This window comes from Cupressus sempervirens, chromosome 2, assembly GCF_028749045.1.
Source record: "Cupressus sempervirens isolate cs-2001-9-10 chromosome 2, ASM2874904v1, whole genome shotgun sequence".
NCBI classification, from domain to species: domain Eukaryota; kingdom Viridiplantae; phylum Streptophyta; class Pinopsida; order Cupressales; family Cupressaceae; genus Cupressus; species Cupressus sempervirens.
In genome coordinates, this window is record NC_143119.1 from 401,435,501 (window position 1) to 401,579,679 (window position 144,179).

The 144,179-nt window shown below is 36.6% G+C and overlaps 1 protein-coding gene across 2 annotated transcripts; it reads right to left on the reverse strand.

Annotated features, from left to right (window-relative positions):
• Positions 1-22,944: 22,944 nt before the first annotated feature.
• On the reverse strand, positions 22,945-104,746 carry LOC149572830 (Ankyrin repeat family protein). 2 transcript variants are annotated; one of them, XM_089813902.1, is made up of 10 exons: positions 104,323-104,746; positions 75,345-75,401; positions 75,181-75,248; positions 45,524-45,752; positions 45,219-45,343; positions 24,389-24,464; positions 24,226-24,285; positions 23,830-23,880; positions 23,672-23,750; positions 22,945-23,581 (listed from the first exon to the last, which is right to left on the reverse strand). In XM_089813902.1, the coding sequence occupies exons 1-10, from the start codon at positions 104,398-104,400 to the stop codon at positions 23,502-23,504; spliced, it is 903 nt and encodes a 300-aa protein (XP_089670028.1). In that variant the 5' UTR covers positions 104,401-104,746; the 3' UTR covers positions 22,945-23,501. The 2 variants fall into 2 exon arrangements, with proteins under 2 accessions (XP_089670028.1, XP_089670027.1); XM_089813901.1 differs by having other exon boundaries at positions 45,201-45,343; positions 104,323-104,642.
• Positions 104,747-144,179: the final 39,433 nt, after the last annotated feature.

Consider the following 144,179-nt stretch of genomic DNA (forward strand, 5'->3'; position numbering starts at 1 on the left):
GCCCCTAATTAGGCCTCCACCCGGATTTCTAGGGCCAATAGATCTTTTGTCTTAGAGTTTCAACACCTATGGCCTTAAGAAAAATTTATACATAGGACCCATTCTCAAGGATATTTAGGGTCTTAGGGTTTGTACAAGTTGTACAACAAAAATAGCAAAATTGAGGGTTTGGTAGGGTTTTCTTGGCTGCCTACTGTCCCCACTTTTAAGACACCTTCCACGCTTCATCAAGACTCCTCCTCCAAAAATTATAACCTCCTCATACCCCTCTTCAATACTTCATAAGGGAAATTTTTCATTCTTCAAGCTTTTCTCTCGAGAGCTCTTTCTTTGCTGACAATCCCTAGTCGAGCATTGCCTAGCTCACCTAGGGCTTGGTCAAAGAATTCTTTGCACTCACTTTCAGGGCTCTTGCTTGCATAACATAATACATTAGGGTCTATATCCTTGAAATCCAAAAGACCATGGAATTTCTACAGTGGAGACAAGACTTACAACCCTTTCATGATAAACAACTCCAAAACTGGCAGCAGATAGGTATCTTTGAAGAAATTTACAAAACCTTTCAAAAATTGGTCACAAACAATAACTAATGCATGGTGAATATAGAGGCTGCAAGTATCTAATTTTTTTTAGCTATTATAGAGAACTTTCATATATCTATTGCTTGACCTCATTCAATGCATGTCTCCTGGCTTGAGGCTCTACTTTCATGGCATTAATATCCTTAAAAGTGTATTATGCCAATGCTTTAAGATAATGGGATGCATGTCCCATGTTCATCTGTGACAAACTACTTTCCTAAACCTTTTTGTTCTTTAACTTATTGAATTTGATGCTTTGTCTACTATACAAATCATCTTTCACATCACCAACAAGACAACCAAGAGCTTCATTGTTCTGACATCTTTTCGAATCCCTTTGCTCATTTAGGCCATGAATTTTGGAGTGCCTATTGTCATCTTCTTTAAGACTACTATTTCCATAATTCTATAACTATCAAATTCTCCAAAAGGAAAACCTCACTATTTCAATGTCTTATCCTTAATGTTATGACAATTGCACATCTTTGGACCTCTAGATTTGTTAGGTTCTTATTCATTAAATCACCATTCATCATAACAATATAATATATATTGATATAGTGTAGCCTCAAAATAACCATATATCACTAGTGCACTGACATGTATGCAAAAATATTTGAAAGCCTTTATTGAATTCCCAGCTTATGTGCTAGGTGAAAATTGTAAATTTATTCTAATAGAGTTCAACATTGAAAAAATAGGAGTAGATAATAAGTTTCCTCAAACTACCAAACTACCACCACCTAAATGGCATTTGGAGCTCCTCTTTATAGCTTTAGAACTGTGATTGTTCCTTCGTAGTTATCCCTTTATGAACTAACTCACAAACTTACAACTCATTGTAGTATTTGATTATGAGTCATCTTGCACGTACAGAACTAGGTGTTTTGTTAATATATCCTTGAAACATTTTAATTTATTACTCCTATATAAATAGTACTAAATGTCTTCTATTCTATTACACATGATTACTAGATTTATTAAGATTGTAGTCTCACTATGTCTTTTTTTTGTTAAATTCACTATCATATGATCCATTAAATTAGTTCTTATAGACCTCTACCATAAAGGTTCTCCATGTTTTTTATCATATGACTATAATCTATGTGATATAGTAGTAAACTAGCTTTTAAGAGGTTTTTCATTATACTTTAATCAATCATTGATCTCGATTGGACACCTCTATTCCATTTGCACATAACTACTACATAGGCTTCTCACATGTACTTCTTCACTTGTTTGGACTTAGCACTATTGTTGTGCTTAGTTGAAAGAAAAGTCAGAATGATTTTAAAGATTGTCATGATCATACTTTGCCACTTGACATTATTTTACTTATTCCATCTACATAGAAAATGATTCCACTTTCTTTAACCCTACCACAAAGCCCTAGAAATGAACATGAATATTAAGTTTAATACCATGTCATTTTTTCATGGAAATTAGCATTTTGATAAAGATTTACGAGTTTTTCTAGAGATGTTGATAGTTACACTACTACAAAGGTTTAAAAAGTTATTCATCACACTCACTATTATTGCTAATATCCTAGTTAGTAATGACATGTTGAGAATGAGTTTTTGTAGGGACCTAAGAGGAAAAGTTAAATTGGATTGGTCCCAAGATACTATACTAGCGGGTAAGGAAATTGTGACACTCCAACCAAATGGAAAGTCTATGTACATTCCTTTCATCAGAAGATCCCCAAGCCCAAATTCTATGCTCAAGGTGTTAAATTTCTAACTACATTATTTTAAGAGGGGAAGAGGTTGTTGAATCTAAAATTAATAATAAGGATTCCCTATAGGATATCATGAGTCTCCATCATTGGATGAGATGACATATCCCATTACCATAGTCAAAGATCGCTGCCCTATGGCATTTAGTGACCCTTAGGGACATTTCGATTTGGCATACCTGAGAACGTTCAAGTGCTCAATGGGATGAGATGAGCTTGACACTAGGGTTTACCAAGGCACTTGGAGCTAATAGAATAAACAGTTCAATCCCATGATGAATGGTGAGGGAGATTTGGTAGTTGGCAACTTTGTACTAGCCAACACTACAAGTTTCAGCATCACCCGAGATGGCATTGCAAAATCAAAATGGAGTAAGATCTCTAGAAAGTGAGAGAGGTAATTGTAGGTCTCCATAACATGGTTCTATAGGACCTAGAATCACATCCATCCTCACATGAGCTCTGAGATATGCCTTGTCAAAGATCTTTGCCCTATGGCATTTAGTGACCCTTAGGAACATTTCAATTCAATGTGCTCATCAATGTTCGAGCGCTCAATGAGATGGGATGAGCTTGGGGCTAGGGTTTACCCGGCCACACAGAGCTAAAAAAATAGATAGTTTGATCCCACAATGAATGATGAGGGAGATTTGGCAGTTGGCAACTTTTTACTGGCCAACACTACAAGTTTCAGCATCACCCAAGATGGCATCTCAAAATCAAAATGGAGTAAGATCTCCAAAAAGTGAGAGAGGTTATTGTAGGTCTCTACAACATAGTCCTATAGGACCTAGAATTGCATCTTTATCTTACACGAGCTCTGAGATATGTCCCATCAAAGATTGCTGCCCTATGGCATTTAGTGACCCTTTGGAATGTTTCGGTTCGACGTACCCGAGAATATTCGAGCACTCAACGGGATGGGACAAACTTTGGGCTAGGGTTTACCCATCCACTCAAAGCTAATAGAATAGATAGTTCAATCCCACGATGAACGGTGAGGGAGATTTAGCAATTGGAAACTATGTACTGACCAACACTACAAGTTTCAGCATCATCCGAGATGGTGTCACAAAATCAAAACAGAGTAAGATCTCCAAAAAGTGAGAGAGTTTATTGTAGGTCTCTGTAACATGGTCCTATAGGACATAGAATTGCATCCATACCTCGCACGAGCTCTGAGATATGCCCTATCAAAGATCTCTGCCCTATGGCATTTAGTGACCCTTAGGGATGTTTCAGTTTGGCGTGCCCGAGAGCATTCAAGTGCTCAATGGAACAGGATGAGCTTGGGGCTAGGGTTTACCCAACCACCTGGACTTAAAAGAATAGATAGTTTGATCCCACGATGAATGGTCAGGGAGATTTGGAAATTGGAAACTTTGTACTGGCCAACACTACAAGTTTCAACATCACCTGAGATGGCGTCACAAAATCAAAATAGAGTAAGATCTCTAAAAAGAGAGAGAGGTTATTGTAGGTCTTCACAACACAGTCCTATAGGACCTAGAATCACATCCATATCTTGCACGAGCTCCAAGATATGCCCTATCAAAGATCATTGCCCTATGGCATTTAGTGACCCTTAGGGAAGTTTCAGTTCGGCGTGCTCGAGAATGTTCGAGCGCTCAACAGGATGGGACGAGCTTGGGGCTAGGGTTTACCCAGCCACCCTGAGCTAACAAAATAGATAGTTTGATCCCACAATGAATGATGAAGGAGATTTGGTAGTTGGAAACTTTGTATTGGCCAACACTACAAGTTTTAGCATCACTCAAGATGGCATCATAAAATCAAAACAGAGTAAGATCTCCAAAAAGTAACATGGTCCTATATGATCTAGAATCACATCCATATCTCGCATGAGCTCTAAGATATGCCCCGTCAAAGATCATTGTCCTATGGCATTTAGTGACCCTTAGGGATGTTTCGATTCGGCGTGCCTAAGAATTTTCAAGCACTCAATGGGATAGGATGAGCTTGGGGCTAGGGTTTACTTGGCCACTCGGAGCTAACAAAATAGATAGTTTGATCCCACGATGAATGATGAGGGAGATTTGGTAGTTGGCAACTTTTTACTGGCCAACACTACAAGTTTCAGCATCACCCAAGATGGCATCTCAAAATCAAAATGGAGTAAGATCTCCAAAAAGAGAGAGAGTTTATTGTAGGTCTCTGCAACATGGTCCTATAGGACCTAGAATCACATCCATATCTTGCATGAGCTCCAAGATATGCCCCATCAAAGATTGTTGCCCTATGGCATTTAGTGACCCTTAGGGACATTTCGGTTTGGCGTGCTCGAGAACATTCAAGTGCTCAATGGGAGGGGATGAGATTGGGGAATAGAAAGTTCGATCCCATGACCCATTTTCCACTAAGTTGCAAATTTGAGCAACTTTTATAACTTTCAACAATGCAACTTTGCACAAAAAGTGCAATTTTTACATTTTTCACTTGATTCCACTTTTGTGACTTGGAAGATGTTTGGAAACACTAAAATAACTTATTTCCAAATGCTCAACCCTTCATCAATTCCCAAACTCCTGTCATTCACAAATCAACACACTACAAGAGGTCAAATCCTTCATGGTACTTGACCTAGGGCTTGATTGGAAAAATCACAAAACACATCCTCCAGTCTTGAAACCCTAGAATCTTAAAAAGGACCCTACTAATTACCATTTCCCAAGTGGGCATAAATTTTCAACGAAGGAAATTGAAATTAGAGGCCCATTTTTGTTGTGTGCACCAAAATGTTGTCCTAAAAACCTAGTTTCACTAAAAATGCAATAACATGAGTTAGAAAACATGTAGAATGATGAGACCAGAAGAAAAAGAAAGATGATTCAAAGATCTATCTCAAAAATCTATCACATCTAGTCTAGAATTTTTTACATCTCATGCAGTGTGAAAACAACAGTCAAAATGACTCAAAAATTGAATTTCTTTCTTTGCAACTTCTTCCAATCTGTATATCAATGCCTTCTAGAATCAGCACAACCACTTGGGACTCTTCTTCACCATGCCAAAAATCCATTCCACCCTTCACCTAGGTCATTACAAAAAGTTTGAGAGTTTTACACCAATTTCTCTTCAAAACTAGGCTGAACATATGATGATGTTCAGCCTAGGGCCTGCAAGAAAAAATAGCAAACCAACTTGTTTGCCCCTGAAACTCTTCCATATGTAAATATACACTCCTAAATTTCTTCCCACCAAATGGCATCAAGATCCCATCGTTGGATTGCAAGTTAGAGGGCCATAAGTGCAGTCAATTTATAGGCTTACCCAAGCAACCTTCAACATGACATGATGGAGTGTGTACATCGTCGGATCTACAAATTAGTGTCTCTTAAACATGAGAGGATGATATGACTCCAACAGTGGAAGATGGTGTAGCTTCACAACTCAATTGTCTTCTTGAGTGTAATAGTCTCATTCATTCTCTGTCTTTCCAATTCTTCCTCTTTGTTTCTTTGTATCGGTGGTTCTTGATCCTCTTCAAAAGTCAATTCTTCATTATTGCTTTGCAATTTTCTTTGTTCATGTAGTAGTTTCATTTTGTCTCTTTTAATTGCCAAATCGCTCTCCCTATATTCATTTGTTTGATTTTTTGTTTTCTTCCTTGGCATGATGATGATTTCTACATGTCAAATTATTCAAACATCTAAATTACTTACAATTTGTCAATTACAAATCATCAAGTACATATAAAAATTACAATTATTTCAATGAATACACAATATATATCAAACAACTTGCCAAATTTCTAACCATTTCCAAATAACAATTCATTCAAACATAAAAATTTCAATGAATTCACTATATATTAAACATGTCAAATTATAATCAAATTTGTCTCTATATATCAACAAACAATATTTAAAAAGGATTGCACTAACCTTTTCTATAGAAATAATATTCAAAAAGCCGATCCAATGATTGAATTTGGTGTTTTCTAGCTTCAAAAAATCTTCAAATAGTCTTTGCTAACTTCCAATAGCTTGAAACCTGTGTTTTCTATCTGAACAACAAAATGCACAACAAAAAAAAAGCATAATATGGATCAAAAGGGACCCAAACTTGCTTACACACTATGTCAAAACACATCTCTTCCTATCCCACCATCCCCCATCCCCTACTCTCTCTCTCCTCTCCCATCCCCTACTCTCTCTCACTCGCCCTCTCCCATCGCCTACTCTCTCTAACTCTCTCCCCCATCCCCTACTCTCTCTCTCTATCCTATCCCCTTCCCTACTCTCTCTCACTCTCTCTCTCTCCTCTCCCATCCCCTACTCTCTCTCTCTCTCTCTCCTCTTCCATCTACTACTCTCTCTCGCTCTCCCTCTCCCACCGCCTACTCTCTCTCACCCTCTCTCCTCTCCCATCCCCTACTCTCTCTCACACACTCCCATCCCCCTCTCTCTCGCGCTACTCTCTCTCCCCTCTCCCATCCCCTACTCTCTCTCTCTCTCTCCCTACTCTCTCCCCTCTCCCATCCCCTACTCTCTCTCTCACTCTCCCTCTCCCACCACCTATTCTCTCTCTCCCATCCCCTACTCTCTCTCTCTCACTCCCATCCTCCCCCTCTCTCTCCCTCTCCCACCTCCTACTCTCTCTCTCTCTCTCTCTCTCTCTCTCTCTCTCTCTCTCTCTCTCTCTCTCTCTCGCATCCCCTACTCTCTCTCACTCTCGCATACACTCCCATCCCCCCTCTCTCTCTCCCTCTCCCACTCTCTCTCCCACCGCCTACTATCTCTCTCTCACTCTCTCTCTCTCCCTCTCTACTCTCTCTCTCTCCTATCCCCTACTCTCACTCTCTCTCTCCCATCCCCCTACTCTCTCTCACACTCTCTCCCATCCCCTACTCTCACTCTCTCTCTCTCCCATCCCATTCTCTCTCTCTCTACCACCCCCTACTCTCTCTTGTTGTCTCACACTCTCTCCCAACCCCTACTCTCTCTCTTACAAACACTACCATCCCCCCTCTCTCTCTCTCGGGTTACTCTCTCCCCTCTCCCATCCCCTACTCTCTCTCTTTCATAGACGCACACTCCCATCCCCCTCTCTCTCTCCTCTCCCATCCTCTACTCTCTAGATCTCTCACACACACTCCCATCCCCCCTCTCTCTCCCTCTCCCACTCTCTCTCCCACTACCTATTATCTCTCTCTCTCTCTCTCTCTCTCTCTCTCTCTCTCCCTCTCTACTCTCTCTCCCATCCCCTATTCTCACTCTCTCTCCCATCCACTACTCTCTCTCACACTCTCTCCTATCCCCTAATCTCACTCTCTCTCTCCCATCTTGTACTCTCTCTCTGCCACCCCCTACTCTCTCTCACACTCTCACACTCTCTCCCATCCCCTATGCTCTCTCTCTCTTACACACATTCCCATTCCCCCTCTCTCTCCCTCTCCCACTGCCTACTCTCTCTCCCCCATCCCCTACTCTCTCTCCCTCCCCTCTCCCATCCCCTACTCTCTCTCTCTTTTATAGACACACACTCCCATACCCCCTCTCTCTCCTCTCTCATCCCTTATTTTCTAGATCTCTCACACACACTCACATCCCCCTCTCTCTCCCTCTCCCACTCCCTCTCCCACCACCTACTATCTCTCTCACTCTCTCTCTCCCATCCCCTACTCTCACTCTCTCTCTCTACCACCCCTACTATAATCTCTCACTCCCTCTCCCACCGCCTACTCTCTCTCCTATCCCCTACTCTCTCTCTCCCCCCTCTCCCATTTCCTACTCTCTCTTTCACACACATTCACTCCCATCCTCCTCTTTCTTTTTCTCTCCCTCTCCCACTCTGTCTCCAACTGCCTACTCTCTCTCTCCCCCCCATCCCCTACTCTCAATCTCTTTCCCCCATCCTGTACTCTCTCTCTCTCCCCCATCCCCTACTCTCAATCTCTCTCCCATCCTGTACTCTCTCTCTACCACCCCTACTCTCTCTCAGACTTCCTCTATCACCCATCCTCTACTCTCTCTCTCTCTTACACACATTCCCATTTCCCCCCCTCTCTCTCCCTCTCCCACTCCCTTTCCCACCGCCTACTCTCTCTCTCTCCCCTCTCCCATCCCCCACTCTCTCTCTCTTTAACACACCCACACACTCCCATCCTCCCTCTCTCTCATCTCCCATCCCCTACTCTCTAGATCTCTCACACACGCTCCCATCCCCTCCTCTCTCCCTCTCCCACTCCCTCTCCCATCGCCTACTATCTCTCTCTCACTCTCTCCCTCTCTACTCTCTCTCCTCAATTCCCTACTCTCTCTCTCCCCTCTCCCATCCCCTACTTTCTCTCTTTGCCACCCCTAATCTCTCACACTCTCTTCCATGCCCTACTCTCTCACACACACACTCCCATCATCCTTTCTCTCTCTCCCTCTCTCGCTCCCTCTCTCATTTCCTACTCTCTCTCTGCCATTCCCTACTCTCAATCTCTCTCTCCCATCTCGTACTCTCTCTATCACCCCTACTCACTCTCTCCCCGTACTCTCTCTTTGTCAACCCTACTCTCTCTCACACTTCCTCTCTCTCCCATCTCATACTCTCTCTGCCACCCCTACTCTCTCTCACTTCCTCTCCCATCTCCTACTCTCTCTCCCCTTTCCCATCCCCTACTCTCTCTCTCTCTCTCTCTCTCTCTCTCTCTCTCTCTCACACACACACACACACACACACACACACACACTCTTTCTCTCTCTCACACACACCCATCGCCCCTCTCTCTCTCACTCTTGCTTTGCCTCTCTTCTTCCCTCTCTATGAACTATTGAGGTCTCAATATTGTGTGTGCACTATAGCATGCACGCGCTATTGAGACCCAAATTTAAAAACCTTTAAATAGTGCACACGTGCTCTAGGGCATACACGCTATTCAAACCTTTGTATTCTACCAAGCCTAAGGCTTGGTTTTGCCTTGGGGATCCAACCCAAAGGTTTGGAGTCTATAAACTGGTCTGAGACATGTTCTACTACAAACATACAAAAAATGATTGATTTTTCTTATGTACTCTCCTTCAAGATTCCTCATGGTTGGGCATCGATAAAATCAGGTTACATGACATTGTAGGTCTCTGTGTTAGCTATATAATCATATAATTTATTTTTTATTTGAACTATTTCAAGCCTTTCATCTATAATTTCTTTTGAATGTATGTCAGTTTTTTGTCAAAAACCAACATGTACTAATTGGGCTGTATATTTTAGCTCATTCATCGAATTTTGCAACAAATTAGTTTTTTAGAAACTAGACTCCATTCTACACACTTTGAAAAAAAGAAGTTTTGATTTTAGATTAGTTTTCAATAATTTGTAGGGGCAACACTTAGATATTTCACATTTTTGGGATGTGTCTAGTTTAAAAATTCATTAAAAAAAAATACACATTATAAAATTACCTAAAAAATCTGGGATAAACTATATAGTGTTAAGTAACTTTTGACTAGAGTGATTAAAGAATTTCAAAGAAGTTAAAATTTGAGGGGGACCACACTTTGTACTGTGTTATTTTTTTTGGAATAAACAATACCTCTTTTTGTGGCCCCCTTTTTTGAGGACCTAAAACTAAACCATTTTGAAAAAAAATTAGTAGTTTAGAAACTAGATTCAAAGGACTAATACTTTTGTTTTTTTCATATCGTTGAAGTTCAAAAATTGTTAATTTCAAAAAAAAGGTGTCTACTTATACCTCCCTTTTGGCACCACAACTTGGTGCACTTACCCTAAGAGTAATTATGAAAGGTAATGTTGTCAGTTTCACATTTATATAAATGAAAGGTAAGCACGGGATAAACACGAGTAATCTTAATTGGGAGGTTTGCTGGCATGCTTTCTAGGTGATTGGTAATATTAGTTACTATTGCATTCCAAAGGACAAAGGAAAGTTTTGTTTTGGTGAGATTCATCACAATTCTATTCTTCACTCTTGGAGTTTACAGAGAATTTGTTCTACTCTTAGCAACAATATGGTGGGCAAAAGGCATTGCAGAGAGTCGAAGGATGAAGAAAAGGAGGTTGAAGGCTTGGGAGAAGTTGAGGGAAGGTGGCATTTTGAATTTCATTGAGAAATTGCATGGCTAGAACCCTAAGGTTATTGAACTTATGGTCACATCTTGGAAAGATGGGAAAGTTAAGATTGACAATATTGATTTCTATGTTAATGAAGGTTTTATTGTTGAGGTCACTGAATCCCCTTCCGAGGGCATCAAATTCTTTACGAATAAGAAAGTTTCCCTCAATGTTGTTAAAGACTTTTCTAAGAATGCCAAAGAGATGAAAGGTTTGGTGAAGATAGGAGCGTACTATGAACCAATTTCAATTTAAAAAATATGGAGGTTTGTTCTCAGGGTAATTATCTCTTGCATTACGTTGGACACTAGGTATGATAGAGTTCATACCGATCACTTTGTCATCCTTAACTACTTCAAGTATGGCAAGAAAATATCCATCCCCTACTACCTTTTCTTCTCTATTAATAAGAATATCATGGGATATAAGAAGAAATCCTATGCTAATCCAGCTTTCCATGAGGGCATGTTGTTACTAATTTATGAGCACTTTAAGGCTCAAACTAGTGGCAAATCCATAGCCCATAAAGTGGAGTCCTCAGAGGACATGGAAAGATCCTATCTCCCATTTGATATGGAGGATAGTGTTGGGCTTCATTCAGATGATGATGAGGTGGCCACGATTATAAAGGATTTGGGAAAAAACAAGAAGAAAAAGGTTGGGAAAGGCTCGGTAGGTAAAGGAATAAAGTTTGAGGTTAATTCTACTGACAACTATAAGAAGAGGATTGTTAGAGTAATTACTTGTTACGCTTATTAATTAGATTGTGTTGATTTAATTAATTAAGTTGTTTATTACTATAGTCTACTTAAGCTATCTCTTAGGTGCATATAATTAATATTTTATATTAATTATATTCTGCAACCTAGTTTTATTTCCCTTTTAGGGTTTTGTTTACCTTTAAGGTCGAACTCTTTTATTTTTTTTTTCATTATCTTGAAATACATTTTTCTCACTCTATTGAGATTTTCCAAGCTCTATTTTTTCCTTCTCTGGTTTCTCTTCAGCACAGGTTATTTGCATGCGGGTGTTCTTGGTGATCTCTAAAGTTGGTTATCACAACTTCTACATGGTATTAGAGCTTCCCTGCTACTGCCTGGTTTGCAGATTTTGAAGTCATGATTCAAAGACAAAAACCCTAGCTTTTTTTATGTTTTTTCTTCAATCAAGAGGAGGCACATTTTGTCGTACACTTTGAGAAAAATGGACACTGTCATTGCACTCAGAAGGCCTGGTGTAGTCAAAATTCATATAAAATTTGTGAATTTTGACTATCGTAGCCTTTGGAGAAAAATTTGGCCACTCGGGGGCCGTATGGACACAAAAACTAAGAATTTTTTTTTAAAAGTAAAAAAAAAAAAACCTTTCAAGCCGCTCCGCCCGGTGGCCACCCAGGTGCCACCTTGCAACCACTAGAGCATCACTCACACCCGGCCTGCACTTCACTATAGTCAGCACACCACCAATGACCCAGCTCACGCTCAACTACTGTTGGTGGGCAGCCCTCTAGCCACCTCTATCGGAATACCATCGCTCGGCAACCATCACCATTGGCACAGCTGCGCACAACGACCACCACTAACACCCGATTGCCACCTTGCCTACTAATGCAACAATCTGACTTACTGACATTCCTTCCTGCCAACCTGACATCACCTTTCTGATGGTGACATCATCTTACCGACTTCTAATGTCATATTCTGACCACTGTAATCTTGCACTTTTTGATGTCATGTTTCTGACAACCAAATTTTTTTTGGCAGATGGGCAATTGACGTCCATACGACCATTAAATTTTTTCCAATGCTTGTAATTTTCCAGAGCGCTTAATTTTGGAGGAGCACTTCATTTGTTGGCCATAACTTGAGCATACAGAGGTCTTTCTTGATCCAAAAGAAGCACAAGAAAGCTAGTTCCAAGCCAAAGACGATGATGGAGGTTTTATTTTGTTATGACACTATTTGAGCTCCTTTTTTGGCATTGAAGTAGAGGCTTTAGTTTCTTCCCTCTATTCATCTAGCATCCAAGTTTTTTTCTCAGTTTTTGTGCCTTCAGTAGTTGTTTCTTTGGTTTACAAGGGATATATTTATACATTGTGGGGGGTGCATTTTCTTTTCTGCAATTTACTTCAGAATCAACCCTTCTACTTCTGTCTTCTCTCAATGTCAGACCCCTCTGTGGCCTGGCTAACACCACACAACTATCATAATTGGAAACCATACATGACTCAACTTCTTATGTCACATGGCTTATGGTCATGTCTGGGTGAGAATCAACCTGTCCTGCAGTGCTCTTTTGAGGTTCTTCAGCACAGGAACAAAATGGATGAAGCCACGGGCTTGATTGCACTGAACATTTCAGATAGTCTCATGTTTCACCTGGATGGTTTGACCACTCCTTGAGCTATTTGGACCAAGTTCTACAACTTTTTTGGCATAGTGAATGAGTTTTGGGCACTTCAGCTTGATGCAGAGTTGACTTCTTTGACTCCTACCAACTTCCCCACCATTGAGGACTTCTTGATGAAGTTCAAATCTTTGCATTTTTTTCTATAGGGATGTGGGAAAAAAAAAATAGATGATGAGTGTATTTTCTTGATACTCTCAAAGTTGTGAGGACAATATTTGATCTTTTCTTCCACTTTCTACTCCACTATGGATGCCTTGGGTAATGACATCAGATGCCTTCTTTTGAGACATTTTGTGATTGGTTGACACGGGAACAAGCAAAGATCCAATAGGTGGATGCCTCTGGGTCTTCTAGCCAAGTATTGGTTGCTCAGTCTTCTCAGGGAAAACCAAAACAAAAATCCAAACTAAAGAAAGATACACCAAAAATTAATTCCAAACCTCCAACTAACCCTTCCAAGGGTAAATCTTCTTCGAAGTCTACTGAGTCTACCTCCAAGACTAAGAAGAAATCAGTTGAGACCTGCAATTTTTGTGGAAAGGATGGACATCCTATTTCTAGGTGTTGGAAATGTTTGGAGGCTTTAGAGGAAGCCATGCAAAAGCATCACATTTCAACTTCTAAGTCTTCAACCCCCCTTGCAGGGAAAGGTCATGCTCTTACTGCACGAGCTATGACTTCTGAGCCTACTTGGATTCTTGATTCCAGTGCCTCTCACCATATGAAAAACACTCAGAAGTTGGTCACCTCACTTGCTCCTTGTGCTACTTCAAAAATTTCTATTGGGAACTCATCACATCTTTCTGTCTTAGGTTCTGGTTCTGTTGCATTAGCTAGGGGTTCTCTTTGAGATGTTCTTTTTGTCCTTGACATCTCGATGAACCTATTGTCTATTTATCAAATTTTCCACTCTAGCTCTAGTAAGACAGTTGAGTTCTCACCACATGATGTAGTTATTTGAGACTTACATGATTCTGAGTTGATTGTGGCTAATGGGACTGTTGACTTTGCATCTCGCCTCTACAAATTTGATGAATTTGAGTCTTTTGATGACATAGGTCCCTATCTTGTAGCACATACAAATTTGGTAATAAGACTTTGACATGAGCATTTGGGCCATGTCAATTATAGATATCTTCAACAGATGAGCACACAAGCACTTGTTCTTGGGCTTCCCTAGATTTCCTGCACAGATGGTGTTTGTCAGGGTTGTGCACTTGGCAAACAACATAGTGATCCTTTTCCACATGGACAAGCTACTCATGTTTTGGCACCACTAGAGTTGATTCATAGTGACCTCATGTCATTTCCCACTCCTTTTTCCGGTGCCAGATATGTGCTTACTTTCATTGATGACTTTTCTAGATGTAAATGGGTGTACTTTTTAAGTACAAGTCTAATGTCTTTGATTCATTTCGAGTCTTCAAGACATTTGTGGAGAAGCAATAGTCTTTCTATTTGGCGGATACACACAGATAATGGGGGGGAGTATGTGAACCAAGATTTTAGGGATTTTTGCTCTGAACATGGTCTTCAACATTAGTTTTCAGTGCCCTACACCATTTAGCAGAATGATGTGGCAGAGAGAAAGAACAGAACACTTCAAGAGGTGGCCAATTGTATGATTTAGTCCAAGCACATGGATTCATCTTTTTGGGCAGAGGCAGTCAATTGTGCCAACTATATTCAGAATTGGATGTCTCACAAGGCAGTTCGACATATGACTCCTAAGGAGGCTTGGTCCAATGTCAAGCTTGATGTATCTTCATTCTGAGTTATTTGTAGTGAAGCATGGGCATTTGTACCAGATGCTTAGAGGAGAGAAATTGAATAGAAGAGCCGACACCTCATTTTTGTTGGCTACTGCAAGGACATTAAGGCCTACAAGTTGTTTGATCTTGATTCCAGAGAGGTCCTATTTCAACAGGATGTCCAGTTTGATGAATGTCTTCCTATAGTAGGTACCCTGCCTCCAAAGTCTACTTCACTTACCACTACTCCTTCATCCTTTCCAAACTCTTTTCCGGATGATAAGGATGATGATCTTGGTAATCCCCATTTACCTCTGCCACAGGATCCTCCACAGATGCCTAAATGGGCTCATTTTCCAGTTGAGGCTACAAGATCTTTGGCTAGATCCTTCCACTTCCCGTTGCACCTAGTCTCATATTGTGGGTTCTAGTCTTCTGAGTCATGCTATTTGTGGTGATCCTCAGAAATTTGCAGTAGCGATAGGACATTCTAAGTGGGACAGTGCCATGGAGGAGTATTCTTCTTTGATGAAGAATCATACTTGGGATCTTTGTCCTCTTCCTAAGGGAAGAAAGTTAGTGTGATGCAAATGGTTGTATCATACTAAGTTTGCTTCTGATGGTTCAATTGATAAGTACATGGCATGTCTTATTGCAAAGGGTTTTTTGTAGGTTGAGGGTATTGACTACACTGAGACATTTTCCCCTACTACCAAGATGAACTCTATTTGCCTTGTATTATCCCTCACAGCTTCACAGGGATGGCCCATTTTTCAAATGGATGTGAAGAGTGCATTCTTGCACGGTGATCTTACTGAGGAGATTTACATAAAGCAGCCTCAGGGATTTGTGAGGATTCCTCCTTGGTTTGTATACTTCAATGCTCATTGTATGGTCTCAAACAAGCCCCTCGGGCTTGGTATGAGAAGATGGACTCCTTTCCACTTTCTACAGGCTTCACCCACTACCATTCTAATCCCACTGTGTACATTCAACATCTTAAGGCTGAGGTTTTGATCCTTGTTCTATATGTTGATGATCTTATCCTCGCTAGTAGTTCATCCTCTATGCTTTAAGATGTTCAGCATGCACTGATGGAATAGTTTGAGATGACTGATCTTGGTCTTTTACACTACTTTCTTGGTCTATAGATTATTCAGTCCTCTACTAGGATCTTTGTTTATCAATAGAAGTGTGCTCTTGACATGCTTTGATGCTTTGACATGCTTGATTACAAGCCTGCTCCTACATCTTTTCATTCAAGTGTAACCTTGTCTACCTCTTGCACTTCACCTTCAGTGGATCCCACTTTGTACTGGCATTTGGTTGGTAGCTTGTTGTACCTAACTCACACTCGTTCTGATCTCTCCTTTGCAGTTGGTCTTGTCTCTCGGTACTCACATGAGCCTCATGAGAGTCATTGGCAAGCTACCAAGCATATTTTGAGATCCATTTAGGGCATACTTATGTATGGCATTCATTACACCTCAAGGGCTTCTCACATTGTTGGCTACACTGACTCAGATTGGGCTAGTGATGTTGATGTTCGGGAGCCTACTTCTGGCTTTATTTTTTGTCTTGGCTCTGGTCCTATCACCTGGTCGTGCAAGAAGCAACAAGATCACACACTTTCATCTATAGAGGTTGAGTACAGAGCAACAGTGCTTGCTAGTCAGGAGATCTTGTGGCTTCAGCAGTTGATGATTGAGTTTGGTTTTCCTCCTGATCATCCCACTATTCTGTGGTGCAATAATCAGAGTGCTATTCATATTTCTCGCAACCTGGTGGAGCATTAGCGTACTAAACACATTGAGCTTCATATGAATTTCATTCGTCAACAGATTCAGGCTAGTGTTCTCTCTTTGGAGTACATCCCCACTGACACGTAGGTTGCTGACATCTTCACCAAACATTTTGCATCGCTACGATATCTTCAATTGCGGTCTATGCTTGGGGTTATGAAAGTTGTCCTTGGGGGGTCTTGTTGAGGTCTTCCTTCATTTTTTTTTTAGCATGTTTGTTCCATCTCTTTTTGGAGAGGGGGTTTTCCCACTGGGTTTTCTCCTTTCTCTCCAGTTTACAAAGATTTCCTTGTTTTGGGTACCTGATCAGGCCTTGTTGTCGAGACCCATTTTCCTCCTTCCATAGCTTTGCTAGGTTAGTTTAACTCCTGAGATTCACTTAAGGGGGGGTGTTAGAGTAATTACTTGTTACGCTTATTAATTAGATCATGTTGATTTAATTAATTGTGTTGTTTATTACTCTAGTCTACTTAAGCTATCTCTTAGATGCATATAATTAATATTTTATATTAATATTAATTATATTGTGTAACCTAGTTTTATTTCCCTTTTAGGATTTCGTTCACCTTTAAGGTCGAACTCTTGTATTTTTGTTTTCATTATCTTGGAATACATTTTGCTCTCACTCCATTGAGATTTTTCAAGCTCTGTTTTTTCCTTCTCTGTTTTCTCTTCAGCACAGGTTATTTGCATGTAGGTGTTCTTGGTGATCTGTGAAGTTGGTTTTCATAACTACAAGGAGGAGGGGATGGATATGGAGGAGGAGAATAATATGAAAAAGGAGGGAACTAGAAGGGTTTTGATTCGCAGGGAAGTGGATAGTCTTGCCAAGAGGAGAAGAGGAATTGATATGGACATTGATAAGGATACTGGCAAGGGACAGGAGACCCCTCTCAACGCCTAGGAGGAGAGAAATGAGGATTATGGCACAGAGAAAACTACTTGTACTTTTGGCTCCAAGGGTAGGAAAATAGTCTAGAGGAACTTTGAAACTCAAACTGCGAAAATGGGCATTGTGAGAGAAACTATCTAGCTCAAGTTCTTAGAGGGAAATGATGGTAGAATTCATTTGGAGGAACTTATTGATCTGGTAATGGTGATTCTTAGCGACAATGCCAAGGAGGTGGGGATGAATCTCCTCAACAATGCTTGCAACAACATGGTGGATAACTTCCAATCTAACAAGTGGATTTTCCATGAAATAGAAGAGATAAAGAACAGGTTGCAGGGTCTGGAAAGGAAGGAAGGGGAAGATGGGACCGACAAAATTAGCAATCCAGATACTAGGGTAACTGAGATGAAAAAAGAATGGATAGAATGGAGAGCTCTCTCCACAACTCTACTAACCGAATCCTCAATATTATCAAAGGCTTAAATGATAATATCAAATAGCTACATACTATGATGGAGGTTAGCATAGGAGTGAAAGATGACATAGACAATGAGGAAAACAGGGTAACTAAAGAGGATGTCAACCCCCTGGTTGAGAGCCTAAGCAATAAAATGAGATCAAACAAGAGGAAGAGGGACAAGGAGGACTCTCTAGATGACATTCAACTGACGACTGAAGCACCAGAGACCATGGAAAAGTTGGAGCTCAAGGCTGCAAAGTTGGACAAAGATATGGTGCCCTGATTAGTTCTCCTGGCTTCTCTATTTTTCCTTTGGTTTTTTGGTTTGCTAGGCTTGCTTGCTCCTTTAGAGGTTGTGTTTTCTTATGACCGGTTCTAGTGGCCTTCTATGGCCTGTTATTTTTTATTGTTTTGCTTCATGCTCTAGACTTTAAGTCAATTTTATTTTGTTTTCTATTGGGTTTCAAGCACTCAATAAAAGCTATTTTACGTAATAAAAAACATGCAAACCAAAAAGAATCAATATTACAATGTCGCAAGCATGCAAGTAGACTACACAAGGGCACATGTACAAATACATATACAATATGTAATCACATATGGAAGAAGAAAGATACAAATAGAAAAATGTATACAATGTGTTTGATTACTTTATCATTGTGCACCAACAAAAAAACAATGATTATCTAAAGAAATATAGACAAAACATTTAACAAAGAGCACAACAAGGGGAAATACAACACAAAACAAACAAAAAGACTAAAATGAAAGAAATTTTCAAAAAGGCGATTGTACAAATGATAATGGATAATACAAGACTAAATACACTTTAACCAAGATTAAAAAGAGGATTACGGTATAGACAAACATTAGTGAATATGATTTTTTTTAATTAAGTTAAATTTAATCCAAATGAATTTTAGAAGAATATTAGCCAAGTGGGGGGAATTCAAACAAATTTTTTTTAAATTAATTAAAGGATGTTGAGGAGTAATATATTAAAATAAATTTAATATAATGAAAGTACGGTATTTAAATAAATTTTAAATACAAAAGGGTTAATGAATTTATTTAATTAAAATAAATTTAAATAAATAAATAGAAGAATATAAATAATTATTAAAATTAACTACAAATTTATGTTAATGAAAGGTGATTCATATGCAAGGGAGTTAAAATTTCCGATTTCAAATGAGACTTGCATAAAGACAAAATTTAAGATGACAAAATCAAACAAAATGAAGATAAAAGCAATTATGGCTATTGACACGACTCAATAAAAAGACACTCAAGAATGATGATTTTGCACCTTGAAATGCAAGTTTGGAGCCTTAGAACAATTTTTTTATTTAAAAAAAAAAAACCAAGATAAACCACCCAACTCTTGTTAAGCAAAAATCAAGGATAATATAATGGATAGACCTTGGCAGCTAAACACTATTGGAGGTGGTGGTCTAATCGGGGCCAAGTTAAAAGTGTTTAAGTGGAAATATTTGCATGAATAGACCCTTGGGAGCTTTGAGGAGGACCACCAAGAGCTTGCCAAGATTCGGGCAAGTAGATATTGTAATTTCTTGGAGAAGACTGGTACTTTGGCATAGGGTCAACATCCAAAAGGTAAATTGTGTGTTGCTTCCAAATACTAGGAGTTGAATGGATGATTTTTTGAGCAAATAAAGGTCCCTTGGTGGAAACAAGTGTGAAGCAAATTCACCTGGCCAAAGTACAACTTCTTCGTGTGGTTGGTTGTCTAGAATAGATGTCTAACCTGGGATGATTTTTCAGAGTCAGGATTACATAGTCCTTCTTTATGTACTTTGTGTAATAACAATAAGGAATGATCTTCACATATATTCTTCTGATGCCCTTATGCTAGTTGAATATGGCATTGTTGGAAGAAGATTTGGAGTAAGTCTTGTTTGCATACTACTTTTTTGATTGCTTGGAAGATAGGCCCTACTTTTAATACCCACCAATTATGGCTAGGAATAAAAGAGATTTTCAAGACAAAAAGTCATCAATTCTAGATATGAATTATTAATGTTTTATAAGAAAAAATGTTGGTAAAATGTGATTTGTCTTCCCATGTTGACCCAATATGTATTAGCATCCTTTAAAGGTTAAGTCTTGAGGATTATAATTTAATGCCATCTAAGGCCAAATTAGCTCGAATGTCCAAGAGTAAGGTTCGATGAGACAAACATCTATATAATCTAATTGTGATATCTAGAACATGTCAAAAAATTAATTGAGCTCCGAACTAATTTGGAAGAACATGTTACAAGGCCCAATCTACAAAATCTCTTCTATTGTGTGATAGAAAAAAGGAGAAACCTAGCTTCATCAATAGTAGTCAAATCTCTAGTTCAATGCACAATTTATAAAGGCAATACACAATTGAATTCAATGCCTACGTTGTAATATTGGAAGTGTTTTGAGTAGTGTTGGCATAAGCATTGTGTAGTGTATGTTTTTTGAATAGATGAAGTTATAATTAATTAGTATGAGCTTTTGGTATGAATTTATGACCTCGAACTATCCATAAATGCATGATCCTAGTTATCCACATTCTAGGAACGTCAAGTTCAAGAATTTTGAATTTTGAATCTTGCAAACTACTCCACACAAAATAGACAAAGAAGGTAGGGGTGCCACGAAATAAAATCAATCTTGATTTCAACAACTTGTAATACAATACTAAAGCAATATGCCCAAGGTTAAGGTTGGATTGAGAAATAAAAACAAAAGCTATGGAGTATGATAATGAATTTGCAATGGTATGCATAAAATGAAGGTAAAACACTAGGTATACACTTCTTTCCTGTACTTGTATAATACTCAAAATATGGTACTTAGGAGAAAGTAATTCCCAAACTCAATCAAATATAAAATTTGATATGAAAACCTTGAGCTTATAGAAAGAGCAAAAGAAGAAAATAGTGACTCAAATTCTGCATTTTTCACACAAGCTTTAATATTTAAATTGATACAAAGCAACTTGCATGCAATAGTCCACCACACTCATTAATTACAAGTCAAATCTAAACCCCTAGGAAAAGTGGTCCTTATCAAAGGCAGTGTCAATCAAATAATGAAACTATAAATTGAACATGAGAAGTATGCCCAATCTTTTGATTTTTTTGTTATCAGCCAAATTATGAAATGTAGATAGTTAACAATATAACCATCACTCCACTAACAAAAAAATTAACAAATTTGTTGTTATTGACCATATTATGGCTAACAATATAACCATGACTCCACAAACAAAACAATTAGCAAATTTTAAAAAAGTACTTCAAATGTTATTTTTTTAATTTAGAATTATTTTGTAGTTTTCTATTTCATAATAGTTGCTAGGATTTTTTTTGTCGATATTTTGATAGTTTAATTTATGTTATGGTTTCCTAGTACCAGCACGTATGAAGTGTTGCATACTAAAAATCATGTATCCAATTAATTATTTATACAAATGGTAATGCATCCCCTAAACTTTATAAGCGCACTTGTAAAGGGATGTCCTTAAGTATGGGGACGTTTCCTAGCCATCACCAATTTGAAAAAGGCAGAAATGTATTGTGGACGTGGAGAGGAGGGGATAAGTAGGAGATAACCAATCATCTTGAAGATGGTTGTCGCAAGAGATGTCCCAAAACATTACCTGCCATCTTAAGGATGGCTGCCAGCCATCCTCTATAGCTTAAGCATGTTCTCTGAAAAGGCCACATATTAAAAGAAAAACATTTTTATTTGTTATGTATGAGTCTCACACCCCTCTTACCCTGGGGTCCCATGGGGGGTGCTTGGGCTCTATATTTAAGGAGCTGGAGGTCCCATGATAATATTCTGGGGGGACTAAAACTTAATTTAGAATCTTTTCCTATTAACTAGGAACTCCTATTTTTTAGTTGAGCAGATGCAAAAAAAGGGAGGCTGGAAATAGCCCCTACTATTTAGGGAAGAATTCTGCCACTTGGCAAGAACCTATCCTTCATTTTCCCTCCAAATTGAAATCATCCTACCAAAAATTCTAAAAACAACAATTTATATTTTTAATATTTCTTTCAATTTAAGAGCTAATTTTTTTAAGCAGATTTATATGTAATGTTATGAGATCGCTCCCCTTTAAATATTCCTAAAAAAGCTCAGCGGCACCCACTTTAGTTTTAAGCAAGCGGGTGCCCATGGGACCCCAGCCTTAGACTCCATATCTAACATTTAATCATTTGCCAACAGGTACGTAAAAATGATGTCCGAATTGCCTTATCAAAAAAAATTGTACATGATAATAATTATTAAAAAGGAAAGTACGGAGTGGTATTGTTTGTTTAATCTTCCAATACTATACCTAATACTCTCCCTGTAAAAAATCAATTGAGTCTAGGGTACCATGCTATATTTCAGATCTTTTTCCTGTTACACCACGAATCTATGTAATACATCATGCCTAGCTTCTTATTGGTTCTGTTATGAGCAGATTTGTTAAACATGATTTTGTTTTTCATAAAATACTTTTCACCTTTTTTAAAGAATCACATAGTTTGAACTTTAGCAATGAACGTGAGAACTGTATATGGAAATGCAGGCTTCGCTTTCCATTACATGTGTATCTACAGAAATTATTATGGATGAAAAATTGTGTTATCATTATTATCGATGTTAGCATTCAAATGTTCGAAATTTTCCCATTTTTCAAATTTTTGGTGGTTTTTTATATTTATAATTATGTAGTGGTCCACTTTGCTGTGTGCCCTGCCATCCCGAAAAATGACTTCGAAAATCTGTCCCCAAAATGCGTCCCCATCCCCCATGTTCCCTCTTCCGGAAACTAGGTGGAACATAGAATTTTGTTATTGAACAAGGAAGCATATGTGGACTTGTACCATGCTGCTATCATAGGTAGAAGTGCTCAAATATAACTGCTAATAAATGTTAGCCAAATAAAAAAGTCAAATCAATATTGCAAACTTGCATTTGTAAAAACAGAATCACTTTAGTTTCCCTGAAAGCCCAAGACCTCAAAAAACCTTCAGCATACTTGTGAAAATGCCGCTAACTTGGATCTATTTATTTCAAAAGATGCAGGTTTTACTCCATATATATGTTTTAGTCCTTTCTCGTGTGATGTAAGTTGGAACTGCCAATCTCAGGAAATGCATTATTGACTTCAAATTTCACCATATTTGAAATAATCAGGCAGAGAGCCCAAACCAAAAAGTCTGAGAATATTACTAAGGGAAATAATTTATATTCAAAACATCTCTAAATAAGTGAAAATGTATTTCTTCTCACATATAACCCACCTAATTGAGACAAAACATAGTCAAATGGAAAGACTCTGAAATATAGACCTGAAAAGTGTTGCACCCTAAAAATCTGCATATCAACCACAAGACAAACTTATACAGTAATCTATGATTCTATAATATCCAACTCTCACACTTCAACTTCCAATTGTTGTGGAATCTCTGCAGTTATATGAATCTTACATGAACAACCTGGCTCAGAGCCTGACCATATCAGAGCCTTTTGAGGTTTGGGTATTGCAACTTTAAGATAAGGGTGCACATTTCTCACCTAGATGTATATTTTGCAAGTAATTTTGTTACAGTAGTCATCTATAAGTGGCAATCATCTCAATTTTCTAAGCTCTTTCGAATTACAAACCAATGTAACTACATATTACACACGTGTAGCAATAAAAGCATTTCCAGAAGAGCAAAACTGCTTTATGCTTAGAAAGCATATAAGCTGATTATAAAGAAAGAGCAATGAACTAGTTACTATCCATGACCAGCTTCTTGCATTTTCTGATGCATTTTATATTGTAGCATAGTCGGTGCACAATCAAGTGGAGTCTCCCCTGTAAAATGTGAAACAGGTAATAAACATGTAAAAACAAGCATCATAGAACATTAAGGAAACATAAATGTGTTGCAAAATTTAGCTTTACCTTGAGCATTCTTTGCATCTACACTAGCTCCGGCATTCATAAGAATAAATGTGATTTCTGTATGATTAAAAACCGTAGCCTGCAAAATAAAGTCATGGGAATCAGATAACAATTACAAAATGTTTCATAAGGTAGAGGGAAAAGAACTGAGAATTTACCAAATGTAATAGAGACATTCCCTGTTTGTCACAATAGTTAGCATCCACCCCCTGTCACAGACCAGACTTCCCTAAGATATTCTTGATTTGTATAAGACATTATGGAAAAAAACATATGATTGCATTATAGAGTTCAGCCTTGATAATGAAAGAGGTCAGTGTAAGAGGACAACATACTGCCCGTTACATTACTAAATTAGAGTATTATAAATGATGAAACTTTCAACTGTCAATATAATATTACAAAACTTAAGAGAAACTGTTCTTGACTCTGTTTTCAGAATATGTTGTAAATGATTTTAAAATAGTACTCTATACGCAACCACTAAATAAAGTTACGTATCAATGATAATGCTTCTATTATTGCAATACAAAGTAACTCACTCATTGATTTACCTGGATTAGAAGCTTTTTTACAGCAGATACGTCACCATTCTTGATAGCCTCCCGTAAACCCTGGTAAACAAAAAAAAGGTTTCTAGAAATCAGTTATTTGGAAGGAACACTACAAATATGCCATGATAGGCATCAGATATTGTGCCTATTTATTAGAATTCACCTCTCCACTGGTTTCATAATCTTTGGAATTTGTTAACATGGTTCCATTGGTCGTTTGTCCACTGTTGAAAAATACACTGTAAGAAACAATAGTCCCATCAGTATCCAGCCAATTGCAAGAAGAGATTGAGTAAAGAGCACAAAATTGATACCTCAAAGTTTCAAACAAATCAAGAAATTGGAATCTTTATCCTAACCCTGAGACAGGGAAAAAGAAATGGTAGTAACAACTGCAGTTGTACCTGATTAACATTGCTCAAAACAAATAAGTACAGATATGGGAGATTTTTAGTTTTCCTTCTCACAGTCGAGTCTCCTCCCACACTCTAAATCCCCCTCTACATGCCTTCATATGGGCACTGGAAGACCCCAATCATGCATTGAAATGTCTTCTTATCCAGAAATGAGGACATTAAGTCAGACTAGTTAGTTCAACTTCTTATACTTGGATTTAGATGAAACCATCCCATTGGATTATTAACTGTTCCATGCTTAAGGGAAATGGCAGTTTGGCAACTGCCCTGTCCCTTATGTAAACCAACAGTTTTAAAACCATCTCCAGTTGGAACAGGTGGTTCTGTACTGCTAGCCCCTCAGGTGTTTTGAAAACAAACTGAAGTTGTGCTAATTTGTCATCCTTTCTTGAATCCTTATGTATCATGCATTTCTTACAAAGGACGGTTTTGGTGCCACAAAATCTTAATGAGGTACAAAATGTGGAAAGATTCTCCCACTTTCTCCTTTGAGTACTATTTGTACTGTTTTTGCACTTTTCCTTTGAGTCATATCTGTCAAGACTCCCGGGTACCTCGTATGGTCTCCGAGTCTTATTTTGCAACACTAGATCTTCTGAGCATATGGCTTAGTCATCAACACAAAAATCTCCAATGACAGCACAAAACACAAAACCAAAATAAGAAAGAAAACAAAACAAAACACAGAGAGAACCTTTTATCCTGGGAAAAACCCTCCTCTCCGAGGGAAACAACCCAGCCCCACAAAATGATATCTTTATTATAAATAAAGAAGAATGTTCATAGTCTTTCACAATTTCAAAATCAGCTTAAATGACTTTTATGTCAAGTACAAACTCCCACTGAAATATTCAAGATAAAATCTCTACTAAGATTAAGTGAAAATATGCTGATAAAGACTTAAACAATAAAGAGTAATAGTCTGATCTGCACCAGTGAAAATTCCACAAACTGAAATAGCAACCTGCATGATTACCTAATTGATGCAAGAGACTTAGAAGCAGCACAAACTCCGTTAGATAAAACACGAGTTCTCTCAGAAGAATGAGAGTATGAATATGATGCATTAGAAAGATGGCAATACTCAAAAGGTTCACATGATGCAAGACTGAGAGAAGCAAACTCCTTAAATGCACGGAATGAATCCAACTTTAAAAATGAGCACAATCTCAGATACTAATCTGCAAAAGTAATAATGAAACTGTAACACATCCACCCCGAAAAGCAGGAACATGCTGATAAAAATAAAACACCTCTGAAAGTATGAATGCCTTCCAGGCACTCACACGCTGAATGCAAGAACACACACACCATTAACAATGCCACCACCAAAGATATCTAATGCTCTTTGTAATGCGAACGGTCCCTAGGAAGAATGAAAGACATAACTGAAATTTTGGACACACGAATTCAAGAGGAGGAAATGATAGTTACTTAGAAGCCGCTGCATGATCATAACTGAAGTTGTGCGATCCAATAATGATTGCTCCCAGCAAACACATCCACATGGAATGCCAAATAGGAGTTGGCATTTGGATGCAAACAGTGAGAATCAATATAAAAAACATAGATGGCGAACATCATAGCTGCCCATATCCAACAGTAGTCTTCTAGAGAGCATAAAAAAATGCTTGCAACTCATAAATACTGGTGACCGTACTTGTTGATGCAGCACATACAAACAAAGAGAACATCTCTCTAGAAACTACACCATCCACAAGAAGCATACGGACTTTCTATTCATTGCATATCTTACATGAGGGAGTTGTAACTTGTAATAAACCCAACTGGTTATAACTTCAACAAATACCAAATTCTTCTCTAATTGAATTGTTTGACATTTTGTCAAACACTTTGCAAGCAAGCTCTGATACCAATGTAATATCCCTTGCCCAAACCAACTGAATTTAGCTCAAGGAATATTGTCAAACACTTGTATGCTGCTTTTCCAAGCTAAGAAATTTAGAATGATGCTACAATGCCTCTTACAATGAACTAATATGCAAGTGCAGTTCTTTTGGTATTTTCAATGCATATACATGGAAACTAGATATGAAATGCATACCTACAGCCAACTAACATTTTGACATAAAACTATTATGCTGATCATATATGCTGTTAGATGAACATTTTGTTAAACAAATGGTATGCAACATGTATCTCCTTTATTGAATTCATTCTCATGGGCTTACAATAATGACTACAATAATGCCAAAATCTAATTCTGAATTATCACAGCAAAATCATACGCTTAGAAATTACATTGATAACTACTAATAGTTGCAAGAGGAACTTGATAATAGTGATGCCCAAGAATGGAAATGAATCAAACATAAATACTATAGCATGGCATCGTGTATGCATACTGTAGCAGCCAAAATCTATTCTCCAATTTAGGCACAAATAGAACTCTAGAATGAAGCTCTCCCGAATACCAAATTCAGTAGATATTTCACCACCTCAAATGGTTGCACACTGAAGAGTTGACGTTCTCCAATGGCTAACTGAAATTAGAAACCTTAGTTTCTTCTCCCAAGTTCTTATCAAATGCAATTCACAATAATCGGATCATAAACAATGAAGCTCTCACCTCTATTTATTCTTTTCCTTCACCCTTCTAGAAGGAAATAAAATATTATTTAATTGCATTCTCTAGAAGCTTCCCCCTTTCCAATAATTAATGCACTCACTAGAAAATTCTCCCTTGCAATACAACAATTAATTCTACTTCTAGAAAATTAAATTACTAGAAGATTCCCCCTTCCTATAATTAATGCACTCTCTAGAAGCTTCTCCCTTGCAATACAATAATTAATTGTGCTTCTAGAAAATTAAAATACTAGAGGCTTCCTCCTTTCCAATAATTAATGCACTCTTTAGAAGCTTCTCCCTTGCAATACAATAATTAATTGTGCTTCTAGAAAATTAAATTACTAGAAGCTTCCCCCTTCCAATAATTAATGCACTCTCTAGGAGTTTCTCCTTGCTTCTCCACTTAGCTTTCGGAGAATGTCAAGGCTAAGAACTAAACTGAGATGCTAAAAAGATGGGGACGTTACAGTTCGCCCTCCTTGTAATTGCTTGTCCTCAAGTAATCTGGCAACACAATGAACTCTAACCTCCACCTGGATCCCAAATGAAGTAGTATGTGACATCCTTGTGGACATTAAACCAACTGCAAACTAGCATCATCAGGACCAAACACATGTCTTGCAACATAGCACCCAAAACTTGTGCCGATGATGTAGAAGTCCATGTGTCACCAGAAGGCAACTCTGTAGAAGATCTATGAAACCTCTTCTTCCCTATATCCACCCACATAATATATATTGGACTAAAATCTTGATCATCACCAACATGCATTGAAAAATATGTAGCAACAGGTGAACCATATGCACTCATGCCAACTGTATCAATAATAGGTGTTGCCACATCAAAATATATGGACATAGGAACATTACCAACTGCCGCAACACAAAATTGAATCTTTGCAAATGGTAAAAACTGAGCCCAACTCCACTCAGATGAGTGATCAACATCAACCTCAAACATTAGATTGTCATAAGACAATGTTGCATCCATGTTGAACATAGTACTATCCAAGAAGTGAACATCAACACTTTGTTGATCGATAGTATAACATGACTTTGTCACTATATCACTCACCTCATCAGCAATAACAAGTGTACTATCATCAGAGCACACATCTACAACTGCATGTATACTGCTAAGCTACTCATTGGATGGTTGAACTGACACAGAAGTGGCTAGTAATATGACAGCATCCTCGCATGCTCCTACTCCCAATATTATTGCATCGCCATCAAATACATGATCTAGGGACTCATGCCAACAACTGTAACATCTGACTTAACCTGACATGAATTCTCATCACCTTCCACCTCAATTGTACCCAACTCATGCAGTACCTTATAAGAAATGTCTCACAAATATGAAGTCACAACTATGTCATCACATTTCGCTCTTCGAAAAAGCGATATTATGCTTTGCTCAAAGCTTAGATTCAAAATTAGTTGGGTCATCTGTTTGTGATTTTGATTCATCTCATTCACTACCATATCCAACTGTTTCACAATACCCTGTATCTCAAAAGCTTCAACCCTTGGCAGAGAAGTACACCCTCTGCGGATATAATGAATACAAAACCTTCTGTCACCATCCATAACGTTCAAAACCAAGTCCTCTAGCTGTAGGTCAAAAGAAAAGTGATGAGCATTCCTCAGAGTGTAATGCCGATAAAAACTTCCAATCTCATCATCATTAAACTGGGAAATAGAAGATGGCTCCACTCTCTGACTCTGAACTGTTGGTCAGGCAAGATAATGGGCAACCCTCTCAGCAAACCCAACCACAAAATCCCTATTAGGAAGCATTGTAACCAAGGTCTCTACAATCTTCCTCACCAATCATCATATAGCACAAGAGCCTCGCATGAGAGTACCCTCAGATATACTATGTGAAACCTCCAGCAAATCCAAGCTCTCAAGCAAATACTCCATGAATGATTCAGTACAGTAGGAATTATATGTGGAAGCATCAATCTGCTCCCCCACAATCCACAGCTAATCCCTCTGAAAATGTGACAATGCCAACTGTCCAATGCTACCAGCTATATGAAAAGAGGAAATAGATTCACTTCCAGTAGAAGAAAGCAAATCACCATGAGAGCCCATCTCCACTAATGCTCTCACCTCCTCTGTACATGCTGCACTCATATCCTGGACGAATGTGTTTGTCACATCATCACGTGCCTCATCCTCAACCGTAGAAGCAAACTCACCACCAACCACAATATGTAATTGAATAGGACTTGGGGCTGGTGTCGACTATACCCGTTCTAACTCTACGGTAACCTTATCCAACTGTGACTATGACTCTTGGAGAGCCAACTGAGTATACTGGAGAGAGTCCACAATCACCTCAAGCTCTCGAGTGAGCTCAACCACCTCCTCATCTTTCCCTAACAACATCTCATAGCAGGTGCTACCCCACTCTAGAAGGTAATCCCTGTCAGTAACTAACTGAGAGTAACTATCCTTCAAGATCCTAACAGCCTCTCGAAGAGCATGAACCTCTGCTAGAGAAAAAGTACTATCACTATGCTCATCAAACATAGGAGCACCCCAACCAGATGTAGCTAACATCTAATGGATAGCATCATAATGCTTAAGAGCTAAGGAAATATTACTATCACTCACCTTCAACTGACAAGTCACATGATGCCTTTGTAATCCCTAACTCCTACGCAAGCTCTTTGTCTCACTAACTGCACTGAAATAGGAAAACTAAATCAAGCCTCTCCACCACAAGATTGCTCATACATGTGTTATCTTCGTTGCACAATTCTGCATCCGACATACAACTTCCATGTACCTCAACCAACTCCTCATCCAAAGAAATGGAAGCCCTTGCCATATCAATCTCATCACATGTCTCAACTTCCACCTCAATAGTAAGATCCTGTAAGCATCGATCCTGGGACTCATCCAAGACCTCCTCGGAGTTGTCATCCAATATCTGACAAGGAGTATCATACCCAGTACATCTCATAGCATCATCAAATGGTTCATCAGATGTGTCCATACTATCTGCATTGACATCTCTTGACAAAGTCTCAATTGCGGACTCTTGACTCTACACACATGACTCAACGCCAGGTTGCGAATCAGTAATACTATAGCATAAACCCACATCTACTGACTCAGCCAACATCACAGCTGAGTGACTCTATATGTGCCTTTGTCCCACCTGAGGAAGCAACTGCCTCTTGCACTATAGCAACACCATGAGATCTCACATACAAATCTCCAATAATGATGTCCTCGAGAGAGCCAAAAATATCGGTGGTAACAACTGCATCAACTGTGTCTGCACTAACTGTAGCAACAACTCTGGGAGCTTCAAACTACTGAAGCTTGGTGCCGATATCCTCTGCTGCCACTAACACAACCACATCTCCCTGTGAAATAAGTCCATCGTCAACATTGTAGATAGGACTAGTAGGTGTCATGCTAAATATAGGTACATCTACATCAATGACACCTATCAGGAAAAATTCAAGCTTCCTTCCTTGCAACCTCGATGTCGGCCTTCTAAAGACGAAAACCATATACCTTGCTGCCCTATCGATTATCTTTGGATCTGACAAGTTCTTTGCCAACCTTTGTTGATGAAGCTTTAGTTTCTCCATACTTTCTTGCAAAGCATTCATTTTCATGCTAACTTCATCGTTACTCCATCAACTTCTACAACTGTGTGTCCCCCTATGTATGTCCATGGCTAGAAAATGCTATAGTGTTGGTCACTCCAAATGCAACAACAAATCTGAAAATAAAATAAATTTCCTACCCCACAGGATGGCAAGAACTAGGCTCTGATACCAATGTAATAATTCCAACTAGTTATAACTTCAACAAATACCAGATTCTTCTCTAATTCAATTGTTTGACATTTCATCAAACACTTTGCAAGCAAGCTCTGATACCAATGCAGTATCCCTTGCCCAAACTGACTGAATGTAGCTCAAGGAATATTGTCAAACACTTGTATGCTGCTTCTCCAAGCTAAAAAATTTAGAATGATACTACAATACCTTTTACAATGAACTAATATGCAATTGCAGTTCTTTTGGTATTTCCAATGCATATACATGGAAACTAGATATGAAATGCATACTTACAGCCAACTGACATTTTGACAAACAATTGACATACAACTACTATAATGATCATATATGCTATTAGATGGACATTTCGTCAAACAAATGGTATGCAACATGTATCTCCTTTATTGAATTGATTCTCATGGGCTTACAATAATGACTACAGTAATGCCAAAATCTAATTCTGAATTATCACAGCAAAATCATATGCTTAGAAATTACATTGATAACTACTAATAGTTGCAAGAGGAACCTCATAATAGTGATGCCCAAAAATGGAAATGAATAAAACATAAATACTGTAGCGCGGGATCGTGCATGCATACTGTAGCAGTCAAAATCTATTCTCCAATTTAGGCACAAATAGAACTCCAGAATAAAGCTCTCCCGAATACCAAATTCAGTAGATATTTCACCACCTCAAATGGTTGCACACTGAAGAGTTGCCGTTCTCCAATGGCTGACTGAAATTAGAAACCTTAGTTTCTTCTCCCAAGTTCTTATCAAATGCAATTCACAATAATCGGATCATAAACAATGAAACTCTCACCTCTATTTATTCTTTTCCTTCACCTTTTTAGAAGAAAATAAAATATTATTTAATTGCATTCTCTAGAAGCTTCCCCCTTTTCAATAATTAATGCACTCTCTAGAGGCTTCTCCCTTGCAATACAATAATTAATTGTGCTTCTAGAAAATTAAATTACTAGAAGCTTCCCCCATCCAATAATTAATGCGCTCTCTAGGAGTTTCTCCTTGCTTCTTTACTTAGCCTCCTTCAGAGAATGTCAAGGCTAAGAACTCCAATAAGACGCTAAAAAGATGGGGACATTACATAACTATAAAATTCAGAGATGGGTTTGGTGTAATTGGGCCTCCCATCTGTTTGTTGTAAGCATTATGTTACATTTCCTTAAGTTGGTGGAGTCATTTACATATTTGAAAATGAGGTAACAAAACGTTCTCCAACAAGGGCAACAAACTCATATGCTTCAGATTTGAAAAGAAAAAATCATAAAATTTTAGAGTTTACCCTCCTTCAAATTTAACCTAGCGCAACTAAACACATCCATTCCTCTTGCCCAAGATCAGAAATTCCAAAGTGTAAGAAGCCAGGTAAGGAAATTTGAAGCTGTTGTCAGACTTTGCTAATGGAACCAATCAGATTTTTAAATGCATTTTTCAATTTCAGGTCCTAGGAATAATGCCTAAATTAAGTTTTGCAAAGTATTTAAGTCTGATTTTCTAATTTTGAGGGGCTGGCTTTGGATTTGTCCTCCAAATTTGATTTTCAGACTTAAACTTCATTTGCAACCTTTAATGCTCTTATTTTCTTAGTCATAAAGCCTCTAATCAAAAACAAAATCAGGGTTAGTAAAGTGAGATCCGTTTTCTCAATCAGATTTCTTTGCAAAATACTATATATTTGAGCTTCATATAATATAATAGTTGATCAAAGGGTGAAGAATGCTAGCTCAAGGAGATCACATTCAAAGGAAGATAACACTTAAACATGTCAAGGAAGCTTGGACAAAGGAAAGAAAATTCGAAGACCATGAAGAGGACAATTTCCATCAAAGAATTGATTGATGTGAGGTAAAGAAAGATCAGTGATAAGGACCAAACAATTTGTGGGTCAAGAAGATCAAGGTTAAGCAGGTTCAAGTCAAGGATGTGGACGGATCGCCATGAGGATGAAGATGAAAAGGGATCCAAAACAATGAAAGTGAAAATACAAAAGACTCAACTGCTACAAAGACAAGGCACCCAAGGAGAAGATTTTCAAAGAGAAGAGGATTGAAAGGTTGAATTGAAACAAGGATTGCAAAATAATATTGTGAAATCAACCCATACTCATCCAAACAAATTATTCCAAGTGTACGTGTGGAAAGCACCTTCTAGAAGATGATCATACTAAATGAGTTGGCATCTTTGAATTTTTCTCACTTGTTCTCCTACCATCAACTTTTCTCATTGGCTAAATAGAGAATATTCCATTTTGTTGTTTTGTATTTAACGATTTATATTTAATATTTTTAGCAACCCTAATCAAGGTTTTCTTGAGAAGATCTTGGCCATTAATTTCAAATCAATCCTAGCCATTCATTGTATTTGGGGATTCTATATAAACTCCACTCCTCTCATTTGAAAAGAGAGTTTTTGAAGAACTGTCTCTGTGATACTACTAAGAATGTACTAAATCATTGGAGTTTGGTGATTTGGTGAAGATTTTAGAAACGTTATGTGGCTCTTTGATCTCTCAAATTGGTTTAAAATTCGTTTAAGTATTTAATTTAGAATTTGCTTTAAGAGATTTAGTTGAATGAAAGGAATTGTGAATGAATCTTATTGTAACTCATCTAACCCATGCTTGTGATTTGTTGATTGTAACATTTTGCATGGTTATTTGGATTGAAATACAAAGTCAGTTTCAATTGTTACTTGCACATTGATATGCATTTATTGAACCAATTAGTGTTATATTAGTGATTTGAACATCCGACACTTACCTTAAAGATTGCATTACCTTGGTGGAAGTTGCTTACAAACTAAAGACTAGAAGAGTTCATGAATACATTCATGGTCTCTTGCATTCTACGATTAGAATAGAACCTCTAACCCTTACTCTTTACAATGTATTCCAAAAGTTTTGTTACTTTAGGATAAAGTTTCTCGTCACCATATCATTTGTAAAGAAAGTTGACATCTAGAGTGAATAGCGTAAGTCTCCTTGGATTACCACCATGAATCAAGCCAAACAAGCTCATATCCATTGGTTAAGTCGCAAGTTCGCAATTAGAACCTTGGATTTGTCTCTATGATGTTCTTCTTTGCAATCTTAGCATGTGGGATCATATAGGGGTTCTTTGGCCTTTATGTTGGTGTGGTCACAAAACACCCATCAATAGAATTGGTGTGGTGTCTTTGTTCAAGAGAGGATGGAGTGTCTTTGGCACTTTACTCTGTTTTGGTCTTGTTATAGAACACCCATCGACGGAATTAGCGCTAGGAAGGCATGAACAAATTTATTCATGAATGCTGGACTGTAAAATCATCAAGAGTAGAATTATCAAGAAGAAAAGCTATTTCACGAACCACCCTTCATCGTCGCACCACATCAATAGAATTGGCACTAGAAGGAAGGCTTGTTTAAAATTCGCTCAAGAAGTATCAACCGGTATGAGCTTTCAAATGTAACATCTAAGATATGATAGATATCTTCTACTCCAAAAAATCTAAAAAATAAGAAAAAGGAAAATGGCTTTCTCAATGAATGCACAACAATTTCACTATCAAGGCATTTATCAAATTGATATTTCTCAATGTTACATCCCAAATTTTGACCTATTTTAAATTATTATAGCCGTTGAGTTGAATGGATTTTTCTTTTCTATTCATGTGAAAAGGGTAGTTAAATATAACCGTTGTATCCTATGGAATTGGTTGTCATAAATTATTTTGTATAACTGTTTAATGATGATGGTCGTTATCTGTTATTTGTCATATGATTGTGATAGTAGTTAGTAGTTGCTTGGTTTCAGATTAATGGTTATTAACTAGTTTCCTTACTAATATCTATGTTAATTGTTATTATGGATTTACCATGGAACTTGTTATTATTGTAGAAACTATTGCATGAGTGATTGCAGGATTAGACGATGGGGAGAAGCATTGCTTAACGAGATCTACGGAATGGGGTACTGCCTTAGTCCATTTATCTGATAGACAGGTATGACCTCTAACTACCTTGGTAAGGACATAGCAACTTATATAATAGGATACAATCATTGGATAGGCATGAGCTATTTGATAAACATTAAAACATTAAACATTTTAACTTAATTAAAGTACATATCTTTAATGGCTTATGGTTGACATTCTCATCACTTCGATATAATACAGATTTATGCATGTTCACATAGATATAAAAATAAGGTGACACCATGGTATTAATTTATACAAGATTATATCTATTAAAATACGTATATTTAAATATGCATACACCATGAGAAGATAAGGAGATAAAATAATCTTCTAGGTGAAGCATGTATTTAGATGTACATACCTTAGTAGGTACAACCTTGGAGGATAAATATTATATATGATGCCATCCTAATAAAATATGTGTGTGTGTGTGCAAGTATATATATATAACTTTATAAATTATCCTTTTGATTTCGTAACCTTCAAATTATCTTTCATATTTATTTTCTTCTTTATAAGAGGCGAGAATGTACACTTGCCATTTTTTATCGGTGATTCAAGAAGATGATTCTTCTTCTTTTCTAAAAACTGATCATAGAGTCACGGCTTCTTGGAAGCCTTTATTATTTTGAATGCCTCCTTTATTTATACAAGTCGAGAGAACCAAAAACACATATTTTGCACGTTATACCTCTACTCTCCTATGTTTTTCTTATTTCTATTTTGCTGCGAATGATAATGACAAGTCGTATTCATTGTTACCCTGAGCTCTGCGCCTTCGATTGCCCACGTCAAGAACAGTCAGCTACATAGAGTCAAGCCAAGCCCACGTCTTCCAGACCAGGTTATGTCGTCAGCTTTTCCAATCATAGTTTGTTATATATATATATATATATATTTGCATTCGAATTTACAGCAGTAAGAAATGTGTCCATGAATTCCATATATTAATATTGAATTGCAATATCGAATAGATATTTGATGAGTCCATTCTTCCCATGTTGAGTCAAGATCAAATGTATATGATATGTTCAGACATCTCTGTTACTGATGGATTTCAAAATTAAAAAATATATTCCTTGTAAGTCCATTAAGAGAAGTTCTCGGGTCATAAAGACTCTATTATACTAAAAATATATAATATTCTTTACACCAGCTGAGGTTCAGCAAAAAGAGTTGGATTAATCTAGCCTAGGACTCACCCGGCTGTATGGCCAGGGAAAAGGGTGAAGAGGTGATAAAAATCTGCAAGAACATGAAATAGAATCAGATGTGATACAATAAATGTATTATTTTTAAAGAATCATTTAATAGTTCGTGCATGTCCATTTATATTGTTTTCCTATTGTCAAATCAAGTGGTGGTGATCGGGTATTAGAAACCCATCCAAAAACTTTGGCCAAGGTCATTAAATGCGTGATTGTCTTCTAAAGATCACATGATGTCGTTAGTGCCAGTTATTCAAACATGTTCATCCATAATTGTGTGGACATTCTAAACACCGGTATTGCTCGAATGGCTAGACTAGTAGTACCCCAAGCCTAGCCCCAAGGTAGGGAGGGCCTTTCTTTTCAAAAGATTGTGTGGGGATGGATATGGTCCGTGGTTGGGAGGTTAAGCCTAAGTCAATGATTCTCCTCTTACCCAAAAGCCGAGGCTTGCACAACCAGTTAAAGACTCACCAGTTATTTTTTGCATGTTCTTTCTATATCCCTAGTATGCATATGTTTCCTCTTGTATCATAGTAAAAATTGCAGTAATTTACTTTACTTGTATACAAAGAATGTTAGGAAATGGTTATTTCAGTTAATAGTTATTCTAGTTGGATGATATTTCAATTAATCATTATTTCGGTTAATATCTCATGAAATGTATTATAAGATGTTATGTTTCAGAAGTTAGTTGAAATATTACTTTGCTTTCTACTTGAAATCAGATATTAGTTCCATTCTTTATAGTCGAGAAAATTTGTTTGTTACACTCAACTTTGGTGAGCTTGAATGCACAACTATATCATGAAATTTGACCAAGTTGGCATCACCATGAAAGTGCAAGATTCATGGGCCAACCTAAAATGATAAGCTGAATTGTTTGACATTTTTGTCAAGGGTAAACCTGTTATTACAAAGAAAAACATTGTTTTGGGATATCTTCAAACTGATCCCATTTATGGAATCAACTCATAGAGTCAACATGTTTTTCGATAATTTGGAATAGATGATCAAGAAAAATTAAGTCTTCAGAAAAACTCATGTGCGAAAGATATGTACCTCTCTTCTTGGTGTAGAATATGTGATGTCTCACATTTGGGATTCACTTGTGCATCATACCAAGATATCATCACGCAAACCAAATGTGAAATGGGATGGTTCGCTTTGAGAGCATACTTTGAAGAAATAAGTTTAGTATCAAAACCACCCAAAGGTGAAGAAAACAAGCTACAAGACAAACAAAATGAGTCTAACGATCAAAGTATTCAAGTGAATGGTAAACTTTCAAGCATCATACCAAAGGAAGAGTTTGTCCAAATGGAGATCAAGAAAGCAACAAAGGACCTTCAATCAAATGAAGTAGTGGTACGTGAAGATCAATGTTTAGATATAGTAGAGAATCAAGAACCACAAGTTGTTTCATTAAGGAAGACAGTCGAGGGTTTAAAGGATCAGCACAAGGAGGAAGTGATGCATGAATTGTCAATATTCTTCAAACAAGGAAGAAAGGTGTAACCCAAGTAAAGATAGGAAGGTTTCAATAAAGGATTGCAAGATGTTTCCTAAAGAAAAAACAAATAGTGATCCCATTTAGAGGAATGAAATGATGAGTGTTGAAGAGATCATTCACAGAGTACTTATCTCCCCTTCTATGGGCAAAAACATGGACGATAGCAATGCCACTGGGCTTGAGAGTCCGCTCAATCTTAGAGATTTACAGAGAACGAGACAGTAGGGAACAAGTACACCTTCATTACCGATTACCGTGGGCTCAACTATTGAACTGACAATGTTAGTCTAGTTCACAAACATCAAAAATTAATAAAATGTGATTTTTTACACTCCTCAAAAAAGTGTAACCAGGTTTTCATTTTCAATTCCAGGTATTTTGAGGAAGTGTAAAACCTAATTTTGAGGCGAAATTAGGATTCCAAAATGGCGAAATTAGGATTCCGAAATTCTAATGCCATTTTGCTATTTTGACACAAACACCAATTTTCCAAATTCATTTTTTGAAAAAGCCAATTCTGGTCTAATTCCACGAAACAAACGGACCCTTACTCTGCAATTTATTCCAAAAGATCTGTTACTTTAAGATGGAGTTCCTCATTGCCATATCATTTGTAAAGAAAGTTGTGTGATCATATAGGGTCTCATTGGCCTTTATTCTATGTTGGAGTTGTCATAAAACGCACATCAATAGAATTGGCGCGGTATCTTTGTTCAAGAGAGGATGAAGTGTCTTTGGCACTTTACTCTATGTTGGTCTGGCTATAAAACACCCATCAACAGGATTAGCGCTAGGAAGGCACGAACAAATTTATTCATGAATGTTGGATTGTAAAATCATCAAGAGTAGAATTATCAAGTAGAAAAGCTATTTCACGAACCACCCTCCATCGTCGCACCACATCAACAAAATTGGATTTAGAATTATCAAGCATAAAAGCTATTTAATTTAGAATTTGCTATCAGAAATTTAGATGGATGAAAGGAATTGTGAATGAATCTTCATGAGACTCAACTAATCCATACTACACGTGATTTACTAATTGTAAATCATTTTGTCTGATCATCTAGAAGTGAAATACAAGCTTAAATTCAATTGTTACTTGCACATTGATATGTACTAATTCACGATGTTGGTGTTATAGTAGTGATTTGAACATTTGTCATTTATCTTGGAAGATTGTACTAACTTGGTGGACATTGATGATAGAGTGAAGTTTTGTACAGTTCACAAACACATTCATGGTCTCTTGCATTTTAGGATTAGAATAGAACCTCTTACCCTTACTCTTTGCAATTTATTGCAAAAGGCTTTGTTAGTTTAGGATCAAGTACTTCATCAACAGTAATTCATAAAGAATGTCGACAAATCTAGAGTGAATAGCATAAATCCCCTTGAGTTACTAGTATACATCAAGTTAAACAAGCTCATATCCACACTCAAATCACAAGTTCACAGTCAAAACCATGGAGTCACCTCTATGATCTTCTTTGCAATCTTAGCATACACGATATCTTTATTCCAGAGAGAATGGAGTGCCTTTGGCACTTTATTTTGTGTTGGTGTGAGCGTAAAACACCCACCAATAGGTGGTTCATACTAATGCAGGTATTCACATTCATCATGAATGCATCTTCATGTATGGGGGTTGATCAACTCTATACATATTATTTTTCAAAATCTTTGAAGATGGTGAAGAACCCATATCTTAATGGTTTTGCCTTCTTAACAAGTCCTTGTAGCCTTTCTTTTCCTCAAGAAACTTGCGCCTTATCTCCCATCTTGAGTTCATGCCCTTTGTGGTGTTGGTCGTGCCTACTCTCATACATTTCTTGAATGTGAGGTTTTCACAGCATTGCCCGTTGCAAATGGGGACCCCCTCTTTTTGCTTTAGCTGTTAGGGTAGGTGGTCGTAGGAGCTTTAGTAAGTAACAATTTCCAAGCCTTCAAGCCTTAGGGGAAGTAAATCTAAGTTTTGAAGCTAGGTTGCCAGTTCAGATTTTGGTACGGATGTAGGTTTGAGCTTCGAGTTCGAAACTTGCTCAAAATTTTTGGGGCTTGGGTTCAAGTTCGTTTTAGGTTTGCACATACAAGATTTTTTTTTAATTTTAACATATATATATATATATATGAATGTATGTATGCATATGTAAAACTAAAAATATAAACATGTGGCTTTGTTGTTGGACGACCGCAAAAAAACGAACAATGATCTTTGACTCTTAGTGTTAGAAAACCCATAGAAAAACAAACAAATGTAAAGATATGACTCTGCCACTAGACAACCATAGAAAAATGCCAAAATGGACAACCGCTTGCCTTGTTGGATGACCCAGATGCCACTGGAAGAATGTCATGTGAGGAAAAACAGCTTCCTGTGATGTATCGTCTCAGAACATGTTGTGTGAGAACAAACCATATAAATGTTGTGTGAAACAAAAACAAAAGCATATTAGAAATGTTGGGTTTCGATTGGCAAAAATAATAATAAGAAAGTTAAATGAAAAGTCAACAAAAGTCCAAAATACCTGATATTCAACCAGATACTTTTGAAAAGCCCAAATTGATCCAAAATCGTCAAAGGCTCATGTGACTAATTCCAAATTTGCTGCAAACACATTAAAAGTCACCCAAGGCCCTTTTCACTAAATTAAGAGCAAATTCCTCAAAATAAAATCGAAGTTGAACCGAATACAAATTGACTCTCAACTTTGGTAGGGACAGGGTGAATACGGTAACTTAGTTTTGAAGTCAAGGAAAGAGAAGAGTAGCTTGAAATCAATAATGTCCTCATTCTTGAGAATCCTTGGAAGGGTACAAAAGGATTGAATCTGGGAAATTTGCCTTGAGGAATCCATTATCCTATCTCTACCTAAAATTCTTCACTCTCTAGATGGAGATTTGAGCACAGCTTGGCTTATAAATAAGGTAAAACAATGATCTAAGTATGATAATGGTGATCAAGACCAAAATGTTAGCCAGTTTCAATGGGAGTCTTCAAATTGAAGAGCTGAAAAGATAAATAAAATTCAAGAATCCTCTCCGTTCCCATCCCCCACCACTCCCAATTTCTACAATGTCATTATGGGGATAGATGCACATCTTGAATTTGCAAGCTTGGGGAAGGTGGCTTGAGAGTGGAAAATGATGATGAGCCTAATAGAATGATGGACCATAGAGAACGGAGTGAGTGAATTGAAATGGTGTAAAGAGAAAATTCTTTGGAGGAGGCAGATTCCGCCACACTCCAAGGGTTCATAATCCTCGCCTCCCCTTCATTTCTGCATTGAGCCTATGGCAATTTAAACTCAAGACAAAGCCTACCACTTGAATTTTGAAGCCTGCATCATGGGAAAAAGATGATTAATTATGGAAACGGGGATGAGATTAACAAAATGTAGATAGAGAAAATGAAAATCCTCAAAACCTTCAAGATTTCCATAGTGTCTTCCTGAGGATTGAGAACAGTTATGATGTCCAATTGACACAAGTTTGAATCAGAATGGGACCAAAGCATGGGAATGAAGATTCTGTATTGACAAAAGCCAGGATAAAGATTGGTATTGGACCCAAATCAATGAGAAAATAATGAGCTGAAAGGAGGATTCCGCCATTCTCCAAGGTTTCAAAATCCTTTAACATTAATGAATCTCTCCTTGCACTTTTATTTCTAAAATCACCGTTTGGCTCCAAGAAGGAAGGAAATGAAAGAAATGAGGGAAAAAATAAGAATTTGACATGATGCAAATTGAAGTTTGATGAAAATCAAGGAAATTCCTTGAGGAATGGCAGATTCTGCCATCCCCCAAGGATGAATAATCCTCTAGGGTATCTAAATTCTGCCACGGGGTGAAGGAGTCAATGGGGATGAGAAGAATACGAACTACCTAAGGATGGAAAATGAAAATCAAGTAGGAAAGCCTTGGCAAACATGCCTCTCCACTCCTCAGGTGCCTATATAAGAGAAGGAATTTCATATCATTTAACACACAAAACTAATCAATTTTTTCTCTGCCCCTAAACAGCAGTTTAGTCTCTGCATGTAGCAGCAAACTGCCCTTCATTTGGCAGCATTTTTAGAGAGAGAATTAGAGTGCCAGTGAATTGCATCCTCAATTGACAATGACTTTGTTCTCAGTTGGAAGGTGAGATTCTTTAGAAGGCAGTGATTTGTTTCTGTCAAAGAGCTGAATTAAAATAGAGGGCAGCAGACAATCCATTGGAGTGGGATAATATCTTTCGGACGTGGCAAATCTGGGCAAAACATTAACTGAAAATTATTCATTTTCCAGAGTTTGAGAAACAATTCATTCCAAGTCTTATCAATATCAGAGAAGATATTCTATCAACTTGAATTTCCTCTAGAAATCCAGGGTCTTCTTGAAGGGATCAGCTAAATGGAGGAGTTTGTCACTTTAGGAAGAATCGAAAGAGTCACTATGTTTACAAGTTCACGAAAATGCAAGTGTAAGTTCAAGTCATAGAAATGAACAAATTTCCAGGAAGAAGATGAAAAAGATTTGAGAAGATGAAGCAATTTGGGAATATGTCATCGCTATTGAAGGTTTGGCAATGTTGAGCATCAAGAGATATTTTTCATCACCAAAGATTTGGCACCTCGTTGTCTTCTACCAATCAGAAAACTCCAGTTACACATGTTTCAATCATATCATGCCAAGTGAACAATTTTCTCATTGGTTGTCAATAGCATTGTAATTTTCTTATTGGCCCGCACAGTGCTGCAATCATGTAATTGGTTGATAATGTGGCAACCTTAATTAGGGTTTGTAGGGATAAATCTTGGCCCTTCATTGTCACTGATGATTCATTGTGAATTGCATAACATTGCTTTGAAGTGTTGCATGGTTTCTTCAGTTCCTCACTTGGAGTAGATTTATTTTCATATTGTTTAGACTAGGTTAGTCAGATGAAAACAATTGTGTATGTTTACTTGCTTGACTCAAATTTAAACTGGGCTACTAGCCTCTTGTCGATTGTAAGTGTGCCTTGTGTGGTGAGCTAGTGATTGTATTAAACTTCAATTGATATCGAATCTTTAGTTTGCATCCATTGATGGGATTGAAGAGGAAATATTGATGTAAAAACCATTTGAATATATCTTAGAAGCTTGCGCTAGGTGGGTGGAGTCCATGACGAGATTGCATCAAGCAAGGTCCAAGTTCATCCATACTTCCTTCCATTCATAGTTAGAAGAAGTAGAAAGTTTGAAAGTTTGAGAATTGAGCTATATTTTCATTGCACATTGTAAAGCCAAATCCATAGAAGTAATTTGATGTCCATTGAATGAACAAGCATAAGTCCCCTTAAGTTATTACCAACAAATCACACTATTTCATTGAGAAAGTATCCACAATTGAAGGGAACCTTGAAGTCATTTCATGATCTTACTTTTTTAAGCTTGGCATGAAAAGTGACCTTATTCAACAGAGAGTTGAAGATTTGGTGTTTAATCTTGAAATATAGAGTACTCAATGTTGCTTATTGTAGTTGAACAAAACTTTGGTGCCATCTTCACCCTGCACTGTGACACCATAGTACTGTCAATCCACAGCAACATTTACTGGGGACTTTTCCTTGTGTCCCGGTCCCATCAACTTAAGGATGGAGACTGTCTCTCCACCACTTATATCCCTCACCCCATCGCCTAGCAAGCATTCAGAGGCATTTCGCTGCAGCCCAAAACAGGCTTTTTCAATCTTCACAAGCTCTCCACATCCAAACCTATAGCTGGTTGGGAGCCCAAATAAACCCTAGCCACTGCCTCCATCGCCTAGCAAGCACTCAGATGTGTTTCAGAGCAGCCCAAAACAGGTTCTTCCAATCTTCATGAGCTCTCCAGATCCAAACCTTTAGCTGGTTGGGAGCCCAAACAAACCCTAGCCACTGCCCCCATCGCCTAGCAAGCATTCAGAGGTGTTTCGCAGCAGCCCAAAACAGGCTTTTTCAGTCTTCACGAGCTCTCCAGATCCAAACCTAAAGCTGGTTGGGAGCCCAAACAAACCTAGCCACTGCATCACCCTACAAACACTCCATCGCTCTCAAAATAGAATCTATTAATTTGTCATTGACATTATTATAAAGTCACTTTATAAAATAAAACATGTCCAGCTACTAATTAATTAAATTTAAATAATCCCATAGGACTTGGGACTACTTTAACATTTAATTACTTAATTTATTCCCTTAAATAAATCCAATTATCCTACAGCTACTAACCTCCTCTAGGTGATCATTTGTAAAAGGGGGCCAATACACAATTTTTGTCCATGTGCACTTAAATTCAGATTTTAGAATTTCAGGACTTTTTAAAAAAATTGTAGGTTTAGCCACCATGTCATGCAACACATCAAAACAAAAGCCTGTGACTGCTCATGTTTTTTTGTTGAGTATTTCTAATTTCTACTATAATTTTGATAGCCCTATGCTTAAGTTGCAAATTGAAAGTACATAATTCACAAATCCAAGCTACTCCATAATATGTAAGGTCCAGGCAAAATTTCCTGAGTAGATAAGGCCACCTACCATGCATGGCTTGACTATTATAAATTAGGAAAAGTTCCTGTTGGTGAGCACCTGCATATTGGATGGCTGAAAATACTTTTTAAGAGTCTACAAGTGGGAAATACATTGGACTGATGCACTGCATATTTATAGTTTTTGTCATGTGTAAAACCCTATGGTCACAATTTTACTTTTTAGTTACTTTTCAGAGCCTTGGTTCTTTTCAATCTGGCATATCCCCAGTGTAACTGAATTAACCTTCATGTTCCATTGACCAACTACACTCAGTTCTAGAGACAACATAATAGTTTTACTCTGCTTAGAAGGCAAATTTCTAGTATCAAATAGCTGACATTCCAAAATTATGGAGAATCAGAAGAGTATAGTAGAAATACAATATAGAGGAGAGTATAGTAAAAGAACAGTGAGCATGGCTCAACCTGTAAGGGGAATGTACGAGTTTGGAGAGTGAAGAGACAAGGTGGAGCCTAACTTTACCACAGAGGTACTATACACAAGTATAAAACTAAAATACAGATGTTGGCCAGTATTTGCATATGACAAAGGTCTGCAACTTCCTTAATGTATGAAAGTGATTGTAAAACATATTCTTACTAAATTTAATATTTTTAAAACATTTCAAAATATCCTGCAGAGTTTCTTTCGTCTAAAGGTCATCGGTTATTTATTAATAAATCATCAGTATGCAACTATAGAGAAGCTATGATTCAGAGGAAATCTTCAGGGTGGATAAGAATATATAGAGTTTTCTAAGCCAGCTCAATGCTTTTCTTCAAACTTAATATGCAAAATTGGAATTTACGCTTTTGTTGCAGATGGATCCACACAGAAACCCTCTAACTTAAACTGCCTTTCTATCATGTCATTACAATTGACTAAAAAATTGTGTTCTGGTAGAAAATACTGACTCCACATTGTCAAACAACCTTGGTTTACTGCTTCCAGAAGAGCTTGCAGATAACTTGGAGCTAGAATTAGATGAACCCTGTTGGACATTAGAAACCTTTTTGGGACGCTGATAATTAGATGTTGGGGGCACTACTGCCTGCACCTGCAAAGCATTCATTAAGGAAAATCTTCAGATTGGTGTCAAAAAAGTCAAGTCAGTTTACACAAGAAAGCATTTACATTTCCTTAAAGTCTATAATAAATTAAGAAAAACTAGATATGTAAGTAAACTGATGAAAAATTAACTAACTAGTTCCAAAACAAATCTCAAGTCATAATGCACCTGGGGAAGAGGTGTAGCTTGACATATGCATAATGGCATACCACATTTGCATTCAACGGGCTGAGAAATATTCTGGACTTTGGAGTCTTTAATATTATCCTCATTCAAGTCTAATTTGGATAAGTTACTTGCATCTGTATCAATGTTATTGAATGATCCTGTAACAATGTCACTTGAGGCCACTACATGAATGTCACTGGAAACAGTCTCTGTATTTACATTTGATGACCTGCATGCCATAAGGAATCAAACAATAAGATAAGGAATCACAGTTCAAAAAAAACAGGCATTAAAGAAAATCTGTTTTCATTATAGTTTGCTCTTACTGCATAATAATATTACCCAAGAAAATTATTCCAAAACAACATTGGGATATTAAAAGAGAAGTGATTGATGAGAACAAGAAGCCATCGAGGAAGAATACAGAAATCTCAAGAGTCGAGACAGAAATGAATTAGTTAAAATCCAAGAAAGACAACTACAGTTTCCAAGTGATAGTTTCCCTCATTGTCAGCTCTAGCAAGTTTTCTCTTTTAATATTCTTCACTTTGATAGTCTGCCAGTGATAATCTATAGTTTCAATTTTGACTCAACATCTTCATTTTAACAAATTAGAAATTTACCATAGGGAAGCATCCCCCAACCTAAAAATTCTAATTTTCCAGGATAGTGACATGCCCCCTCCCCAAACATTCCCCACATTTCTAGGATGAGGGCATCTCCAAGATGTGGGGACTTGGAGGGGACATTGCCCCAAACTCCCACAACTGCCACTGCCTTTTTCAAGATATCCTCATGTTGTCCAAGGAAACCTCAAGAGTCTTTCAAAGTTCAAACATTCTGTGATGCCCAGGCATGCCCCACAACATTAAGATGGAAATTTTGCTTTGTAGAAAAGTTAAAAAGAAAAAAAATAATTATACCCAAGCCTTAACCCTTATAGCATATGGGGCCCCTCCAACCCCAAAACACTCCAAAAAACTCTCAAATACGCCTTTAAGACTCATTTCAACTCACTCAATTTTCAAAAGCAAGTTACATAACTGAGAAAGCAAGTTGTAAGAGCTAGAAGGAGACCGTTAAGACTGAGGAATAGCAAGAGTAAGAAATGCAAAAGGAGGGTGATGCCAATCCAACATTGATTCAAAGGATTCAAGAATTATTCAAGCCTTGAGGTAGACTTTGAGTTCTTCCATGACTTGTCTTTTTTTTAAATGGTTTCATTAATTCTTTTATTACTAATACAAGTTTACATTTTTGTGAATTCTGATCTTAAATTTAAATTCATTATTTGATGTTTTAATTTTGCAAATGGATAATATTAATGAATCATGATTGATCTTCATATTTTATATTATATAACAGCAAGCTGCAATAATTTATTTTTTGACTTTTAAATGTCCAATTTTCTTTATTTTGTCAAATTAGGATTATAATTTTTGGTATTCTTTGTTTCTAAACTACTACTATGTAGTGTAGAAGTAAGGAATACACAAGTGAAATCCTTGTTTTACAAAGGTTAAGAAGCAACGCGTAATGCCCCGCTAGGGAACCCAAAAGGACAAGGCTAGAAGCTACCATGTGCTGTGGATATTTTTTTCTTTGAACACCTTTTACTTGCTAATTTTACTTAACCATAGATGTAAGAATCCTAAAGGTTCCCTAATATTGTCCTCAAACACATTTCTTAGTTTCCAAATTCAGGAGTTATGTTTACTCATCGAACTCAACAAGTATTTCTTAATTGTTCCTCATTTAACTTTCTCTAACATTTCCCTACTTAATTTAAGCCACCTATTAGTTTTGTCTACTTCTCATTTCCTACTTGATTTGGTATTGATCCCTATATTTGTTTCTTTGTATCACTTTTGAGTCTTAGATCTCATATAGGACTTAGCCACTTTTGATCAAGTTATTCCACATCTATTCTTGTAGAAGTTAGGGTGTGATAACAAACACTTACATAGTCATTTCTAAATATTCGTTTATTAATTCCAAGCAATATTTGTGAAACTTTCACTTCCATATTAGGAGCTAATATCTTAAGCTTTATAAATCAAATGCATCTAATTAACATGCAATAAAATACGTTAGATAGAATTAAACCATTAACTATACATATTTACCAAATCATATTCTATTCACTAATTACTTTATTCATTAATTTAACAACATTAGAAAGAGTATGTGATTATTTGATTCATCGTACATATTATCATAATCATCATCTAGATACAAGGAAATATGCAATTCCATGACCTCATTATTACTTAATTGATCTTTTTGAAATAATACAATATGCTCACATATCACTTCATTTCTCCTAGAGATACCCCTTATCCCCTTTACATAGCTGTTCAATTCATGATACATATACATATCATCTTAGATCCTTTTTCAAGAGTTCATATTACAATACATTGCATAAATTTGTCCCAAAAGAAATATATCATTAGGACTTCAAGGTTCTAAAAGCTACTCTTCCACAACTACTCAACAAGGACCTACGAAGGGTCATCCATAAAACAAAAACAATACCTCAAAATATTTTACCACCCAACCACATGGAACCATAAATGGCCCACTCCCCCAAGCTAGGAGATAATACCATGATCCACATAGGTTCTAAGGAAATCTAAGACGTTCACCCTTCCCAAACATCATAATAAATATAAGAGAAGGATAATAAACATGAGAAAACAACCTAGAAAATATAAATACACATCTTAACAAAAATGAGAAGACAATATAAAAAAATGAAAAACACAACACAAAGGCATCCAAAGGCAAAGAAAGAGTAAGGGCTTAGACTACAACTAAGTGAGTGTCACCGCATACCCCTCAAATGCTAGGATCAACCTTCTAAACCATTGTCACCCAGCCGCATCCAGGCCTTATACAGAATGACATACGGTCCCAATACTCCAACAGGGCATATACATCCTTATCACAGTTTCCTTAACATTGGGATTAACCTCCTGAACCATTATCACCCTACTACATCTAGGCCTTATACAGAATGACATATGGTCCCAGTACTCCAACAAGACAAGTGTGACTCAAATATCTCTTACCTTGATTAATGTGTTAACCCAAACCCCCATAGGCCATTCATTTTATTAATTTTCATTTGATTACCAAACTCACACGTAGAGCCAACCTACACAAAGCTCTAGTCTCTAGCAGATGAGATCCTCCAGTGACCACTTCTAGGTCCTGGCACCTATGGCGAACCACTCACCTAGGGGTATCTAACCCTACTCATAAAATAACAAGAAAATATATATAGGTTTAGGGAGCATACCTAGGGTCCCATACCACTAGGTTAACCCTCAAACCCTAACTTCACATATAAGCATCACAATGCACAAAATATATAAGCCTTCTCAAAGCACAAGAATCATAAGCATATATCTTCACAAGAACTTAGATGTTGAATACACATATTATGCATCACATAACAATTTAACATGCCTCTAGTGTCTTCAAATAATAATTGGGAAAATAGAAACCTAAGTAGGAGGTCAAACTGGTTAAAACCCCTGAATCAAGCATATATAATTCCAAAACATGCAGTCAAAACATGTAGCATGTACTAGAAATAATGGAGAAAAACACATATGAGATATCATAATACAATATTTCATGCCTCTTAATACCTACAACCCTCTAATAGAAAATAACTCATCTCCAAATTGTGGTGGCTAATTACCCTAGGAAAATACATAGCAATTTTCACAAAAAGGAACTCAAACTTATAAATAACTCTAGGAATTAAATGTACAAGTAAAATACATCAATCTATAGATAGATAGATAGATAGATAGATAGATAGATAGATCTATATTTTATCAAATAAATAATGGAATCAATAAGTTCAATCCATACCTCAAGTTGCAAAGATTCAACAAAAGCAAGAGCAAGGATACAAAGAGAGGAAAATAAATCCAACTTGAGATGCATCATTCAAACCCTCTCCACTTTCACAAATTTCCACGGAAGAAGAAGCAATTCCATACTAATAATTTCCTTATCTAAACCTTTGAAAGTTTCATATATGACTCTCCCCCCAAAAGGGAAGAAACTTACAAATCCTTAAAGAATTATACTCACAAACTCTCCCTCACATATCATTAGTTTTTCTCCATAAAAAGTACAACCAATCTCTCTTCTACCTTTCAGCAATCCCCCCCCCCCCTTCATATTTATATTTTACCCCACATATATATGTTCTTGAATAGCTTTCATACCCCTTTAGGTGAAAAGACACCACCCTTTTAAATAAAAATAATTCCAAAATCCGAAATTGCCTTAGTTTACGTAATTAACTACCATTTACAAGTTGTTTAAGCATATTAGGAGTAAATTAAGGCTATTTTAAGGGTATATAATGAATAAATGATCCAAAAATAATGTAAATACCATCTCTAGTGTTTTATAACCCATCTTTTTATGCCCATCATTGTATTTATGAAATAGCCTCATATTCTTCCATATGGATAACCCATATTACCTTTTTCTCTTGAATGCATGTTATAACCATCCTTTGTGTGATAGGGAATTTACCCCTTTTAATTTCCTTTATTTTTAGTCTATTTAATTCCTCTTTATTTCTAAACGTATTAATAAATCACTCACATATAATTTATAACATACACAAATAATTAAATACATTAACTATGTAGTCATGTATATTTATATAGGTAAACATGTGTGCACCCATATAAGCATATATAAATATACCAAATAAATATCATAGATGTATTACATGAAAATATAAATATCCAAATAATGAACAAATAATTCTGAACACTAGCATCCGCTGATCAAACTATCAAAAGAAATAATAAAAGCATAATCCCCATACTAGGTTGTAAATTTTAGATCTTAGTTGGTGGAGACAAACTAACTTGGATTTCCTCTTATAATATTCTTCTTTTATGTCAGCAGATCTTCCTTGTAAAGGGATACGGTTCTAACTTATTTTTAATGTATTGATGTTGTTCTGATTTCTGAGTGAGATCTATATGTCACGGTTATTGATATGATCTACAGTTCTAAATAAATTATATTATATATGTGTATGAAACATGACTTCATAGGGGCATGACCCTATGTAGTCATGCCTCCACATATTTGATATGTTACATAAACACACCGATTCATAACCATTCGGTGATAACTAAAATGTTTAATGATCGGCATAATCATAATGCCCGATCTTGAAAAGTGATCAACATAGGAGATGCCCGATCAAGGGAAGGGTGCACGATTTACACATTGTATTATAAATACAACAAAATCATCTCATATGAAAGGTGGTTGATATTATATGATGCTCAAGAATTTGTATAAAAATGACACAGATATTTCAATAATGTAAGATTATGATTTTATGTGTGTGTGTGTGTGTGTGTGTGTGTGTGTGTGTGTGTGTGTGTTTGTAAGTATTACAATCAGTTCTACAAAGTATGAACAATGCATATATATTTTCTTTTCTTTTAATGTCCTATGAGGCTAATATCCTCAACACTCCCTCTTTAGCAAGAAAGGAATTTAAGTAGATATAATGCAAAAAACAAATATCACTTTAAGCGTGATCTGAAAATTTAAGGTGTCCGCTAAAATCCACGTTGAGAACCAAGATAACACTTTGCTCCAACATTTTAATGTTAGGAGATTGATCAACTATTGATAAGGTCGTCACTTTACAATAGTGATCTTACACACATGAAAGATCGTCACCTTTCATAACACAAGTTTGCAAACAACAATTTTAAATTATTCATGAATTTACATATAACTTTACAAATTTGTCATACCAAGTTTACCTCTGAAGTATTCCATTTTCAACCTTGCAAGAGGCTTGGTGAAAATGTCAGCATTTTGCTCATTAGTGCTGATGTAAATCAGCTTAATAATATTTTTGTCAACCATGTCTCTTATATAATTGTAAGGAATCGCAATGCTCTTTGATCGATTGTGGAAGACAAGATTTGCATAAAGTTTAATGCAGCTCTGGTTACCACAATGAATGACTATAGGACTTAGTTGCTTTCCAAAGAGTCCAAATAACAGCTTTCTCGGCCATACTGCTTCACGAGCTCCCATGGAGGCTGCCATATATTTAGCTTCGGTGGAACTCAAAACAACTATGGGTTGTTTTCTAAATTTCTACTGAACCAGTATATCATAGCTGATCCAAAACTAAAGCAACATCCTATAGTACTCTTGGAACAACCAACCCAATCAGAATCAGTATATCCTTCAAGTTTAATCTCAAATTTTTTGTATTTCAAACCAAGACCATAGTACCACGTAGATATCTTAAGATATGTTTAGCAGCCATCAAATAAATCTTCTTTGGTTCACACATGAAATGACTTAAAACATTGGTGGCATAGCAAATATCAGGCCTAGTATTTTCTAGATACATAAGTGATCCAACGATTTGTTTGTAGAGAGTGGGGTCAATAGATTCTGAATTTATAGCTTCTTCTTTTAGCTTGTGTAGATTTGTTTCCATCGGAGTTGCTAGAGGTTTGTTGTCCATCATTCCAAATCTAGCCAAGATGTCATGAATATACTTCCCTTGATTTAGAAAAATGTAATCTTTCTTTTGACATACTTCTAGACCAAAAAAATAGTGTAGTAGGCCTAGATCCTTCATCTCAAATTCAGCTCTAACAAGTGATCTTCACTTGTTATCAAAAGATCACCAACATATAAAACAAGTATTAACATGTCATCATTTGATATTTTGAAGTATATGTTCGGATCAGCTTCATTCTTAGAGCATCCTAGTTTGGAGAGGTAGCTATCTATTCTTTCATACCAAGCTCGAGGTGCTTATTTGAGGCCATAGAGGGCTTTCTTGAGTTTACATACATATAAATTCTTATATTTCATAACAAAGCCTTCACGTTGTTCAATATATAATTCTTCATTAATGACACCATTTAGGAATGCATTCTTGATATCCATTTGATGCATCTTCCATCCTTTGAATGCTACGATTGCAATAATTGTTCTTACGAAAGTGTATCAAGCAACTGGAGCAAAAGTTTCCTCATAGTCAATACCTGTCTCCTGTGAAAAACCTTGAGCAACAAATCTTGCTTAATGTTTTTCAATACTATCATTTGAAGCATATTTGATTGTGGATAACCACTTTGAAGAAACAACTGATTTATCTTTTGGCCTAGGTACAATATCCCAAACATCATTTTGTAATATGGATTGATATTCTTCAACCATGGCATCTTTCCAAGCTTGATAAGTTAGGGCTTCTTTGAAAGTTGATGGTTTAGATTTAGTAAGCTCAGTTACTAGTGCAGTATAACAAGATTCGTTTATGGTTTTCTTGCTCTCCTTGGAAATTTCATCTAGCTCAACATTGTTTTCTTTAATCATTTTTCTTGCCCATAATGGCTTTTCCTTGATATTAGAGATGTCTCTATTTTCTGAATCTAGAAATGGGACATTTTCTTCTTATATATTCTCCCTCTGATTTTCAGTTTGTTGATTTTCATCTAAGTCTATGATGGGCTCATCTTCTGTACTTCTTGATAGTTTTAAGGCATTGTTTTCCTCAAATATGACATCTCTGCTAACTTCAACTGATCTCTGTCTAGGTATATATACTCTATACCCATTGGAGTTCTCACTGTATCCAACAAATATTCCTTTCTTCCCAGATGGTTCAAACTTGGTTCTCTTTTCTTTAGGTAGGTGAATGTAAACAGGGCAACCAAACATTCTAAGATGACTTAAGTCAGGTTTAATTCTTGTAAAAACTTCTTTAGGAGTTATGTTTGTTAAGTTTGTAGTTACTGTCAAATTGATATGATCATAAGGTTCATTTTTTATAGTAAATCATCATTAGATATATGTATATATATATAATTTTTATAAATTATACATATAGTTATACTAACTAAATGATGATTAATTATAGAGACATGTCTCTTCCTCTCATATTTATGAGTCCTCAAATCTGCATTTGGAAAATATTTATAACAATGGCAATCTAATTACATTTGCAGAGATCCTAGAAACAACAATGTTTTCTAAAATTGAGTGTGGGCATTTGTTTTAAATATATAAAGTAGTATTAGTGGCCTCCGCCCAAAATGAGAAGTGCAAATTTTGATCATGAAGCATGGCTTTTGCTTCTTCAACAATAGTTCTATTTTTCCTTTCTGCTACCCCATTCTATTGAGGATTATAAGGTACAGTATACTCCCTCTTAATCCCAACAGAAGTGCAAAAATCTTTAAAATTTTCAGAGGTATATTCTCCTCCATTGTCTAGCCTAAGAGTTTATTCTTTTTGACATTTGATTTTCTACAATCTCTTTGAACTCTTTAAATTTGGATAAAACCTCATTTGATTCTTTGACTTTTAGAAAATAGATCCAAATTTTCCTAGAGAAATCATCAATAAATATTATGTAGTAGGAGAATCCTCCTAGAGAAAGTGTTGGCACAGGTCCACATAAATCAAAGTGAACTAGTTCCAAAACTGATTTAGACTTGTGTTCACAAGGAGGAAAAGATTTTTTCATATTCTTTCCTAAGGCACATCCTTTACAAGTGCCTATATGTTTTGAATTTAAGCTAGGTGTTCTAGTGGTGATTTTTTCAACATTTGGAAGTGAATTGAACCCAATATGTCTAAGCCTTCTATGCCATATTTCATTAGGATTTGTCACTTCGAAGCTTAGGGCTTCCTTTTGAATGTTACATAGTTTATATAGGGTTCCATCTCTAGTCCCTATGGTGATTTCATTCTTGAGATTAGTATTTTTAGGCCAGTAAAATACTGTCTTCTTTGAAGGTGACTTGAAACCCTTCACCAACAAGTCCAGCGATCAATACTAGATTCCTTTTTATGCCCAGTACGAAAAGAACATCTTTCAATTTTAGTGTAACCCCAGTTCTTAGTTGTATAGAACAGGTCCTAGTTCCTTTTACTGGATAGGTGGAGTTATCTCCAATGGAGACTCCTTCAGTGAGATAATTTCTAAAAGTTTCAAACTTATCTCTAAAACCTGTTATGTGGTGGGAAGCACCCCTGTCTATCATCCACACATTCTCGTTTGATTTTGTCTCACTTGATAGGGCTGAGTAGAATAACAAATTTTCATCCTTTTTTGTTTTGGCCAAAGAAGCTAGGATTTTTTCCCTTTCAGGACAATTTCTGAAGGTGTGTCCGAATTTCTCACTTAAAATATTGAACTTTGGAGAAATCATTTCTTTTGTAATTATTATTACCTTTCCTTTTATCATATTTCTTTCCTTTGTTCCTCTTCTTCCTTTTGTTATTAGAGACTGAGAAAAGAGCTTGATTTTCTCCCTCTTGATTCTTTTGATGTGCAATCATTTTTCAGTTGGTCAAAAGCTGGTATTGAGGGTCTGTTGACAACCTAGATGAATGCTTCCCAAGATATAGGTAATCCTCTAAGTGCTATTATGGATAGTTCTTGGTCTTCTACTTTGTTGTCAATAGAAGATAGATGATTCTTTATTTCGGAAATTCTTCCAAAGTAAGATGAAATTGACTCTCCTTTATTCATTTTTGTATTCATTAGTTGATTTTTTAATCTAATCAATCTACTTGAGTTGTGATTTAAAATGGATGGAAGAATATGATCTTTTACTGAATCAACAAAGATTTTCCTGGCTTTATTATTTAGCCTTTTCCAAGTGACCTTTTATGCCTCATCTTCAGGCATTGAATATCTGATTCAATGAACAATTCTAGTTCTAATTCTTCGAGAATTGTTATAATTCAAATTTTCCATGAGAAGAAATTTGCTGCTCCTTCAAGCCTATCCTTTACTCTGACATTGTTTGTCATAATGTCACTTTTGTTTTAAGAGTTTAGTTTGGAAGTCTCTCTACCGATTAGGCTCTAATACCATGTAAATTTTAGATCTTAGTTGGTGGAGACAAACTAACTCGTATTTCCTCTTATGGTATTCTTCTTTTATGTCAGCAGATCTTCCTTGTAAAGGATACAGTTCTAACTTATTTATTTAATGTATTGATGCTGCTCTGATTTCTAAGTGAGATCTATATGCCACGGTTATCGATATGATCTACAGTTCTAAATGAATTATATTATATATGTGTATGAGACATGACTTCATAGGGGCATGACCCTACATAGTGATGCCTCTACACATATTTAATATTTTACATAAACACACCAATTCATAACCATTCGGTGATAACTAAAATGTTTAATGATCGGCATAATCATAATGCTTGATCATAAAGAGTGATCAACATAGGAGATGCCTGATCAAGGGAAAGGTGCACAATTTACGCAATGTATTATGAATACAACTGAATCGTCTCATATGAAAGGTAGTCAATATTATATGATGCTCAAAATCTGTATATAACTGACATAGATATTTCAATAATGTAAGATTATGATTGTGTGTGTGTGTGTGTGTGCGCGCGTGTGTGTGTGTATATGTGTAAGTATTACAATCAGTTCTACAAAGTATGAACAATGCATATATATTATATTTTCTTTTAATGTCCTATGAGGCTAGTATCCTCAACATAGGTGACTAACTTATTATTGGATTTCTAAGGATATAAGAATTCCTATATGGATCATGGTTCCATCTCCCTTTTAACAATAACTAGTTTGAGAATTTTGAGTCATGCTCACACCTATGTAGCCAAATGGAGTCAATGTCTTGTACCTACACACACCTACATCACTGATTGACAAGATAGAATACATATGCATATATACAAATAGTGATCGGCAAAGGAGGAGTGAGACCTTGTGTAGACCTCCCATAGGAGTGACTACAACTACCTCCCCTCATCCAGAAGACATGCCAAGCAAAGTAAACATATACACATACATATACATAAAGCACAATGGGTTACTAGGATTAGATTAAAACAAAATCATAAATATAAATAAAAGAAGCCATAAACAATATGTCCAACCAAGGTATTGAAAACATGATACTGAATTATAATTCTAAGCAACCTATAAAGGATGATCAAAAGTACAGATTATAATAATAACCATATAATTAATTTCCTAAGAACATTATATAGAGCACAATCAAATATCTAATGCAAATCAAGTTGTAGACATTTTAAGCAAGCTCTAAGTAGAGTTGCAAGGAAGTTTATGATAAGGATCAAAATGTTTCTAAACATTTTTATATCAAAAGAGTCTAGTTGATTTTAATGACCTCGGTAGGTTGTTTGGTGGATAAGCATCATTGTGTTTGAATATTCTAGTAACACTACTTGAATGTAATTTTATAGTTTTTACTTAAGCAAGTTGTGAAATCAAATAGTACTCGAAGTAACCTTATCTTTCAACATATCCCAAGTGTACTTATAGTATCTCTAAACTCTACTTATAATTGTCAGTATTAGAGGGGTATTACATAAAGGAAACACAAAAAGAAATTTTTTTGTTTCTCAATAAAAATAATTGTGAAATCCTTGTTAGTAAAGATTAAAAGAAAGGATTTATTTTTGTGTATCCTCTAGTTTGTGCTTTGTGTGACCTAAAGCAAGAAAAACAAAAAGAATATCCTTGGATCTTAATCCGTTGCATTATGCACGATTTGAACCCTAATTTCTAAAATTATAAACTTCTAAGATTTTATATCCTTTATCACAATGTCAATATGAGTATGAGTTCTCACTCATGAATGTGTTGGAGGTTGAACCTTAATAAGCAAAGAGGAGTGAACCTATTATGGTAAATAAATATTGTTGTAGTTGTATTAAACAAAGGAGATGAAAGCTCCTTATATAGATTTACAAAGACAATGTTTCTAAAAGAAAAAGTCGTGAAGTAAAGGCGGAAATAGAAACTACCTTATAAACTAGAGACTAGCTAAGAAAACCATTAAAGAAACATTATAATATTCTAGTACCCTCCCTTAATTGTCATTGTCTAACTATTGTCTTTTGGTCACAAATTCTGCAAGACATTTTGCTGCTGCTAAGACCCTCCCTCGCTCTACAAAATGTTAATGACCAAGAAGCCAAAAATCCATCCAAAAAAGAACAGAAAGGATGCCCCTTCTTCAAAAAGCTTTGCAAAAAGAGACAAAAGCCTGCCACTGACATGAGTCTACTACTCACCCTCCCACGATTAGCAAAACATCATCACAAAACATCCAACCAAAAATCATCACAAAACATCCAACCTGATGTTGGATAATGAATTTTCTCTTCCTTGGAGACAAAGACAAATACTGAGAACAACTAGCACAATTTTGCAAAAAAAATGCCAATCCTTCCAAACTTTGCAGATGAGCATGATGCCCCAAAATGGACTGCAAAAAGCCACAATTTCTTAAGGAGAAAGATTGAAAAACCCAAACACAGTTTTTTAGATGAAAAATCAATCAAAACTAGACAACAAAATCCAAGATACATATCAAAGAATACCAAAGTTCCCAGACTCAGACTCGGCCTTGACCCGATAAGGGTGTCGGCTCATCGTACCGGACCCAGCAAGGCGGGCATATTCACCTAAAATACTCACCTAACTCGTGAAGAATCTTGGAACTATGGAGAATACAAAGCTTCATATTTTAGAGAAAATGATAAAACCCAACAAATAATGTTTTAGAAAAAAATTATAAACCTATCGGGTTACTTTTTAGGAAAAAATTATAAACCCACAAAGGAATCCCATGTAGCTTTTTGAATTACAGAATCAAGAATGTTTTTTTTTAGGGAAAAAATTATGAAAACCCATCAAAGAAACCTTCATTCGGCAAAACACGAGACTTCGCATGGTAAACTAGCACATGCAAGCAACATCAAGCGCATGCCAAAACATGCAATATTCAAAAATTAGAGACTTTTGCCCAAATCATAAAATAGTAAATTCAAAACCCTCAACCAGGCTTTGCCATTTTCAGCAAAATTCTTCAAAGACAATCCATAAAAGTTTCATAAAATAACTCCAACAATTTTTATTTCAAAAAATCAAAAAAAAGAACAAATTTCTAGAAAAATTCCAGATCAAACAAGGATCGAATTTTTCTTACAAAGTTCTCCAAATTTTATGAAATCTCATTGACCTGCTTTGATACCATATATGTTATTGGAAATTGATATTGTTGTACGAGTATTAATCAAAGGAGATGAAAGGTCCTTGTATAGATTTACGAATACAATGTTTCTAAAAGAAAAAATCGTGAAGTAAAGACAGAAATAAAAACTACCTAATAAACTAAAGACTAACTAAGATCACTGTTAAAGAAACATTATAATATTCTAATAGAAGCCACTAGTTCCATTATAAACGCAAATATTAGTTTCCCTCCAAAACTATCACAAAATATTGCTAAGGGTCTCTTTGATCCTTAGTTCCCTCTAAAAAAGTTGGAAACAATGTTACAAATAAATCCTAGGGCATTTGGGGACACTATGTGGTGGCAAGAACACTTTTGTAAGCTTGAGTTCGAGGTCAGCATTATCAAAGTTAATGCTTTTGTAAGCTTGAGTTCCAGGTCAGCATTATTAGAGTTAATGCCCACCTCCTTCATATATGAGGCAAAGGTGTGAAAACATGTGAAAAGTTGGCAGAAAAACTCAACTACAAGGCTGAGATAAGTAAGTTATGGTCAAGTGGTTACCACACACAAGATTCTACTTCTACTACTTTGCATATGCCGGTTGCACATATTCTAGTTTCTTTACTTCATGGGGAGCAGAAGCCAGGGGGAAATGTAGGTTGATAAATGATGCACCAAACACACTACAAACTTATTCAATATGCAATAAAAAAATGTGACGCAAATGATGCCGTTGGCAAATTCTTCTTTGCCAATGGCATTCCATTCCATGTGGCTCACTCTTTTTATTATAAGGGGGTAGTGACAAAGATGAGAATGACAAGACCATCATACTTGACCCCAAGGAGGGCTGAATTGAGGACGACAATCTTGGTTAAGAACTATTCCAAGATTAATATTTTAATGGTGAAAATGAAGGAATCCTGCATCACATATAGATGCAGCATAGGCATGGATGGGTTGATAGACATTAGGCATTGTCTACTCACCAATATCATGCTTACATATACAAAGGACTCTTATTATCTTGTGGTGGTTGATTGTTCAAGGCATCATAAGGATCCCAATTTTCAATTTTAGATCCACAAAGATGCTACAAGAGAGGTTGGGGATCACAAAATGTGGTCTAGTCCAAGCAGAGCTAGATTTGGCCCATGTGTGCAAAGTTGCAGGGATCTTAACTGAGGTATCTTATAGACACATCTGGACTCCTTGTGTGCATATCATGAATAATACTCTCAAGGACAGAAAAAAATTAGTTGAATCAAAACAATTCTTAATGATGCTAGAGATGTGTCAATGTTTATCTGCAATTACAACATTTCACATGCATCTTTAGAACCTTCTCTAGAAAGGAATTCTTGAAACCTTTGTAGACTAGATATGCATCATATTTTATTCTCTTGGAGAAGATGCCTAAGTCACAAGAGGCGTTGCAACTAATGGTTATAATAAAAGAATGGAATCAATGGCCTAAGTACAAGACAACTCACAGAAAGAGTATAAAGATTTTGGTAAGAGTGATATTTTTTAGGTGGTGCAAAATATAGTCTCTGTCATTACTCCAATCTTCGAAGTGATTAGACATGGGGATGCCAGCAAACTTAGCCTTGGAGAGGTATATGACTGCATTGATTTTATGCTTGACGATATAAAGGTTATTTTAAGGCAAAATCCACCTAATTGCAATTCTACAATGAACACATTCAACCAATCATTCACCAGAGATGGGTGAAGCTGAACACTCCCTTGCACATGGTTGTGTATGTGTTGAACCCTAAGTGGTAGGTCCAAAGCCCTTGTAAATGGGTGAGGGTACGGTTCAAGACTATCCAAAAGATATATGATTCTTCAAATGCTAGCATCATTTATACTAAGTGGACAAAATTTTCCACTCTAGTATATAGGGAAACTGGCATGAGAGAGTCCAATTGTGTGGTGGACTATGCAAGAGCCTATTTCTTTGACTCTCTTTCTAACCATTTCTTTCCTATCACAAGTTTCTAATTCTTTTGTTGTTAAGAGGAACTACTTTATTTATAACTTCATCCACTCCATCAAGAGAAACAAGCTTACCTCTAAGATGGCAAAGAAACTTGTCGCAATACATAAAGCCTTGCATCCCATTGACTTACATACAAGGAAAGCCCTAACATCAAGATGGGATGTAAAGCTAGAGTAACTAGCATAGGTTGTCAATGATGTTACATAATCAGCGCTAATTGGTATTGGTATTGAGAAGCTTGAGCATGTGGAGTCCTATGAAAAGGGATGCATGGATGGATGGAGTAATCAAGACCCCCCCATTACAACATACATCCAATATATACAATAGTGAAGAACGAGCAGAACAAGACCTCATAAGAGGAAAAAGTCCCCCCCATAAGAAAGAAGAGGAAGGGAGACAAGGTAGTCCCCCCCCAAATGAAGAATGTCAACCAGTGATTACTGCTCCAAGGAAGAAGCTAGTCCATGAATGCAGAATGATGTTCCTCCCCTTTGGAAGAAACAATGGCAAAGGTACAATCCTGAAGATGTATGGTGGCCCTAAAACCTGCTCAAGCATCCCTGTGCTGATACTGATGGTTGCCCCTTCCAACACTGCTGAAAAGAATGAATGCAGATCTAACAAGGATGTCTATTGAACTTGTTCCAATGAACCATCTATCTCCTCTACTGATAAAAGGACCTCTGACAACTGCTGTTCGTAAGGATCCACAATCACGCCTACCTGTAAAGATTGATCATGTAGAGAATGGACATGAGGGTCAGAGTGAGCCCTTGCAACAACTGTAGAAGGATCATCTTCATCAAAGAGAAGATGTAAATCATCAAGGTTGTCTCCCAAATCTGCGGTGTGACTCCACGAACAAACTTGCAATGTCTGCCATTTAGTCATCAACTATTGTTGGAGCTAGAAGACGATGTGTACCCTACTATGTTGAACCTATCACTGTGGCAATGTATGCATGTGGACTATATTGATGCTGTGATCTCTCGTTGCACCTGTCGATAGAATCCCACGTGTCTGAATCTATTGAAGCACTAGTTTCCACAGTATATGAAGTGCGGAGAGGATTAGAGGATAAGCTGGGTGAACTTTCCTCAAAGTGAACATCCTTCTCCACAAAGATCTCATGAGTTTCTGGATCCATAAGTCTATATGCCTTTACATTGTCTTTCATAACCGATGAAAGTATAAGGCCTAGGTGGTGGTGCCTTACATCCCCTAGAAGATAGGTTTGCCTATGTTGGACAACTGAAGACTCTGAAGTGACTCACAACTGGTTTTTTGTCGCACCATGCCTCAAAAGGAGTCTTCCCATCTAGGGCATTATGAGGAGACCTGTTACGTATGTGAGTAGCACTACAAATGGCTTCGACTTCAAGTGTAGGATCAAGAGACTTGGCCTTTATCATGCAACTTGTCATGGTCTTAAGAGTTCTAATCCTCAGTGCTGCAACATCTGTCTTGTGCGGACTGAATGCTAGTGGATTCTGAAGATCAATTCCCTCATGTTTGCAAAATTCTTTTAGTCTTTTGTTCACATATCTTCTTTCATTATCCATCCGTAGAACCTTGATGGCTTTCCTGGATTTCTGTTCAACATGACTCTTAAAGGCTTGAAGCTTATCAACCACTTCATTCTTATGATGAAGGAAGTAGACCCATGTGAATCGTGAAAAGTCATCAACGAAAGTAAGGATGTAGCGACCCTGGCTAACTGAAGTCACAGCAAAAGGACCTGCTAAAACCATGTGAACCAACTAAAGAACAACTCTCTTGAAAACTTCCCTTTATCATACTTCTCCTTGAGATGTATATCCACTGAACATGATGAACACTCGCCCTTAGAAAAGTTGATGTTAGGTAGACCTTTGACCATGTGTTTGGAGCAAAGCTACTGAAGGTAACGAAAGTCAAGATGATCAAACCGCTCATGCCATAGTTTGACTTGTGAAGTAGAGTGAGTTAACAAGGCTTAAGAAGGAGACTTAGGCACAAAGTGGGAGAAGGAATAAAGCCTCTTGTCATGATTGACTTTCCCCACTGCAACCAATGAATCATCTTTTAGACTTCGCACCATCACTGAATTTGGAAGGAACTCAACTTTGTTGCCATCTCCAAAGTGAGTGATTTGGTAAGCTGAGAGGAGATTGGAACTAAGGTTTGGAACGTAAAGAACATCTTTGAATTCCCCATTTTCCATTTCTACATGTCCTTTCCCTTCAACTTCCATTTTAGTATCATCTCCCACAAGGATGTGCGATACCTGTGACTACTTCAATGAAGAAAAGTCTCCCTTTGAAGAACCCATGTGATAGTAGGCACCTGAGTCAAGTATCCATTCAGAAGAACTTGTGTTTGCCATAAGTGCTTGCCCTTTTCCCTTTGAAGAGGTTGGAGTTGAATCCTTGGAAGTACCTGGCACTTGAATTTTGTTCTTCTTGAGTAGGATTTCCAACTCATCGATTCTTTTAGTCTTGCAATGATGCTCATCATGATTTGGCTTTTTGCAATATGCACAAAAAAGTTTTTCCTTCTTTTCATTACTTCCCTTCTTGTTGGAAGAAGAATTGCCTTATTGTGAGAAGGATTGTTGTGTCTCAGATTGTGATTTCTGCTTCCACTGCTTCTTCTTCTTGTTAGAACTTCTTCCTCCTTGACTTGATTGGTGCTCATCACTAGCCACCAATGCTTTGGTCTTTGATGTCGTGAGAAGTCCCAAATCTATCAAGTGAGATTGTTCAAAAATCAACATTTCTGCAAATGCATCAAATGTAGGTTTCTGGCAAGCACTTCCCATGGTCAACCTGTGAGTATTGAAACTTGAAACAAATGAGACATTCTTTGATGGTAGCCTCTTTAGGATATGATGAATCAACTTTTCATCCTTCATGGGATTTCCACAATCTTCAAGTAGTGCCCTATACTCATTGGCTTTGTTGATGTAATCTTGAATTGTGTCAAAGTTCTTTGGATCCAAGAGAAGTAAATCGTCCTCAATCTAAAATCCCTTTGCCTCATCCACCTTACCATATAATGATTCAAGTTTGTCCCATGCAGGTTTGGATTCCTTGAAATTGGAAATGTGGAAGAAGAGATCTCTATGTACACAATTCCTGATAATTCCTAAAGCCTGTTGGTCATCTTGTTGCCAATTAATGAGTTCTTTAGCATCAGTGGGTTTGGGAATTGTTCCATCAACATAAAGACTTAAAACTTTTTCCATTAATCTACTCCATGCAATATCTTTCCATGTAGAATAATTACGTAAAGTTAGAAGTGGACATTTAGGTGAACCCATGATGCAGAAATGAAAAGAGCACAAAAGAGACACAAAAACACAGTGCACACCCCCCCTTTTCACTCAATCAAAAGACCCCCCAAAAAAGATGCTTTTTGGCACTTTATATGTAGTGTGTGTACAATAAGCCACTTGTCAAAAAGTACAAAGTGGACTTCTGATTTTTCTTTTTAAAACTGCCTTTTGAGGCCCAAATCTGTCACTAAGCACTGTAGCTCAGATGTACAACAATTCTGAAAAGTAATCAAAGCAGTACAATGCAGAAAAAGCCTAAATTTTGAATGTGAGATTTTTGTCCACACAACCCTGGAATTTGACTACAAATCTGGAAAGTAGATGAAAAATAATGCACTTTCAAAAAAAATGGAACCTGTTTTTGTGTCCAGATGAGCTCGTACGGAGCGTTTGAAGTTGCAAAATGCAGAATTGAACAGGTACAGTCACCAAAAAATGCAATTTCTAAAACATCCTTGCACCAAAACCAGAAAAGAACACCACCACTAAAAAGTTCAGGAAATTCTACCCAATTTCAAAAAAATCGCACCTGAATTGGAGTCTAGATGACCACGTTATGGGCTCGCAAAGTTAGGCTACCAAATCAAAACTACATCTGGAGAGGGGTCTGGAAGAAAAACTGCATGCTTAAATTTGACGATCAAACAGCCATCGCAGCAATTATAAAATGCCTGCAAATGGCGGTCAAACGACTGCCAAATTTGACCTCGTGTCCGGCTGACATTAACGAAAAAATTGCTGCCTAGTTGACGTGTCACGGTCGTACGGTACAAACTGTACAGAATTTACACATGTTATACAGATCTAGTACACATGGTAGGTGACGTGTCAGGTCTGCATGCGCAGGTACGAAAATGATTGTACCACCTAGCTATCTGCTGTGTTGGTGGACGATGTGGAGGTACAGTCTGAGTTGGACGCTAAGCGAAATCCATGTGGCGGGACAGGTGTCGAAGTTTATGTAGCAAGGGTCAAAAAAATCGTGTGTGCATGAGAACACGTGGCCGGGCTCTCTGTTGAGTTGGCAATGAGTTGTAACGAACATGTGGCCGCCGCGTGTTGGGTGCTTGCAAAACACGACGCACAGTCGAGGGTACAGTTTGGCTGCCGTAGATCTGCAATACAAGAGTCTGTTTAACATCGGCTGGAAACTGAAATGAAGTCGCCGCAAAAAGAACCGTCGTGTCGAGAAATTGAAGAAGCAGCATAGGAAAGTAATATTTTGCGCTGAGTTTTTAAAAATAATCCCACATGGGATGTGCAGGGAGTCCTGCGCTTGTTTAAAAAAAAACAACGCCAAATGCAAAATAAAATCAGCCGCCGAGTTGAGTTGGGTTATCCGGCCGCCAGTGGGTAGGAGTAACTGTCGGAATACTACGTCCAGTCCGGAGTAAATGCCAGAAGGTATTTGGATAGACCATTGGAATTTGCTGAATAGCCTGCCAATGAAGAATATTCTCCGCGAAATATTCAGGATGCAAGGACGGGGTGTGACTGCCTAGTACCTGTACCAAAAAAAATTTCTCTACTACCCGAAGGGCAAAAAAAAATTCGGAAAAATGCCGACTTCAAAAATACTTGCAGAGAATTTAACAGATCCAAATTGAATGAAATTGCAAATCTAAAATATCATTCCCGTGTTGCAAATTGGGGCCTCCGGATGCCGATTTTCAAAAAATTTTGCCTCATAATCGACTTTGACCTAAGGTAGCCAAATTTATAGCCGATTTGCACCAAATTGACAATCTAGACGCAATGGTGAGGTCCGTTTTGGCTCTAAACGCTCCCAATTTCTGCGATACTCCAGATTTGGACCAAGGTGTTGAAGCAACAATGGTCTCGAACAGCTATGTGAAGAGAAATTCTCCAAGCTCTGGTACCATGTAAGAATTTGCCTTAGGGCAAAATTCACCCAAGAACTAAGAACTCAAACACAAACACAACTATAGACCAGAAGGAGTATGATCAAAATAACAATGTATTCAATTCAATATGCATGAAAGTACACTAGAAGTGCCTATATATAAAGGCCTCTGAGATGCATCTAGAATACCTAGGAATCAGCATCATGATAAGTCATACAACCAGGCACATGTCCACCAAATATGGGTTATCCTTCATTAAGCACGGAAGTAAGTGCGATGATGAGAGGATAAACCTACAATGATGTAGCATGCAAATCAGTGTTGTAGACAACATGTGCTAAAAAGGGAGTACAAATAACTGTGTTGTCAACATGACAACTCAGTGAATGATGCAAACTCCACTGTTATAGACACCACGTGCTAAATTAGAGTTGCGTACTTCTATGTTGTCAACATGACAACTCATAAAGTTGTGCAAACTCCTAAGTGTCTCACTAAATAAATAATAAAATAATGCATTAACCTAAGTAAACTTAAGTGTAAATAGTAAATACGTATTTACACCAACACCTATCACAAGTTTCTAATTCTTTTGTTGTTAAGAGGAACTACTTTATTTATAACTTCATCCACACCATCAAGAGAAACAAGCTTACCTCTAAGATGGCAAAGAAACTTGTCGCAATACATAAAGCCTTGCATCCCATTGACTTACATACAAGGAAAGCCCTAACATCAAGATGGGATGTAAAGCTTGTTAGGAACCTGTGTGTTCCTTCTGTTTATTTTGTTAGAGTAGTGTTGTTGGACGCATATGCTTTGTAAGTCGTCCCGTGAGTATATCCCACATGCATAGGTAGTATTACTTTTCTAGATCGTACTCAGTATATAAGAATGGGTTGAGGCCCTTGATGGGCACGGACGAATTTATTGTATTGAGCTTGCTCAAAGGAGGTTACCCCCTCGAAGTGGCCTGCGATCAGTAGATTCATTCTGAGTTCTGCTATCACTTTGTATTCTGTTATTTCGAGCATTCTCACGATATTGCTATAAGGAGGTTCATCACATCTGGCATCAGAGCACTCTCTTGGGCTCGCTGGGTGGAAATTACATCAAATTTTTTTTCTGTCGTGGCCTTCAGGTTCCTCTCACTTCTAATATCTCTTGTTATTGCAATAACTCTTTTCAGTTGTTCTGTCTGTGAGTGAATTTTTCTAAGTCGACTGTTCAAAAAAAAAAAAAAAAAAGATTTTTAGTCGTAGCTTCCTTGTTTGCTTTCTGTTTCTGCTCATACTTCCGCAGAACGTCTGCAATATCATTTCGCATACTTCCTTCCTTGGCGACCCAACCCCAAATTTTACATATCAAAGCCCTAAATCCCTCATTTATCTAATTTTAGGGTTTGCCCTATCTTTTTCACCTCTCATCCAATCGCCACCAAACTGAGCCACAAGGTTCAATTCCTCATTTTGCTCCCTTATCCCTCTTGGACTGTTCGCCTCATTTCGCCTCCCTACCCTTGAAACCCTCATTTTTCTGTTTCCCTTGTCCCCAGATAGTCTCCCACCACTCGTCGAACACCCATTTCCTATCTGAGTTTTACCCAAATCCAAGTTTGCCGTAACTAAAAAAGTTTTTGTTTCTCATCTTCTACCCATTCCAAAAAAAAAAAAAAAAAAAAAACACTTGCTTTATGGTTGTTACGCGTACAGGAGCAAAAATCATGGAAGAAGAAATGGCATCCCTCAAAACCAAACTTCAAGATTTGGATGACAAAATTCTGGGTCTTAACTTTCAGCAGTCAGCCATGAGCCGAAACCATTCAGGAGATACTGGGTCCTCTTCTGGCAATTTCCGTGGACCAAAGCTTGATTTTCCACGCTTCGATGGTTCTGATCCGACTGGATGGATCTATAGGGCAGAGCAGTATTTCAGCTTGCATAATACTTTGGATAACCACAAAGTCCCCCTTGCATCTTTTCATTTGGAACATGAAGCTCTTCAATGGTTCCATTGGTACATCAAGGCTAATGTAGGCCCAACGTGGAGAGACTTGTGCACCCTCATTTTGGAGCGCTTTGGCCCTAGTTCCTTTGATGATTTCACAAGAGCACTCACCAAACTGCGTCAAACAGGCACTGTAAGAGAATACCAGACAGAGTTTGAAAAATTAGCTAATTACACAGAGGGCTTGTCTGATGAATTCTTCCGTAGTTGTTTTGTCAGTGGTCTGAAGGATGCACTTCGCTCAGAAGTCAAAATGTTTCGACCTACTACAATGATGGAAGCCCTTGGGTTGGCTAAGTTAGCGGAAGACAAGATTAGTGCTCTACAACGCTCCAGATCTAATCTTGTTCCATTCAGAAATACAGGTTCTCACCACCCTCCAGTCATACCAGCTCCCAGAACTACTCCGATCAAGCACTTGTCTGAAACAGAGATGCGAGTCAGGCGAGACAAAGGGCTTTGTTATAATTGTGATGAGAAATGGTCTCGGGGCCATAGATGTGTTCAGCAAAAGCTCTATCTCTTGGATGTGGATTCTCCACCGGAACTGGAAGAATATGTAGATGCTCAGGAAACAGTGGATGATGAGGTTAAGCCTCACCAGCCTGAACCTCCTTCACCAGAAGCTCCACCAGAGATATCTGTCCATGCTTTGGCAAGAGTCACTACTCCACAAACCATGCGGGTCCAGGGTTTCTTCAAGAAGATCCCTCTTACTATACTCATTGATTCTGGTAGCACTCATAACTTCATTGATCCACGAATAGCCAAACAGGCTGATTGCTTTATCCATCCCTGCTCTAGCTTTGAAGTCATGATTGCCAATGGGGGCACTTTACCTTGTAAATGGAAATGTTGCAATGTGCGTCTCTCTATTGGAGATTATAACATGCGCTCTGACATGTTTGCATTACCCTTAGGTGGCTGTGATGTGGTTTTGGGTGCCCAATGGTTACGCACTCTTGGCCCCATTCTCTGGGATTTTGCTGAACTTTGGATGCAGTTTTCAGCCGAGGGGCACCAACACACTTTGAAAGGCTTACAACCAGGGTCTCTCAGCATCATCAGTTCACACCGTATGGAAAAACTTCTTAAGAAGAATTCACATGGTGTCATCGCTCAGCTCCATTCCATTCAGATGCAGCCATCAGCAGTCTCTAGCACTCCTGCCGATCTCCAACACATTTTGGACAAGTATTCTGGTGTATTTGCTGAACCTGTGGGATTACCTCCTTCTCGTCCAGAGGACCACCGTATTCAGCTCCTTCCTGGCAGTGTTCCGCCCAACATCAGGCCCTACCGCTACCCATTTCATCAGAAAACCGAAATCGAGATACTTGTCCGTGACTTACTGAAGCAAGGTATTATTCGCCCTAGTACCAGTTCCTTTTCTTCTCCAGTTCTGCTTGTTCGCAAAAAAGATGGGTCATGGCGACTCTGCATTGATTTCCGAGCACTTAATCATCTCACTATAAAGGACAAGTTTCCCATTCCAGTTGTTGATGAACTTCTTGATGAACTTCATGGGGCTCATTTTTTCTCCAAGTTAGATCTTCGTTCTGGGTATCATCAAATTCGGGTTAATGAAGAGGATATACCTAAAACTGCCTTCCGCACACATGATGGTCACTATGAATTTTTAGTCATGCCCTTTGGCCTCACGAATGCTCCTTCAACATTTCAGGCAGTGATGAATAACATATTTTGCCCATACCTCCGGAAATTCATTCTGGTCTTCTTTGATGATATCCTCATATATAGCAAAACTTGGGCTGAGCATCTCCATCATCTGGAGCTTGTCTTGCAACTTCTCTCTGATCATCAACTCTGTGCAAAACTATCTAAATGTGTGTTTGGCCAGGAGGAAGTGGAGTATCTCGGGCATATTGTTGCACACCATGGAGTGCGGGTGGATCCTACAAAAATAGATGCCATGAAAACTTGGCCGCATCCTAAAACTCTCAAGAGCCTTCGGGGTTTTTTGGGGTTGACTGGCTACTACCGCAAGTTTGTCAAAGATTACGGGAAAATTGCAGCACCATTGACAGCTCTGTTAAAAAAGGATGCCTTCTCCTGGACCCCTGTTGCTGAGACTGCATTTGAACAACTGAAACAGGCTATGTGCAGTACACCTGTTCTCGCAATGCCAGATTTTTCCAAACCCTTCACTATTGAGAGTGATGCTTGCGGCAATGGATTGGGTGTTGTTCTCCTGCAAGATGACCATCCTATTGCGTTCACTAGCAAAGCCCTCTCTGGTAAGAATCTAGCCCTCTCTACTTATGAAAAAGAAATGATGGCTATTTTGCATGCTGTACAGAAGTGGCGGCCATACCTCTTAGGGAGTCATTTTTGCATCAGAACCGATCACCAAAGTCTGAAATACTTCCTGGAACAACGGGTATCCTCTCCTACACAACAGAAATGGGTCAGCAAACTCATGGGGTATGATTATGAGATCACCTACAAGAAGGGTAAGGAGAATATTGTGGCAGATGCTCTTTCTCGCACATTTGATAATCAAGCTTCCCTTTCCGCTATTTCTATGCCCATTCCCAATTGGTTAGCGTCTGTTCAGCAGGGCTATGACAGTGACTCTTCTTTATCTCAAATCATTCACCAGCTAGCCAATAATCCTTCTGCTATACCACATTACTCTTGGGATGGTGCTTCTCTTCGATACAAGGGTCGGCTAGTGCTTCCTCAGAACCCAGCTCTACATCAGGCTATTTTTTATGAACTCCATGCTTCTCCTTCAGCAGGGCACTCAGGCTTCCTCAAAACTTATGAGCGAGCAAGGAGAAACTTCTTTTGGAAAGGGATGAAACAGACGATTCAACAGATGGTGGCTGAATGTGATACTTGCCAACGCCACAAAGGTGAAACGACCCTCCTTCCTGGCTTGCTCGAACCATTGCCCATCCCTACACGGATTTGGACTGATATTTCTATGGATTTCATTGAAGGGCTTCCTAAATCCGGTGGCAAGACAGTGATCTTGGTTGTGGTTGATCGTCTCTCGAAATATAGTCATTTTTGTGCCCTCAGCCACCCCTATACTGCCTCCTCTGTTGCACAAATTTTCATGGACCAGATATTTCGTCTTCATGGACTCCCTTCTTCCATTGTCTCTGATCGTGATGCAACTTTTACCAGTCATTTTTGGACTGAACTGTTTCAGAAAACTGGCACCAAACTGAAGATGAGTTCGGGCTATCACCCACAAACTGATGGTCAAACTGAAATTGTCAATAAATGCTTGGAAATTTATCTTCGTTGCTTCACTTCCGAACAGCAACATCAGTGGGCCAAGTGGCTCCCTTTAGCTGAATGGTGGTACAATACCTCTTACCACACTGCCTCTAAAATGACTCCATATGAAGCAGTCTATGGTCAGGCACCTCCAGTACTCCTTCCCTACACTCCCAACAGCTCACCAGTCCAGGCAGTTGACATAGTTCTCCGCAGCAGGGATCAGATTCTTCGTACCTTACAGGATAATCTTCACATGGCCCGTAATCGGATGAAACAGCAAGCAGATCAACACCGTTCTGAGCGCTCATTTCAAGTTGGGGATATGGTTTTTCTTCGTCTACAGCCATACAAACAATCCTCCCTAAAGCTGAAAGGGCGTCATAAGCTGGCCCCAAAATTTTATGGGCCTTATAAGGTTCTACAGAAGATTGGTTCAGTTGCTTATAAACTGGAACTTCCTCCTTCTTCCCGCACTCATCCAGTCTTTCATGTTTCTTGTCTAAAGAAAGTTCTGGGTACCACTGTCAGAGCACAAACTACTCTCCCTGAAATGGATACGGAAGGATCCATTATCCTGGAGCCGGTGGCAATCATTGACCAGCGCACTCGCCAGCTTCGCTCTCGCTCCATCTCTGAGGTCTTGATTCAGTGGCATGGCATGCAACCAGAGGATGCTACCTGGGAACCCCTTCTTCAGATTCAACAACAATTTCCACACCTTAAGCTTCGAGGACAAAGCTTTTTTCTAAGGGAGAGGGGATGTTAGGAACCTGTGTGTTCCTTCTGTTTATTTTGTTAGAGTAGTGTTGTTGGACGCATATGCTTTGTAAGTCGTCCCGTGAGTATATCCCACATGCATAGGTAGTATTACTTTTCTAGATCGTACTCAGTATATAAGAATGGGTTGAGGCCCTTGATGGGCACGGACGAATTTATTGTATTGAGCTTGCTCAAAGGAGGTTACCCCCTCGAAGTGGCCTGCGATCAGTAGATTCATTCTGAGTTCTGCTATCACTTTGTATTCTGTTATTTCGAGCATTCTCACGATATTGCTATAAGGAGGTTCATCACAAAGCTAGAGTAAATAGCATAGGCTGTCAATGATGTTACATAGACAGCGCTAATTGGTATTGGTTTTGAGAAGCTTGAGCATGTGGAATCCTACGGTTCTAGTGATAAGGAGTTTGGGGATGATTAGAGGCATCACTTAAGCCAATTTGTTAATTTGAAAATTTGCATTGTAATCATCATCATCATATCATAAATCTTGAAATTGACATTTTCATCGTTAATTTTCACTTGAACATTAAGATATTTAACTCAATAATTGCAATGTGTTTACAACTTTACTGTTTAGTGGTTTTACTAATTTATTTGTTTACTAAGTATGCCAAATAAATTAGTTCTCAATCGTAATTTGAATATTATTTGAATATGGATGACTCAAATGATGAATAGTCTCATAGATTATTTATTTTTAAGTTTGAAACTTTGAGTTCTTTAACTTTAATTTTGAAATTTGAACAACAAAGTGCTTTAATATTGTTGTCATAAATCTAATAATTCATTTTATTGCTCTTTATACTGATGTTATATTATTGCTATACTAACTTTGTTGAAGTTTATACTTCTGATGTTATATTACTGTTATACTGACTTTGTTGAAGCTAATATTGCTGTTATGCTCTTGATGTCATGATTTACTTACACACTGACGTTCTCTATCTCTCTCATATCTGTGTGCACGTGTGTGTGCATGTGTAATATTTTGAAAAATTCATATATTGTTATCCACCCACTGTCCCCAAAAAACACGGCTCTCAAAAATTTGTCCCCTAAATGCATCTCCTATCACCTCCATGTGTGTGCGTGTGCGCGTGCATGCGTGTGTCTATGAACACGTGTGTGCGCGCATGTGTGTGGGTGTGTGTGCGTCAGTGTGTCTGTATGTCTGTGTGATATTTTGAAAAATATAAAATTGCTGTCCACCCGCTGTCCCGAAAAAAATGGCTCTCAAACATTTGTCCCCTAAATGCATCCCCTGTCAGCCCCCATTCTCATCCCTGTCAAATTCAAATTGGGTTGCTGATGTATTTAAAATGTTTTTCTCAAAATGCTGATTCTAGGTAAGAATCTAGTAGACTGAAAATTTCTTCTTTGTTTAGTAATCTTGCAAAAACACTTTCTGTGTTTTGTTGCTTGTTCATTTACCATTCTAGAACATATTAAAGTTTCAGATGACTACGTAATAAAAAATTTATGAGCATTTGAAAAATGTCCTTTTTCTGTGCAATCTGCAAGTTGTAAACCATCAGTTGATTTATCAGTTGCAGTAACATAAGTTTAAACGACAGTTATTATTTATTAAGAAATGGTTAATAGGTTATACATGAAAGTTTATCAAATAGGGTACAAAACTTTCACAGTTTGCCTTTCAATAACCTAGAACCAATCAAAACATGAGGAAGTAAGATCATTTGTATCCTACATCACTTAGTATTGAGTGGAGTTACAGAAGTGTGCTGTGTCGTGGATAAGCATCCTACATAGAATAATCAATGATCATCTATTAACTATTCCTTCTCGCTCGACAGATTGGTACACATTATCACTTTGAAAAATACATTATTTGAGTCAAAAATCATAAGAACTAAATGTCAATTACAAGCTTTATCATTGGTGTTGTCTATCTACCCTATTGAATGTCCATATATCATAAAGAGATGATTAGGACATATTATGTTGTGAACATTAATAATCATTGATCCACACCCATGAGGGCATTACTTGGATTGATTTGCATTCCTTCCATATGAATGTGTTCAATAGATGAGTACATTAGAGATGCATTGCATGAACATATAGGTGTGCTATCTTGATCATGACTCACATATTGAACTAAAATTCATCATTCATGCTACAACTTGCTACAAGATCTTTTGTGATGGGTTGAGCTTCTCCAAAGAACTAGCATGGGGAAATGTAATGCTCCGCGGTAGGGTGGATATTACCTTGATGATGCTCTCTCTCTTCCATTTCAGGCTATGGAGAAAAGAAATGGAAGAGGTTTAGTAATGCAAGTATTGAAGTATTTATTGCCTATATGACCTATTGATTGAAAAGAGTAGATCACTCTTATTTTCTTAAAATGACAAGTACAGCTCTAAATTTGTTATGGAAAAGCATTATTATTATAATTAGAAGATTAATATGGCATCAATATGGTCACAAGGTGTGTGTATACCTGCATCTACAATTAAAATGATTAAGTTTTATAGTTATAAAAAGTATTGTAAATGAACTAGCACTAATTGTGATGATTTTATAATCATTTATATATATTAAAAAAAAAAAATCTGACCATTTGACTCTGACTTTGAGTAAACATTGTGTGTAATTATTCATTAATTTCATTTTAGTAACATTATATGTCAATATGGATCAATTTTATTAAACTTTGCTTCAATTTATAGTCTTTGGAATATAGTCCCAAGACCTGTATTCTTCAGTCACGCATTTACTTTAAATAAGAAAATATAAATTGACATAACTTCTGCTGCTCTTTCATTCCCATCTTTGCCGAGTATTTCAGCAACCATAACTGATCTCTTATAAGAGCCTCATTCCCCAGTGTTTTTACTTTCTATTGAAATTCAATTCAAAGCTATCTTTAATTTTTTCTTTGGAGCGTCACTTAGTGCTTCTTTTTCTTTGTATAGAAAATCATGCAAACCAAGGTGGTTTAACCAAATCTCAGATTCCTCTATTATACCAATAGAAAGAACAAGGAAGGTCATTAAATAAATGCACAAACACAAGAATGATGAAGGAACTACACTTTCGAATGAAGTAATTGACAACTGCAAGACAACCAATCTGTAAAACCAAATATCTTGTGGATATACGCAATTAATAACTTCCATGATGAGTCTGCAATTGACCCAAGCCTACTTTATCTAATATATTAATATGGTAGGCATACAACCTTCGAGTGAAAAAGAAAAATCTTTAATAACATGATAGAATAGAAGCGGAAAAAAATCACAACAAAGAAGAGCTAGGAATAAAAATGAGTAAAAGTTCAAGATGACCTTGAACAAATAAGACAAAACTCACCGTGTAGAATTGTTGAAACAGTCGTTGCATACTCTAACAGCAGAATGTATTCCAAACTGTGGCAATGGCTGTGAAGCACAAAAAAGTTCAACATTCAGACTATCAAGACAAAAGAAGCGAGAAAGAATTTACAAGGAAGATCAAAATCCTTTGGGCCAACTTACAATTTGCTTTGATGAATGTTCATTACACAAAGTCCTCCCACAGCAACGGCAATGATGCTGCAACCTCAAGAATTATATTTTAGTTGGCATAGTATCTATCAGGGAAATAGAGATACATGTATCTAATTTATAAATTATGCAGATGCATTCAGGAAGATGGGTCATAACATATGGACAAGGTTCAAATCTTGATAAAAAAATTTAAAAAAATTATTAGTGAAATCAAGAAACTTAATCACAAAAACCCAAGTACTAGTATAAAATATGTAAAACTGTGCTGCAACTATTCAAACTGCAGATGTCAAATCCTTTTCCATGAGGTGAATTGTCATCCATGCATTGGACTAACAGAAAAACAAACATCATGAAATTTTAAATTACTCAACAAGCTTTAACCAAATTAAAATACTGGCATGGAACAATAAGGAGAAGAGGGCATCTAAGATGGAAAGTATCTCAAACTGTTTTGTTTAAGGATTCTGCTTCCAGGTGCTTCAGACCTCAATGCAATCATGGGTGTTGTTCCTTGTAGCTACCAACTCAGGCTATGAAGCACGTAAAATGTGGATCTTAACTCAATTACTAGTTTAGTGCAGAAAAAAGAGGCAGGAAGATAGAATTGGAAAGAGTGAAGGCTACTACCAAGACATATGGAAGCTAGGTTTCAACAAACAACAGATGGGCAACTCATAAAGCAGAGTGAATTCATTTCTTGGAATGTTAGGGTTCTGGATGCCTCTACCAAAAGCCAATTGATAAAATATCAACTAATGCTTGTCAGAAAAAAGGTTGCTGTTTTTGCAAGAAATTGTGTTATCCCCCAAGACCTTTAGTTTTTATAACAGTCATGGAACCATAGAAAGGAGTTGCAGTCAATGCCTAAGGTTCTTCTAGCAGATACGTATTCTTTGGAATCACAGCATTTCTCATACCAGTCAACTTCCAACAGGTTAGCTCGTGAATTTGAATCTTTCCAAACCAATATTGCTGCTATTGGACTGAATATCTATGGTCCGAACAGACCCCAATTAGAATACTGGAAAACTGTCTGTTTCAATTCAATTATGACGCCTAGATTTCACTCTCAAAATTTTGTTTCAACAAATTAATGAGCATTCATTTCCAAATTTTAGATCTTAGCATTTTTATATCAGCAAACGTCTGTTTGCTCAAAAAATTCATGATTTCAGCAAATCAAACATGGTTTATTATATTGGTCAAATTCAAATAAATGTAAATTTAGTAGTATCCAATACACAGGTAGCAGGGAAGCTTTATCTACAACTACTGCTACTACAGAGAATCTACTGCAAAAAAGGACATTTACTGAGATCAGCCTTAAACCAGCAATTGTTTGTGTTTCCAAGCCTACCTAGAATTGAAAGAATGATGCCAACTACATTTAGTTTTCCATTGAGCATACGGTGAGAAAAACCCCTGACAAAGGTATCTCTTTCAATCTTATTTTGTCAATGTAACACAGAGTTGTCATTTTGTGAGTATTTGTGTTACAGTTGGATTTGCAGGTGCAATGTCAAGGGAGCATGTGCCCCCTTTTCAAATGGTTTTTCCCTTCAATATTTCCACATTTGTGTCCTGAGAATCATTTTCCAAACACAAAAAATAATGTCAAGCTTCAGTCAGTTCTCACTGCCACTAATCTAAAGGTAGTAGGAGGAGGAGATGAACGGGATGACGCAAGCATCCACTCACCTGATATGGATTTCACCTTTGAATCCAGATGCAGTACAAGAATTCACACAATAGCAGCTCTCTGAATTATATTGACCAAATTGGGTTGAAAGAGAGATCTATTAGGGCTTTCCCTCACCATATACTCAAATGGGAAATGAAATCATAATGAATCCATGACAACCATTCAATAATTCTAGGTAAATAAAACATGATTTAAATCATAACAAAAAGATGAGGAACTAGCAACTATGAACAATCTTAATATAGTATACATACATAATTTCATTTTGTGTATTGAATAAGATTTGAGCTCAGCACCATCTAGGTATCTAGAACATGATATTTTCCATTAGATCAAGTGCCCTTTGGCACATACACAATAGTTAACTGCTTCCTAAGTTCTATATACCTCCAATAGCACATTCATTACACCCAAAGTACAAACTATAATAAGATTTTAAGCTGTTTACATTTTATATATCAATTTTCTCTTCATATTTTGTTTAATTTGTAATAACTAATAATATATAGACTCGATCTTGTGGTAAATACTAGTGATTCGCATTCACCATGAGTTCAATAGGTCCAAAACAATAGAGAGCTGCTAAGAATGTTGATCTATGTAATTAACCCCCTCCATTATGTGGACTGAAAAGATCACAAATTACTATCAAATTAAAACATTATTCTACCACAAATTGACAAATTTGAAAGCTGTCTAAATACTGGTCAGTGGTATATAAGAAAGAGCAAAAAGAATATCAAAGACGCCACTTAAAATTTCATAAAAATCAAGTAATATTATAGAATCGTATTAATTAATAATTTTTATTATTAAATTTGATCAGTTTCTTGAGGAAAGAATCATGAAACAAATATTAGTAATAATTAATAATCAGTTTTGCAAGTTTATATTGTGTGCTTGGGCTTGATGCTAAAGGAATGAAAAAGCAAGTTTGGTTATGTATTTTTGTAGTTTTTTCTCACTTCTTTCCACTTGTATGCACGATGTTCATAGTTGTTACGACCTAATTAAAATTTATTTATTTTCTTATAGAATAGGTTGCAAAAAACTAGGCAAGAATGGATACCGGTGGTAGTGCTAGTCAAAGTTCAGTGGGGAGCCAAGAGGGGGAAGGGGCTGATAATTTCAAAACTAATATAGATTCTCCTTTGTGGAGACATACAACACGAATATCACAAATTGTAGGAGGTGGCCCATACTATTGGAAGTGCAATTATAGTCAAAGTAAAAAAGGAAAACCTTTCAATAACTCATATTCCCGAGTGAAGCTTCATTTTATGGGCCTTGCTGGCAAGGGATTTGGAATGTGCAAAGGCAAAAATCGTACTAGGATGAGAAGTGTAGAAATACTTCATTTGTAAGAGAACAACAAGCTGCTAATGCATTAATCAATAGATCAAAAAAAAGCTACTATCAAGGTCCATCCTCAAAGAGCAAGATGCATGCACCCACTGAACCAAATGCATCCTCCCACCACCCATTCTTGCAATTACATGTGCCTAGAGAGGATGAGGAAGAAGTGGGAATTTCAACCTGCAAAAAAGCCCATTGCACACCGCATTTAAAATGGAGGCAAGAGACCGTGTTGATGAAGTTATTTCACGTTGCCTCTATGCAAATGGGCTTCCTTTCAACTTGGTGAAATCACCATATTGGAAGGAAATGGTGGCAGCAATCAAAGAATCACCAGCTAACTACACAAACCCAAGGTATGAAAATGTGCGTACGACTCTATTGCAACAAGAGGAGACATATAGGGAAAGAACTTCAGCCAATCAAAACATCTTGGAAAACTTCGAGTCTAACTATTGTGTTAGGTGGTTGGGAGGATACAAGAAACCGGCCATTGATTAATGTGATTGCAGTTTCCTGTTTTTGAAGGCCGTTGATTGTGAGGGGTGACGAAGGATTCCGAATTCATTTCTAGAATTCTCATTGAGGCCATCAAGATGGTGAGTAGTGAGAATGTGGTACAGGTGGTCATTGACAATGCCAAAAATTGCAAGGATGCCGGTGCTTTAGTTAAGAGTCAATATGAGCATATTTTTTGGATCCCATGCACCATTCACTCCGTTAACTTGATCATGCAGAGGATTGGCACTCAAATAGATTGGGTGAAGAAAATATACCAAGAAGGGGAGGACATACAGATGTTTGCGACAAACCACCACATGTCACAATCCATTTTTAAAACATACTCCAAATTGGAGTTGCTAAAGGTAAATTGATTTTTTTAAACTACTAAGTTTCATGGATTTGTAATTTAGTTAAAAATTAAAATTTATAATTATATTGTCAATTATCAATTGACATATTGTTAACTTGCTTAGGTTGCTAAGACCCGTTTTGCATCTCGTACAATTGTTATGAGACGACTCCTCAATGTAAAAGATGCATTGGGCCAAATGGTCATCAGTAATCAATGGGGCATATGGAATGTCTCAAATTCAGAAAGAGCACAAAGGATCAAGTATTTGATCTTGAATGAGAGTTGGTGGGCTCGCGTGGCATATGTATTGATTTTCACCGAGCCCATCATGACTATGCTTCGTTTGCCGATACACATACACCTTGCTTGGGAGATGTGTATGATGGCATGGACACCATGGTTGAGAAGGTAAAACATTCTATACAAGCACATGAGAGTGACTCCACACAAAGCGAAGACTTATGCAAACAAGTGCAAGCAATTATCAACCATCGTTGGGATAAGATGATTACTCCACTGCACCTCCTTGCATATGCCTTATCTCCTAGGTACTATAGTGAGGATGTAGTTGGTATGCTGGGTAGAGTTGAACCATTTGCGGATGAGGAGGTTGTTAAGGGGTGCCACAAAGCTCTTACAAGACTCTTCCCACTGGAAGAAATGGATGAAAGAGGGAAGAATTTGGGCTGTTTGCTTTAGGATTAAAGCATTCTCCATTTGGCACTAAAGGACCAAAATAGAATGGGAGCTATCACATGGTGATACATGTATGGTCAACCTTTCAAGCATTTTCAACCTCTTGCAATCAAGGTCCTATCACAAGTAAGTTTTTTATTTTGTTTTGTTTTAAACTTTTATGTTTACACTTGCATTCTAGAATTTAGTGTTTCACACATTCTTTAAAATTAATTTGCTTTTCATTTGTATGTTTTCTGGCAACTATCTAGGTCGCTAGTTCTTTTGCTGCTGAAAGGAATTGGAGTACATACTCCTTTATCCATTCAGTGAAGCGCAACCGGTTGAGCTCCAAGAAAGTTGAGGACTTGGTCTTTATCCACACCAACTTGCGTCTTTTGTCACGTAAGAATGATCATTACAAGGAAGGGGCAACAAAGCTTTGGGATGTACCCCCTGAGTGTGCAGATTTGGATGCAACACTTCATGATCTTATTACGGTCGGAGACAATAATGATGATGGTGTGGCACATGGTGCATCTAGCATAAGTGGAACCATGTTTAGTTCAAATGATCTTTCAGCAGTTGGAAATGATAATGAGAATGTGGATTTTCTTGTGAATCCCTATGATTCAGAGTCAGACTCTGATGCAAGTTAATTGAATCTCCAATCATTAACTATGTTTTTATTTTGTTGGAATCTTGAACATGACCTATTTGAACTTATTGTCCATGACTAAACTCTAATGTTGGACAAGCACATATTGATATAACATATGAATTTTGAAATATCTTGAATTTTGATAAAGGGTTAAGTATCATAAAAACACTATCAAATGATTTGTTTTTGCATATTTCTTGCATTTCTTAGCATATATATATATATATAAGTTTCCTCCCGCATCTACATCCAAAAATAAATAAGAATCCCTGAATCCCGTATCCACTTTTGGAATCTACATCTGAATCGGTAACTTAGAGAGAAATCAATAGTGATGCAATAATATCATTCTTAGGATTTTGAATCCCCTATGATAGACGTGTTCTTATTTCTATGTGTTATCTAAAATGTTTGAGCTTCAAGAGCATTTTGTATCAACCCTTGTGAGAGGACATTCATATTCTTTTGGATTAATATAGCCAACACCTTTCAACATCTAATGTCTAATACAACCAACAACTACATTGCAGATTTATCTATCGAATATGAGAGTATATTGATGCTATCAATTTAATAGATGGAGGCATGATAAGGAGAAAATAAAAACAGTGGCACCCAGTACGATGAAGAAAAAGTATTGTAGGCTATGTCAACACTTGCACTTCTATGAAAAGCAAACCATGTCATGATTTCAGTAAAACACATTGAGTCAATACTTGACTGTTCTAATTTGGATAAAACATAAGCATTTGGAATGCCTACTAATCAAGGACAACATCATATCATCGAACATTTGCATTCTTACCGACAACAAGACCCCACCAAGTAAAAGACACTGCATACATTCTTACCGGCAACATGTCATATATCTTATCGACATCAACAAGAATGTGACGTGGAGTGGTCAAATATGTATTAAGGGGTCGACCAAGTGTCTTTGGCAAACTGCAGAAAGTACCGAATAATAGTCGGATCATTTTAGAAGCCCCAAAAGGAAAGGGATGGAAAATGATATATAGAAGCATGGGAAGTCAAGCATAGATGGGAACATTAATAAGTGTGCAAGCATCAAATAGGGATAAAAATGACGTGGACACATGATATGTCGCAAGCCACCAAGGATATAAATACATAGTGCACCAAATAAGGAGAACAAGGAAGTTTAGAGGGGAAGGATATGTCTATTTCCTAAGAGAATAAGGACTCCCAAGAATGAAGATAGTATAATCTCAACAAACAAAGATTACAGCCACTTACTATATTTGAAGGTCTATGTATTCTATTAAAGATAGTCTTACAAATTATTTAGAGATAAAAATTTAATCGTGCAAAGTTAAATTAATCAAGAGACTATCCAAGTCATTCTTGTAGCCACATGGAAATTTGGGTAGTCTTCGTGACTAATTTTGTGTGCATGGATATCTATAATTGAAGCAATCTTTGATGATAATGAATAGTTGATTCACCATAAGTCATCAAGGCAAGAGTGATTAAAAGAGTAATCATATTCTATTAGTGGTAAATTATGATTGTAGTTTGGAGTGATCTACTGGCATTGACAAAATAACTAAGCAACTTTTCATACTTGAAATGATGCAAAATTGTTTGACAATATAAGAGTGGGAACTTCAAATTGTGTGGGTGGGGGGGGAGGGGTGCAGAATAATAAACAATGTTCCATTCCCACTTAAACCATCTTGAAAAGGGAAATGTTCCATTCACATGCAGATAAGTATTTCTTATCTTTAAGTATTGCATGGTATCTACTCATTGTATTCTCTCTCTTAATTGTGTTTCCATATGTACTATAAGAGTTACCTGCCTTGATCTTTTCCTTTGTTTGGGGACGTTCTTGCAGGAAAAGAAGGTTGGTACTTTATATATGCTACCAAATATTGTGCAGAGTCAATCTTATGACAGTAGCTCCAAAGAAGTTGTGATTTGGAATTCATTAATCATCTGATGATCAGGTCAGATAAAGTGAGGCTCTTGAAGTGAATATCTTTGATGGTTGAGATTATGAGTATCCTTCTATATATAAAGAGGGAGTTTGTCACTTCATCAGAGGCAACCTTATACAAGGAGGTCAGAAGGTTGATATCAGCTTCAGAGGGAGTTTGACATTACCTCAGAAGCAACCTAGGACTAGGAAAAGTCTACCGATTGAGAGAGAGAAGTTCGAGGTGAAATCCCCATAATAAATTCTTCTTTGTGAGAATGAGGTGAAAACCCTTGTTCCACCCTCTGACTTGGTTCATTGTGGATATTATGTTACTACATGACTCTATTGGAAAACATTACGAGTAGTGACGATCTTCCATTGATGTATTTGTGAGGTCACTATTGTAAGGTGACGATCTTAACAATGGCTTAACCAATTATCATGATTGACTACATTAAGTAGTTGTCCCGGAGTGTCGATTATCATGATAACGAACGTATCACGATAGACTAAATTAAGTTGATATTGAAAGATAACATCTAAGTTGATGGATGTATGTTATCCTTAAATGTCATTCTAAGAATATCATATTGAGATGATATCTCTCTATATGCTTAAGAGCATAATGTGTACTTTAACAATCCTCCCTAGCTAAGAGGGAGCGTTAATGTAGTAGCTTTAGTCAGATTGAATGGACCTAGAGATAATTTTTCTATGGTCATTGGTTAATCATCAATTAGACAGACTCTACTATATCTACTTTTATATGTGTGTGTGTGTGTTACTTATAATTATGTTTATATATATTATTGTTAATATATTGTCTAATGATGATCAACTTATAATCTACCATATAGAGACATGTCTTTTCATGAGATGTAAGTCTGTAAATGAAAGCTTTGTCGATGTTAACACAACTCCACATATGTAATGTCCCCACTCCTTGGAACAATTTTACCTACAAAAATCATTAGCAACATAGACTATTAAGTCTGATTCTAGCGATTAATATCTCATAATTCCAACTAAGAAATGTCACTATTTGTACACATCCTTAAGGATTCCTTTAATCAAGCTTCCTAACCCTCTGGGAGGATCCCCTATGTCCCAAGGAGTGATCCTCAATTAGTCAACCTTCCTCCTTGAAACTAGCTTTCAAGTCAAGCTTCATAATCCTCTATGAGAACCCTCTGCATTCCGTAGAACGACCCTCAATTAGTTAGTCATCTTCTTCAAGGGTTACCCTTAAGGTATACAAGATTTGTCTATCCAATCTTCTACATTTGATCTTATTGTAATCAACCATTATTTCTTATAATTCTCAATCTCAATAATCCAATCTAATGATCTAAATTCTTGTTATAATATAACAATTACTAATTACCAAAATATTCTAACTATACTCCTAAGAGTTCTTACATTTAATTTCTATAATCTAAATTGATAATAGTAATACTATTACTATAAATTGATAATAATAATACTATTACTATGTATTAGTAATAGTACTATTATAAAATATCTAAATATAATATTATATCCACATATATAGCTAATAAACATTTCTTCCTATCCTAACCTTGTACATACTTACCTTAACCGACGGCGATTGAACTATCCACACTCTAACGTGGTAGTTACCTTTTAATACTTATGTTACCTGATGATGACATGGCCCTTTGTCTCATTGTCTGATCCGCTTCCTTTCCTTACGAATGCACGTTTCCTTCCTTCGCTCGAGGTGGTGCGGACTATAGTTCCATTCCTGATCCTTGATTCTCTTTGTTTCAATTGTCTTCTATGGGGTTCTTAGCTATTAATCACCTCTGTCTTCTTAATTGCACCTACTAGTCTTTCTGTTCCAGTGATGTGTGTTATCCTCGATGTCCTTCGCTATGGTGATATGGATTACCTGGTTTGCAATTGTTAATTCTCTTTCCTCTGCAGTAAACCGTACCTCTTCTTCCTCCCTTACATTTACATGTGTCGTGTTGAATGGCTCGTACCTCTTTATTGAGACACAATGTATGGTGTAGGGGTCCCGTGTTGGGGATTAATTAATTATTCATTTTCTACATTTTCATATATTAATATTCAATATTATCTGAGATAATATATGTATTTCTTAAAATAATTTATTTGTAGATTGATTATATTTAAACTACTAATGTTAACATTACTATTTGGTATTGATGTCGTTACTATTTCACATTAACCATAAGTGGGTTTACATTATTTTATGGCGTATTTATCATTAGATAAATAATCTATACAATATCCATGTTTTGATTACAATTGATTTGGGCTCATGACAACATACTACCAATATGTCCAAGTGCCCTACTAAAGATAGAAACCCCAACTTTCCTGAAATAAACACTTACTATCAACAATAAGTGTGCAAAAATGACCCAAACAAAAAGAAATCCTAAACATCCCTAACCTCTAGAGTGGGAATTGGCATCTAGCTTTACTAAATGAGACCCTCAATCGCTCTGACACAGCCTACAAGGATCACTAATAGGCTAATCCTTGCTACAACCCAAGGTGAGCTAAAAAGGGGACATTACAATTAGCCCTTTCAATATTCGATTTTGTGTGTATTCTTCAAAACTATGGCTTAGACTTTTCATCCAAGGGTCATTGTAGCTAGTCATCCTTATCTTCCAAGCCTAACTCCAACTTAGAAATACTTTGATGAAGAAATGAACAAATCTTTACTCATACCTCTCTTTCTTTAATCCAGAATATCTTTTTATAGGCAACGTCTGCATTCCCAAAGTTCTAATCTACACTCTTGTTTAGTAAAAAATCGTTCAACTCCATTATGGAATCTGGCTTGGGTCCACTAGTGACAATTCCATTGTAATGTCCCCTTTATGGGACATTAAAAATTCTAAAGTCAAATTCATAAAATATAAATTTTGGCTTAAGGGGAGCTTAATTTATATTTATAAAATGGGTCAAATTAATATTTTTAAGGGAGTTAAAGGTGACAAAGAAGGAAAAGACAAAAGGATAGGAAAAAGGAATTGAAGGGTCATCGTTTTGAGCATAAAACAGGAAAGCTTCATTCATTTGTGCATGTATGGTTTATGATTCAAATTTTAGTTTTCTCTCTTGGAGAGCTTTTTGGAAGCTTTAGCTATCATCCAGCTTGAGGACATAAACCCTCGTGCCTGTAGACAATAGATGTATTGTCCGTGGAGATGTCACACTAGGTGTCTCACGTGTGCTTATAGGTTTTTTTCTTAGTATTCCAATCTAACTATAAAACTATGTTTAAGATTGGATTTTTGAATGCTAGTTATTGCATTGCTGATGTATAATGCAATAACATATTCTAAAGTATTTTTTGAAAATCCACTGGTTTATATTGTTGGTTTATATTGCATCTTCATTTGCTTATGTTCTTAAAATTATTTGAGATAAAATCGGGCAAATATCCATTCAGGATATTACAGTGGTATCAGAGCAGCAACTCTGCCATCCTGTTGGGTCTAAGTCAGAAGTTAAAATTGAAATCAAGTTATTTTAGAAATATATACAATGCGGAATTCCCATAATGGTTAGTTGAGGGAAATACAAGGTCTAGCATCTCAGCCCGCATTTGCAGACAACACAACGTCAACAATAATCGAGGATAGAATGTAACTCCTCCAAAACAATAATTTTGAAGGATTTGGTATTGAATGAATCAATAACACCCAAATGCAAGAACTATGAGATTATTGCCTTGAATGAAGAAGTGCAGGATCTAGCATCTCAACCCATGTTTGCAGATAACACAACATCGACAGTAGTCGAGGATAGGATGTAACTCCGCTGAAATGTTAATTGTGAAGGATTTGATATTGAATGAGTTAATAACACCCAAATGCAAGAACCATGAGATTTTTCCTTTGGATGAAGAAAAGAGCCTTTCCTGTGACAGGATATACTCCAATATATTATTTGCTAAAGAAAGTAGTGATTCTCATGATCATCTGGTAAGAAGAGAAGCTTCATTCAAGATACCATGAATTCAGTTTGGTAGTATTGCGAGCATATCTAGGTAGTGTAAATTTCAACAATATTTTTGCCATAGGAAATTTTTGAACAACAATAATATTGTCTAAGGTTGGAGCTTATAACATTGGCATTGTTTAATGAAGTGTAGATGACATATTTGGCCGAGAAAGATATATTTGATTGTCATTTTCATTTATGCTCCTTGCGGAAACATTACTTTGAAGCTCTCAATGTGCGTGATCATATACGACATTATTCTGAGTCTATTTGGGAGAAGATTATGCTGCATCACAACTTTATTTAGCAATAAAATGAGAAGCCTCTAAGTTTATTGGTTGACTAATGTTAGGTGCTAGCGGTGGGGGTTCCATTGATAATATTGCTTCTCTAGTACTCATCTCAATGTTTCAAGACCATAATATTGAGGAAGTAGAAACGACATCCCCAAGAAGGATCACTGTTGACTTATACACACATTCATTCATCGAGGATTCATTTCAAAGCGCTAGGCAAGAGTATGCAGGGAATTCGTTGCCCAAAGATAGAACACATGCTGACATATTTATAGAACAAGAATCGTTGATTGAGTTTTCCGATGCTGTCGTGAAGAATTTGGCCATACTTTCGTGTAGAAGTCTATCAGAGAACAAAACGACATTTTGTGTACTAGTGTCAAGGAATAATTTTTAAGGTTAGTAATAGTTAGGAATATTGGAGTATGGAGAGAGTGTTGTCCAAACTGGTCACATTTCCTTTCATACTACAGAACGAAAAAAATTGAAGGAACTTGTGCAATTCCATCCATCAAATTCTGCAGGTTATAAGTGCAGCATATGTGATTTGTAGTGACCTTTAGATGAAACGATGCTTAATTACTAGCGTTACTAGCAGCGGCTAGATGTCTGTAGTTTCCACACCAAGTATAGAAATTCTCAGAGACAATTTGGCAAAAGAATAAGGCCTATACTCATGGTTATCTAGACACGTTGGTGAGCGATGGGAGTTACCAAAAACACATGAGGAATGTTCTTGATTGGAATCTGTACTGAGCGTTACAGTTGCACGAGCAAATTGAAGTGAGAATGTGAAATATTATCTATCGTGATTGAGAATTTAGATTTTGGCCTTACTTATTTTCCAAGTTCTGTCGCCATTGAAGCAGCATCGTTAAAACTAACCGTCTGAATAACAGCAATTGGGCAGAAACCGTTTTAGTTCATGATCAAAATTAGAGCCTTGTCTGAGTCATTCAGTCGTTGACGTAAATACAATATCATTAACCCCCCTTAATGGTAACAGGTTACCAAAAAGAAGGGACGATTCATGCTGTAAAAGCGCCCTGTGTAGATAATGAATGGTCGGATCTTGTTTTCAAAGGAAATTAAGGCATTGCATGGTACTTGGCATGGTGGACATTGGAAGTTTTAGAGCAATAACCATCTATTCTTGGAAATTGTGTGTTGCCATTGACTGAAGACGTCATTTAGCAAAATATAGAAGTTTGCGTGAGTGAGGGAAGTGTCAGGCCTGTAATGTACTTAGAGGAATTGGAGGTTTGAGGGAATGATGTGATGCTGGAAATGATGTGCTAAGTGACCAAAAGCACGTATAGATACATTGGAGAGTTAAATCGGTGAAGATATATCCAGTTCAACGTACATACTAAGACCCCAATCAGGAAAAAGTAGAGTAAAGGACATTGTAGTAAGGGGTGGGAAAGATAAACAGAGGAGTTGATGTGCTCCTGTGGACTGAAGTTGCAAGTTGGGTTTCCCTCCTTCACAGTGACACATTGGCTCACACAATCGGGTGGAAGCTGCAGATGGCTAATTAACCATTATCTGAAGAAAAGTATCACCTCAGACCTGCCATGGAGTAAACTGTGAATGGGTGCTACTGTTTGAATTCCAATTAATTGACTGTCTAATTTATATGCATATTTGTGAGTGGCCTGAGCAAATTTTCTATATACATATATGCATTGTGGATTGTAAATGGTATGAGTTGTTATGTCTACATGTTATAGTTACAATTGGTAACGGCACAGTCACCTCATTATTAAAATCTAAGTTTCAGTTTGAAACCAGAATAACATTTAACAACAGTTGGGTTACTGAATTGAGATTTATTTTTAATAGCATTATTAATTGGTATCACACTATTAAGAACAGAGCAGTTGTGTGCAAAATGCTTTTCAGTTTGAAGATCAACATTTCTGCTGTAGTTCATTCCATTATCTGAAGATTTCATAAAGAACACTCTGACCAGAAAATTATTTAATAGATTCCTTGAAAGGAAGATGTGTTACCATGAGGAAAACATGTGGCTTCGAAGGAGTCAGAAAAGATCTTATTAAAATTCAGCAACAGTTAGTTCAATACTTACAACTTGATCTAAGAGCAAAGGTGTTTGATATGTTTGAGGAGTATAACAAACTTCCTTCAAACATTCAAAAAGAATTACACTTCATTGATTACATAGATTTCCATCCAAAACTTCAAAACAAGACCGATATGGCAAAAATGAGGTATTTTGGATTGGCCTAGGATCTCCTTGCAAAAGACAGGTGCAAAAATTTGTATGAGGAGTTTTCAGCAGACTAAAATCAGCTGATAGGTGATCTTGAAAAAGAAGGGCAGTCAATTACCATTGATTTGCAGCCTTTTCATGATCACGTAGAAGATGTTACACAGGGTACAAGTCTATAGGTGGGTAGTTTGGAGGTAGAGGTTTTGTGTGGGGCTGCAGGAAGGGCATATTGATAGCAAATTGGGGGAGACTAACCAAGCAGCCCATGATGAGGACTCGACATCTTTTGAGAGTGTTGATGTTGTTTTTTATTTAGTGCACTCCAATTCGGCCCAACAATCAAATATGACTGTTGAGGAGGTTTTTTAGTAATGACAACGCAAGGGCTGATCAGGTTGAGCAGGATTCATGCACTACCAGTGGCTAGATTGTACTTTATGATGAGCCATTGATTGAGGTTGAGGTTATGCATTGTGACTATACAGTGATGAGTGCTTGTCACTTTTTGTTTGATCCACATGTGGAGGATTTGATGAGTTGCAGGTGTGGATTGACTCAAAGATTGTATTATCTATTGTGGGATGAAGGTTTGCATCTTTGGATGATGGTATTAGAGGCTACAGGTATTTGAATCAGGTAGTGATGGGAGATAACTTATAGGGGCACCAGCCAGTTTTTCACTATAGTGATATGTATCCAATTGGTTGCTTACTTCTATGTCACAAGGGTGTCATGCGGATACAGGTTTACATCGTGATTATGGTGTCAGTTGCCACCATTTGGATTACTTCAAAGTCAGCACATCCATAGGGGTCTTATAGAGGTTGGTTGTAGTTATGAGGTTGTCGATTCCTTTATTGAACTGTATCTCATTATAGACAATGGATGTGAGAGTTGTATCCTTTCGCACCCAAGTATTGACAAAGTTAGCAGCATAATTTGGTTGGGTTTCACTCATGGGCTTCACCAATCTTGGCATGGTGAAGATGAGGTCGAAATTGTGCAACAAGAGTCCAATGATCTTCTTGAATATGTTTCGATTTTGATTGATTGGATAGTTGGTGTGATGTATGTTCGTACACAATTGATTGAGGCAAGACAAGATGGCTTTCTAAGTCACCCTCTTTCGAGATGTTTACTCTTGCGACACCTACTATTGGATTACTCCACGATTTCCAGCAAGGTGCTATGGTTTATGAGGTGATAAACCATGGGTACAAGTATTACAAAAGTTAGTGGGTGATACAAGGGACATCACATAGGTTTTTATTTGAAATCCAAGACTCATAGCGGTAGAGTGGTTGCATCCTTATTGTTGGTTCCGCATTTTGGCATATCTTAATTATATAGTTACTAGTATGAGATATAGAGTGCCTTGCAGATGGACATGGGACCTGGTATTGGATTATGGACTTATGATTGCTTAAGGGCAAGCAATCTCAAGGAGGGAGGACTTGCAATGTCCCCTTTTTGGGACATTAAGAATTCTCAAGTCAAATTCATAAAATATTAATTTTGGCTCCAAGGGAGCTTAATGAGAACTTATACAATGGGTCAAATTAATATTTTTAAGAGAGATAAAGGTGACAAAGAAGGAAAAGATGAAAGGACAGGAAAAAGTAACTGAAGGGTCACCAATTTGAGCATAAAAGAGGAAAGCTTCATTCATTTGAGCATGCTTGGTTTATGATTCAGAATTCAGTTTCCTCTCTTGGAGAGCCTTTTGAAAGCTTTAGCTTTCATCCATCTTGAGGATGTAAACCCTTGTGCCAATAGGCAGTGGATGCAAACGCATTGTCCGTAGAGACGTCTCTCCAGGTGTCTCATGTGTGCTTACAGGTTCTTTTCTTAGTATTTCAATCTAACTTTAACATTGTGTTTAAAATTGGATTTTTTAATGCTAATTATTGTATTGCTGATGTCTAATGCAATCACATATTCTATGGTATTCTATGAGAATCTACTGGTTTATATTGTTGGTTTATATTGCATCATCATCTATTTATGGTCTTAAAATTATTTTGAGATAAAACTGGGCAAACATCCATTCGGGATATTACATCCACCTTCCTTATTAGACCTCAAATTTCTTCTGAGTCACCCTCATCAATCTATCATTGTCCTTTAGCCAAAGAAAATGCTTCTCAAACCCAACTTTCTTGAGGTGTTCTCTTCAAGTCCTAATTTTCTTCAGTACTTTGAATTGCAAATTTTCATTTGGTAACCATCTTAGGAGAGTAATATTAAGTTAACTATTGCCATAATAAAGTATCTTTCCTAAAGACAATCCCATCATTTCCATTATTAACAATTAGAATGTCGTCATTCCAATACTAATGTTTTTATAATTCTCTTTATATACATGATATAAACTTCTTTTCTAATAGTCATTGTATCTTCATGATGCAAGGAATAGTGAGGCTATCATAGAATGTCACCTATTATATGTAACTTGGATCCATAGACACCACACCCTAATTAGTTATAAAAAATTGGAATATCAAAATGACTTCTACTTTGCTTGACATTATCTGGTATCACACCACCCAAGGTAACTATCTCAATTTTGTTCGGCTTGTTAATGGGCTTGTTGGGGTTAATCCAACTTCTAAGAGGGAGAAGGCATTATGGACACCTCCAGAGGATGGTTGGATTAAAATTAACTTTGACGGGGCAGCTAGGGGAAAGCCAGGTGTTTCAGGGTGTGGGTGCGTGGCCAAAGACCATAAGGGCAACACACTTGCATTTGCAACCAAACATTTGCAGGATGGAACAAATAATATTGCAGAATGTTCAGCAGAGGCTCTGGGCTTAGCAGCAAGAATTGGTTGTAAACAAATACACCTGGAAGGTGATTCGAAGATCATTATAAATGGCATTAAGAGAGGGAAGATGGAGGCATGGCACCTGGATCAAAGTATACAGCAAATCAAGGCATTGCTTCTGGATTTCGATGATTTTAAGGTTTCACATTCATTTCGGGAAGCAAATAGGGTGGTGGATTTGCTAGCTAATTTAGATGTAAATTCAGCACTCGGTCCACAAAATGAAATCTTTGAGGACTTTCGTCACCTTAGATTTGAATAAAGCGAGTACTATTGTTCAACCTTTAGACACAAAATTCACTCATGATAAATAGCAATCGAGATGTAAGGGAAAGGCATTATGAGTTTGAATTTCAATGATTTTAATCATTTTACAGTAAGTAGAGATTTCCTTGCTACCGATGTATCCCTCGCATGTGTCAAATGGAGTGTTGGCTCGCTTTGGTACTTTGTTCCAGAGAGTTTTGAGGTAGATATATTCATGTTGAAGGCAGAGCAAGCTCATTTGTTTTTTCACGAAGACAAAAATGGAGGCGAACTTTTCTCTCGGTTCGGACTCTCAAATTCAAACCTATGAATGCCAAATTTCCACACAGCGTCTTAAAAATATTTTTGTTTTTGACAACCCAATTTTTTTGAAGGGAGTTCAACAGATGCTAAGGCCAAAATATTTGGAGGCATTCTAGAAGAGGAGATCCAATTTGGATGTGGCATCATTGTTTGTTGCACTCACGTTGATGGTGGGGGAATCAAAAGAAGAGGTCCGACAGGTGGTGGTTGTATGTGTTGAAAGGCAGTGGCTTCTGAGGCTGAAGGATATAATTGAGAGAGTGGTGTTGGGTGTTGGAATTGAGATGGGTGCTGAGCCTTGGCGGCTTATTGGTGGAGATGACTCTTCTATTCAACCATTGGTGGTGTGGCTTTCTTCTACTTCGCAAGGCGTTCACATTCCAAAAGCAGAACAGGGGTGGAAATTGATAGTGGAATTTGTACTATCCTCCCCTGATTTGAACTTTGACTTGTAGAAATTTAACTTAAGGAATATTGTCAAACACTTTGTATGCAAACTCATAAAGCTGATTTCCTCAATAAATTGCTTTCCAATGAGTAGATTTACGAACAACTATGAAGTGACATTAAAATGCATAATACACATCATAACATTTTCACAAACACTTGGCACACATTCAACAGTATATGAAAAATCTGGAAACTCTTTCAATCTGTTGATAAAGGGTGATTTTTAAATGTAGATGTGCACTTACAGCTGCCTTAAAGGCTGCAACAACTATTCAGACTTGTATTCAACAATTATTATGCAAAGTATCAAAATTTGACAGAAGAAACCTGGAATTAGTTGCCGTAGTATTTTGCAGATGTAGTCGGCAGCCCTCCAAACTTCTAATCAGCCGGAAAAACAAGTAAACTTGATACCAACACTGTTCACGCCGTACTGTAGCAAAATACTGTTCATGCCGACTGTAGCAAAATACTGTTCATGCGGCACTATAGCAATAACTAACTTCAGATCTGCATCTCAAACCCTTGTAAATTTCTTTATGTGAACGCCCCAAATGAAACCCAGTGTGTTTCCTGAAGTGAAAACACCCTTGATCCTCCTGACTGTGTCTTCCAACAGCGAAGAGAATGCTAGCAAAGAGGGATTCCGTCCTCCAAGCCCGATAATCAGATATCCAGTAACATAACATTAATCTTCATCCAAGCATACAAAAAAAAAGCTCTTCCATTTCTTTTATAGTGTTCTCACAAGAGCTCAATCCTTCGTTTTCTCAATGTGGGATAAAACATAACTCCCTTTATGTACCTTATGTCTCCAATGTGTTATAAAAATAAAGGGAACTCTTTTAATTTAAATATTTCCCACAAACTATAGTCTATGCATTAATAAAGTTAAATATTTAAATTTAACTTTATAAAATGGCTTTATCAATGCATAACAAATCTTACCAATGATAAATAAGTTTTCCTGTCGATTTTAAACAATTACCATCGACATACCACTGTGACTGAATGTCCAGCCATGTCCAAGATGACTTACTATAAATAGTAAGTATGCCCAAAGTTGCCCCAGAACCCCTCAGAAAGACCTGCAACTGAAACTGTCTAGGCCAAATGGCCTCTAAGCCCCTTTAATGTCCTAGTTAGCCTACGGGACTGTGGAGAAATAGGCTAACGACAACATCATGCTATGAATGCTAGAAAGGGGACATTACAGAATTCCTGACTGAACACATTTGGGCATCGAAGGAGCAAGAAAGAGGCTTTATGAAAGCCACGCCGAGGAAGAGCACACTTGCACCTGGACAGTTAATTTGCCACCAAATTGTGAAGAAATGCCACCTTGAGGAGGGTGCGGCCACAACACAAGGTGTTTGGGTTGATGCATCTTTGTTAGCCGAAGAGGGAAAGGGCAATGGAAAGTGTCGTCGGGGGAGGCAGGGGATTTTGGTGATGGATGACCACTCAAGTCCAACTTTTACTTGTAAGGAAGCAACACAATGGTTCAAGGATTAGCAGACAATGGAGTTGGCGATGGCTCCCTTTTTTGTATTGTCGACTAGTTTTATGGTTGGGCTGGGTGGTTTTTCTTTGTCAGAGTGTTCATACTCTGAATTTTTGGTTTGATTGTCTAAAGGCATATGTATGGGCAAGGTAAGGGTAGTATAGATTGAAAGGCTTCTAGCCATAACATAACAATGTATCTCTCTTTATCTTTATCAATATAATACAAATATTACCTATCAAATAAAAAACTATCTCAATTTTCTCTTCAAATATGGTTTAGTGACAACTTGGTGAATGCATTCATTTTTTGTCACTATTCATGTTGGCCTCTACTAGACCCATCATGTGTAAACCAAAAGTCAACTTCTCGTGACTACAAAGTAACCCATCAACAAGCCCATTAATGTTGGGGCAATGGAGTTTGAATGTTTCCTAGTCAATCTTTATATAGTCGATGTGTATTATCATGTATTTTCTTGACGAACTTGTAATTTCTCCTCATGGGCGTCAATCATAGACATTCTTCCAATAGCATTACCAAAATCTGAAAAATGGGTGGATGTTTTGTGGGTAGCATCCACAGGTCATTGACACATCTTCAAGATACAATATCAGCTTTTGGAAAATGAAGAGACTTTCAATTATGATATGAAGAGTCTCTCAAATCAAGATATATATGATTACTTTGTGTTGAAAGCATCGTACTCGAACCTCTATTATTTAATAAAAGAGATATTTTTTGGTTTAGCTGGGTTTTTCCCCTAAGTTTGAGGGTTTTCCTAGGATAAGTTGTTGTGTCTATGTGTCTTATTGTTCCTCATTTTTGTTTATTGTTGTTTATCTTTATATTTGGGCATAACTTTAACATTGTACACTACTAACCCCTGGAAGGACCATGTTACTCAGCCATCAATATCACATGTGTAAATGTCTATTGGTGTGGTTATAGTGGAGTTGCATATCAAGTTTCGAAAGAGGATGTTTTTCTCTAAAGTTGCCAAATCAAGCAGCAAATTACAAATCTTCTAGGTGGATTGGATTATACGAGCTTCTAATTGATGAAAAAAAGCCAAGGTTGTAAATAGGAGGAAGCAATTATAGATGTCACTTCTTTTTTGATGGAGTGGCCCTCCTCACTAATCGCAAAAGGTAGTTGGTAACTGCTACCTAGCCCTACCAACTTGTAAGTGTTAGTTCCTTTTTCTGATTCTCTTCTGTTATTATGTTGTTAGTCTTGGTCTGGGTTTATAGGTTGTCTTTTTCAAGGGTAGTTTTTTGTCATGTTGTGATGGTTTATTGATCCCCTCAGTGGGCTCTTCTTTTTGGGCTAGGACCCCTATAGAAGCCCATAGAATTATATCCAAAAAGAAATATCTTCAATAGTTCACTTGCTTTGTTGATTTCAAGAAGTGTTCAACACTCCCACAAGGAAAAATATCTGGGAATGTATGACCCAGAAAAGAATTCACTACAATCTAAAACATAGGATGGATATATTAGAATAATCTTTATGTTTCTTTTTAATGCTCACTATTGTATCTTTGTAAATATTAGAATGTTTCTAATATTTAGGTGTAGTCTAGAATAGAATGTTTCTATTCTATTCAACTCTCCTCTTTGTATATATAGATCATTTGATCTCTGATTAATTAGTCAAGGATTCTGCCATTTACGTTTGTAACATGGTATCAGAGCCAGTACTTAACTTTTTTTGAAAATTTTATAATTTCTTTAGAAATTATCTGCTACAAAAATTTTGAAGTTATTTCAGAGGCTTTTCTCAACAACCCATCTAGGGTTTTCATTTTTGAGTAATTTTTCAGCAAGCTGCAAATCGCGACTTCTAAAATCGCACTTGGAATAGATTCGGCTAGGGTTTTCAGAGAAACATATCCCCAAATTTGTTTGCAACTCGAATGCTCCCTGGTTCGTGGTTCGTTGATGCAAAGTTTCGGCCATTTGACAGCATCTCGAGCATTTTTTTCCTACTCATGACTGGAAACTATTGCATCCCGAGCAATTTTTTGCTACCACCGACTGGAAAAATCACATCTAATCTCTGCACGTACACGATTCTTTCCAAATCGTGTCTATTTTTTGGCGTGATTTTTTCCAAATCGTGTCTAGTTTTTTGGTGTTGTATTTTGGTGATATATGGTACCTTGCGACTCTATATTTCTCCGATGTTTTCCCAAATCAAGTTGTGCCCTTTACACAGCCTTTGTCACCTTTCATATCTGATCGGTTCTTGGTCTGGTTCTACAACGTTTCTTCTCAATTCTGCCATTATTTGGAGCTTGTTTTGCAACCGGCTAGGATTTTGCCCGAAACCCTAATTTTTGGGGTCGAAAAATTTTTTTGATCACATATTCTTGTTGGGTTTTTCGAAATCTCAAATGGGTTGTCGTCAAATTTTTCTAGGTGCCTCAATTTTTGAGCCAACGGATCTAGACTCCGACAGCATATCATTTCTCAGTTTTTCGAGCTCTCTTCTACGTACTTCTCTAATTTTTCTAGGTCTTTCATTTTCTCACCTCAAATTTTGTGCCATTTGAGATATTCACGTATTATGAGCATATGTATCAACAACATCATAAGTCAGACTCAATTAAAAAGCAAGCCGATGCTGCCCAACACTCAGAGCAGAAAGAATCTATCTACCATGCCTTTATGGCCAGTATACCTACAAATCATATGAAATCTTCTGCCTAGTACATAGATTCCAGTGCCTCCCGACATTTCACTCACAGGCGTGATTGGTTTGTTGAATTCACTCCCTATTCTGACTCAGTAATCTTTGGAGGTGGCAAAGAATACAATATTGTCAGCAAGGGCAATGTTCAGATTCGGTCTGGAGGAAGAAGACTCATGTTCCTCAATGTATGTTATGTTACTGGCATGAAACATAAAGATTATTCTAATACCCCCCCCTTAATGCTCAATCTATTTACTACACCAATAGATCCCCTAAATTTAACAAACTTGTCAGGACCAAGGGGTTTTGTGAAAATATCAGACTTTTTGCTCAAGGATTCACCCAGTGCCAAGGCATTGTATATGAGGAGACCTTTGCCCCGACAGCCAAGATGAGCACTATTCACCTGCTTCTTGCCATTACAGCTCAGTATCGCTGGAAAGTTCATCAGATGGATGTGAAGAGTGCTTTTCTCAATGGTGAATTACAAGAAGTCTACATGACGCAACCCCCAGGTTTCAAGGTTGCCGGTTCAGAACCAAAAGTATATATAGACTCCAGAAGGCCCTCTATGATCTCAAATAGGCTCCTCGGGCTTGGTACATGAAGATTGATCAGTCCTTGGTTGCTCAAGGATTTTAGCGTAGCCCGTCAGAGAGTAGTCTACATATTAAACACTCTGGTAATGATTTTTTATTCTTGTTTTCTATGTCAATGATTTGATCATTACTGGGAGTTCAGAACATTTGATTTCAGAAATCAATCAGGATCTATGCAAAACTTTTGATATGACAGATCTCAAATTGCTTCATTATTGTTTAGGTATTGAGGTTTAGCAAACTGACAACATTATTTTTTTGTCTCAGTCCAAGTATGCCAAAAATTTGCTTGACAGGTTTCGAATGTAGGATTGCAAACCTGCCTCCACTCCTATGGAGATAGGTCTTAAATTTTCTGCACAATCTGATTCTCCTCCTGTAGATGACACACTCTTCAAGCAACTAGTAGGTAGTCTCATCTATCTTACTACTACTAGACCTGATCTCAGTTTTGCAATTAGCTTCATCTCACGATTCATGACGAACCTCAAGACTGATCATTGGATTGCAACAAAACGTGTGTTGCGCTATGTACATGGTACTTTAGATTATGGTCTTCTTTACACAAGGAGTGCTACTCCTTAGCTCAGCGGATTCATCGATTCTGATTGGGCCAGCTCAGTTGATGACAGGAAATCTACCTCTAGCTATGTGTTCAATATCGGATCTGCAGCAGTTACCTGGGCCAATAAGAAGCAACAGGCATGGGCACTCTCCTCTACAGAAGCAAAATATCGAGGAGCTGTCAAGGCAGCTTGTGAAGCAGTTTGGCTCCGTCAGATGCTTGCAAATATGCATATTCCTCAAGCAAGTCCGACTTCTTTGTTTTCAGACAATCAGGGAGTCCTCAGACTTGCCAAGAACCCAATGTTTCATGAACGAACCAAGCACATAGAGCTTCATTGCCATTACATCCGATAGTTAGTAGAAGATGGATCTATTCAATTACTCTATGTCCCTACCTCAGAGCAACCAGCAGATATTTTCACAAAACCCCTTGGTCCTGACAAGTTTGTTAAATTCAAGGGATCTATTGGTGTAGTAAATAGATTGAGCATTAAGGGGGGGTATTAGAATAATCTTTATGTTTCTTTTTAATACTCACTATTGTATCTTATTGTATCTCTGTAAATATTAGAATGTTTCTAATATTTAGGTATAGTCTAGAATAGAATGTTTCTATTCTATTCGACTCTCCTCTTTGTATATATAGATCATTTGATCTCTGATTAATCAGTCAAGTATTCTGCCATTTACATTTGTAACAAGATACACTATAAGAATGTGTTGTTTTCAGATTCAAACATAAACAAGGTTAGATAGAAGAAATTCATTGTAATATACAGTAAAACAAGGTTGACCCCTTCCGCATACACTAAAGAAATATTTTTTCCAATCAATGTTTTTGCCAGGGAACTTGTTGGCAATCTGCATCTCCCATCATTGATATGTCACACAACTGGTGTGGCCTTAGCTAGAGCAATTATGTGTCAAGCAATCATGATTTATAGTTTCTCTTGGCATGCCTTGCATTTCCTTCATACCTACATTTAGACACCTATAAACATTATACTCTTTCATTTAAATTCTTAACCTTTCTCTTGTCTCTTTTACCCCTCCTAGGTTATTCTAGTCCCTTTAAGTCCCATGTATTTCGTCAAAAAACTATGGCTAGCACCACTATCCATGGATGATAAGGTATATTATTATGGTTTTCTCACTTGAACAGATCCAACTTCACCATCCATAACCTGTATCTGTTAAGGTTCAACTGATACCATAAATTTACAAATTGATGTGTCATACTAGTTTAATCAACTTTGAATGACTGTAGAATGTCAATTGACAAAAATTAGTGTTTTTTAGTTCCTTAAAATAAAGCAAATTTGTTGTAAAATGTATAAAACAAAGACAGAACAACAAGAAAAATCAACCACAAACAAAATCAGCACAAATCTTTCACATATTGTGGGGAAAATTATCTAGAACAGTCAATCGTTGAATTTAACCCTTTCCTTGACCAAAGGATTTATGAGGAGCTTTTAATAGGGCATGAACAGTAATAATCCTATTTCCATACTTGCTTTTCCTTTCTGCACTAACTCATCCTTCATCCTACAGTCAACTGAACTTTATAATTCTTCTCTCACATTCTTATGTTTATAAATGAGACTATTTTTTTACTTTGGTAGTGTTTGTGATTGATGTCAAAAGGTTGTTCACTTGGTCAAGGCTCCAATATGTGTGCAAAATATATATATGAATGGTGTGAATGGAATTAGCGTTGTTGATTGAACAGTATAGTTCATAATACGTATGATCTTCATTATGTTTTACAATTTAAGGTAATGGTCTTCATGACCATGACTTCCTGCCATTCAGGCGACAGGAACTCTGTCTCGAAATTAAACAGCTATAGGAATGGTTAAGTTCATAATGTGTGAATAGTCTCTGTATTACTGATATCAAACTCTATGGTGATATGATTTTCATGAAACTGATCAAGCTGAGGAACAGAAATCAATATCAATTCATTAAAAGATTGATTGATTCTGAATGACTATTTTTTTAACTAGCCTATGAAGTTATGGTGCTTAGCTTCTGGATTAGATTGTGTTGAGATTTTTACCATCAACGTTTCGAATCACACTACATGATCCATCATCAGGAACACAATCTAATCCAGAAGCTAAGCACCATAACTATGATGGATTGTGAAAATCTGATCTCCTTAACAGTCTATGAAGTGATTGCAGTTATTATCTCTCATTGGAACATTGATATCGAAAGTCATCATGTCTTTGAAGTTAGCATTATCAAACTCTTATTCTGATCCATTACTAGTAATTCCAAATGTTTGTAAAGACTAATAATTAAAAAGAGGAGTATATTAGTTTCCAAACAAAGCAATCTGATTCAGACTTGATATGGTTCTTAAACAGCAAATGTTTATGAAAATCATTCAATTATAGGTGTGGCTCAGACAGGAATCAATTAAGGTTTAAATCAGTTTTGATAACCAATTTATGATTAGATTTTTTATGTAATCAAAGTTTGATAAATCAGTTCAAAATCAAATGAAAACTTGATTTTGATACCAATATCTTCCAATTTTAATGGGACTATTAATAAGTCTGTTTAAAGGAGATTAGATTGCTGTCTAAAGGAATTAACGTGTTTTGTTTCAAAAAGAAAATAAGATAACTTTATTGATCAGCCCAAAAAGACATTTCAATTAAAACCGATCTGGGTGAAAGACTATAATTATTCTTGGAACAATTTGATTCAGATTTATGGGTAGCATTAAGTAGATAGAAAATTAAACGAGTTCTCTATAAAACCAGCCTTATCATTAGTTTTTGAAAATTGGCTTTATTGGAAGAAATAATCAGTTTTAATTAAGATGGAAAATCTGATTTTTATTGTTTAAAGGAAATCAATTTCAAAACTGAATTTGGCATATGAAGACCGAATGGAATTAGTTGAGAAACGCATCAGATTTATCATTAAAATGAAAAGTATGGCATTGTTATTAAGACAGCAATATCAAGTTATTGAAATCGACTTCAATTAGCTGATATAATGAAAACCAATTTGTTAAAAGGAAAACTAGTTAGGTCACCAATTTTATTTGTAAAAGATGAAGTATGACTGATTTTTAAATTAGTTCATGAAAACTGATTTGATTTGAAGACAAGTCATAAACAAAGTTCATTTCTTTAAGGAATTGGTTTTTCTTCTTTACTGATTAATCTTCATAGCCAATTGATATCGTTTTAATTTGCAGATTATATCATGGTTATGAATTCATTAAAATCGGTTTGAACAGAATTAAACATAAATGGTTTTAAACATGAACCAACATAAAATATCAGTTGGTAATAAAAGAACTTTGATAAAATATGAAGATTAATGTTTTGAGATGATAATAATCAGTTCTCAAATTAAGAAGACGACTGTATCATGGCAAACCAATTTGGGAAATTAAGAAGATAATTTTATGCTGAAGATTGTTAACAGTTGGACTGTTGGAGTCTTACGTTTTTGTATAACAGTAGTGAACAAACAAATTTTTTTTCATCTTCCTTATTAAAGGAATGTCAATGCAGAAGGAAATAGTGAATTGAAAATGTGAAAAAAAGATGATATTATTTTGAGTGCTTTAAGAGGAGATTGAGTACATGAAAGAATCATGCAGTGTTGATTGAAAGGAAGGCACTCAATTCATATTGAAGACAGAGGACTGCAGAAGCATGTGGAAAAGATAGCAATAACTATTGTTCAGTGACAGTGAGGTTTTTGTTTCAGATGTTCTAATTAAATTTGAAATCCTTAGCCATTTGCTTTTACAGTTTTGAGTAATTGTTAATATTATTTTGTTTACGTATCATTGCATTGATGGACTGAATCAGATTTTAATGATTAATTACTATCATCAAGTGTTTTATTCAAATCTGCTCCTGTCACAAGCACTTTAGAAAGTTCTGAGGTTTATTGTAAACTTTAAATGTCATTCAGAAGCAATACCTAACTGTTTGATTTCAGAATTGAATGAGCATGTATGTTGCAAGTGCTGTTAAGAAAGTCTTTGCAGATATGATTCGTTGCAGATTGCAGTGACAGTGAAGATAACGGTTTTGTAACAAAGTTTTCATTGCAGGTTATCTGAGAAGATAGTTCAATAACAGCAAAGTTGCAGTTGTCTAACAAGAGGCTAGTGTCATATTTGCAAAAGTAATTGACAAACTATATGTTGACATTTAGACTTCAATATCTGATCATGAACTAATGATGCATATTTTGTGCATTGGAATGTTTGTCATTGATTAGTGCAAGTGAAAGAAAGAGTGCAGACATTAGAGCTGCAGCATTGTAATCAGAGATTAAGGATGCCATGAATACTGTTGATGATAATATTTGTATTGTGATGTACTTTGTATAGAAACAGAGAGCCTCTGATAAAATTACTTTTGTATCTAAACAAGAAATGAGTGCTTCAGATCTGTAAGGGATGAGTGTTCCTTGAAGTAGGTGCTTCTAAATCAAGTAGGTGTTGGTGCTCCTTGAAATGGGTGTTCCTAAAATTGTTATGGGGATTGATGCTTCCTACAGTGGGTGCTCTAAATATTTTCCATGAAAGCTTAAATAGAGGATATTCGGAAAGTAATTTTTGCCCTTAGGGGTTTTCCGCTATAAACAAAGTGTCAATGATCCTAATGTGTCCACATGTCTTATTTTTTACATTATCTTGCATCTAAAGCTCATGCACTTAATAATGCTAAAGTAATCATTGCATAAGTTTAAAATATTCTATAGATCACTGATTCACCCCCCATTCCCAGTGATGCTGGTATTCCTTTTAACATGTCCACAATATAATGAAACTGATTCCATTTGCATGAAAATTTACAGCCATAACCTAGTACATTATTATGTGAAAATATTTGAAGAATTTATCTCAAAACTGGACTATAAAAGAAATAATCTCCAAAACAAATAATGGTGATATGGAAGTCCTACGGGTAAATTTATTTATAAGACAGTAAAGGCCATCTCGTCTAATCAATCTAGTGAATTTTGAAAAAGCGCAGAAATTAAAAAGTTGCATAAATGTTATAGAAATCTTTAATTGCGTCAAAAAAAATGGCAAATGTAGGGCAAAGAACAATTAGAAGAAGATTTTGTGAAGCCTTTTTCACCTTGGTGAGAATCGAACGAGTTGTGAATTGTGTAATCAAAGAGCCTATTTTCTTTAAAGATAAGTATTTACTTATAGATTATTTGACAGTTTTAACGTGTCTTGTACTTTTCACAATTTTAAAATTGAAAACGATGTAGCATTATCATTTTCTACAATCCATCTTCAAAAGCCTGGAATCTGCAATTGTATTTCACCAAACTTTCTATATACATTACCTCTGGAACACTTTAACGGTTGGAACCCCTCCAATTTTGGCAGAGCCTCGATAAATAATAGAAGTATATGTAACAAACACTATTGATTTACACTATTGATTTGTTGCATCGGGGATGTTGAATCAACCACCATTTCTCCCAGTATTTATCCAATGTCAATAGGAATATTACAGCTTGCATTCAATTTCAACCTAACTTGACACAAGCATTTTTACTGAAATAATTAACCGAAAAAATAATAGTCTTACCTTACATCAACGGATCAGAGAATTATAAAAGAAATCAGATCAACTTCAACTAGGACTCAACAAATCTTACTCTAGATACATGCATGTGAGAATTAAATTTTACTAGTGTCAGAATTCCCATGTAATTATTTAAAACCCAATTTATTGCCACTAATAACAGTTTCGTAAAAAACCACACAGGAATACAAAAGACAGAATTTTTCACGAGCAATTACCTCCAATGAGACCTAATTGAGCCGTACCCAACCCACATGATAAATTTTGACTAAGGCGCCCAACTTCATAGATATCACGGAACAATTAATCAATAGTCACACAGGCATGAAATTAGCTTAAACAACAATCCAAAGGACATATACTGCAGTTTAAGCAAATATATTTATACGGAGATGCAAATTCACGGAGAGGGAAGAAGAACGTACACGACGCCTGAAAGCACTGAAACTGCTTTTGCAGACATTACATCGCAAGGCCTCTTCAAATGGCGGAGGCTCCATCATTTCTCCGGAGCAGCCAATCGATATCCGGGTAATTGAATGGAATGTCTTTTCACTGGTACAATTTTAATAAGGTCATATATTATTATTGTAATAATTCAATCTTTCCTCATTTCAACAACAGAACCAGACAAATGCCTTCCGAAAAATCCACGAGTTTGCTTGATTTATAATCGATCTTTGTTTCCAAAACAGAAGTTATTATGGACTCTGACCACATTCTGAGAGAAAAACAAAGCAAGCATAATGATAAAATGTGCTTCCACTACAATCTAGCGAGAAACATTGAAGCAAAGTCCTATCCTATGTCGCTGTTCATTTATTCCCCCTTTCATCTATTTTTAGTTCCTCTTATAGAGCTAAGGCAAGGGGCAACTTTTATGTATTGATTAAATCTTTTAATTAATAAAAAGTGATTTTTTTACAAAATATTATATTTTAATATTTAATAATACAACTTTCAAATTAGTAACCTACTTGTTCTACAATTATGTCTTTGTCATTAGTAATAAATCTCAACTTTCAATAAATTGTACATATATTATTTTATTAATATATTTCAATATTTTATGAGATGCACATACATCCTTTTATCTTGAATGCTTAAATAGATTCTACTACTTAATGGAGGTGTAATTACAATAGTCAAAATCATTCAACATCCTAACACACTTGTTGAAAGGTGTGATTACAATTAGGAAATGGGTTGTGAGTTAGTGCAAGCTGGAAGGAAGTGTCTCTACATCAGCTATGTTGGGTAGCCTCTTCCATTTTCAAGTTTACGGTTGTTGAAGATCTATCTATGGTCCTTGTGGGGTCATGGTTATATGATAAGCACCCCCTTACTATGCCAAAGTGGAAGTCAAGATTCAACCCTACCAATGACCTTTTGTGTATGGTGTCGATCTGGATTAGACTACAGGGCCTCTCGTTGGAAATTTGGGATGAGCAGATATATTGTTGGATTGGGGATTCTTTCAGGAACTTCATTGCTATGGATGGTGTTCCATTCTCCAAATCCAAACTTGTGTTCACATGATTCTATGTAAATGTGGTCATCAATAAAACCCTTCCCACCTTTGTCATTCTAAAGTCAAGGTTCGAGAAGCATATACAAGTACTGGTATATGAAAATGCTACCATATATTTGTCAAAATTGCAGAACTAGGAGACACATTGTGGATACTTGCAAATCTAAGGAACAAAAAGAAAAGGAGAAAGTCTCCTCCCTAGGGATTGTGAAAAATATTGAAGGGGAAAGCTCAAAAGCCAGCGGGACCACCATCCACAACACTTTGTTGAAAGAAGGAAAAGGGTTGTAGTAAGGAGAAATCCAAGAATATCCCTTGGGTAAGTCAAACAATGGAGCCTCTAAAGGTGTGAAACCCTAGGAGATCTCAAATGTTTTAACCCCACAAGGGACGAAAATCCAACAAACCTTTGCTAGAAAGGAGGTTTAAGCTACCATTGTTCTTGACCCTCAATAGCTAGAGGATGGGATCCTACAAAATAGGGACCCCCAAAACACCTTGGGCTCTCTAGGAATGGAAAACCAACAAAACCTTGCAAAGAAGGAAGTGGGAAGTACCATATGGTGCAGGAGCACCGAGGCTAACTCCTTAAACTTTTGGTTTTTTGGCTTGTACTGACCCTAGCCAAGTTAGTTGAGTGTGGTTTGGACCTTAGAAGGTCAAGTGAATTGTTACTAGGTGGATTTTACTAAGTTCAATCCACTTTAGGTGTTTTTGCTTAGTTTTGTTGCTTGTGTTGAGTGGTTTAGGTGACAAGGTAGGGTAATGAGTCTTACACCCTAGAAAGGATAGAGAAGTTGGATTTGAGGTTACTATGTCCTCTAGGATGTTTTCCCATCGTTTTGCATAGGTTGGAGGTCATGGTTCACCATTTGGCTAAATAGTGCAAAAGTTGTCAATTTCTTGTAAAAGTTGTCAACTTGGGTCTATATGGTCAAAAGTTGCAACTTGATGGTCTAGAGGCTAAATCATGCCTAGACATCATAACTAGGCCATATTGGACCTACTTGGAGAGTTTTAAATGATCAAGGTTCAAAAATTGCAAAAATTGAAAAGTTGTCAGCAACTTTGAAAAGTTGAATGACAACATTTGTGAAAGATTTGGACATGTCATGGATTTGAGGTGGGTGGTTACTCCAACTACCTAAAACCTCTTTGAAAACATGTAAAACCACAAAATAAACCCATTCCAAGGGTTGGGAGTTGAAAGAAGTAAAATTTTGCAAACAAAGTCGTAGAATACAGTTGTTAGTTATAGTTTTGTGCTTCATGATTACTGGAATCAAATAAGGGATTGAAAGATTGAGTTTTTCTTTGAATTCTTACAAGTTGTGTGATTACAGTGCTTTTTGTTTTAGACTCCAAGTTGTTTAGAGTGCATTTGTTCATAGTTTTAAATTTTTTGTAGTTTGTCAGTTCACTGGTTCAGTTTTGACAAGTTTTGGAAGAATGGCTCCCCCATAAAACCTCACCTTGGGATCATCATGGTTCTTGGGGATATGGAAGTGGAGCCTTTGTACAATGTACATAACCAAGAAAAGGCCCAAGAAAGCAAGGCAACTATTTTTAATGTGATGCCCTAGGTGAGCCTTTGATGCATGGCTAGGTGGTCACAGAGTTAACAAGTGGATGTGAGTAGATTGAATGCATCAAGTGGTTCAATCTATGAGTTGTAGAAGGAGGAGGGATGTGTGAGGAAGCCCCATATGATAGGGAAAGTTTCCATGATAAATTTTGCTAGGATTTTCAATAGACCCTAGTGGATGCTGACAAAAAGGCCTAAAATCCTTATTTTTAGGCACCTATATAGGAAGGAGGTGTACGGGTAAGTTGGGAAGTTGAAACCAACATCATGGATCATGAATCAGATTACCAGCTTGTTAAAGAGAATTTGATAGTATAACCCAAAAACCTAGTTTATGTAAAATTTTTGCTATAGATCTAGTTAGGAATTGAAACAAACATGCAGGGAAAAAATAATGAAGAAATACAGAGCTACCAAGAATAAAAAATTTCATTGATTACATTGTATTCTCAATAAAAAAATCATTACACTATTGCATGATTTATATAAAAAATCAATGCATGAACTTAGGAATCTGAAACTAGCGCTCAACTATTTGAAGGAGCAATTATGATAAAATTAACCCAGTTGTCTTTGAGTTTAAACATGCAAAGAAGACTGGAGATTGCGGTATCACCATTCAAACTAGAGCTCACTACTTAAAACATTGAGTTAGATTTAATAACATCAATAGCCCCCCTTAATTCTAACTAAGTAATATAGATGAAAATTGAAAGAAATGAGATAAGAGGGGAAATCTACAAAAAACCCTTTAAAATCTATAGAGAGAAATTCATCTGTGACATGAAAAATATTATGGATATCTGTCAAATAACAACCGCCAAAGTGTTGAATGAAGAACCTCCTCTAAAACCAAGATCAAGATCAAGATTAATCTGCATGAGTGCCCCCAACAACACTACTTGAACAATGAACAAATGGCAAACAAAGACAAAACATCTGTCAATCAAATCGAAGCTATTATAGACAATAATCTGCATAGCTCCCCCAAACAATAGATAGATTGTGAACATAGGCAAAACATCTACAATTCAAAGATGTGGTTGATACATGAGTCTATACGAGTGACCCTAACGACACTACTCAATCATGCATGAACAAGTTGTTGATTGAAAATCCAAGTGTCGATTGTTTATAAATCTAATCAAGTATGGAAGCAAAGGAAGAATTCAACTAGGAGGCATAGCAAATCCACAAAAACAGTGTGTTGCTAGAAAGAAAATAATGGCAAGATCCATGCAAAGAGAGCATGATCTTGACTTGAATCAAATCCAACCTTTGATGTCATAACATTTCGATGTAAGCCTCTGCTTGTGGGCCTAAGAAAAATTGCTGGCATCTGCTCAAAATAATTGAATGGCATGATAAAGACAGACGCAAAGAATTCCATCTTGGAAAACTCGATCTTCAATACCTACAAACAAAAAAATACATTTATTTTCCTTGCAACCTTAGCTCTGATACCATGTAGAATTTGATCAATACAAATCCACAAAGCCTTCAAACACCTGCATGTAAAAAACCTGTCACAGAAGAAAAAGATGAGAGAAGGCAAGCATTTTGCTCTAATACCATGTAAAATTTCTCCTATAGATCTAGTTAGGAATTGAAACAAACATGCAAGGAAAAAATACTGAAGAAATACAGAGCTACCAAGAATTTAAAAATGTATTGATTACATTGTATTTTTCATAAAAAATCATTACACTATTGCATGATTTATATAACAAATCAATGCATGAAATTAGGAATCTGAAACTAGCGCTCAACTATTTCAAGGAGAAATTATGATAAAATTAACCCAGTTGTCTTTGAGTTTAAACATGCAAAGAAGACTAGAGACCCTAGGATCACGATTCAAATTGGAGCTCACCACTTAAAATATTAGTTAGAATTAATAACATCAATAGTTTAGAGGTCTAATTCAATTAGGCCTAATTGGGCTAGTTTGGTCTAAATTGGTGAAATCAGTAAAGAGGATTATGGATATTGAGACCAAGAGTACAAGCGAGGTCCAAAAACCTTAAGATGAATCCCTCACTTCTTGTAGAAGGTGGAAGGATCAAGTTTGGTGAAAATGGGAGTTTGGAAGGCTTGTTCAAGTGTCTCTTTGGAGAATGCAAGTAGAAAACTCATTGGTGTAATTGGATAGGGAGGTGTAGGGGATAAATTAGCAATCCTCTAAGATTAGGGTGACAAAGGGGAAGCCTAATAGGCTAGGAGTGAATCCTAGGAGGTCCATAGTGAAGGTAAGGGCTAGTGGAAGTAATCCTATTACATTACCATAGATCTTGACATTCGCCACCTTGAGGATGGGAATCCTTGGGAGCGGGGTCTACAAAACAATGTGGGCTCTCTTGTAGAGACTAGCACCGAGGATCTAGTTAGTATTACTGACATCTTAGAGACTACAACCCTCAATACCCCCACTAAAGGGTTACACCAAGAAGATGACCTCTAGTAGCAAGCGGAGAATACTTCAATGGAAGTTGAAATTGAGGAGGAGGAAAGGAAATGGAAAACACAAAACAAGAAGAATAAAGTCAAAAAGCCTAAAAACCAAATGTGGGAGGAGACTCCACAAGAGGTAGACCAAAAGAGAGGGTCAAGGGTTAGAAAGTCATTGCAAGGGAGATTGTTACTGGAAGGCAACTTGCCTTAGACACCCACCGAAGAGGTAAGAAATGATCTTCTTATTGTGGAATATAAGAAGGTTAAATAGCCCTAAGAAGCAGTTTTCTATTAAACAATATATTTTTAAGCATAAGGCAAAAACATCATGTTGATCCAAGAAGTTAAAATGAATTACAGTAACTTTACCCAAATTGTTAACAACCTCTGATTGTGGGCTATGTACACGTATTTTGAATCCAATGGGGCTTTTGGAGGTATTTCCACCCTCTGTAACCCATCTAGATTGAAAGGCTCCCTCCTTTCCTTCTACCAAAACTACCTTTTGGTTTATTTTGAGAAAGATCAGAAGACCTGGTAGATTTTCAATGTGTAAGCCCCCAACACTAGGGGTGGCAAAAAATCCCAAGGGGATGAAATGCAAAATTGTTTGCATTCTATCCCTTTTGACAATCACCTATTGGGAGGGGACTTTAATGCCCCTCTATACCAATCTAAAAAGGTGGGGGACTTGCCTACTATAATGATAGCATGGGTGATCTTGTTGTCTTCATAAACAAATCCAATCTTGTGGATATAAATCTCACCAACAACCCATTTATGTGGACCAATAATAGGAAAGGCACTCATTTGATCTAGGTCAAGTTTGATATATTTCTTGCCTCCTCCACTTGGGTGGATTCTAATGATTATCATCTAAAGTATTTGCCCCATACTATCTTTGATCACAACCCATTGATGTTTCAATGGAAGTATACCTAGTTGTGTGGCCCTCCTCCATTCATGTATGAGATCATGTAGTCTTCCCTCCTGTCTTTCAGGGAGATGGTTAACAGGTGGTGGTACACTACCATAACAAGCACTTCTATGTTTAGTGTTGCTTCAGAACTAGAGATAATTAAGATAGAGGTCAAAGGGTGGAGTAAGCATAATTTTGGTGACATCTTTGTTACCAAGAAATATCTTGGTAGTTCGCTACCCCAACTACAAGCCCAGCTGGCTAAAGGGGATGCTTTGTTGGATGTTCAATAGGAAGAGGAAAAGTGAAGAGGAGACTAGAAACAACTCATGGCCAAAGATGAAACTTATTGGAAGTAGTGCTCAAGGGTCCAATGGCTAAGGTAAGGGGACAAGAATACTTCCTTCTTCCACTAATCTAGTACAAATCATAGGAGGAACACTATTAACACTCTTCAAGATGGAAGGAGAGAAACCTATAATGACAAGTTGCTTTTGGGAGGCATTTCTACCAACTCTTTCAAATCCTTCTATGCCTCTATGGGTATTGACACGAGCAGGTTCAATGACCTGCTCCTCCAACACATCCCAAATGTGGTCACAATCAAGGACAATGAACTCCTTCTTGAGAGTGTAATAGATGGAGAAGTTGTCTTCTTAATGAATGCCTTTAAGGACCCTTTTCTAGATGGCTTTGCTCCTACCTTCGATCAAGAATTTTGGGATATCATGGGGCTGGATGTGTCAAGGGATACCAAGGACTTTTTGCGTGACTAGTAAAATGTTAACACAACACAATAAAACATTTTTTGTTTTGGTCCTTAACCACAACACTCTAGTTAATATAAATCACTTCAAACCTATAAGCCTATGCACCACTTTTTGCAAAATCCTATCCAAAATCATGGTTAACAGGATCAAGACTATTCTGGATAAAATTATCAATATCAATCAAAAGGGGTCCGTCCAGGGAACACAAATTCTAGATGTGTCCATCTCTATACATGAAATCATCCACTCTATGGACAAAAGTAAGTAGGTAGGTATGGCTCTTAAACTTGATTTTTCCAAAGTGTATGATAATGTAAACTATACCTTTCTTTACAAAATTCTATCTTGGTTTGGTTTTAGTAACAATTTTTTCACCTTAATCAAGTAATGTGTGGACACTATTAACTAATATGTTATTTTTAATGGCACCCCAAGAGTGTTTTTTGGTCCTAACAAAAGACTAAGATAGGGGGACCCCCTCTCACCCTACTTATTTATTATGGTTGTTGAGCTCTTAAGAAGGAACATGCAAAGGTTAGTTGATGAACAAAGTGAAAGGCATCGGATTGGTCTTGACCCTCTGCCCTCTATTATCCAACAGTTTGTAGATGATACCTTTTTCTTTGGTGAGTCCTTGGTGGTGGAAGCTAGAGAATGGGAAATCCTATTAGATCAATATGCGACTGCTTCTGAATAGAAAATTAACCTTCAAAAGAGAAGAATCTTCTTCTTTAATACTGACAAAGACATTCAAAACAAGATTATCAAAATTTTGGGTTACCAACCTGCAAACCTCCCCTCGACTTATCTTGGCCTACCTCTCATGATCAAGGAGGTTAAGTTTGGGTTAAGACTCTATTATGGAGAGAACTTAGAAAAAATGAAATGTCCCTTTTTTGATTTTACATGATATTTCAAGCCTCAAATTAGATATTTAAAATCAAACTAATATTCCAAAGATCCACCAAATTTCTCAAGAAACCCCAAATCGGGTATGTTGAAAATAGTGCCAAAAGCTTCACAACTTCACAAATTATTAATAAATCTGAAAATGGAAATTTTTACAAAAATTTCAGCAGCATAACAGCCTACAAATTGACATTTCCAGATTCGTATAGCCTTTACACAACAACTCAAAAATGTAGGATAAAAACTATGCTCATCAGGCTCCTGAAATAGCACAAAATATGCCCGGAAACACCACAAAAACACTAATAATCTATCTCAAAAGTTTAATCACATCCCAATACATATATTCAGCTCTATTTTAACATTTAAAAGTCTGATATACAGCAGAAACCCAAACTGATATGAAATACTCAATTGAAAACACCAAACTCATACAAAAAACACACCCAAAAACCCACAAATCTACACTGTTCAGCACAAAGGCAAACTCTGTATGAGCATGCACATGGAATGGCTTCAAACTCCCATTCTTAGCCTTCCTGAAAACCTGCAAACTCCCGTTCTTAGGTCTCCTTCTCCACAGGTTTGGCAGCCTCTGAAGAACAACAAAGAAATGAGCAAAAATCAAGTTCTGGAATGAGCCCAAAATGCCTCCAAACCCCTTAAAAGAGGGCATAACCCTAACTCACGTCCAAGAGGGGTTAATAAAATATAATTTAATAATAATTTCTATTTATTAGTCCATTGGTTTCCAAATATTAGCCCCTTTTGCCAAAACTTCACCTTTTTGGAGCCTGCCTGCCTTAACAAAGTTTATTATTTTTTAATTATTTGAAAAGGGGACATGAAAAGTCCTCCCCTCCCAAATATTGCTTCTCCTCAAGCAATGAAGGTTGGAATTCTCAAGAATATGTGGTCCCTCCCAAGTTGCATCCTCTAGGGGTAATCCTTTCCATTTGACCAAATGCTCTATGACGCTCATGTTTCTCAATCTTTTCTCTCTTGTATCCAAAATCTCTTCTGGTATCAAAACTAATTTCCCTTCATCATCAATAGGTGGTAATTTTGTAGATACTATGGTTTTCTGTCCTAGAACCTTCTTTAGGCAAGAAACATGGAAAATATTATGTATTTTGTTGTTTGGTGGGAGCTCCAATTCATAAGCTACCTCTCCTACCTTCTTGATGATTTTATAAGGCCCATAGAACCTTGGCTTGAGTTTCTCTGCCCTACTCCTCTTCAAGGTGCTTTGCTTATATGGCTGCAACCTAACAAATACCAAATTTCCCACCTCAAAAGATCTTTCAATCCTTTTCCTGTCAGCATATATCTTTTGTTGATTCTGTGCATGTTGTAGGTTATCCTTGAGGGACCTTATTATGTCTTGGCTTTGCTTGACGAAATCACTTGCTGCGGATACTCTGCTATCGGAAAGTATTAGATCAACAAAGGAAAGGGCATCATAACCATAAAGAGCACGAAAAGGAGGCATACCAATAGACATGTGATGAGATGTATTGTAACAATACTCCCCTAGGTGTAACCATTTCACCCAAGCATGTTGTTGATTTGAAACATAGTTCCTCAAATATCCCTCTATCCATTTATTAACTATCTCTGTTTGTCCATCTATTTGAGGGTGATAGTTAGTACTGGGAGTGAGTTTAGTTCCTGCAAAATGAAAGAGCTCCTTCCAGAAAGAGCTGAGGAATCTACTGTCCCGGTCACTAACAATGTTTCTAGGCAAACCATGTAATCTAAAAATTTCCTTGAAGAACAATTCAACCACTTGTGATGCCTTGAAATCAGATGTGATAGGAAAGAAATGTGGATACTTAGTTAGTCTATCTACCACCACATATATGCAATCCTTACCTTGAATCTTGGGCAACCCAGTGATGAAGTCCATGGAAATACTTTCCCATTTTTGTTCGGGAATAGGAAGTGGCTGCAACAACCTTGCAGGAAAATTTTGCTCACTCTTGCTTTGTTGGCATACCATACATTCCTTAATGTGTTTAAGGACATCCTCCTTCATACCCTTCCATGAAAACCGCTCTCAAATTTGCCTGTATGTCTTGAAGTATCCCTGATGACTAGCCAAAGGTGTGTCATGAAAGGCCCTCAATATCCTCTCCTTAGTTTTTGACCCTCGCACTAAGAAGATCCTGTTCTTGTAATAAATCAATTCATCAGCAATCTTGTACCTGTTATCATCCACTAACTTATCCAAAATCTTTGTGGCAAAGGAATCTTTAGCATACTCTACAATTATGGAGACTTTCCAATCATCAGAGATAGATGATAAGGAACACAAAGTGGGCTTTCTTGAGAGAGCATCAACAACCACATTATTCTTTCCTTTCATGTATTCAATATCAAAATCATAAGCTTGTAATTTGCTTACCCATTTTTGTTGACGATCATTCAAATCCCTTTGGTTCAAGAAGAACCTGAGGCTATTATGGTCTGTCTTTACAATGAATCTCCCACATACCAAATATTGTCTAAACTTATGAAGTGCATGCATGATTGCCAACATTTCCTTATCATAGATGGAGTAACCTTTCTCTGATTGATTTAATTTTCTACTCTCAAATGCTATTGGATGTCCCCTTTGAGTTAGGACAGCCCCTATACCTTCTCCAGAAGCATCACATTCAACAACAAAAGGTAAAGAGAAATCTGGAATTGCAAGCACAGGGCATAAACTCATTACCTCCTTAAGCTTATCAAATGTTTTTTGTGCCTCTTCTGTCCAAACAAAAGCTCCTTTCTTTGTCAAATCAGTCAAGGGGGCAGCAAGTTGATAAAATCCCTTGGCAAATCTCCTATAGTAGCTACACAAACCGAAGAAACCTCTCAACTATGTAAGATTAGTGGGTGGAGGCCAATCCAAAATTGCCTGGATTTTTTTTTGATCAACCTATACTCCTTTAGAACTTATAATATGTCCCAAATATAGGATCTTTGTCAAACAAAACTCACATTTAGATAGCTTAGCATAGAAGGATTGCTGCTCCAAGATTTCCAAAACAGTGTCTATGTGCTTTAGATGCTCTTCCCATGTTTTACTGTATATCAAGATATCATCAAAAAATACCAAAACAAATTTTCGAAGATGTTGGCTAAATACCTTATTCATACAAGATTGGAATGTTGCAGGTGCATTAGTGAGTCCAAATGGCATAACAAGAAATTCAAAGTGCCCATAGTGACATCTGAAAGCAGTCTTTTCCACATCTTCACTCCTCATTCGGATTTGATGGTACCCTGATCTTAAGTCAATTTTTGAGAAGTATACAACACCATGTAACTCATCAATTAGTTCATCTATGTGTGGTATAGGATACCTATTTTTTATGGTCTTCTTGTTTAGAGCCCTGTAGTCTATACACATTCTCATTGTACCATCCTTTTTCTTGACAAGTACCACAGATGATGCAAATGGACTAGAACTAGGCCTTATGAATCCCATGTCCAAGAGTTCTTTAATAGTTTTTTCAATTTCTTCCTTATAACCTCTTGGATGGCGGTATGGGGTTGTTATAACTGGTTTGGCACCCTGTTCTAACTCTATAACATGCTCAAAACCTCTATCTGGTGGTAATCCTGGAGGCAAATCATTGAAAACTATACTATTCTTATCAAGAATATTTTGAATTTCAAAATGGAAATTACCTTGATTCTTTGGAGAGCTTGTTGTTTGGATTATGACTCCTGCTGCCCATGTTACTTGTCCTCTTTGAAAAATCCTCTCCATCCTCTTTGCAGAGACTGCCTTAGGTGCTCCATTCGATAAACCTCTCAATATGACTTCTTTCCCATTGGAATGAAATTTAAACTCCATAGTTTGATGGTTCATGTAATAGCCTCCGATAGAGTGCAACTATTGAACACCCAATACAAGATCTGTCTCCCCAATACCAACCACATAGAAGTCATCACATAACTCATAATCTCCTAAGGTCATCTTGAGTTGTTTCACCACCCGTGTGCAAGGCATAGTGAATCCATCAGCTACCGTAACATTGAATCCCTCAAAATCTTCTGCTTTAAGCCCTCTTTTCATGACAAATCCCTCATCAATAAAATTGTGAGTTGCCCCACTATCAAGAAGAACTGTCAACCTTTGCCCTGCTAGTACCCCTCGAATTCGAAAGGGATAGTATCTTGGGACTCCCGATAATGTTGCTAAAGTGCCATCCTTGCTGATTTCTTTTTCTTTCTCTTCTTCTACCTCCTCCTTAGTATCATGAAATTCCTCATGCTCATCTGAATCAGATTCTGAAGCAACTTCAATATAGTGCACTTGACCTTTCCCCAAACATCTGTGTCCTGGAGCCCATGGTTCTCTACAAGTAAAACAAAGCTTTTTCCTTCGTAATTCACTCCTAGTCTCTTCATCTACCTTCTTTTTTGCCACCTTTATCACATCTTTTGGTGGTAGTGTTGGGAAAGTCTTTTTCTGAAAATTTCCCTTATGTTGCCAAAGATTTGGGGGTTTTTGATTAGTGATTGATTTCATAGGCATGCAACTTTCAAGTTGCAAGCTTCTTTTGATAGCTTCCTGTAAGGTTGAGGGTGAGAAAGCCTTAACCAAACCCTTAACAGAATCTTCTAAACGATCAAGAAAAAGATAAACAATCCTCTTTTCACTCATATCAGGTACCATAACAGCCACTTTTTGAAACTCTTTTATATACTCATTAACTGATTTGGTTTGCTTCAACTTTGACAATTCTTTAAAGTACTCTTCATCATCCTTGAGGTCAAATCTGTCTATCACTCTTTGACTGAAATCATCAAATGTTGTTACCTGATCATGACCTTGAGTAGTCATTCCATGATACCACCAATCATAGGCTGCATCTTCCAATTGTAGACTTGCAAATTGAACAGCATCACTCTCCTTCATGGGGTTAAGTGTGAAGAAAGTCTGTAATTTTTGTAGCCATGCTCTAGCTGAAATTTTGTTTGTTCCATCAAAAGTAGGTGCTGTAAACTTGCTTATTTTATTTTTGAGCTCTCTTCCACTTATGTCATGCTCCCTCTTATTCTCTTTCTTGGGCATCAAATTGTTCACCATATCCACATATTTTCTAAAAGGAACCGAACTACGAAAGTCATCATCTAAGCCATTATAAGTAGCTCTTAATGCAATCAAGTTACCTGTAACCTCTTCCACAGGATTAATGGCTGGATTTGGTACTGGTGGCTCATCTGTAGGCAAGAAAATAGTTTTGGTTGATTTAGATGGTGTGGATTTCAGATTTCTTGGCTCCTCTGAAGTGCTCCCTTTCTCATTAATAGATGCAACTCCTTGTAGTTTTTCTGTCAATATTCACAAAGCCTCTCTAGTTTCTGCCAAACTATCCGCTGTTTGTTTCTAAGTATTTTGGATCTCTTGGAAAAATTTCTTTGCCATCTCATCTGGATCAGCCATACTTTTCCCTTCCTTGGATTTTGTACTTTTACTTTCAACTGGAGGTTTGATCAAAATTTCTTTATTCTTTTCTCGCTGCAAATATCTTTTTTCTCTTTCACTTAGTTGCATGCGACCATAAATTTTGACATGCAACTAATTAGAAGCAACATGAAACCATAGAATATGACATGCAAGATCTGGGTAGTTGTCAAAACTAACATGCAAGATCTGGGTAGTTGTCAAAACTTACATGCAAGATCTGGGTAGTTGTTAAAACTGACATGCAAACTTCACAACTTCACAAATTATTAATAAATTTGAAAATGGACATTTTTATAGAAATTTCAGCAGCATAACAGCCTACAAATTGACATTTCCATACCCGTATAGCCTTTACACAACAGCTCAAAAATGTAGGGCAAAAACTATGCTCATCAGGCTCCCGAAATAGCACAAAATATGCCCGGAAACACCACAAAACCACTAATAATCTATCTTAGAAGTTTAATCACATCCCAATACACATATTCAGCTCTATTTTAACATTTAAAAGTCTGATATATAGCAGCAACCCAAACTGATATGAAATACTCAACTGAAAACACCAAACTCATACAAAAAAACACACCCAAAAACTCACAAATCTGCACTGTTCAGCACAAAGGCAAACTCTGTATGAGCATGCACATGGAATGGCTTCAAACTCCTATTCTTAGCCTTCCTAAAAACCTGCAAACTCCCATTCTTGGGTCTCCTTCTCCACAGGTTTGGTAGCCTCTGAAGAACAACAAAGAAATGAGCAAAAATCAAGTTCTGGAATGAGCCCAAAATGCCTCCAAACCCCTTAAAAGAGGGCATAACCCTAACTCACGTCCCAGAGGGGTTAATAAAATATAATTTAATAATAATTTTTATTTATTAGTCCATTGGTTTCCAAAGATTAGCCCCTTTTGCCGAAACTTCACCTTTTTGGAGCCTGCCTGCCTTAACAAAGTTTATTATTTTTTAATTATTTGAAAAGGGGACATGACAAAAAACTTGTGGGGAGGAAAGGTAATTTGCTTAGTCACATTGGTAAACTCTAGGTGTTGAAATCATCCCTCCATAGTATACTGGTTTACTTCCTATCCTTTTTCAAGATTTTTAGTGTTATTGATGACCAGATGGAAAGTATACAACACAATTTTCCTATGGTTAGGAACTAAGGAGAAAAAAAGTCTGTCATTGGTAAGCTAGGACACATTTTTTACTCCTAAAAAGTATGGTGGCATGGGTCTAAGGAAAGTTAGGAATATTAATAGAGTTCTCAATTGCAAAATGACTTGGAAGCTAATGATGGAGGAAAAGGACTGGTGTAGCATTATGAGAGCTAATTATATGCAAGGGGGGAGTTTTAAGGATAAGTTTAAAGAAGGGAATCTCCCTCAAGGTTCCAAAATTTGGAATAGTATTACTAAATGCAATTCTCTTCTCCAAAAAGGTCTATAATGGAAACTTTGAAATGGAAAAAAAATCAGATTCTGGAAGGACAACTGGAATACTACTACCCAGCTAGACATTGCTAAGAATCTAAATTTGTGCAATTTTTTGATACATAGACTAGGTGATAAAGTGGAGGGGTACATTAACAGTGGCAGGTGGATTAACTTGAGTCAATTTTTTACCAACAATTATGGGTTACAAACCATTGCTTAAGAGATGGCTCGCATCCTAAAGCACACAAGAATCCCATAGTATGACATTGAGGACATAATTATTTGGGCCCCTATGCCCTCTAGAGGATTTTCCACAAAGTTAGCCTATGACCTCACTCTATCTTTACCAAGTGTTGGTCTTGAATGGGTTAAAGTTTGGGACACACGCCTCTTTCGCAAAACAAATTTCTTCTAGTGGGCTCTTTTGCTTGGGAAAGTCCTCACTCAGGATAACCTTGTTAAAGGAGGGTTTAACTTAGCCAATAGATGTGTTATGTGCAAAAAAGAACAATAAACCATTAATCACCTCTTTATTCATGTGATGTTACTACTTATATTAGGCAATAGGTCCTCAATAAGCTATAACTCATTTGGACTATGGATGTGGACCTCAAATAATTTGTTGATTGGGTTAGACTCTCTAACCACCCTCTCATCCACATCCTATGGAAACTCATCCCCCACACATCTATTGGTGCATCTGGAAAAAGAGAAATAACATGATCTTTCATGAAGAGGAAAGCACTCCTCAAGTCACCTTCCATTTGGGTCTACGGATACTTTTGGAGAATGTGTCCACTAGTCAATGGAAAAGCCTGAACTCACCCCCCTCTCTAGAGGAAACTAAAATTACAAAGGAATGGAACCTACTACAAGGTTTTAATAAGATTGATAATAATAAAAGGGTGGCTAGAGATAACACCAAATGGGTTCCTCCCCTGCCTGGATGGTGTAAGCTCAACTTTGATGGGACTGCCAAAGGAGAGAAACATGTAGGTGGAGGCATCATAAAAGACTAAAGAGGTAAATGTATGGTTTAAGAGATCAAACTATCAGTCAAGTTGAGGGTATGGTGCTCCTTTGGGGTCTTAACATTGCCTTAACTATAAGGATAACTAAGATAGAAGTGGAGGGTGCTCTAAAATCATTATATAAGCCATACAAAGGAAGGGCAATGATGGGTGGAGAGGTAGCACCATCCTTGATGATTCTATTGTGCAACTTCTTAGATTCTGGAACCATAAATGTGGACACATATATAGGGAGGGAACGGTGGTATCTCTAAATATTGTTGTCTATTAGTGTCAAACACTTAGTCATATATAAGGAAGATTTAGTCAGTCATCACTGTAATCGAGCTATGCTATACAGGCTAAATCATGTGGAAGACTTGCAAATAAACATGTATATGTCAAGCTCTATAGAAGCTGAGCAAATCTTTGGTTGTTGAGTATTTTTAGGTACAAGTTGAGCCTAGTGAATGTAGAGCAGAAAGAGCATATTGACGTCGAGTTATATAGAAGGTTTCGAGTGTAGTTAAGGCCGAGCAACAAAATGAAGAACAATTATGACTGAGCATTAGAGATAGTAATTTTTGAGCAACACAGAGTAGAAATTAAAGTCTAAGATGTTACAAAATTTGAGGTAAATAATTTCAAGCCGTCATAGACATGACATTTAATAATTGTATAGTTTGTGACAGAGGTTGTTACATGTTTATGATGTGGATCATAGATCCCTATGAGTAGTGAACAACCAATCAAAGGAAAAGGGAAGAGTCTAGAAAACTCTTTAGAAATCTTTAAATAGATAGGGCCAAACCCTAATTTCATATAGAGAATGTGTGAGCAAGATATGCATGCGATCATAGAGTAGATCAAAGGGTGAAAGCACAAACATTGTGAAGTAGGCAAAGGAGTTAAGTTTTGATATTGCATGTAAGAGAGAAGTTGTGAAGAATAGAGATAGCGACCTTATGAAGCAGTGAAGGATAGAGAAAAGATATATCATAGTGAAGATCATATCAGAATTGAAGAGAAGAGATCCATAATCAGTAGTAGACTGTAGATCGAAGGATCAAATACTGAATCATAACTAGTTAGGGAAAATCTCTCAACATAGTGGTTTTAACATACCATTGTAAATCTCCTAACTGAGTCCTTACTTTATTGTAAGTGAAAAACCATCTCACAAGGTAAGACCTATCAGTCTTAATAGCCTTTAACAAGGTAGATACCTCATAGGGTAGATCATCAAAAGTGATCAAAATTGTAACCCTAAAAGATTAAATTTATTGCTACAGTAGTGAAGATTTGTGGGTGTCATCCTCACCCCAATTTTACCTTTACCTTGGAGGGTTTCTAAGTAACCAAATCTTTGTGTTATGTGTTTACATTTCATGCACGTGATTGATATTTAGATCTACATGTTAGAACATTTGATTCTATAAGTTATGTTATGCATAAACTAGAAATGAGATGAAAATGTGGTGAATATAATAAAGTTGTTTTAAGGTACAAAAGTTTTATAGATCTTGATTCAACACCCCCCCCTCATTATCTTGTTTCCCATTAAGACTTCCAACAATTAGTATCAGAGCATTGGTTCTCTTGAGAAAGTCTAACAACTTAGGAGTTCATATCTTAGAGATGGAGGCTTACTAATTGGGAAAGGTTATTGACAGTCAAGTGATTGACATCCAACTCATACTCCAGCAAATTGAAGTAGTAAGAGAGGAACTAAATAAATCTGCAAGAAAGAGAAAGGATATGGCCATTCAGCTAAATAAAATAAATTATGAATAAGTTGACAGTCAAGGACTATTTCACACTGGAAAATTTTGATGAGACTAATGCAACAATTAAAAATCTACTTGAGAAGAACAATATCCTAAATGAAGAAGTTGGAGGATTAAAGAGAGTAAATGAAATTCGATCAGTAATGCTATGTGCAATGACCAAACAAAAGAAGAAAGATGAAAAAGACACAAAGTTGTGGTTGATCAAGACAAAAGACAAATGACTATTAGACTTGAAGAAAGATCATCCGATGTGACAAAGTTTACAAACACTCAACTAGACACAATGAATCAACTAATGATTGCAAATCAAGAGTTAAATAGGAAGGACATGGAAATAGCAAATTAGAGATCACAGACTAGTCTATTGAGAAATGAGTTAAGATCAAAGAAAGAACTTGTGGAAAGAATGAACAAGCCCACTAAAGCAAAAAATTACCTTGAAGAACTAATGAAATCACCTAGGTCATTTGGCAACACTTCTGGAATATAACATATAAAGCAACATTCATCTACTAAAGAAAGAGAATAATTCAAGAGTGGAGAACCAAGGAATAAAAAGTAAAAAGGTAAGCCTACATGCTATCATTGTGGCAAACTTGGTCATTTGGCAAACATCTGCAAAAGCAAAAATGGTATGCAAAACCCTGAACCTAAGTTTACTGGTTATTATTTTTACTGCAAGAAGCAATGACATCAAATACATGAGTGTAGATCAAGAATGAATAATACATCTATTGCACCTAGATTTGAAGGTTATTGTTACGATTGTCAAAAATTTGGACGTAGAGCATATGAATGTAGATTATGGGAAAAACCCTACTGGACAAACAAGAATGCACCTAAGAAAGTTTGTTGTCATTATGAAAAGATTGGACATGTGAATAAGAATTGTAGGACCTAAATAACATTATGAAATAATGAACACAGAAAGGGTAAAGGCAAAGTGGATGTTGAACAAACAAAGAAGAAGATGAATCAAACCTCAAAGAAAAAGGTGGAAGCTGGAGGTAGTGGAACAAATGAAGTTAAGGTCACCCTATCCAATGGAGAAGGTGATTACACCACCTCAAACTGATCAAGAAAGGTATGTAAGGAACTATATATTTAATGATTTATCTTACATCAATTCCTAATATAAAATGTGCTAAAGTTCATATTTGCATAAGTAAAGATGCATAAGAACAAATTTATGAAAAGAATAGTGCAAAAGAATCATTTGCACAATGGGTGTTGAACATTGGTAAAAATTGTCTATATTGACCGAGCATTGCAATATGGATTGAGTACTTCAATGTCAAACTAATGTATAGGCCAAGTTAGATGGAATAGACCAAGTTGTATAATGAAGACCAAGTTCAAAGGTACAATATCGACTGAGACAATTGGATTCCACCTAATAGTGAACACAACATTAATGGAGATCCTAATTCAAGAAAATGGGAGTAAATTTTGAAAATTTGAAGATATTTTTCACACCTTACATTTAGATTTTCAGAGCATAGAGTAATTTGAGGAATTTGTAAAAGTGATTCTAAGGCAATTCAAAGCAAACTTGAAATGAAAGTTTGATCTAGTGAAGATTTAAGTTGTGTCAAGTTGTTCAGAGGATAAAGTTTAAAAACCCTAATGAGGAAATATGGCATCTTCATCATCCACAACAAAGAATCAAGGAGTAGAGGGAAGTAATGTTCAATTGGTGAAGAATGATGCTTGTCCTCCACTAAAATTTTATGATATTCCTAAGATGGATGTCAAATGCGATCCAATGGGTGTGTTATCATCAATACCACATAAATTTATTATGATCCATGAAGTACAGAGTTGCTACATGTGTAAAATTGGAGAAGTTGGCAACTATGAGATTCGAGGGGCATATGAAAAATTATGTGATGGGCTACTGAAGGATGAATTCAAAATTGTTGTAAGGAAAGGGTTAACTCATACCCTAGATGTTCCAAGGAATTTCAAACTTGAATGGATTAAGGCACTACTAAGCAGAATCCATTATATGAATTTATGGCTAGATGATGGACCTATTGAGATAACAAAGAAGAAAACTCACAAGGTTATCAAGCATCCAACATTGGACAAGAAGAAAATTGTGCATTGTCTTAGCCAAGAAGAAATTAAGGCTAACATAAAGGTTGAATGGAATGGATGAGGGATGTCAATCTCTACCATCACAGATCTAGTGATTGAGTTTGTTGTGAGAGTCATTTATGACAAATTCTATTAGTTGAGTAGATTGAATAGTGTGCCATGTATGATAGTTGATCAAGCATAGAAGATTGTTATGAAGGATCATGAATGTGATCTTGTCGAGTTGCAAAGATTACAATTGGCAAAAAATTTAACATCAATCAGGAAGGCAAAGAATTCAATGTGTAAGTTTGGATCATTGATTATGTGTATTTTCTTTTATGTTCAAAATCATTTTCCCACTATTGGAAATATTGTTTGGGAGTAAGGCAAACCTGTCACAAGACAGATTAGTGAATGCATAACTCAGTTAAGATAAATTTTTGAGTAAGTTTTTGATTAAGTAAAACAAGTTTTTTTACAAGAGTTCCTGAAACCCACTAGTTATCAACATAAATAAACTAAAAGTTCAAGTCTAGCTACCAAGCAAGAAAAAAAAAATAGGCCTGACCCGGCCAACTAACGAAAGCAAAAACCAAAAGGCCAAAAGCTAGGGAATAAGCAAAAACCAAAATAAGTGATTAGAGGGCAATTTATTTAGTTAGCTCCAGTTTCTTTGACTCCATCTCTTCCTTGGCCTCAACCTTGTTGGTCTTCAAGTGACTATCATCATGAGAAGCCTTCTCTTCCCTCTTCCTCTTTTCCACTCTCCTTTTTCTGCTCGGGCTCTCCCCTTGCAAATATAACACCTCCTCAATCTCCATGGTTTCTTCTTTGTCCTTATCCTCCTTCCCCTTTTTATTTTCCTCCATAATCCAATGCAACTGAATGATGCTATCATTTAGACCCTTAATTATGTTAAGGCTCTAATTAACCTAGCTATGAAGTGTAGTCTCCATCCTTTACACCCTTTTTTCAATCTTTGAAACCCTAGCCTCTAGTTTTCCAATTTTGACATTCTCGCCCACCCTTGCTGGCCTTCCCTATCCTTGTAACCTAAACTTAATTTCCTCAATTTCATGGAAGATCCATTTTACGGACCAAAAATTGTCCAGAAGGCTGTTTTTGGCATTGTTAAGGAGGTTCATACCCATTTCCTAAGCACTATTGCTAAGAATCACTAGCGTTGGATCAATAAGCTCTTCCAACTAAATTTTTCCATCCCTTCCCTCGAGCACCTCTGAGTTGATATGTTCTCTGGCAAGCCCCATTTTCGCTATACTAGCATGAAAATTCCTCCATACAGATTTTCTTCCCTTTGCATCCATAGAAACTGTAGTTTTAACCAAGCCTTCTTCCTCCTCCCTCTCTTCCAGAGCTTCAAAAATTCTCTCCTTACCCTTTCTATGAACCCTCTCAGCTTCCTTCTCCCCTCCTCTTTTCCTTTTGACCGAGCTCTCCACCTTCCTTCTTGCCTGTGCCTTACTAGATCCTTCCTCTCTCACATGGCCTTCCCTATCCGTGTCCATCACCTCTTCCTCATCATTATACTCATCCTCTGATTCCTTCTCCTACTTTATCCTTTTCTTTGAACCTTTCCCTGGCCTCTTTTTGTTCTTCTTACCATATCCTTCATGATTTTTGCCACCTCCTCTTCATCTTCCAAGTGCATACCTACATTATCCTTTGTGTGCAACAAGAGATAGGAGCTCTCTATTTCCTTAGAAGAAACTACCTTTAGGGTGACAACCCTTCCTCAAGTTTGAGCTTTAAAATGCTCATATAAGAGTAATAACAAACCCTCATGGAAGGCTAGGTTAGAGTACACTTTCTTCTTATAATCCATTATACTCTTATTTGCATAGAAAAATAGATAGTAGGGAATGTAAATCTTGGTTCCATACCTAAAATGATTTAGAATAATGAAATGGTGGTTTTGAATCCTATCAAACCTGGTGTCAAGCGTTATATAGGAAATAATTTCCCTTAGGACAAATCTCCATAGCTTCTATATAGATGCAGGCTCATAGTAGGCACCCATCTTCACAAGATCCTTCATTTCCTTCAAGTCCTTAGCAAAATCTTTCACTGCATTTAGGGAAATTTTTTTGTCCCTATAGAATTTTATGGCCTGGTTAGTGGAGTTTATCACCTCAACAATAACCCCTTCATTGACCTAGAAGTCCACCCCATCAATCTTCACCATCCCCTCCCTCCATGTCTTCACCATTAGGTCAGTAATCTTTGGGTCCCAGCCATGAAGTTTTTCAATGAAGGACAAGATACCACCTTCCCTCAATTTCTCCCACACCTTCAAATGCCTCTTCCACTTCTCAAATTCTCCCTTCTATTCCCTTTTGTGCCTCTCCCTTACCATATTGTTGCATATAGAATAATAGAGACTCTGAGCTCTCCCATCTCTGTGAGTCAAGACCTTATTTTTCTCCCAAAACTTGTACTTGACTTTGAACTTAGAAAATAAAAAGATGTAGTAATTACCATAAGCCCTTAATATTTCCCTTAAAATGTGCCAATAAACCTCCCATTTATGATGCGTCTAGATCAGCTCATGCATGACAAATTGCCAACATTAACTGCCATAATTAGACTTTATGTTTCCCATTCTCCCCTTGATCCTTTCCAGCTCAATAATTCTTTTTGCGTCTACCAAAAAAACCTCTCCACTAGACCATCTTTGTGATGTGTCCCTCTTAACTACCTCATTCTCATATAATCAACAACCACATTACCTTCATGGTAGACATGTGACATAAAGATCTTTTCGAAGGAATGAAAAATATTTTTTGTTTCCTCTATCATATTCTTTATACTCCATGTTGGAGGGTGTTCTCCACTTAGGCATTTAATAATGTTATTTGAGTCCCCCTCTAACCAAAGACATTTGACCTCAACATCTTTAACTAGTTTCATAGTTTGAAGAGTAGCACTAGCCTCTACATAATGGTTAGTTTGAACACCCAGGGGGAAAGTAACTATTGCAATACCATACCCATGACTATTTCTAATCACTCCTCTACAACTCGCCTCTCTCGAGTTGCCTTTGGCTGCACCATCAAAGTTGGCTTTTTACTAGCCTTTTGAGGGTAAAGACTAGTAATACTCCTTTCTTCTTTTTTGAGTATCATTAATACTAACATTATCACCTGCAAAAGGGTTAGTTCCTTTTATAAACAAATAGTTTTCCAAAAGGTCATATTGAATTTTTTTGGACATAATTCTAGCTATAAAGTTAGCATCCCTAAATACTTAGTTATTGCATTCCTTCCATATACCCCAACCAAAATGAGGCAAGACCCATTTATGAATAGTTTGAAGCCTAGACCCCCTCTAAGAATTTTCCCACTACCTTAAGAAATCAGTAGTCGAGTTGGGAACAACCAACTCAACCTAAAAGCTTGACTAAATAAAGACCAGACCTCTTTAGAGAAAGATCAGTGTATAAATAGATGATCCACCATCTTTGCTTGGTTTGTAAAGGACACACCTAATAGGAATAGGATGTCTCCTCTTGCATAAGTTTTCAACAGTCAAAATCTTGTTCTTGAGTAAAAGCTAGAAAAAAATGTTGATTTTAGGGGTAAGACCAAGGTACCAGGCTTTAGCCCATTCTAGTCTCCAATCCTGCTTCATAATAGCTTGGTACCCTGAGGCCACTGAATAGGTTCCATCCGAAGTATTCTCCCAAACAAGCTTATCCAAATCATCATTCACAACCACAGAGAGAAGAATAGTCATAAGGGGTTTAAGGTCCATTGAAATGGCTGATAGATCCCTCCAGCCTTAGCCTTGTCTATAATCTGATATAAATCTCCCAAACCTCTAGATGCAAATGTAGGCCCATCTCTCAAAATTAGGTATGATAATAAGAGGCCCCTAAATCAGCCAATTATCCTGCTAGAAAAGAGTTTCCTCTCCATTCCCAACACTCCATTTCACCCTATTGTTTGCTACTTCTCTAGCACTTAGAAATCTATTCCATATATTACATCCCCTTGGAATTGATTCACTAAAGAGAAGGTTTCTGATTGAAGGTCTATGAAGATATTTGTCTTCCATAATGTCCCTCCATTCCCCTTTTCTTGAAAAGATTCTCCAAACTTGTTTACCTTGGAGGGCTTTGTTGAAGGGTCATAGTTTCCTTATCCCTAATCCACCATTCTATTTTAGGAGACACACATTATCCTAAGCCACTAGGTGTAAATGCTTATTGCCTTCTGATCCTAACCAAAGTAAGTTCCTCCGGATCTTCTCCATATGATCTAGAAACTTGACTGGAATCCAAAAAAGACTAAAAGCATAGATTGGAAGGTTTTGGAGAGTATCGTTGACCAACTAAATCTTGCCAGCTTGGCTAAGAGTGACTCCCTTCTAGCCAACCAATTTTTTGTTAAAACTGTCTAATATGTTATTCCAGAAAGAATTGGGGGGCCCCAAACCCATGGGGAGGCCCAAATAGTTTAAAGAAATACTTCCTATATCATAGCCTAAAATAGCAGCAATCTTCCTCTGACGCTCAGCCAAAGTATTTATGAAGAAAAAAAAGCTCTTGTTCTAGTTGATAAGCTACCTTGAGCCCCTAGAGTAAGAGCTCAAAATATTTTTCACTACCATGGCTTCACCAACTATGGCTTTCCCACCCATTATAGTGTCATCAACAAACTTTTGGTGGGAGAAAACCAGGGGACCAGAAGAAGGTTTGATACCCGATAGAGCACCTAAAATTCTATTAGTAGAAATCATCCTTCCAAGACATACAACCAAAATAATGAAGAGAATAGGGGAGATCGGATCACCTTGCTTGAGGCCTCTAGAAGGCTTGAAAAAGGTTGAGGGGATCCATTGACCAACATAGCTAGGGAGGTAGTAGTCACCAACTGGCCAATAAGTTTGACAACCCTTGAATTAAACCCAAAGACCTTGAGAACTTTGAAGAAAAAGGTCCAATCCACACAATCATAAGCCATAAACAAGTCAAACTTAAGGAGGATACCTTCTCTCTTACTTTCTTCCAAAGAGTGAATCACTCCATGGACAGTCATAATAGAATCTAGGATTTGTTGCCCCAGGACAAAATTAGATTGTTGAGGAGCTATAATGGAGGGGAGAACCTTTATGATCCTTGAAGCCAACACTTTGGAAATAATCTTATAGAAAGAGTTACACAAGCTGATAGGTTTGAATTGGTCCATAGAGTCTACCCCAACCACCTTTGGGATAATCACTAGGAAAGTGGCATTAATCTCCTTAAGAGGACTTCTAGCACCAAAGAATTCTTGCACCGCTTTAGTCACATCCTGTTGAACCACATTCCAGAACACCTCGAAGAAAAAACATGGGAACCCATCTAGACTTTGGGATTTTTTTGCTGCTAGAGAAAAAATAGCCTGTTCCACTTCCTAGGGTGAGGGAATAGACACAATCATCTCATTCTCCTTAGTTTGGATCAAAGTCAGAATGTTAGATAAGATTTCCAGCTGATCATCTTCCACCAGATTGGGATCTTTTGTAAGCATATTAGTGAAGAAGGAAATAGCCTCACTAACTATTTCATCTTCTTCTACCAAAACCACTTCTCCCTTCTTAATGTTGTTAATTCTATTATGGACTCTGTGCTTCAAATAAGAGGTGTGGAAGAACCTAGTATTCTTGTCCCCCTATTTTAATCAGGCAACCCTCGACCTCTATTTCCAATAGTTCTCTTCTTGCCTAATAATATTGTGAAGCTTAGACAAAATAGATTTTTCCTCCTCCATCCTCAAATCATTATACCCCTCCTTCTAAATAACATCCCCAATGATTCCTAGGTCCTCTAAGAGTTGAGCTTTGGATCCAAAGATATTACCAAAATTTGACTTGTTCCACTTTCTAACATTCAACTTCACAATTCTTAGTTTCTTAGCCACCTTGAACATAATCGATCCCTCAATATGGATATTCCACCACTCCGAGATACGAAACAAAATATCTAGGTGAGACATCCACAATTTCTCAAATTTGAAGGGGAAGTTACATTTGATATCAATGAAGGGGAAGTTACATTTGATATCAATAGGGTCTAAAGTGAGAGAAATGGGCGAGTGATCTGAACCAACCCTAGCCATTAAAGAAAGATTGCAATTATTAGAAGACAACCAATCTAAGGAGATAATTTCCCTATCCAAGAGAACCTGAGTATAATCTCTTCCCACTCTTCTATTACACCAAGTGAAGAGACCTCCCTGAAGATCGACATCAAGATAGGACAAATCATTAATAAAATCTGAGAGGTCCATCTGACTATCCGGATCTAGTGGCAAAGCTCCTTGCTTTTCATCCTCTCTTTAAGGGGTTTTGAAGTCCCCCATAATAATAAACATTCCCACTTGGAATCTAGATAAAACATTCTTAATTTTAACCCAATAATTCTTCCTACCATTCTTAGTGTTAGGAGCATACACATTCAACAAAAACTAGGATTCTTTGTTTTTAATATTTTCAACATGAATGAGGAGAATATTACCTTCACTATAAACAACTTGAGACTTAAAGAGATAAGAGATATAGAGGGTAAGCAGACCTCTCAAAGCTCCTTCTAAATTCATTGCAAAGCCCTCCATACTACTACTAAAGGAGATTCTTTCCACTACCTACTTTCTCATTTTGGTTTCCTGAATAAGAAAAAAGTAAGGCCTATGATCTCTAATCATATTTCTAATAACCTCTTGTTTGTCGGCTCCATTTAGCCCCCTTATATTCCAGTATAGGACCTTTATTTCTTCTTTGTGAGGTAGATCTCTGGGATGATCCTTTGGCTCCCATCCACTAGGTTCCTTCTAATTTCCTCTTTCCTATTTTAACTGTTACTATTCCTTGTAGGAGTCTTAGGTTTTTCTCCAACATCAGCCTTCACTCTACTTCTTGTTGCAGCTGGGGAGATTGGAGAAGGGTCCCAACTATTTTTTTTCTTAGTTATAGATGTCCATTTCCCTTGGATTTCATCAATACATATCACAAACAAAGCCTCTATACGAGTAAGTTGCCCTGGCAAAGAGGATCTAACTATTTCCACCACTCTAGAAATCTTCCTAGGAGAGGCAATCCCCATACTAAGATTTTTGCATCCATTGAGTATTAACTCACCTAAGAGAGCTACCTCCTCCTTTTCCTCCCTGTCTTGGATCTTGGGAGCATAAGAAATTTCCTTTCCTATTGTTGGTTTAGGACTCTCCTTTGCAGGTTGAACCTTTTGGGTAACTTCGCCTTGAGGGGATGATTGCTTGAAATTTTCTAGATCCTCTAGCCCAGTTGCCATCTTTTGCTTCTCAGATATTGTCCTTTGTGATTCCTCACAAAAAGTTTTGGTACATTTTGGTTCTATCCCTAGGACTTCCTCTACCACCAAAGGAGGAGCAACCATCAATTCCTGTTGCTGCTGCTCCAGTCCTATTTCTTTATTCATAATTCCCTTTTGTTTCCACACTTTCTCTCCCTCTTTAAAACTATCAATTCTGTTCTTAGTTAATCCTTTTCCCTAATCTTATTCTAGTTCTATTTTCTAGCTTTCTCCTCCAAGACTCTAGGACAAAGCTTAGCCACATGGCCCACCTTCTTACAATGAAAACAGATAAATGGGAGACTTTCAAAATCTAGCTTTTGAATATAGGTGCCCAAATTTGAGTGTAGGTACACCACTTCTGGCATATCTCTACCCTCACTTACTCCAATGCATATTCTTGCATAAGTTAACTGACTCCTCCTCACCATAACAGGGTCAATGGATAAGAGCTCCCCAAAGGATTTGGAAGTTTCAGTAACTGAACCCATATAGGTGCATGGACAAAGAAGGAATCATTGAGATCCAACTTTGAAGTCCATTTCTACAAGGCTAGCATTGAACGTCCAAAGGACCAGGATCCAACACACATAATCCTTATGAGATCCTCCATACAAGAGAACTCAAAAGAGAGGAAACCCTTAGCCATAGCCACTATCTCTACATGCCCTTTCAGATCCCATTTATTTCTCACATAGGTCCTCACAATGTCAATATTTGGCCTTGCGCCAATGAACTTCCCAACCAGAGAGGACAACATTGAAGCAGTGTTATGGTCTACCAATTCATCTACGATTTCAATAGAGAACATACCTTTTATTTGTCCAAGATGTCTTTGATCTCTGAGAAGGAAGACATACCTATTGGTTTTATCCCAAAGAGAGAATGCTATGGATATGTATTTTGAGGAGTTCAAACAAAGGATGAGGAAAATGATAAGGATCCCAACAGAGCTAGTGATGAAATACTACAATGATGTATGCTTTTTAGTAGACACAGATAATACATTTGTACATGTAGTGAAGCCTAGGAAAGCATGACTCAAATTTTTTGATTATGAAGTTGATAGTGACAATGTGAGTGCAAATATTGATGCACTACTTAAGAAGAAATTGATGCAAAAGCAGAGCCCTTGGGAAGTATGAAGAAGTTAAGGCAAGAATCATAGTTGATATAAAAATAGCTTCGAAAGAGTAGAAAAGAAAAAAAATGATTGAAGACCTAGAGGAGAAACTAGGTGCCCACAACAAAGACAAGGAACCTTTGAAGCTTACTCAAGGTCTTGGTGAACATGAAGACAAAGAAAATGGTCACGAGGAAGAGGAAGAAGGAGAAGAAGATTAGGGTAAAGCCCTAATAGTGGTCACTCGATGAGTGAAGAAGGCTAAAACTATGAAAATCACAAAGCATAAATAAATGTAGGTTACAAAGAATCCAATAGTGGCACCCCTCTCTCCTCCTGCACTAACTAGGACAAGAACTAGGGAGACAACAACTAGTTTTGAGTCATCAATAAAGAAAGGGGTAGTCAAGGTTACCAAACTAAGTGATTCCATTACTAAAAGCAAGAAAACTCAAGCCCCTATGAGCTAGCCAAAGAGAAGATGATTAGTCAAAAAGAAAGAAAGTGAAGAAGAAGATGCAAAGAGGACCGATTTAGATGAACCAAGAAATCATTGATTCTCAGTTTCTAAAAGATCAAAGAATATTGATGAGGTATGTGCTGACATTAGAAGGTCTGCAGGGTTATCAAGTTATAGATTTGTAAAGTATGATAGATTGAATAATGATGACAAATACAAAGTAGATGAGGCCATGATAGATATGATGGCTAACAATAAATTAGCTCCTATTGATTTGGAAAAGAAGATTCCAATTGATTTGTATAATAAACTAGACAAGAGATGGCAATGGTCATTAGAAGTAGAGAAACAAATATGAGAAGGAATGCTGGTCAAACTTATACTTGAGTTATCAAAATATTAGAAGTCAACATTTTTGGAAATGTATAGGAACTGATTTGTTCTTAAGTTCAAAATCTGACAATTCTTTAGAATAAGATTGAATTTGTAGTACAACAAAATGAGTTACTATGGAAAAGATTTTTATGTCCAACCACTAAAGGAGTGGAACAAGGGAAAGCAATAGAGACCATGACCATCAAAGATGGTCATAGTGATGAAGAAATCTCATGTGTACTGAGCCCATGAGGCAACATTTCACCTACCCATGCCATCACACTTGACACTCTAGTTGTTGAGTGAAAAAAGCCCTCAGATGCTAAAGGAGAAGAGAAAAAGGAAAAGCAAACAACCAAAGACACTAATGTAGAAATTTCTACCACAGGTCAAGAAGGACCAAAAATTTGAAAACCTCAAATTAAGGGAAGTAAGGAAATAGGCAAAAGAATAGACAATATAGTATGGAGTACTATAATTATTGTCTCAAGCACTAAAGTTCAGACACGACCGCATGGTGACACCCCATCACCTATTCCTACTAAAGCAATGTTGAGTAGCAACACTCTATTTCCAATTAAAGGAAAAGAAATAAAGGAAAATTCCCCATCTATTACTATTAGTCTAAATGAAGTCATTGAGATACCAAAATGGGATCTGGCAAATATTACTTCAAAGCAAACTATAATTTTGTAGGACATTTTGGCAAAGAAGGAGAAGCAAGAGGAAATGAAAAGAGAACAACAACAAAAACAAGTGTTGCATAATATAAAGGAAATATTTGTTGATGCTTTTGATGTACAAAACATTGATGATCAAGCCCATATTATTTCCCACCTTGCACAAATTGTTGAACATTGTGGAGAAAGTCTCTACAGCTATTGCCAAGAAGAAGGTTGAATTGTAGGCACATGTATAGAACACAAAAGAGATAGTACACAAGATACAACATCTGTATAATATTATATGTGATGTTCCAAGATTCACAAGTGATTTTTAGAAAAATATACATCAAGTTTAGGCTATAATGAAGCAAATAGACAGCTCTATTTCATAGTCAGCATAATCTAGTACAATGCATTATAATAAGCTATTGTTTACATAAGGAAAATTGGCTAAATTACAAACAATTGGAAACAACATGTGGTCCAAATTGATCTTAATCCAATCAATGTTGATACCTCATCCAAAGTTTATGCAACGAGAACTGAAATCAACAAAGGATCTAATTTAGACAACTCATAATCTTTCAATTGTTGATAGTTTAATTGACCAAGCAACAAGATTGGAATTGCAAATTTATGTTTTGGAATTAACTAGAACCACATGGGATCATGCTCTTGCCATGATCAATCATATTCACAAACCATTTATTGAAAAATGTAGTTTGATTCCACCCACTCAACCCCAATGACAACCATAAGTGATAAAAACAAGGGGGGATGTACTACTAATGATTACATACTGAATGGGACAATAATGAAATTGGGGATTACACAAGAATTAGAGTTTAGAGTTAAGAAGACAAACATGGTATGACATAAACACAATCAAACTATTTAGAGTCATGTATCATTGATTGTTCAGTCAACAAAAGTTTTGAAGTTCTATAAGAACTAAGTCATAGGCTTAGAGGGAGTACTCTTATTCTTTTATTGTAATGACGTAATCATGAAAAAGTGTTTTTGAAATTAATGTCAAAGGGGGATTGTTGGTATCTCTAAATCTTGTTGTCTATTAGTGTCAAACACTTAGTCATATATAAGCTAGAGTTAGTCGATCATCACTGTAACCGAGCTATGCTATATAGGTTGAATCATGTGGTAGACTTGTAAATAAACATGTATATGTTGAACTCTGTAGGAGCTAAGAAAGTCTTTGGTCACTGAGTATTTTCAATACAAGTCGAGCCTAGTGAATTTCAAGCAGACAGAGCACATTGATGCCAAGTTATATAGAAGGTGTTGAGTACACTTAAGGCCAAGCAACATAATGAAGAATAATTATGACCAAGCATAAGAGACAGTAAGTGTCGAGCAACACAGAGTAGACATTAAAGTCTAAAATGTTACATACTTTGAGGTAAATCATTTCAAGACTACATGGACACAACATTTAATAATTGTAGAATTTGTTATAAAGGTTGTTACACATTTATGACGTGGATCATAGATCCGTATGAGCCACGAACAACCAATTAAAGGAAAAGGGAAGAGTCTAGAAAACTCTTTAGAATTCTTTAAATAGATAGATCCAAATCCTATTTTCATATAGAGAATGAGTGAGCAAGATATGTGTGTGATCATAGAGAAGATCAAAGGGTGAAAGCATGAATATTGTGAAGTAGGAAAATGAGTTAAGTTTTGATATTGCATGTAAGAGAGAAGTTGTGAAGAACAAAGATAGAAACCTTATGAAGCAGTGAAGGATAGAGAAAAGATATATCAAATTGAAGATCAAATTAGAATTGAAGAAAGGAGACCCCTAATCAGTAGTAGAGTGTAGAGTGAAGGATCAGGTACTGAATCATAACTGAGTCAGGGACAATCTCTTAAAAGAGTGGTTTTAACAAACCTTTGTAAATCTATTAATTAAATTCTTACTTTATTATAAGTGTAAAATCCTCTCACAAGGTAAGACCTAACAATCTTAATAACCTTTAAAAGGGAAGACCCCTCACAAGGTAGATCATCAAATTTGATTAAAATTCTAACCCTAACAGGTCAACTTTATTGTTGTAGTAGTGAAGATTTGTGGGTGTCATCCCCACCCCAATTTTACCTTCACCTTGGAGGGTTTCTGGGTAACCAAATCTTTGTGTTATGTGTTTACATTTCATGCATGTGCTTGATAGTTAGATCTACATGTTACAACATTTGATTCTACAAGCTATGTTATGCATAAACTAGATATGAGATGAAAATATGGTGAATAGAGTAAAGTTGTTTTAAGGAATTTTTTTTTATAGATCTTGATTCACCCCCCCCTCTTAGTATTTTGTTTCCCATTAAGACTTCCAACAGGGAAATGTGGTTGCAGACTCTATAGCCACCACTAGGTTGTAAATGGATGGGTTAAGATACTGGAAGGAGTTAAATTAGTTACACAAAGACACAAGGAACTCCTTAGGAGGGAGAAACATATGGGAACTAAGTAATCATGGTTAAAACTATTTGGTGGCTTACACAAAAAAGGCATAAGGGTACTAAGGGTTACCCTTTCCTTATTTCTAGAATTATTGACTTCCGAAAAGACACTTGGAAAATATTAATTACGAGTTGGAAAGGAAAATTTAAGCTCAGATCAAGGGTGTATAGGTACAAGATTTTAATGATGTCGTATCATTATGGACAGATTTTGAGTAATTATATTTCCAATATGGGCATTAAAAAATTTAATCACAAGGGCAAGTTGAGTACTGAGCATTTTTGAAGAAAAAAAGGCGTCGCACGTGTATTACTTAACCAATTAGTACTCCTTTCATTGTCAATGGAAATAAAAAGAAAGGATACAACCACATTAAAAAGGGATTTCTAAATTTCAATCTCTTTTCTTTGAAACTAGAAACCATGGGTGGAAACAAGCTTCACATTGAGCCTAACATAATAATTATTGCCTTCAGGAATAATGTGAAGGCCATGTTTTTGTGCGAAGGAGGAGGATTGTTACAGTTCATGGAATTTATGACTAGTGGGCATGACAAAAGTATTTTGAAATAGTTTCTTGCATCCTAGAATGAAAGAAGAGTTACAATGAGAGGCCTAACCTTGAAAATTAACAAGGAAGATTGGAAACTATAATTGGAACAATGTTTCTATTGTCATTGATACCAAAATTGATGGAGAGACATTTACTAATAGTTTAGAGTGTCATGTCACTTGATTTATGAAGAGGATTTGAAAAGAGATATAACTAGATAAACTAGTAAAGTTGTTGAGTGAAGAGGAGCAAGTATGATGGAATCACAATACGAACTTGATCAGCTAATCTTTGACAAGATGATGTATTGTTTAGTCAATGTATGGAGTAAAGAAGTTATGAGTTAAACACAAGCAAAATATAGTGAATAGTAGCCAGTCAATGAAGGAGTTGAAACAAAAGATTAATGAACTTAAGAGATAGATGAGTAAATAGTATTAGGAAAGTGCTAGTTATGGTCGAGAAAGATAAAGAAGAAAAATATAGTAGTGGCCAAGCATAGTGAAGATTGAGTGAGTCAGTGAAACTCAAGCAAGACAAAATAGTAGAGACCAAGCTACACAGTGATGATCGAGTGTTAGAAAATTAACAGGTTGTGAAAGAATGAGTTTGAGGGTGACATAGTTGAATTTTGGATTAGTCAAAATGCATAGATAACATGGGATGAGCTAGTTAAATGCACAAATTGAGTTTGTTATGTGATCAAAAGATAGGATTTGATGAGAAGTTTCTAGAAGTATCAAGAAAGGAGTAGAAGGACAAACTGATGGATAGATTCATTGAATCTGACCTAACCATAAGATCTATGATGATGTTTAAGCGGAAAAAGATCATAGCTACCTATTTAAGGAGGCATAAGAGATATTTTCTAAGGTTGATTATTGTTGATTGGCTATTTTATGAAAAAGCCTGTGAAGAACGAAGTAGTAGAGGAAAAGTGAGAAGATTGGTGAAGTGCAATTACTTGAAGGTTTTCCAAGCAGGTTAATGATGGAGATGTTAATGAAGTCCTTTCAATGAACCAATATATGAGCTGAATGGAGATCTGAATTTGCAAGCGAATTTTATTTTATAGATAAAACTTGTTACTTTCTAACCATTATGGTAGTCAAAATCCTTTGATCAAGGTTGACCTAATAGTCATTTTGTAAATCCTTTAATCATGGTGACATTTTAATAGAATGATCCAAATTCCTCTAACTAAACTACTCCTAATAGGGTGATTAAATCCTTTAATAGGGTCACACCTAACAATGTGTTTTGTAACCTTTAACAAGGTTGGATCTTAACTGAGCTCATTTTATAAGACTGAAAAGTGGTAGCATGCTACTTGGTGTTTTTTTCCAAACTGGGTTTCCACATTAAATCCTAGTGTCATATGTGTGTGAATGCTATATGTGATGCATGCTATTTAATGTTGGTCGACATATACTAAACAAATAATTAAGTAATGAAATTAAGTTGCTAATGAGTTGCTATATGGACCAAGTGGTTTAATGTGATTATTTAAGATGTTTGAAATTAGAAAAAGTTGAATTTGTACATCTAGACATGAGGATAACTAATTCATCCCCCCTCCCCCCTACCCTTTAGTTATGCTAAATATTCTAACAATTGGTATAAGACCTTCTAGTGCTTGTACGAAAAATTTGAAGGAATCAAGCCAAAGATAAAGATGCACAAGAGAGAGGTACCTAAGTTGAATAAGGAGAACTTCTTAGCATGAAAACATCTGATGAAATTGGATCTATCTAGAGTTGGAGACTCTACAACATACTACCTGGAAAATGAATACATTGAAGTTCCCAGACCCATGATTGTTGAGCAAATGATAGAGAACTAGGAGCATGATCAAATGATGATAGATCTAGCATCTTCTATGAGTTATGTTAAATTTGATGATGTGAATGAATGTACTACTATAAAGAAAGAGTGGGACAAGTTGGCACAAATCCATGGAGGAGACAAAAATGTGTTGAGAGGAAAAGCTGAAAGTTTGAGAGGAAAATTTGATGATATGAGAATGAAAAATGGTGAAACTGTAGCACAGTATTGTGACCGAATTATGGAGGCTATGATTTCCATTAGAGGAGTAAGATGCATCATATATAATGAGGATATGATAAGTAAGTTGTTAAGAACTTTACTTCCTATCTATGCAATCAAAGTTTCCATAATTCAAGAACTGAGATGTATACTCGGTAATGATCTATCCTTGGATGGTCTAATTGGTAGACTTACTATAATTGAGTTGTCAAATTTTGATAATTATTCACCTACTAGTGTTGAATGTGCTTTCAAGTCTCAACTAACCCTTGATGGATCCAAGAGAAAGAAAAAGAGAAAACATATGGGTAGTGATAGTGAATCAAATGATGATCTTGATGATCTAGAAGCATGGCTACCAAAAGGAAAAGGCAAATACAAAGGTAAACTCCCCGTTATCTATTTTACATGCAACAAAGTTGGTTATATTGCTGCAAGATGTCCTGACAGAGCTAAGAAGAAAGAAAGGAAGGAGAAAAAATACTGAGGAAGAAGAGAAAGCAAAGAAAATTGAGGTAACAAAGACTACAAAGGAAAAGGTAAGAAATCCTATTATAGTATTGAAGAAGATGGTTCTAATAGTGATACTATGAAAATGGTGAAGAAGTTGTTTACATTGCAATGAAAGATGAATCTAATGAAGATGAGAAAAATGCATCGATTTCACACATAAATAAGAATGACAGATGGATAATCGATAGTGGTTGCTCACATCATATGAATAGTGATACAAGTGAGTTAAATTTTTTAGAAAATTATAATGGAAGTAGTGTTAAGTTCAGAAATGATGCACCATGTTATGTGAAAGGTAAAGGATCAATTATACTAAATGATAAGATCTGATGTGACAATGCATATTGGGTTGATGGTTTGAAATACAATTTGTTGAGTGTGGCAGTTGATTAGTTTAAGCTACCAATTTGAATTTTAAAACTTAAAGGCAAAGATTTATGATGCTACTATGAACTAACTGGAAGTGATGATCAAACAAGAGATAACTTGTTCTATCTAGACCTATCTGGAGATACTTGTCTATTTACACAATTTGAAAATATTTGGTTATGGCATAAGAGGCTATGTCATGTGAAATTTAATAGTTTGGTCAGCATTAGTAAGATGAAAAGAGTAAGATTATTACCAAGATTCAGAAAACCTGATAAGGTGATGTGCAAACAATGTCAAATGGGAAAAAAGACAAAGTCTAGTTTCAACAGTGAGACTTATTGTTCTGATGATATTGTGGAATTAGTTCATGCTAGTTTATTTGGTCCTATTGGAGTGAAAAGCTATTATGGTGACAAATATATCATTCTATTTGTTGATGATTTCTCTAGAATGATGATTATAATGTTTCCAAAAGAAAAATTTGATGCATTTTAAATGTTTAAGTGGTATTTGGCTAGAGCTGAGAAAGAAATGGGAAAGATTCTAAAGTGGTTGAGATCAAATAGAGGAGGTGAATTCATATTAGATGAGTTCAACATAATTTGCAATGACAAAGGAATCAAGAGACAAATGAGTGCACCAAGAACTACACCACATAATGGGATATCTAAAAGAATGAATAGATCAATTATGGATTGTGCAAGGATATTGATAATGGAGAAAAATGTTTCACAAAAGTACTGGAGAGAAGTTGTAAATATTGCAGTCTATACTCTGAACTGAGTTCAAGTGAAGAAAGGTAGAAACAAAACACCTTTTGAACTTCGGTATGTCTATGCACCTAATGTGAATTATTTCAAAGTTTTTAGAAGCAAATGTTACATATTGAAAGATGCAAGGAAAGGAAAACTTGACACAAAGAATGATGAAGGCATATTCCTAGGATATTCCACTAAAAGCAATGCTTATAAGTGTTTGAATTCTAACACTAAATTGTGGAAAGTGTAAATGTTAGAGTTGATGAATTTTTAGAAAAGAATGAGAAGGAACGCAAGAAAGAATGTGAAGTTACAAAAAATTTGTCTATATATATGAAGGTGAACCTAGTACTTTACCTAAACCACAGAAACAAACTATCAAGCATCAACAACTAGGCATTATCAAGAATCAAAAAGCTATTGAGAATCAGGATGTAGGAGCCAAGTCACATACAAAAGAAGCCAAACATCAGAGATAAGAAACTAAACACCAAACAAACAATGTTGAGTTGAAGCTAGAGACACCTAAAGGTGATGAACAAGTAGAACCAAGTGAGATATATCAGGAAGAAAGAAGATCTAAACATGTCTTAGCAAAGTATGTAAGGAGGAACCATACACCAAACCAAATCATTGGAAGCAAAGATTTGAGAGTCATGACAAGAGTTAAGTTGAAGAATGAGACATGTTTACTATGTGAGGTTGAACCCGAATCTATTTAAAATGCTTTGGATAATGAAGATTGGATAAAGGAAATGAATGAGGAAATTGATTAGATAGAGAAGAACAAGACATGTACATCGGTACCTAGGCCAAAGGATAAGAATGTGATTGGAATAAAGTAGGTATTTAGAAACAAGCTAAATGAGAAAGGGGAAGTCACAAGGAACAAGGCAAGACTAGATTGTAAGAGATGTGCACAAGAGGAAGGAATTGACTATGGTGAGACATTTTCCCTAGTTTCAAGGTTGGAAGGACTAAGAACTTTTCTTGCATATGTTTCTCACAAAGGATTCAATGTATATTAAAATAATGTCAAATCTACATTTTTGAATAAAATCTTAGAAGAAGAAGTCTACATTGATCAACTTGAAGGATTTATTGATCCCAACAAGAGGAATATGGTATACAAACTATATAAGGCATTATGCCATTTCAAGCAAGCCCCTAGAGCTTGGAATGAAAGGTTATACACTTATTTGATGAAAATTGGTTTTGCAAGAACCAATAACAATAATAAGCTGTACCTGAAAAGTGAATTTGAGAACAAGATATTGCTAGCTAAATTTTTTGTTGATGATATCATCTTTGGAGGACATGATTTATTGTGTAAATTGTTTGCTAATGAATTGAAGAAATAATTTGAGATGTCAATGTTTGGAGAGATCAAGTTATTTGTTGGTTTGCAAGTTTACCAAATGAATAAGGGTATTTAGATTACTTAATCAAAATATATCAAGGAGATATTGAGGAATTTTGGAATGAAGGACTCAAGACCAGTTGGAACACCTATGATTACTAGTCATAGACTTTCAAAGAATGATGATTATGCTAAGGTAAATCAAACATTATACATGTCAATGATTATAAAATTGCAATATGTTGTGCATAAAAGACCTGACATTGCATTACCAGTTGGTATTGTTGCTAGAATTTTCGCTAATCCTAGAGAAAATCACATGATGGTTGTACAAAGGATACTGAGATATCTAAAAGGAGAAAAATACTATGGATTATGATATAAAAAGAGTGACAACTTTGAACTAAAATTTTACACAGAGGTTGATTAGGCTGGAAACATAGATGATAGAAAGAGTGCAAGTGGAGGCACTTTCTTTTTAGGTAGGAGAGTGATTTCACAGACAGGCAAGAAGAAAAATTGTATTTGTCAATCCATTGAAGAGGCAGAGTATGTTATTGCAACAATCAATTGTTCTAATATTGTGTGGATCAAACAATTGTTGAAAGGTGCAAAGGAAAATATTACTAAACCTATTATGATAACACAAGTGCTATAAACATATCAAAGAATCATGTGATGCACACAAAGACCAAAAACATTGCTATCAAGTATCATTACTTGAGAGAGTTGGTACAAGACAAAGAAGTGATATTAGAGTATGTGAACCCAAAGAAGTAGATAACTAATATGTTCACTAAGGAATTACCTAAGGATGCTTTTGAATATCTAAGAAGCAAGTTAGGGGTGATTCCTGTACTTGAAGCAAGCTGAGAAGAGATATTGCATTGCATCAAATGTTATGATCTGAATATCTTACACATTGATGTAGGAGATCATGCTTTAACAATTGCTTAAGAATTGTGAAAAGATAGATTGAAGCATGAAGTAGATGAGACTGCAAAGAGTCAAGGTAAACATGAAAGAGAAAGTGATCCTGAAATGCCAGTCAGATGGTAACATGGGGATGATATGTATGATATAACAAAGAGGGAGATCTTTGGCATTATTGTCAAAGAGGGAGAAGATCTATAGATTTACCATCCTATATCTGAATGAAAGAGGGAGAGTATGTTATCAAGTTACCATTCATATTTAGAGTATGTGCTAAGATATCAGAGGGAGAATATGATTAGAGGTGTTGGCAGTACAATTGTTAATACAATTGGTGTTAGCATTAAAGAATTCACAATTAGTAATGTAAAGGGAGAAGTGTAAGAGAGTGCAAGATGAGAAATCAAATGAAACTAAGGATATTAATGAAGATCTATTAATCATGAGAATGCATTTTTCATTTGCATGGTTACTAGAGGTGTTGTCATCAATGCCAAAGAGGGAGATTGTTGGAAACTACAATTGGAATAATTGTGAAGTTATCATTGGTACCATACCTACTAGAGAGACATTTACTAATAGTGTAGAGTGTCATATCAGTTGATTGACGAAGAGGATTTGAAAAGACAGATAACTACATGAACTAGTGAAGTTGTTGAGCGAAGAGGATCAAGTATGATGGAATTACAATGGGCAAGTGATCAATTAGTCTATGATAAGATGATGCATTATTTAATCAATGTATGAAGTATAGAAGTGTTGAGTTAAATACAAGTAAAGAATAGTAAACAATGGTTAGTCAATGAAGGAGTTGAAATAGAAGATTATAAAACTTAAGAGATAGCCAAATAAATAGTATTAGTCAAGTGCTAATTATGGTCAAGAAAGATGAAGATGCAAAACATAGTAGTGATTGAGTGTAGTGGAGATTGAGAAAGTCAATGAAAGACAAGTGAGACAAAATAGTAGAGACTGAACTACACATTGATGACTAAGCAGAAGAACAAATTGATGACTGAGTGTTAGCAAATGAAGAGTTTGTGAAAAAATTGAGTTTGAGGCTGACATAGTTGAATTTTTGGATTAGTCAAAATGCATGGATGATAAGGATTTATGAGGTGGCATATTAAATGCACGAATTGAGTTTGTTAGGCAATCAAAGGCAAGGATTTGATGAGAAGTTTATAGAAGTATCAAGATAGGAGTAGAAGGACAAAATTATGGATAGATTTGCTTAATATGACCTAACCCTAAGATTTATCATGATGTTTAAGCAAAAAATATCATAACTACCTATTTAAGGAGGCATAAGAGATGTTTTCTGAGGTTGGTTCATTGTTGATTGGCAATTTTTTGGAGAACT

Bases quoted from the DNA above. Each gene is read 5' to 3' on its own strand.
- LOC149572830 (XM_089813901.1), bottom strand. From the start codon at position 104,400: ATGATGGAGCCTCCGCCATTTGAAGAGGCCTTGCGATGTAATGTCTGC. The intron at 75,249-75,344 runs GTAAGTTGGCCC...TGTGCTTCACAG, and splicing joins AACATTCATCAAAGCAAATT to CCATTGCCACAGTTTGGAAT. The intron at 23,881-24,225 runs GTAAATCAATGA...GGTCTGTGACAG, and splicing joins TAAAAAAGCTTCTAATCCAG to GGGGTGGATGCTAACTATTG.